This window comes from Hibiscus syriacus, unplaced genomic scaffold (assembly GCF_006381635.1).
Source record: "Hibiscus syriacus cultivar Baekdansim isolate YM2019G1 unplaced genomic scaffold, ASM638163v2 tig00111850_pilon, whole genome shotgun sequence".
Classification (NCBI taxonomy): Eukaryota; Viridiplantae; Streptophyta; class Magnoliopsida; order Malvales; family Malvaceae; genus Hibiscus; species Hibiscus syriacus.
This window is the reverse complement of record NW_024063202.1, coordinates 1-120,474: the sequence shown is the minus strand read 5'-3', so window position 1 is coordinate 120,474 and position 120,474 is coordinate 1. Positions and strand designations below refer to the sequence as shown.

At 34.3% G+C, this 120,474-nt stretch overlaps 7 protein-coding genes and 7 pseudogenes across 7 annotated transcripts; 7 read left to right on the top strand and 7 right to left on the bottom strand.

Annotated features, from left to right (window-relative positions):
* Positions 1-30,024: 30,024 nt before the first annotated feature.
* Positions 30,025-31,792, top strand: LOC120172400 (annotated as a pseudogene).
* A 2,584-nt stretch (positions 31,793-34,376) lies between these two features.
* On the bottom strand, positions 34,377-35,951 carry LOC120172399. The gene is made up of 3 exons (XM_039179858.1): positions 35,500-35,951; positions 34,893-35,265; positions 34,377-34,713 (listed from the first exon to the last, which is right to left on the bottom strand). The coding sequence occupies exons 2-3, from the start codon at positions 35,112-35,114 to the stop codon at positions 34,576-34,578; spliced, it is 360 nt and encodes a 119-aa protein (XP_039035789.1). The 5' UTR covers positions 35,115-35,265; positions 35,500-35,951; the 3' UTR covers positions 34,377-34,575.
* On the bottom strand, positions 35,333-44,248 carry LOC120172394 (cellulose synthase A catalytic subunit 3 [UDP-forming]-like). Its single transcript, XM_039179855.1, has 16 exons — positions 44,141-44,248; positions 43,361-43,511; positions 42,654-42,849; positions 42,223-42,443; positions 42,051-42,123; positions 41,741-41,939; positions 41,213-41,479; positions 40,747-41,092; positions 40,530-40,667; positions 40,100-40,225; positions 39,806-40,018; positions 39,395-39,659; positions 39,087-39,289; positions 38,289-38,639; positions 37,344-38,021; positions 35,333-35,388 (listed from the first exon to the last, which is right to left on the bottom strand). Exons 2-15 carry the CDS (start codon positions 43,382-43,384, stop codon positions 37,437-37,439), a joined length of 3,207 nt encoding a protein of 1,068 aa, XP_039035786.1. The 5' UTR covers positions 43,385-43,511; positions 44,141-44,248; the 3' UTR covers positions 35,333-35,388; positions 37,344-37,436.
* Positions 44,249-45,395: 1,147 nt separating this feature from the next.
* On the bottom strand, positions 45,396-49,879 carry LOC120172395 (carotenoid 9,10(9',10')-cleavage dioxygenase 1-like). The gene is made up of 14 exons (XM_039179856.1): positions 49,599-49,879; positions 49,412-49,482; positions 49,282-49,296; positions 49,063-49,174; positions 48,681-48,780; positions 48,128-48,190; positions 47,853-47,963; positions 47,583-47,767; positions 47,198-47,336; positions 46,540-46,657; positions 46,359-46,460; positions 45,999-46,250; positions 45,760-45,871; positions 45,396-45,636 (listed from the first exon to the last, which is right to left on the bottom strand). The coding sequence occupies exons 1-14, from the start codon at positions 49,839-49,841 to the stop codon at positions 45,604-45,606; spliced, it is 1,656 nt and encodes a 551-aa protein (XP_039035787.1). The 5' UTR covers positions 49,842-49,879; the 3' UTR covers positions 45,396-45,603.
* Positions 49,880-55,981: 6,102 nt separating this feature from the next.
* On the bottom strand, positions 55,982-58,648 carry LOC120172404 (cation/H(+) antiporter 28-like). Its single transcript, XM_039179861.1, has 4 exons — positions 58,463-58,648; positions 57,357-58,349; positions 56,682-57,275; positions 55,982-56,593 (listed from the first exon to the last, which is right to left on the bottom strand). The coding sequence occupies exons 1-4, from the start codon at positions 58,646-58,648 to the stop codon at positions 55,985-55,987; spliced, it is 2,382 nt and encodes a 793-aa protein (XP_039035792.1). The 3' UTR covers positions 55,982-55,984.
* Positions 58,649-60,169: 1,521 nt separating this feature from the next.
* On the top strand, positions 60,170-64,685 carry LOC120172398 (annotated as a pseudogene).
* Positions 64,686-65,245: 560 nt separating this feature from the next.
* LOC120172396 (pentatricopeptide repeat-containing protein At3g53170-like) lies at positions 65,246-67,468 on the top strand. Its single transcript, XM_039179857.1, has 3 exons — positions 65,246-65,786; positions 65,976-67,071; positions 67,288-67,468. The coding sequence occupies exons 1-3, from the start codon at positions 65,481-65,483 to the stop codon at positions 67,323-67,325; spliced, it is 1,440 nt and encodes a 479-aa protein (XP_039035788.1). The 5' UTR covers positions 65,246-65,480; the 3' UTR covers positions 67,326-67,468.
* A 4,607-nt stretch (positions 67,469-72,075) lies between these two features.
* On the bottom strand, positions 72,076-88,198 carry LOC120172390 (N-terminal acetyltransferase A complex catalytic subunit NAA10-like). The gene is made up of 3 exons (XM_039179854.1): positions 88,172-88,198; positions 72,880-73,202; positions 72,076-72,506 (listed from the first exon to the last, which is right to left on the bottom strand). The coding sequence occupies exons 2-3, from the start codon at positions 73,177-73,179 to the stop codon at positions 72,183-72,185; spliced, it is 624 nt and encodes a 207-aa protein (XP_039035785.1). The 5' UTR covers positions 73,180-73,202; positions 88,172-88,198; the 3' UTR covers positions 72,076-72,182.
* Positions 74,837-88,283, top strand: LOC120172403 (annotated as a pseudogene).
* Positions 88,284-95,400: 7,117 nt separating this feature from the next.
* On the top strand, positions 95,401-96,519 carry LOC120172402 (annotated as a pseudogene).
* Positions 96,520-101,423: 4,904 nt separating this feature from the next.
* On the top strand, positions 101,424-103,276 carry LOC120172393 (annotated as a pseudogene).
* A 2,343-nt stretch (positions 103,277-105,619) lies between these two features.
* LOC120172392 lies at positions 105,620-106,673 on the bottom strand (annotated as a pseudogene).
* A 3,051-nt stretch (positions 106,674-109,724) lies between these two features.
* Positions 109,725-111,909, bottom strand: LOC120172401 (40S ribosomal protein S11-2-like). The gene is made up of 5 exons (XM_039179860.1): positions 111,795-111,909; positions 111,655-111,695; positions 111,465-111,565; positions 110,146-110,288; positions 109,725-109,835 (listed from the first exon to the last, which is right to left on the bottom strand). The coding sequence occupies exons 1-5, from the start codon at positions 111,804-111,806 to the stop codon at positions 109,725-109,727; spliced, it is 408 nt and encodes a 135-aa protein (XP_039035791.1). The 5' UTR covers positions 111,807-111,909.
* Positions 111,816-114,528, top strand: LOC120172391 (annotated as a pseudogene).
* The last annotated feature ends 5,946 nt before the right edge of the window (positions 114,529-120,474 follow it).

Here is a 120,474-nt window from a genome sequence, read left to right as displayed (position 1 = left end):
AACCACTGTAAATCGCTGTGCAAATACTTTCAATTCTCTGCAAAAGCTTCCACAAAATTTTTTATTGCCAATTCACCCCCCTCTTGGCCAATTTCGTCATTCGCTTAACTCAACAATTGGCATTAGAGCCTAACTCATTTGAAGGTTTTATCGCCTCTTGAGTCGATTCGGGAAGAGTTATATCGATTGTTAAACTCATCAATGGCCTCCGCTTCAAACTTCGACTCCGGTCTCGATTCTATGCCCGTCAACAAGCCTCCTTTCTTCAATGGAGCTAACTACGCCTATTGGAAGAATAGAATGATGTACTTCATTCAAGCAAGTGACATGGGAGCATGGAATGCCGTAGAAGAAGGATACATTAAGCCTATCACTCATCCAAGGTTATAGAGTGAAGGAGATACAAAAATGTTCCAGCTCAACTCCAAAGCCATCCATATTATCTTTTGTGCTCTTGGACCAGATGAATACGGAAGAGTTTCATCGTGTACAACCGCCAAAGAAATATGAGACAAGCTTCAAGTCACACATGAAGGTACCGATGAGGTAAAGAAATCAAAAATTAGTATTTTAACGCATAGCTATGAAAATTTCAGGATGAAACCAAATGAAGACATCAAAGCTATGACGGATAGATTTTCAACGATTGTCAATGGTCTCAAATCATATGGAGAGATCATCTCAAATGAAAAGCTTGTGAGGAAGTTAGTCTACTCCCTCCCAAAATCATGGCAATCAAAGAAGACGGCAATCATCGAGTCTAAGGACCTATCGTCCTTAACTTTTGAAGAACTTATCGGTTCACTACTCACTCATGAGATGATGCTTGAAGATGAGGTGGACCTTGATAAAGTTGAAGAGACACCTAAGGAGAAGAAGAAAAACATTGGAGTTGCTCTCAAATCCACAAAAGATGAGAGTGATTCTAATGATGATGATGATGACGAGGAAATGGCATTGTTTGCCAAACGGTTCAGAAAAATGATGAGACCTTACCAAGGAGAAAATTCAAACGAAACGAAGGCCTCAAAAATGAACCAAAAGAGAAGGACCCAATCATTTGCTATGAATGCAAAAAGCCGGGGCATGTCAAATATGATTGCCCATAATTGAAGAAAAAGGGTCAATCAAAGAATAAGCACAAGGCTCATGTGGCTACATGGAGCGATGAAGAAGGTTCCGATGAAGAGGAACAAGAAGTAGCAAACTTGTGCTTAATGGCATTCGGGGAAGATTCTAAGGTAACCTCTAACTCATCTGATTTTGATGATTTATCTTATGATGAGCTATTAGAGGAATATAATGGTTTGGCTTCGGATTATGAGAAATTATTTTTAAAATATAAAATGATGTTTCAAAGTTGAAAAATGAAAATAAACTCATATCCAAAACCAACAATGATCTTGAAAGTAAAATTAAAGATTTGCAAATCAAACTAGAAGAGTTTGAAAAGAAAAATTTAGATTTGCAAAATTTACTTTCAAAGGTCAATGATGATCATAAAAAGAAAATTGATGATCTTAAAATCTCTTTTGATAAAGTTGGAACAAAACATTTTGAAAAAGGAGAAAATTCAAAATCCAACTTTGCTAGAAAAGATTTTAGAAACTACAATCATAGAAATCCTCAACGAACCTTAAATGGTAAAATATTTAGAAGTATATGGGTTCCTAAAGGACTCATTACTACTAAAGATAAAGATATCCTACAAAAATGGATACCTAAGGGAACTAGGATTTTGGAAACTAATGAATATGGACCCAAAAGAATTTGGGTACCAAAAATCAAAAATTAATCTATGTTTGTAGGGAAAGGAGCATTGCTACAAGGCACGGGAAACAAATTCAATTCATGGTACCTTGATAGTGGATGCTCAAGATACATGACCGGAGACAAAAGCCGGTTCATTGAGCTTAACGCCAAAAATGGAGGAAAGTGACTTTTGGAGACAATTCAAAAGGTCACATTGAAGGTATTGGTACAATAGGTAATACCTCTTCCATACAAATTAAGAATGTTTATATGTGAATGGATTAAAGCATAATCTATTGAGTATTAGTCAATTATGCGATAAAGGATTCAATGTCTTATTTGAAATTAATGGTTGTAAAGTCATTGACATTGCATCTAATCGGATTATGCTTGTTGGTCATAGAATAGGAAACATTTACATGGTGCATTTAGATTCTATTGATATGACTAATTTATGCCTAGTTGCTAAGGATGAGCATGATAGTTGGTTATGGCATAGGAGACTAGGTCATGCTAGTATGAGTGTTTTGCAACGGCTAATTCAAGGTGATTTAGTTCGATGGTTGCCTAAGCTTAAATTTGATAATGATAAAATCTGTGATGCTTGTGCTAAAGGAAACAAAACGAGTTTCTTTTAAATCTATTATTGATGTATCAACTAGTAGAGTATTACAATTGATCCATTTAGATCTTTTTGGGCCAACTAGAAATACTAGCTTGGGAGGAAAACAATATGCATTTGTCTTGGTAGATGACTATTCTAGATACACTTGGGTTCTATTCTTAAGTACTAAAGATGAAGCATTAGAAAATTTCATCACATTTTCAAAAATAATCCAAAATGAAAAAGGATACTCTATCACGACTGTTAGAAGTGATCATGGAACTGAATTTGAAAATCTTGGATTTATTGAGTTTTGTAATTCTAATGGTATTAGCCACAATTTTTCAGCACCTAGAAACCCTCAACAAAATGGAGTTGTTGAAAGGAAAAATCGAACTTTAGAAGAAATGGCTAGAACCATGCTTTGCGAAAATAATTTGCCAAAATATTTTTGGGCGGAAGCCACAAATACCGCTTGTTATGTTGTAAATCGAGTAATGATTAGGCCAATTTTAAAGAAAACTCCATATGAAATTCTCAAAAATAAAAAGCCTAACATTAGCTATTTTCATCCTTTTGGATGTAAATGTTTTGTTTTAAACAACGGTAAAGAAAATCTTGGTAAATTTGATGCTAAAAGTGATGAAGGAATTTTTCTGGGTTATTCCTTAAATTCTAAAGCTTATCGTGTATTTAATAAAAGAACTTTAGTTGTAGAAGAGTCTATACATGTTGTTTTCGATGATAATCCCCTTCCAAAGAAGGATTCTTCTGTTAATGATGATGTAGGTATTGTACAAGCAAATGACGTTAGACATGACGTTGGAGAATCATCATCAAAGGAAAAACAAAAGATGAGGAAACTCATGATCCCCTCGAGAATCCAACCATTGAAGAAAGGGATTATCTTTTCCAAGAGAGTACAACTATGTCAAGGATGGTGAAATTATAGGTGATCCATCAAAAGGGGTAACTACTCGATCTTCTCTTAGAAATATCTGTAATTATGTTGCATTTATTTCATGCATAGAGCCTAAGAACATCAAAGAAGCATTAAAAGATGAACATTGGATTATGGCTATGCAAGAAGAATTAATCATTTGAGAGAAGTAAAGTATGGACATTAGTTGAAAGGCCTAGTAATAAATCTACTGTAGGTACTAGATGGGTTTTTAGAAATAAACTTGATGAAAGTGGTAATATAGTGAGGAACAAGGCTAGACTTGTTGCTCAAGGCTATACTCAAGAAGAAGGCATAGACTATGATGAAACATACGCTCCCGTAGCTAGGATGGAAGCAATTAGAATGTTATTAGCATTTGCATGTTTCAATGAATTTAAATTATATCAAATGAATGTTAAAAGTGCATTTTTAAATGGTTTTATAAAAGAAGAAGTGTACGTGGAACAACCTCCAGGTTTTGAAGATTCAAATTTTCCGGATCATGTTTTAAAATTGACAAAAGCTCTTTATGGTTTAAACCAAGCTCCTAGAGCTTGGTATGAAAGATTGTCAAATTTTTTAATTGAAAGAGGTTTTTTAAAAGGAAAGGTTGACACTACATTGTTTTTAAAAAGAAAAGGTAAAGATTTATTAGTAGTTCAAATTTATGTTGATGATATATATTTGGTTCTACTAATGATGTTCTTTGTCAAGAATTTTCTAAGCTAATGCAAAGTGAGTTTGAGATGAGCATGATGGGGGAGCTCTCATTTTTCTTGGGACTCCAAATCAAGCAAAGAAAAGATGGCATCTTCATTAATCAAGCTAAGTACGTCAAAGATATGCTCAAGAAGTTTGGACTGGAAAATGGGAAACCTCATAACACTCCAATGAGCTCTTCAACAAAGCTTGACTTAGATGAAGGAGGTAAATGTGTAGATGTTAAATTATATAGGTCAATGATTGGCTCTTTGCTTTATCTAACTGCAAGTAGACCGGACATTATGTTTAGTGTTTGCTTATGTGCTAGATTTCAATCATGTCCTAAGGAATCACATTTACTAGCTGTTAAGAGAATCTTTAGATACCTTAAGGACACTCCTAGTTTAGGACTTTGGTATCCTAGAGACTCTAGCTTTAGCTTGCATGCTTTTTCTGATGCGGATTATGGAGGATGCAAATTAGATAGGAAAAGCACCTCCGGTACTTGCCAATTCCTTGGAAATATGCTGATTTCTTGGTTTTCAAAGAAACAAAATTGTGTTGCATTATCTACCACTGAAGCCGAATACATTTCAGCTGGTAGTTGTTGTGCACAAGTTTTATGGATGAAACAACAACTTTTTGATTATGGAATTGAAGTAGGTACTATTCCTATCAAGTGTGACAATACTAGTGTTATTTGTCTCACTAAAAATCCCATCCAACACTCTAGAACTAAGCACATTGAAATAAGACATCACTTCATTAGAGACCATGTCACTAAGGAAGATGTAGTTCTAGAATTTGTTGATACTTTGCACCAATTAGCGGATATCTTTACAAAACCCTTAGACAAGGAAAGATTTTGGACACTTAGGAGAGAATTAGGTTTGACCAACCTATCTTCACTTAGTGTTTAAAATAATTTTAGCACTTTTAATAAATCTTGAAAAATGCTTATAATAATTTTTTGCATTCTTGCTATTAGTTAGGGGGAGTTTGTGATTCTTAGTGAAAATTAATTTTATGTTCAAAAATCGATTAAAGATTAATTTAATTGTTTGAATATAATTAATTTTTGATATATGAGTTGCCAATACCACTAGAAAAGATTAATTTAGCATTTTGTGCTTAAAAAATCGGATTTTAGCATTTTGGTGCAGAGGGAATCGATCCCCCCCTGAGGGAACCGATTCCCCCTTTGAAGGGGAACCGATTCCCCCCACAGGGGAATCGATACCCCCTGGGGTTCTGCTAAAATCGGGCAGAACAACCCCAAATCTCAAAAACCCTATTATTCTCTCTTCGCCGTTTCTTCCCTCTAAATCCCTCAAATCTCCATTTTTGCCTCAAATCAACGATATTAATCGGAATTTGCTTCATAAATCATCTTCCAAACCTGTTGGAATCATTAAAATCGTGCAAACAACATCTAAATCCCCTCAATCTTCATATTTCAAGGTAAATTTTTCTAAACTCTTTATTTCATTATTTTTGAACATAGGATTAGTTTCAATTAGTTCTAGGTTGAAATAGTGATCGGGCATTGATTATTTAGTGATTAGAAACTAGATGTTACAACTAATTTCATCAAAAACACAAGAATTTTTCAAATTTTTTTAAATTTTCGAAATAAAAAAAATGTTATTTTTCAAATTATTGTGTTTTGATTAAATTATATTGTTGTTATGAAAAACTATGCATATATTGTTTCTCAAAACCATATTTTTCAAAAGTTTTTCAAAAACTTTGCCCATTAGGATTGATTTAGAGAATCTTGAAATATTGAGGACTCATTTGAGTTTTGGGATTAATTGAATTGCATACACTTGTTTTAAAATTGCAGGTTATTATATCTATTCCGATTTCCTTCACCATGTCAAATCCTAAACGTCCTAGGTCTTCATCTAGTCGTTCTAGTCGTCAACAAAATCCACCTCCAAATCCTCCTTCTATTCCAATTTCTAATCCCAATCCCACTGATCCTAACTTGACTATCCAAAATTCATGTTTCAATCATCCTGGGTCTAGAAATCACCGATATTGGTATTATCAATATTTCGATTCTTAAAAAATCCGGGAAGAACGTATTCCTTCTCGTCAAGCTATGTTAGCTATCGATTTTAAATATCTTCCCATTTTACAAGAATGGAAATTTGATAAACTATTTGATCTTGAACTCATCGTTTACCATCAACTTGTTCGTATATTCTACTCTAATGCCGTATGTGTTAAAAACCAAGCTGAAACCGAAACCATAGGAATTCGTTCCTACCTTCTAGGACAATTCTTATATATTGATCCGACATATATAGCCAATACATTTGGATTAGATAATGATGGTATTTCGAATGAAAAACAAATTTTAGGTTCTCGTTACAAAAGAAGGGATAGTGCGAGTGTCTTAGACCTACATGAGCGTTTTCTTCATCTAATGATTTCTTGGTGGTTTCGACCATCCGGAGGTCATTATTCTACTCTTAGAGCTTTGGATCTTTGGTGGTTACATTGTTTTGAAAACCGTATTAAAATTAACCTACCACAGATTATTTTTGCTGAAATTGTTGAAACCGTAAATCTTGTTCCTAACAAGAAACACTGTTCATCTCTAGTTTACGGTTGCTTTTTGAGTAATCTGTTTTCCAAAGATGGGCTTAGAGTCGGTCTAGATGCCGTTTTTCCTCTTAAGAAACAAATAAATCTTCTTTCCTTAACGAGAGCGGGATGGGTAAAGGACAAAGAAACCGGTGAATGGGTTCGTTCTTCTACTCCGGGAGCTAGTTCTTCACAAGCTCCACCCGAAGCTGACGAAGATCCCGAGTTTGAACAATTAATGAGGGATATTGATGAAGCTGAAGAAGAACCTGAACAACCCGAAGAGCAGCCCGAGGAGCAAGCACAACAAACGCATCAAATGCCTCCATATTTTCAATCCTTTATGGAGACATTCGATTTCCGATACGCTACCATGGACTCGCGCTTTTCCTCTATAGAGTCTCATTTATCCACAATGGGAGCTCAGCAATTAGAGATTCTTCGGGAGATGCGTGCAAACAATGAATCAACCAACGCTCGTATCAATGAACTCACACACGAGATGGCCGCTATGCGAGCCCGTTTTCCTCCTACCGATCCGGATGCTTGATTTTATGTTTAGCTTTAAAACTTTGAACAAAATGAATATTGTTTCAACATTTTGATTTGTTTGATTTTGTGGATTGTTGGATTTTGGATATATGAATGGTGTGAACTTATATGTTTGGTGTGTTTTATTCATTTTTGCATCATTTACATTATCATTAGCAATATGACCAATTTTGCCATATCACATTATTTATGAATATTGATTTATGAAACTAATGGCTAACCTCTCTTTTGATTGTGATCTTAGCAGCTTCAGCTTATAATTAATAAATCAATTGGCTAAATGATTTTCATAACCTTGTTTTACAATATCTTTTTGATTTAACAAAAAGGGGGAGAAGAATAAGTGTTAAATGTTTTACATGATAAATTGAAGAAGTGTTAAAGTAAGGGGGAGTAATTTCAAAACTTGATTTAAAAAATCTTAAAATTACTAAAATGTTTTGTTATATCAAAAAGGGGGAGATTGTTGAAACATTTTAATATTTCGATATAACAAATTAAGTTAAATGGATTTTAAGATTTTTCAAATGATTTTCTAAGTATATTCGATATAACTATTCGAATAATCAAAACATTACTCCAAATATTTCAAAAATCATTTTTGATCATTACTTAAGTGTAAAATTAAGTTTTAATCATAAAACAATTTCAAAATAATTTTACAAAGTATTTCGAACCTATTCAAAGCCAAAAATTCCAGATTGCTCAGAGGGAACCGATTCCCCCCATAGGAGGAACCGATTCCCCCCTGAATGGTTTGGCTCCGAGATTTCCAGAATACTCGGAGGGAACCGATTCCCCCATAGGAGGAACCGATTCCCCCCTAAACATTTTTGTTCCGAGAATTCCAGTATGCTCGGAGGGAACCGATTCCCCCCCCCAAGGGGTACCGATTCCCCCCTGTTCAACGGTCGAAATATTTGAATTTTACACTTAGGGAACCGATTCCCTATGAGAGGGAACCGATTCCCCCCACGCTCCAAGCTGTTTTATTAAATGTTTTCACACTAAAACGGCTATAATATCTTCTCTAATTATCCCCAACGTTCAGAAGTGATCCAAGGTGTATTTAAGCAAGCTTAGAAGCCATTGATCAAAAACAAGAAACATCAAGCAACTAGAATCAAGAGAGAATCAAAGAGAAAGCATCAAACCTCAAGTTTGAGCATTTCAAGCCTATTTTTCATTCAATATTCTTTTTGCTTTCAAGAACACTTTCTGTGCTCAATTGTATTCATCTTTGAGTGTTCTTTTCTTTGTTCTAGAATTGTGCAAACATCTTACCTTGTGAGGTTTTCTTGTAAGTTTGCAAATTTGTAATCTTCTCTTTGAGAAAAGAGTGTTCTCAAGGGGTTGGGGTATACTGTTGAGGGAATTGTAAGGTTATCTCTTTGGCCTCAAAAGAAAGAACAAATTAGTGAATTTGTTGGAAAATCCTTAGTGTGGATAGCTAAGGTAGTGGACGTAGACTTTGTTTGAGAAAGTCGAACCACTGTAAATCGCTGTGCAAATACTTCCAATTCTCTGCAAAAGCTTCCACAAAATTTTTTATTGCCAATTCACCCCCCTCTTGGCCAATTTCGTCATTCGATTAACTCAACACACTTACATTATCTAAACTACATTATACTTATAAACCTGAATATATTACTTCTATTATTTCTTTTATGTACAATTTAATCTATTTACTTAATTTAATTCCGTACAACTCCTATAATCATTTCATATCACTCCATAGCTTCTATTATACAACTAATGTATCATAATTTTATTTAAGCATATGAATCTTTCTCCTCTATCTTATCTTATATGCTCATAGTATCACTGAAGTTCAAGTCTCCTAGTTAATATATTATTTATGTAACCTTTGCTTACTTAGTTCATATCCTTTCTCATAAACTCACTTTTACCATATTCTCATATTATTACTTAAATTATCTCATAACATGTATTCACGTAGTAATATTTCATTTATATATATATATCAAAGATCTTATCACATAACTTATCTTTTATACTCATATAATTTATTATCATATCATATGGGTTATATCATCATAACATATCACATATTCACATCAACCATATAATACATATATACAATAACATGTCAACACATATAAATCATACACATATATACTTCTATTTATGAATTCATGCATTTTATTATGGAAATAGACTTGTCGCAAGTCTTATTTCCATTTAATATCATATAATACTAATATGCACTCACCTGGCCTCACTAGTCCATTCCAATCTCTTATATTCCCTTTTTATCGATCTTACTTGTCAATGATTCCGGAACTCGTTTAGGCTCTGAATCTACATAATTATACATTTTAAGACAATTATTAGATACCTACACCTTGTAATTTGATACTAGCAACTTAAACGAACTTATTAAACCAATATTTACAATTTTCCTTTAGGGGGTATCGATTCCCTACTGGGGGTATCGATACCCTCATGACATTCTGGAATTCTGTCGTTTGAGAGGGTATCGATTCCCCTTGAATGGGTATCGATTCCCCTAGCCCAGAAATCCTATTTTGAGCTCGAAATTCACTTCATTTCAGCTTAAACCTTCATATTTTACTTCCTTTAATATTCCTAACTTCCATACATATATTTAAACTCATTTCTATTCCATAATCACTTCTTTAAACACAAAATTCCATCATTTACATGGCATTCAAGAATCACACTAAATTTTCAATGTGTTCTAATTCCAATTCTAACACTTCATACTTCTTAATTAGATTGATGACAAGTCAAATTCATCCATAAAACTTCAACAACCATACCATATCAAAATTCCATCTTAAAACTCATATTACAAATTCGTTCTTAATTCCTTTATCTTATTGTTTAAATCCCATATAAGCTTTCCTTAAGCTTATTTAATACCCAAAGAATCAAAATCCACTTAATATTTACAGTAATTAACTATAAAAACCCAACTTACCTATTGTAGCTAAGCCCCACGTGAAGAAGAGAAAGCAAGAAGAAGAAAGCTTCCAGATAGCTCTCTTCCCACGTTTTTTTCCACTCTTATAAAAGGAAAAAAATATCTTTTAAAGGAAAAAGACCATAATACCCTTAATTTCCTTTAATAATTACTAAATAACCTTCATCATATATTTCCAATAATCATTGAATTATTTCATTCTTCTACTTTAGTCACCACATTCTGAAACTTTTCAATTTAGTCACTAACCCGGTATTGCGGATGTTACACGTATACATGGATTTGATGTGTGGGTCTCTTAGCGGGAATTTTCTGCATACACAATGAATCGATCCCGAGACCTTGCTTAAGCGATATGAAATTGCTTATCACTTAAACCAATGCTCGTTGGTGATGCATAAAAAAATTCACCATGGTGACGTATGGATATTAAATGTCTACATCTATGCGTTCAGGCAGATCCCAAAAGAATCATATTGGCCCAAAGAGGATCATGACAAATGGCTGCCAAATCCAATGATTCGTAGAAGTCCAAAGGGTCGACCTGAGTCCAGTCATATTCATACCAATATGGATTTTCATGCTAGAGAGGTCAACCAAAGAGATACGGATTATGTAGGGTAAGGTCATTTAAAAAACAAATGTCCTAATTTACCAAGATATAGACCTCATCATTAGTATTCGTATATGTATTTCTATGTATTTATATATTTGATTTTGTAATAATAAACCTATTTTTGCAAGGAAATTTATGTAATTTTTTATCTTAAATTATTAAATCTTCAAATTTAAGTTGAATTTATGTTTTATAACTAATAATTATTAAATCAAATTTATTTTTTTTAAAATATTTAAGTTCATTTTTAATTGAATTATTTATATTTTATTTTTATTTTATCATATTATTATTTATAAATAGTCGCATTTATTAAATTTAAATCAAATTTATTATTAATATTTAATGATTTGATATTTAATGAATTAGTAATGATATTGTGTTTAGGGTTATAAATAGAGATTTGGGGTTTAGAGTTTTATTGTGTATGTTAAGAAGAAAATAATACTCCTGAGAAAATTTTTGTTGTTGAAGAATTCTTGTTAAAATGTCTATCTAAGATGAAATTCTAAGCTTTGATGTTGTTCATATTTCCTCGGTTGAACTCGCTTCGTAAGATTTTTTTCTTATATTTCTTATAGTTTAAATTATTAATTTTGTTGATTTGAAAATTTTATTAATTGATCGAAATTGATATTGTAGAAAGAAGAACGAGGTATTCGTCAACGAGGAATGAAACTTAAAGATCCATATGAACGGATTATTATATATATATATACAACAATCCAAGTTGTATCCAATCCCGGCATACGTACCAGAGTTTGTGAAACCTCAGACACCCATCTACTCTCCCATGTTTGAGTCGACGTATGACTTTGACCAAATGACATCTATGATGTCAAATACAAGTATTTGTTAGTCATCGTTTTCAAGTGGGATGGAAGAGCAACTTGGTGGAATGACATAGCATAGTTGGTTAGAATATATTTACAACACTAGTTGAATATGTATGTCTTTACGTGAAATGTAAAAATAATAAATTCGACTATTTATAAATATAAATTCGACTAGTTATATTGAATAAATTCGATTTAAATTGAATAAATTCTATTTAAATATTTAATCATTATTAAATAATTATTAGTAATCATTATTAAATCATTATTAGTAATTATTATAATTTTATTATTACTAATCATTACTAAATCATTAGTATCAAATCATTAAATATTAATAATAAATCATTATTAATAATCATTATTAAATCATTAAATATTAATAATTAATCATTATTAGTAATCATTACTAAATCATGTCATTACTAAATCATTAAATATAAAATCATTAAATATTAATAATAAATTCAATGTAAATTTAATAAATTTGACTATTTATAAATAATAATAAGATAAAATAAAAATAAAATATAAATAATTCAATTAAAAATGAACTTAAATATTATTAAAAATATAAATTTGATTTAATAATTATTAGTTATAAAACATAAATTCAACTTAAATTTGAAGATTTAATAATTTAAGATACAAAATTACATAAATTTCCTTGCAAAAATAGGTTCATTATTACAAAATCAAATATAGAAATACATATATGATTACTAATGAGGAGGCCTATATCTTGGTAAATTAGGATATTTGTTTTTTAAATGACCTTCACCCCTACATAATCCGAATTTCTTTGGTTGACCTCTTCTCTAGAATGGAAATCCATATTGGTATGAATACGACTGGACTCAGGTCGACCCTTTGGACTTCTACGAAGCATTGGATTTGCCAGCCATTCATCATGATCCTTTTTGGGCCAATATGATTCATTTGGGATCTGCCTGAACGCATAACTGTAGACATTTAATATCCATACGTCACTATGGTGAATTTTTTATGCATCATCAACGAGCATTGGTTCAAGTGGTAAGCAGTTTCATATCGCTTAAGCAAGGTCTCGGGATTGATTCATTGTGTATGCAGAAAATTTCCGCTAAGAGACTCACCCATCAAAGCCAGGTATACGACCCGGGTCAGTTTAGATTAGTCAGGGTAAAACCTTAGAACCGGAAGGGTAAAAAACATTTTATATGCATAATGCATGAAATTAGCAAAAAATAATACTTCATCAATATATATATGTAATAAATTAGCTGTTTAACTTTACGTATATACTAATAATTTGATTAATTTATATTTTTTATAGTAAAAAGATCCAATTCAAATAAAATAAAGAGGCTAATCTTTTAATTTTCCTAAAATAGAGGGATAAAATTTATAATTAAACCATAGTTTCTAATTGATTACGTGCAGACAAAAAATAATAATAATTGGCACGGCGGTGATTTTGATGATTTCCTTCATGTGGCTTAACACAATCAAAGCCACACATTTACACACATTTACATAGCCACAAACTAAAACAAAGGGAGGGAGCAGCTTGGTCGCAACGATCACATGGCGACCTTACATGGTCGCAGGATTGCTTGGCGACCTTCGGACGGAGCATGGCTTGGACCTTTCTTGGTCGCTCGGACCACCTGGCGACCAAGAATACTGTAGCAAACGTCTTATCTCAACAATTAGTTCTTTAACAGCATTATCTCAAAAAAAAAATAAATTTCACATCATTATTTAAAAAATTTTGCCGATAAGATACATTCAAATATTCATGATTGTGTGAGGAGTAAATTTTGTCATTAACTAGATACCTAGCTAGCTAGGTGAAATCTACAACAAAAGTGGTAAAGTTATAAAGGACAAATCAAATTGTATTTTAAAAAATATTAATTATTTAATTAAAATTTTATTTCATAAAATATTTTACCGAATATCTATAATATAGTATACACAATAATTTTTAGTCTTCAAAAAATGTATACTCTCATGTCCTACTAATTTTATCTCCTAATTTTAAGAGAAAAATTTGATAACATATGACATTATATAAATAAGAATAATAATAAAATTATAGGTTTTCTGAGTTTGTTATTTTGGAGTCAGGCAGTTCTGTTTTGTCTTTTTTTGGTAGCTTCGGGGGTGGTTTGTGCTTTTATCTTAGGTTGTCGAGATCTGTTCTAACTGGAGTTACCCCTCTTGATGTTCTGGTTTTAGTTACAAGTTCGAGGTCGCTCTTTTATCAAGTTGATTTGGTTGCAGTTCTCTAGTGCCTTTTTCGCAGGAGGTTAGGTGGGTAGCTGGATTGCTACTTTTCTTTAAGTGTTTTTCAAGGCTGGTTTCTACCTTCGTTTGTAGCTGTTTTCATAACAGTAGGTTAGATGTATTTTCGTGGTCTCTTGTTTCTCAGACAGTGTTATTTTTATCAGGAGCTAGTTTCTGGCTTCCTTTTCTTTTCATCTCATGGTTCACTCTTTTTCCTCTATATAAGTTTAGGGAGGTTTTTTAATGTGGTACATGGGGTGGTGTAACTTGTATCCTTTGCAATACAAAGTACTCATCTTTAAAAAAAAAACAAATTTATTTTGATATATATAAAATAATGAGACAAACAAGGATAGAAATATATATATATGTTCTTATTTATTAATTATTTTAATATAACATTTTGAATACGAAAATTTTAAAATCCAAAAGGAAAATTTTAATGTGACATGAACATTACATTTTATTAATTTAGTAATAATTAAAAAATTAACACTATGAATAAAGAGTCATCAATTTATTCATTTTTTATGATACTGATAAACCAATTAAGTCAATCATATCAAACTATAGTTGGATAACCGTATTATACTATAGGAAGACAAGGAGATATTTTCCAACAATAAATGTTATTCAATTATATAGTTGAACAAGCCTGAATTGAAACCTTACAAAGTACATGTGTAATTGAAATTTATTACTAAAGAATAAGATTGACTAAAAATCAGTTTGGTAAAGTTTTTGAAAATCATCTTTTAAAAGTGATGTAAAAAGTAATTTTTAAAATGTCTTTTAGAAATACAGTTTAAAATTTAAATAATTGAGATTGTTATTAAAAAGTGAGTTTAAAAAGATAAAATATTAATTATAGACATTGTAAATTAAAATATAAATTATATTTATACTTATTAATAATATGATATATAAAATACATCACTTAAACTATTATTAAAATATAAAAAAATATTTTAAGATAACTCATTAATAATATGTTTATAAACAAAATATTTTATTAAGAAAAAATATATTATCAATACTTTTTAACACATGGATATAAAATATTTTATTAATATCTCAATATATAAATCATGAATTTTTTTTATTTTTCAATAATTAAAATAAATTATTAAGTGATAATTTTTTAAGGATGTTAATATTAAATTATTAAAATAAAATGTAAATACATTATTGAGTGAAGTTCATACAATAATAAAGACAAAATTATAATTTGTTCCCAAACGCAAAGTTGAAAACAGAGAAGCTATAAACAAATATTAAATTGATAAAAAAATTTAAATATGAAACCTTAAATTTGTTAAATTCTTTCAAATTATGACTGAATTGGTAGTAAAGATTAAAATTATTATTATACTTGATCATATTAGACCACTATTTCAATTTTGATGGTGAAGTAATCTGATTGTACTATATTTTAATTGAGTTATTAAAATATTGTTTTTAGAAGAAAACGTGACTTATTTGAAATCACATAATAATTAAGTGGCTTAGGATGCAATTACCCAAGTATAAGGGTGGAGGAAAGTGAAGAAATTAAATTACACCTATCGGTATGCCTTGCCATGCAGACAAGGAAATAAAGTAAAGGGGGAAACACAAGTCATAGGTTTAGACAAACAAGTTCTCCTCATGTCTCCTACGACTGTAAAAAGAAAGTCATGGAAATAGAATAAATATAGGTCTCATTTTTTAAGATTTTTTTGTATGAATATATTATTTGAGATTGATATATGATGGTAAAAATATCACAAAACGAGATATTAATATTTATAGGATAAATAAAATAAAAAAATACATAAAAGGAATGATATATTATTTCTCGGTGAGCTACTGTTTTAAAAGTATATTCTTTTCGATTGATATAATTATTTTATTGGATGACGCTCTCGTGATTAACATAATTTTCCCAAAAAAAAATAATACATTTAAAATTTAAAGCGGGCTTCAATGGTACTACTCTTCTTTAAAAGTAAAAGTGGGAGAGAGAAAAAAAATTAAACTATATTTTTTTGAAAAACATGGAAAATATAGAGACTTTAGCTTAGAAAATATGTTGCAAGATGATACTAAATACTGAAAAGACCTCGATATTTATAGGTCGAATACAACAACATACTGCATCAAGATTATTTTAGGGCTATTAGTGTAGAGATGAATAACCAACGGTCTACAAATACTGTTATACGATGGACTCCACCTTTGGAGGGAGTTATCAAAGTGAATGTTGATGGCGCCTTTGTTGCAGAGCGCCTACTGTCTGCGATTGGAGTTGTTGCTCGTGATAAGTATGGACAGGTGTGTGGTGGTTTGGTCCAGTCTTATGTTAGATGTTTTGAGTCGGGTTTTACAGAACTATCTGCTTTACTCGCTGGTCTTAGACTGGCTTGTGATATGAGATGGTCTGATGTTCAGTTTGAAACTGATTCCTTGATGCTCGTCTATAAGATTACACGAACTTCTACAGATATTTCCACCCTTAGATTGCATGTTTAAAAGGCTCGTACTATTTTTCAGGATCATCGTCGTTTTTTTTATTTTATATACACCTAGTTAATGTAATCTGGTTGCTCATGTATTAGCCAGTTGGGCTTTAAATTCGGGTGATTCTTTATTTTTTGAGTCGGTTTGTCCCGACATCATTGTTCAGAATGTTAAAAATGATGTCATTGATCTTTGATTAATATAAGTTAAACACTCTTTTCCCCTTACTAAGTTTAGAAAGAGTTTTTAATGATGCCCATAAGTTTCATTAAAAAAAAGAATACAACATAAAACACAAATTAAGACATAATTATTACTGTAATAGCGACTTTATTGATAGTTGCTATAACAACGGTTGTAATCATCTTAATAAGTGGTTATTGTTGACTCTACAGGACACGAGTTTAAGCACCGTCATCTATAAAAATATTTAAGTATTTATTTATCAAATAATTTAAAATTTTTGAAATAGATATTACATTATAATCACTTCAGTTTAATTAAAAAAAATATACCTAATATTATAATATACTCTCAAATTATAAGGAATACTCAAGCATGCCAATAAATACGAAGGCAAAAAATTCTTTTCATGTTTAAAATTCTAAAGAAAAATTGTTATAATTTTTTTAAAACGTGATACCTGTGAAAAACACATTATAAAAACAAGAGTCAAATCGAATGAAGATGAATTAGACAACAATGATATACGAGGGATTTATCACTCTACATTAAAAAAGGAATGTAAGAAATGACTTCTCATAAACTCATCAAAATGCATTTCTCTACTCAATGTGAAATTACATGCTTTTACTCTCTTTAACCATTACAACATTCTTTCACTAACATGAAAGATAATTTTAAAAAAACTAATAATTATTTTAATTAAAATGCAAGAAAAACAATAGCAAGATTAATAATTTAAGTACCAATAAATGTATCTTGAACTAGTCTGTAAGGAAATAATTAATTATTCTTCGACCAAATGAATGAATTTTTTTTATTAATTTAAGATAAATATAAGATAATATATGTTTAAAGATAAGTTCCAACCATATAATATTGATGGCTTGTACTCTTACCATTAAAGATGTTGAAACCCGAGACTTCAAGAAATAATAACAATTTTTTTATTATTAAAATTATTTGATTCATGTAAGTATACGAATTTTGAACTTATTAAGATATGTGTAAATCAATCGACCACTGAAATCCTTAGTAAATCAATAAAAATCTATGTATCTATATCAATAATATCTTATGACTTTAATAATTAAGTATATTAGAACGATGATTCAATGTCATTTATAGAACACGAACATAAATCGAATTGAGTCGATTGGATGAGGACAGAGCACTCATACGATGATTTTTTCACTCAGCAGTCAACAAAGAATATAAGGAAAAACTTCTTATTGAGTCGATTGGATGAGGATAGAGCACTCATACGATGATCTTTTCACTCAGCAGTCAACAAAGAATATAAGGGAAAACTTCTTATAAATTCATCAAGAAGCATTTCTCCAAAAACAAATTAAGTGGTAATTATCAAAACAGTTAAAGTTGATTAATAATTAAGTAGTAATTAAGCCATTATTGAGTTATTGGACAACGACATATACACCCTCGCCATTAACATATTGTATTGATACAATGGCGATGCGAGAAGTTCCTTTCGAGGGTGGCCCGTACCACTTGAACCGGTTCTCCAAGAACAACTCACATCAATCACTCCAGAATTTTCCAGTATCAACCTGAGATCGACACGTGGTGTTGATAATGAATCTAGACGAAGAAGCTAAGCTAAGCTTTAAGGGAATTTTGGTGTCGGTATGATAAGCAAAAGATGACGCGTGGAAGTCATGAAAATGAAACCAAATTCAATTAAAAGGTGGAAAACACAGCATGCACATTATTAACACCAAATCAAATTCTATTGTCCATAACAGTAAAGCGAGATACGACAATTTAATCAAATTTAACGAATTTTGATTTTTTTTCGATAATATTATATTTTTATTAAAAAATTGAGGTTGTGTGAAGTTGATAACTCTGTAAAAAGATTATATTTAGGATCTCTTTATATTGATTGTCTTAAGTCACATTTATGACCATATAATTGCATGTGGTAGATTTAATTTTTCATAACATCTTGATGATGCTTTACAAGAAAGGTTGTGCTTAACTGATGATGTACATGTCATAAAGCAAAAGAGTGTGCAAGAAGATTTGTCGTGACAAACTGAGATGTTGAAACAAAATGAAAATGTCGCGACAATTAGGATGACATTTATGGGCGCAAAAAAGACAAAAAAGAGCTGAAGATATTTTTTATAAAAGAGTCAGTTATCCAACTATCACGTGATTCCTGCTGCTTGCCACCTAGGAGGGGATCACTACCACCTTTATACTCCCTTTTTACGTGTAGGGGATGTACCTTAGGGTATCATTGTATTTTTTACACAAAACCCTAGGCATATTCCCTTGGTATATATAGACTAAGACACCACAAAAGGAGGATATCTTTTTCTTGGGAGAAAAGTGAGTTGAACAAGAGAATGAGGCAACAACAACGCTTCCAACTTTCTTTCTTTTTCTCATCCTTTTCGTGGTGTTTCCCCATTTTCAAGCTTGAGAGAGTAGCGAGCTAGGGGTCTGAGAGAGCTAGGCGTATGAGAGAGCTAGCGCCGCTATGGTGGTTTGTGGTGGCCGAGGGAGCTCCAGCAACACGTATTGGGAGTTTTTCCTCCACCCTTATGCTTTATTTTTATTAATATTTTATGGGTTGTAATGAACGAATGATTCTCATGGATTATTCGAAACCCACCATGAAACTAACTCTATTTGGTGGGGTCTATCATGGATGACTAAGTATTTTTCTTTAATGGATGGTAGATATTTCTATGTTTATTACTTGTTTTACTTATTGTTTTTAATTACTTAAGATTGTAAGAGCTATGAGAGTAGTCTTTTCTTAAATATACTACTTAGTGTTCGAGAGAAACTAAGTAAATGATCTTTAGTGTTCGAGAGAAAGTAAAGGAAGATCGACGTAAGCAATGGGTTTTAGCTGATAACTAGAGCCTAATTCACCGTCAGAGATGAGGTTAGGATTTCAACGACTAAAAAGAGTAGTGTCGAATCGAGAGATTAGATGTTGCTGCATCAGGCCGAGAGGATTTTCCATGACATTCTCATCTATCAGAGCCCATTACTAGAAATAACGTAGGGATACTCGTAGTAAACTCTGTCGAGCAAGTAAGGCATAGAAGTTTAGACCATCCTAAAAGATAAGACTTAAGATTCCTAAGTGACCCCATCATTTATTCCCCTAATAGCTTGTTGTGTGAGGATTATCAAGTCATCTTATTTAATTCCCAAGTTATCAATCTGTTTTACCTTGGCATTTTCATTTGACTGCACTTTAAACAATTACTTTTGTCACGACATTCTCATTTTCCACTCACTCACACTACCGTTTCTATCCCATCTATACACATTTCATTTTGCCTTGATATAACCATTTGTGCATACCATTAGCTATACTTAGATAAAGTAGTTTGTTGCTTTGACTTAACTAGTAATCTCCTCCAATCCCTGTGGAGATGATACTCACTCGCTCTATATTACTTGTTCGATTGTATATACTTGCACATATTTTCGCATAATTTATAAGCACTCACAAGCGCGAACAGAAGTCAAATTCTATAAAATGTGTGATTGGATCGGATTTGAATTTAATAATAGAAATATATAAATCGATTAGAAATAATAGTATTTATATATATATATTTAGAGATAATTTTTATTTTTCAATTCAGTCACTATTTTATCAAATAAAAATACTTTTTTTATATTTATATCAAATCAAATTATATACAAACTTTTATATCAAAATTCAAATTTAATTTTAATCTATAAACTCATATTAGACCAAATTTGAATAAAAATACACTTCTCAAATCAAATTAAATTAACAAAAAACTCGATCTAATATAACCCATTACTATCCTTATTTTTAATATTTAACCATAATATGATTACACAAATCAAATTATTTTAATGGCTAAAAAAATAGTTATCATTTTTTGAACTTCTAGATTTGAGCTCCAATGACTAGTAACAATGATTAAATTTTTATTATCAAATGATTGACTGAACATATTTACAAGATATATTATTATATAATCACTTAGCTAATCGCATGACTGAAGAAGAGCACACTTGATAACCCTTATTTTTATTTTACTTAATAATTAATTAATCAATATGCCCAATATTTTACAAAATGTGTGCATATATTTGGAAAGAGAGCCTGCCTGCCTGCCTGCTTCAATTCATGACTTTCTTTTTTTCCTTTTTGTTGTTTACAATTCATGACACTTTATGAGTTTACTTTCCTCCCATTTCAAATTCCAGAATAATAATTGTCATTTCTAGCCAAACATATTATAGTATTCTACTATCCTTCAAATTCGAAATCATTATTAAATATACGTTATAATCAAATCATTCTCTACACAAAAATTTAATTTACTATAAATCAATGTTATTAAAACCGGACCAGACCGGCCGATTCGACCGGTTGAACCGTGAACCGGTGGCCTGTCCGGTCCGGTTAACTCTCAAAATCGGATTAGCACAGAACCGGTAAGGAATCGGAAGAACCGGCTGAAAACCGGGAAAACCGAGGTGAACCGGCTGAAAACCGGCAAAACCGGTTTGAACCGTCGGTTCACTTTTTTTCTTTAAAAAAAATTAAACCAAACGACGTCGTTTGTTCAACGAGCCGAGTCAAATTCGAGTATTGTTGAGCTCAACTCGAACTCGAAAACTTTAAAAGTAAGCTCAACTCGACTCAAAAACTCACGAGCTAAAAATTATCAACTCGAAATATAATATTAAAACTTGAAATCAAAAAGGCTCGAACTCAAACAAAAATTTAGAAGTTCGATTGAAGCCTAAAATTTAAGCTCAATTGAAGCCTAAAATTTGAGCTCAATTGAAGCGAAAGAATAGTTCGCTTTGTGCTCACCAAAAGGCTCCATGATTTTGAATGTCAAATTACCTCTATTATTTATAGAAGTAAGTTGGGATGCTCTTCTATGTTTCTTAGCCATGTGAGATTGTTTTGTTCTCATATTTTTACTCTTTAAACTTTTGGGATACTCTTCTATGTTTCTTAGCCATGTGAGATTGTTTTTTTTTAAAACAATTAAACCAAATGACATCATTTGTTATGATTTTTTTAAGCCCTAATTTTATTTTTTTGATTATAGTTATATAATTATATTTATTATTTAATATGTTTTACTTTAAATATTATGTTGTAGTTGATTTGAATCATTTTGTTTCACTTGATTTTATGATTTTTCATTTATACATGTTATGACTTGTGATATTTTTATACCTTTTAATATTGTAAACTTAAAAAAAGTGTTACATATATATTAATATTGCTTTGAATATTATGTAAAATTAAAAAAATATATTATTTTATATAAAATCCGGTTCAACCGAAATTAAACCCGATTGAACCAGTAAATCAGTACCTTCACCGGTTCAATGTCCTTTCCGATTTTGTAAACATTGCTATAAATTATCCACTAATTTAAGAACAGAAACAATCCACTAATTTATCAAAAGAAAGCTTTTTAGTCATAATTTGTGTAATCGATCATTAGATTTGACGGGATAGATAATGCGGCATGTTTAATCATATAAGCAATGTGATTAGTAGAGAAAGTACAGAAAGCTACCTTCAATGAAGCAGACAATATTATATATTACGTAATGTATGTAATAATGGCTGTGATGGCGACAGTTGAGAACCTGGCCTCCATTTCACAATACTGAATATCGATTGCTTTGGGGAGCTCCCCCACAATACCATGTTTGGAACTCACTGTTCATTTCTAAATTTGACGCCATTATTATTTTACTTTTCCCACTATTATTCAGGGGATCGTTGTATTAGGGTTTTCAATTTTCATTCCCATTAACTTCGATTTCAAAAAATCAACATCATGTGGTTCAACTTTCAACGAATGACAAAATAATAAGCCCAGCGTTCACCCTCACTGCATTTCTATCTCTAACTAAGAAATTGGTGTGGCTGACGTGATTAGAGTTGAATCCTGTTAATTGGAAAATGGGGTTGGGATGCTTTTTAATAATTATTTTTTTATTAAGATCGAGAGTCGTAGATAACTATTGATCATGAAAAAGATGATAAAAAGCGTAGGACAGCGTAAGAATATGCAAGAGTCCCACTCACAACGATGAGTAAAATAAATATTATTACAAAGAAATTTAAATTTTAAGATGAATAAGTATTATAATATCTAATTTTTTATTCGGGGTGTAAGAATAGGAAAAATAAGCTTTTTTTCTGTTAAGAAATGCTAAAGAGCCCGTTTAAAATGGTATTGGAAAAATGAAAATGTCATCATATCAGAAAATATCATAGAAAATCTTGTTATATGTAGTGTAATCTCTTATCAAAGTAAAGAATTATATTAATTGATGTGAGATTAAATTTATTTCCTTAATTAAGAAGAATCTTGTATGATTTGGACAAATCTTATATGTCAGTGTAAACGATCTAAACCATTAGATATAGGAAGACACAGTAATAAATAGGGACATTTTCAATCCCATCAGGGACACGAAAAAGAAAAAATAAGAAATTTTTTTGAGGAAAACGAAAAAAAGGGAATAAAGAGTCCTCCAAAATATTGTAATTCAAAAGAGAATAGTAATAAAATATTTTTTAAAAGATAATTCTCTTATTTTATTTTTTAAGTTTGTTCCTTTGTTCCTTTGTTTTTATGTTTATTTTATATTTGAAAATTCCATTAAAGAGAGAATCAATGAATTAAGGAAAAAAACTTTCAAATAAATCTTTATAGATTGTCTTTCTCACGTTTTCTTGATAAAAACCGATGATAGATCTTAAATGAGAAAAATAATTTTTTATTTAAAAAATGAATTAATATTTTAAAATTTTGGTATTTGTATATGATTAAATGATCCGATAATCCAATTCAAATCACAAGATCCGAGTATTTTCACATGGATAAAAAATAATTCTTTTTGTCGTCTTTTTCATTTGTTCTCTAAAAACATTATTTAATTATATTATCATAATTTTATTTTAATTTTTCTTGAATTAGATTGTAAATTATTTAATTTCGTGCACCACGAATAAAAATAAGGTATGTTTTCTTCCTGTTTTCTTCATTTTAGTCCTTTTTACTTTGATTTTTGAAATAAGTTGTGAAATAGAAAAATAATCTATGTCAAATTCTCTACCATTTGATATGAATATTACATGATTTACATGCTTAAATCAATGGGTTTGTTGCTAGAGTGGATGACGAATAAGTTGGATTTTGATTATTATGGATATATGTTTGTGTTATTAATTTTATAAAGTTGTTTTCAAGTTCAAATAATGATCAAAATTACTTAGAAATTTTTATATAGTATTTTGTCATGGTTAAGATTCATGAAGAAATGACAATTTTGATTATTTTTTGTTATGGAAATGATTGAAATTACATGGAAATGTTGTTAGGAAAATGAAATCATGCTTTAATCGTGTTGAAAATCAAGCTTAATACACTTCAATCAATTAGGCCTAAGGGAAGAAGACAAATACAAATTGTGGAAAAAATTATACAAGGTCTACAAATGATGTGTGAATGATTATACATGCTTAAAATATTATTAGGACCAATTTGGAAAATTTTGAAAATATAAGGTTTTTTTTTGAAAGAGGGTACTTTGTATTAAGAAAGATAACAAAGTACACCACCTCATGGACCTCATTTAAATTTACATATGAATAATATATATATATATATGTAATAAAGATAATATAATAAAAATTGTTGTCAACGGCCAGCGGGTGGTCGTTGGTGGTAGAAAACAACAACAAAAATACATTTTAAAATAATATGATTATATATATTTTATATATAGTGTTAGAAAAATGGAAAATAATACAATATAAGAAATGTAATAATGAAAGGTGAAAATATGATAAGATATTAAGTGGTTATGTATGAGTGTATTAAAATTTTATGTTATAAAGATAAATCGTTTAAATTTTAAATTAGGCAGTTTTAAATTATGATACGAAATAGTGTTAAACCTGCTTAGATATTGAGTAAAATCGGGTGTAAATTGGAAATTAAAAATATTATATCATGAGTTTAAGCGGTTAAATAGTCTAATAATAAATGTTGAATTAGGAGATTTTAAAAGAAACAAAATCTTTCCCTCTTTCGAACAGTAACAGTTAAACATATACATGTTAATCCTTAACTTGTATTGAGAAATAAATGCAGGTTAAAGGTGTTACATTCTTATTTCTTTTCGAGAATGGAAAAATAATTGTTATGCTTTATATTAAATGATATTTCTCCTCGGTTTGAAATGTCAAAGTGTTGTTAATTTACCATAAAATTTTTCATAGCAAAGACGATAATTAATCGATTAGGTACTGATTTTTTGACATTATTGCGGTGTTAATCATTATCTACGCGTAATCGACTCATGAACTCATTTTTCTAGAAAATAGACCACAAGTTGTTTTAATATCTTTTAAGTTAAAAAATTTTATTAAAATAACAAAATATTTTTTTGGTGATCTAATCACACCCTAAAAAAGATTGGATGTAACTCCTCAAACTATATTTTTTATTTTAAAAGAATAACCCAATTTTAATTGAAACAAACTCTAAAATTATTTTTAATTTTTTAAGACGCTACAAAAAGTATAAGAGTGATTCTATTAGTGCACGATAATTTATACATCGATCTTTAGTGTTGATGTCAAACCTAAGGTGATGATAATTATTTGTAGCTTGACAAGATAGATATATGTCTTCTAGATAGAACATATCGTTATAATCACATCAAAGAATTATAATTAATAAGAATATATGAAATTTTAAATACTTTAAAACTTTAGAAATGAAAAAATGACAACGAAAATATAATATATGAAATAAATACGAAGAAAATACAACAAATCCACTTATGACCTATAGGGTACCCGAGTGCTGCAATTCAGCTACTCTTTAATCGAAAGGGTGGGGGAATCCGTTGCAGAATATCTCATCAACTTTAAGTTCCTTTCCCAGCTTTCCATATCTTCCTCCCTAACCAATAGGATTAAATGCAAGCAAACAAAACACAAATACTGGAAGCTAACTAGTTTTTCTTCTCCGAAAACGACCGTTGGAAGGGTCCCTAAGCACATCATATGATTTAGTCTGCATGCATACACAATGGATCAGTCTCCTTCCACTCTAATGCCCTAATTAAGCTATGGTGGATAATAACCATGCAGGTCAGTTTTTGGGGCCCTACAATTATTGCCTTTCCCACTTGATATCTGTCTGCGTAGCAGTTAGTAAACTATCAATTTAGACCCATACGCATCCTGTCAAAATTTTGGAGAGATGTGATGCCCCAATCTCACGAGTGCCCTACGTGGCAAGAAACCTGAGCGATTGATAATTAAATACATACCGTCGTTTAAGTAAGCAAGTAGCAACTTATGTTTCCCCATCACGAAATGACTGGCACGATTAAGATATGCGTGAAACCAGCCAAGGATTGAGGCGAGGGAGGGCCCTTTCAAAATTTTATATTATTATATTGTTTATTAATAATTTATTTTTAATTTTATAAAATTGTTGTTTATAAAAATATTAATAGTTCAATTCTAACATAAAATTTTGTATTTATTTATGTGTGAAACGATGGATAAAAGCATTTGAAGTTTGAACAGATGGATATAGATAAGATATGATAAAGACGAAGAAACTGATGAAGCCAGCCAAGGCGAGAAACTGCAAAAACCTAGCAAGAGCTGGGGGACACTGACTTTAGCCATCAACTGAGCTGACAGATTCTCAGGGGTTAGCACAAAGGAGAAATTGTGGCCGAAAACAGACCTCTCGATGCACAGATGGAAAGTGACACACCTTAGCTTGGCTTTCTAAAATTAAACGAAGCAAGTCATACCAAGCCATAATGCTGCAATCAAAGAACCTTGTTTTATTTGAAATTTAAATAAGGTTTAAATATGGGTACAATGACAGAATTAGACTCTAATATTTATATAAATAATTATTTTGGTCTATATTTTTTAATATTTCAATTTTAATATTTCAATTTTTTTAAAATAATTCATATTAGATTAAAAACGTTAGTAGACTAATAATTAACTTATTTTGTTGACTATTTAATTACTGACATAACATATACTATATCACCAAAGTTATGATTTTAAATGTATTACATTATATAAAATAATGACGTGACAGGAGCTTAGGTATGTCCTGAACTTAGATTGAGATAGTCACTCATGACCTAAATTTTTTTATACAAAAAAAATAATGATGTGACATTTGTTATGTGCTTAATAATTTTTATAGTTATCGGATCAATAATTAATAAAATAATAATAAAAATCCTAATATTATAAAATTAAAGTATAAAAGTTAAATTTAAAATAGACATTATATAAAAAAACTCTTAACATTAAATATTTATTGAATTTTTTATACTCAACATTTTAATTTAAGACAAAAGATCTTTATTTTTTTAATATTTATTGTTTGTTGATTAACATTTTTATAAATAAAAAAAGTTATTTTATCTAAACACTAAAAATTAAAATATTTGTAAAAAAAATATAAATCAAAATAGTTATTTAATCAAATATTACTAATAATTTTTTGTCATTACGCCTTTAAAATAATACTCAAGTTTTTTTTAATGTATTTAAACCACCTTAAAGTTGAGATGGGGCATGGAAAAAACAGAAGGATCCCGCATATCAAGGGGCCAACATGGTGCATGTGAGAGGATGATTAAATATAAAAGATCAAAAGTCAAATCAAGTAGCAGAGTACTAGGAAAAACACTGGCCTGGTTTCTTTTGACGGTGTGAGGGTGGGCCGTGTGCTTTGAAGCTCAAGTAGTGGGCATACATAATTGTGGTGGGGGCTGGGTACGGTGAGTTTGATGTGAGATACATCGGAGTGCTTGCTTCAAGTTTAACCTCTTCCCAGGATCCAAAGGTGGTGCCCAAAATAACGAAAAGATGCACAGTTTTTTGTTAGTTATAACGATGGAAGAAACTCGAGCTGATAAGACGGGGCTGGAATACATGGAATGGTTGTGCTACATCGTATTAAACAATTATGCTTCAGGTTTTTTTAGGAAGATATGAGGCAGTGAAGGAGGGTCGAGTAAGCTGGGAATCTATTTGCTTCCTAAAATCAAATGTTGGTCTCGATTAGAAGGATCGGAATTAAGCTTATATGAAATATGATTCATTATATAACCACTATTCTGATCAAGTATGGCACTCATTGGGTAGCATGGTTTTACTTCAATGTTTATAAATGATGGCTCCTTTTTAAGCTATAAATGAATCGAGTTTAAATGAATAAAATTATTTCCATTTATTTATTATTGAATTGTTCATGTTCAATTCGTATTCGTTTCAATTTTTAATATATTATTTTTTGTTTATTTGTTTATTTTGAAGATGTTTGCATTCAATTCATTTAACGTTTATAAACATATTCATTTGAGGGTCATCAACCAATACTCTTTTTTTATCATTTATCTACAAGAATTGTCCAACCCGAAATCCAAATTTATTTATGTTAATGGTTTATTTTATTAAAGTTGTACTCCCTAAAATTTTATTTGTGTCCACCTTCTCATACGAATTTTTTTCGTTATATATATATGTTCATCTTAAAAAGTATTTTTAGATCGGTTGCTGTCTACAAGCTAAAAAACAATAAAATTAAGTCACTTATCTTTTTTACCGTGACCCAAAGTTTAGATGTTCTCGATTATGCTCCTTTCATCTCTCTGCATTCCCCACGGGTTTTTCTCTATTTTCTGGAAAAAAAGTTAGAGAAACGCACAAAAGTTTTGCTCTCTTTAATACCAGGAGAAAGGAGAGAGAGAAAGAAAAGATAAATGTAAAAAAGGTAAGAGTGGATTAAAAAATTGATCATTTTTTATCATGTAGGGTAAACTAATGTTAAACAATCCAATTTAGCGTGTCATATCATTCTTTTGTTATGCGAGAAATAGTTGTTAACGGATGAGTGATCGATTTTGATTATAAAATACAAAATAAGTGATTATTTTGTTATTTTTGAAATTTTAGTACTAAAAAAGAAATTTACTCGTACTTTAATGACCCACATATGTAATTTACCCTAAAATTAAAAAAAATTAGTTATTGATATGTTTTTCTAACACAATAATTTAGTTTTTTTTCATATAGATGGGGTAAATGTATAATTAGGTCAAACTCAACTTCACAAGAGTCAAAATATAAAAATTTGTTTAGTTTAATAAAATTATAAACTTAAAAATTAAAAAATTAAATTATAAATATAAAATATATTTCAATATATTATTTATGTATAATTAGGTTATTTGATAATAAGATTTTAAGTATAATATAATTTTAAAATAAATAAAATAAAATACAATCTATTGAATTCATTTTACATTAAATGATAAGTAAATTTATCTATTTATTATTTTCATATTTATTTCATACAAAGAATCAGTAAAAAAATTAATTTAATTTATTGCATACATCAATCACTAAAAATTTTAATTTTTAATTAATTTATTTTTTAACAAACATGATTTAAGATATTTGAAAAATAGAAAAAGAATAATAAAATTTAATAGGACTATTTGCAAACCCTCGCCTCTCCCTCAACGGAACACTCTTACTCCACAAAGTATCAATCGACAACTTCAACAAATCTGTCTCACGCTCTTCTCAAAGGTAAATTTCTCTCTTTAAAATCATCCTAAAAGTATCAGATCCAATATTCTCAGTTTTGTCTTTTACTTATTCTGTTAGATATACACTCTTATTTCGGTTTTAGTTCACTGTATGTTAGTTTTAGATCTGTTTATTTTGTGCTCCTTTCGATTTGAATTGTTTTGGAATAAATTTTACCGCATTTGATCTGATCTAAAATAAACGTTTCTCTTGCGTTGAAAGAAATGTAGGCTTCTTTTAGATTTATCGTAATTTCCTGCTCTTTTATAGTCAATCGGTGGTGTGGAAATGTGTCAGACTTATATTCAATCCTCACTTGCAGTTGGATTCTGCGGATGTGTTGATTGATTTTATTTATCGACACTGCATCTTTGTTGTCAACCATTTTAATATCTTTAGTTGCATTGCTTTAATTTTAGGCGATCTACAATTTACCTTTGTAAATACTTTGTTTCACTTCTTCCCGATTATGTAGTAGAATACAATCATGCATAGACGTATGATCGATCAGGTGAATATATTATGTAACTTAGTTAATATTGGATAATGTAGTAGTATAGCGATCTCTATACATGCTAGGCTACATATTCATTAGTCATTTGGAGGATTGTACAGGTGAAAATCTTGATTTTAGGAGGGTATCTTGATTGACAGTGTGTTTCGGCATTGGGTTTGCTTTTTTTTTCTCCGGCAGTGTTTATTACTTGCCTTCTGCTTAGGATTGATGTGATGATCAAGTTACTGAATTGATGAGTATATTTCCTTCTGCATGAACAGACTGTTGTGATACACCTGCAGGATTTCATGTCAATTTACTTTCTTGCACCTTTGCCTTTTACCTGTTATTAAGGCATTGTTCACATGTTATCATGGACTTATACCGGACATAGTTGCTGTAGATGACATGGATGAATTGATTCATTGATATGTTTGTTTGCAGATGATTTTGTCTAATTTAGTGAAACACATTTGAAATTTTCTTTCTCATTGTACTCTTTGTTTATGTGCACGTTTGTCAGGGAAATCAGAGTGGATCATGTCCAACACCCAAGTGTAAGCAGAAAGTAGCAGGCCAGCTCATTTCTTCTAGCCTTTCCCGAGACGTTCAAGGGTGTGATGGGTCTTTCAGGAGGCCTGCTCTATACCAAATACGGTTTGCATATGGGAATTGCTCCAGTGCTGCAATGGGCTATCCTAATGTTAGTGCTTGTGGAGCCACCGGAGACCTGCACAGCTCTCCATCAACAGCATCTGCCATTTGTGTTCAAGCTCCTGCGGAGAAAGGATTTAGCAGCTTTGCTATTGATTTCCTCATGAGTGGGTTCTGCTGCTGTATCTAAAACAGCTGCTGCTCTAATCGAGCTTGTTAAGCTATTGATACAGAACCAGGATGAAATGATCAAAACTGGTAGGCTCTCTGAACCCTACGAGGGCATCGGTGATTGTTTCAAGCGAACAATCAAAGACGAAGGATTTGTTTCTTTCTGGAGAGGAAACACCGCTAATATTATATGTTATTTCCCCACTCAGGCTGGTACTTGTAAGTCTATTTCTTCTCATTGGTTTTGATGTTGAATATCATATATTGCTCACTTGTTTTATGCTTATTTTTTTTGTTCATTTTGCAACAGGCATTGAACTTTGCTTTCAAGGATTACTTCAAGAGGTTTTTCAACTTTAAGAAAGACAGATGGTTCCTGGAAATGGTTTGCCAGAAACTTGGCATCCGGAGGTGCAGTGGGTGCTTCTTCCCTTCTCTTTGTCTACTCCCTGGATTACAGTCAAACCCGTCTTGCCAATGATGCAAAGGCTGCAAAGAAGGGAGGGGAGAGGCAATTCGATGGCCTTGTTGATGTCTACAGGAAGACCTTAAAATCCGATGGTATTGCTGGGCTTTATCGTGGCTTCAATATTTCATGTGTCGGAATCATCGTTTATCGGGGTCTATACTTTGGAATGTACGACTCCTTGAAGCCTGTGCTTCTGACTGGAAACATGCAGGTTAGTATGATGTCTAAATTTATGTTTTGTAGGATGTTTTTCACTTCAACGTGGTAATGACATCACGCTCTCTATTTCCCTCTGATAATCACAGGATAGTTTCTTTGCTAGATTTACTCTTGGTTGGCTCATCACAAACGGTGCCGGACTTGCATCGTTCCCGATCGACACTGTTCCTAGAAGAATGATGATGACATCGGGTGAAGCAGTCAAATACAAGAGTTCGCTCGATGCATTCTCTCAGATCTTGAAAAATGAGGGTGCCAAGTCTCTGTTTAAAGGTGCTGGAGCTAATATCCTTCGTGCCATTGCCGGTGCTGGTGTGCTTGCTGGTAATGACAAGCTGCAGCCCATTTTGTTAGGAAAGAAGTATGAATCTTGTGGTGCTTAACTTTTCTTACTTCCATAAAAGGAGAATGGCGTATGTTCTTTTTGACGGTAATGAAAAGCTCGAATATTTCGGCAAAAAGTCATTCAATAATTCAAATTTAGAGAGAGAGAAATGGGGAAGTAGATTCTACACCCCAAACTATTTATATCTTCAGATGGGGATTTTAATTGGAAAAACGGAAGGCTAATGCCATTTTTGGATTTGAGAGATCTATTTGTTGTGCTGGAAGTTGTCGTGTTTGTCATTCGTTAATGATTTGGTTGCTTTGCTGTCATGCGTGGCGTGCAAAATAAATTCCACCAAATTAAGAGTTGAATTAGAAAGAACCGTTGAAATACTTTATAAATTTAAAAACAATGCGTAACTAAACTGAAACTTATTTTTATTTAGGGTAATCTACATAAATGACCATATAGTTAAGGGTTGGATAGTGAAATGACTACTATTTTTAAATTTGTGTCAATATGACCACTGAATTATTTAAATGGTTTCAATATAGTCACTTACCGTTAAATGAGCGTTTACATGGCAGTTAATAAAATTTGTATAATTAGGACGCTAGTCTTTGTAAGGTTACGTATTCTCAATTGGCCTAGATTTAAGTCCTCACTTGTTTTTTTTATTTATATCATTAATTATAATATATAATATATATAAAAATATTTTAATTGATTCCTAAATAGTAGATTTAGGGGTTGTTTGTTTGCCTCTTAATGGAATCATTCAGCGCTGAATGTTGAACCGTTCAACAACGCATTTGTTTCGCACCTCTGAATGATTCAGTACTGACTGATTCAACAAAACAATGATGAATGATTCAGCACAGAAGTACATTCTGAATGATTCAGAGCCATTATCAAATAACATGTCACATTCAGAGCTAATTCATACAGAGCCTCTGAATCATTCAGCATTTGAATCATTCAACGCTTAATCATTCTGAAGTAAACAAACAACCCCTTAGTCTATTGGTTAAGGCTTTGCATGGTTACTAACTGATATTGGGTTCAAATGCAATTAAGCTATTTTAGTTTTATTTTTCTGCCTAAACTTGAACAAATTATATAACATATGTATTATCTTGATAACAAATGTGAGAATTGACTCAACGATTAATTCTAAAATCTAGGAGATTTAATCTATAAATTTAATACATAACTAGAATAAAAGGTTTTAAAGTTAATGCTCAAATTAAGGCATTAGACAAAGTAAAAACAAAATTAAGATCAAATTGCATTAAATGAAAATTCAAGGAAACAAATCATATACAAGTAGTGATCAAAATAGAAGAAAACAAAGCAGGGTGTCGTCACTGCGAATACCTAACTTTACAAGGACCCACACCCTAGTTATACCAATTTTATTAACTGCTGCGTAAACATTCTGTTAAATGTTAACATTAGGTGGCAATTTTGAAACCATTTATATAGTCAAGTGATCATATTGACGCAAATTTAGAAATAGTTGTCATTTTGAGACATCCCCTTAGTTATGTGATCATTTATGTAGTTTACCCTTTTATTTATTTGTTTAAAATATGTCATTCCTCGTCGAATTTTACTCTTTCACCTATTATATTTATTGGACTTTCAATTTTTCTAATTTATTCACTGAACTTTAAAATTGTTCATGTTTTGACCTTTCATTTATTTATTGTACTTTCAATTTTTTTTAATTTACTCACTATTTTTTTAATTACTCATGTTTTAATCACTATAAATTATTTTATTATTATTTTCATATGATGTGATAATTTTTTTATTTAAAATATAAAATAAAAATAGAAGGTGGTTGAACGTCACTGTCGACTATCGTGGTAGATGATCGTTTGATTTCAAATTTCATAGGTCAATTCGTCTTGACCTCATGAGTCAAAATCTGATGATTGTTTCAAGGGAAAATATCTCAAAACTTGTGAATCCCGATTGAAACGTTTCATTTTCTTTAATTTTGATCTCCAATTTGTGAACTTCCAAGCAAGTTCTTACAAAATGGAAGTCGGATTGACTCAGAGTGTCGAGCCGAAACGACCCTTGAATTTTTGAAATCAAACGATCAACATCTATAGCAATTAACGGTGATCAACGATGGTCCAATCACCTTCTATTTTTATTTTATATTATAAATTATATTATATAATAATTTTTACTTTATATTTTAAATTATAATATATAATAAAAATATTATGTCATATGAAAATAATAATAAAATAATAACAATTCGAAAATCTAGTAAGTAAATTATAAAAACTGAAGGTAAAATGAGTAAATAGAACTATAGAAGAAAGAGCATGTTAATTAAAAATAATATAAATTTCTTTTATTTTTAAATTAATTTTAGTTTTAATACTATAAAATAATTATTTTTTATTAAATAATATGTATAGTTATAAAATAATATTTATTCTTAAATATAAAAATAATATAAATCTTACCAACGAGATTGGTTCAAGTGGTAAACAAATCTCGAGTTCGAGTCTTTATGAATGTAAAAAAACATCGTTGAAAGACATACTCACTAACATCAAGTGTACGGTCCGAGTCGATCTGAATTAGTTAAGATGAAAAAATCGAAAGATAAAAAAACCATATAAACCTTAAAACAAAATTTGTGTTGTATCATTTTTACTACTGAAGTCTCGGTAATTCAACAGGTTCATAATATAATTGTTTTATACGATATGAATTGAGGTTGAAATTTTAATTTATGTAACATGAATGTTGGCCTTATGCTTTAGTGCCTTCAATTGTGCGGTAAGGTTCATAGCCCGATGGTATCTGAAATCATCTGACCCATTTGGTCTTCATCTTCGTCACACACATCACACCCTCCAACGTTGAACAGGTAAACCCACTTTCAAGAGACAACAACAGCTAACGGAATTCAACACAAGGCCGCCATTAAAAGTATGCCAAAAAACAACAGAAAGAAACGTCCATGCACGCTAAACATATATAAATATATACACACTAAATTATATGTATGAAGCTCTCTATTTTATTTTGCCAACTCTCCGTTGCGCCCGTCTGTGTTTCCCTACGACACATTGTTTCACAAACTGTTTGATCCCCTTCTTCTCCACTTGCCTCCTCTTCTCTTTCTCCAATTCTTCCTCCAACTGCACACACAGCTGTTTCAAAACAACAACATCACTGGTTAACATACTCAACTAATCAACGTCAGTTGGTTCCAACAATAGGAACCGCCTGCTTGTGGTGTGTTCAAGTCAAAGAAATTGTATGAGAGAGATTTACTTTTGTCAAAGACTATGAGTCGTATACATAATATCATGTGATTATATATATGCACCTTAAGTAGGCGATCCTCTGCTTGGTCCAGCCTTTGAATGAGCGTTCCTTTGACCTGAGTCTCCACTATCACGTGATCCATCGGACGGCAGAACTTCCCAATGTCGGTACATATGCTGGTCAACGTCCCACTTGATGGGATTGATGCACCTGAGCTCCCGGGGCTGGGGATCCTGTTGTAATTGCTATTATTATTATTATTTCCCACTTTCATTTCCTCCATCTGCCTTAGCTGTGATCATCAAAATATAAGTTATCAACATGGAACTAATTAATGTATGCATGGAAATGGAAAACCAAGTACCATAACATGTTGTCTAGTCGATCTAGTCTAGACAGAACCAGTTCTTCGCCAATGATACCCATCCAGCAAACTGCCAGAAACGAATTTGGTGACCGGGAGTGAACTAGCCGATAAAACAAGATACAATACGACTAATTATATATTGCAACAATGTCCAAAATGTTACATCACACTGCTGATAAATAATATATCATTCGGCCCATGTTCTCACTGATGTGCATTTCAGTAATTTGCACTATCTTACTTCATTCCCACCTTTCCTATTTGTGTAATGATGTAATAAGTCTGTTGAAGGAAAACTTACTTTGCTGGAATAATGATGTAGTAAGTCTGCAGAGCACTGAGGAGAAGTGCAGCAATGGCGCCCACAAATGCTATAAAGATCCAAGGGCTGCTAAAATAGGCAATGATCCTGTAGTTTTCGTTTGCGTCAACCTAAGTTTCTGGATTAGAAACCAAAACAGTGCTCCATCTTGTTGAAAATTTTAGCCACTTCTTCATCACTTCCAAGCGCATCGTAGAGTACTTCATCATCGTCTCTCAATACATTAGCATCTCCGGCATCGTTGACGAGCGGATCGAGGAGGCAAATGTAAGAGATGGTGAAGTTTCTTTGTTCTAATGTTTTGATTAATCAATGAACTAAATCAATTTGAACAGGATGAAAGAAATTTATTTATTCAAAAAGAATATAAAAAAAATTTGTTGAAGACTGATGGAAATTAACTTTTGAATTTCCGTAAATAGGAAAACAAGACGTGTCAAAAAATAACAAGTGAGGTGTAATTAGGGGCACGGTAAACAAATAAAAGAATTTTGTCCATAATTATTTTATGCTATAACTTAATTTAAGTTAATTTATAATGAAATTTAATTAAATCATTATCTTGTATGTCTTAAAAAATTATACAATTAATAATAATTGAGATTATAATTGAGATTTTAACTTAAAATACTGCATATCTACTCAAAAAGATTACATAATAAATATTAATAATTTCAATTACAATGAAGGGATGTTCTGAGCTGGGTTAGTAATTATGGACGGTCAGAATATACATGGGTAAAATAAAATAAAAGTTAAAACTAAAACTAAAACTAGAAGTCTGAATAAATATCTGTATATTTTAATAATAGAAAAATAGATGACAATGACTCCAAAACAAAGCATATCATTGCTACTAATATGCAGTAACAGCAAATCAAATAACAGAAATCAACATATAACACACCAATTCGTAGCCGATGAAGCTCACTTTTAATGATCAAATTACTGATATAATATACGCATCAGATTTTGCTCTTTTTGTTTATGATATTTTTGTGATGTATTTGAATGATTTGTGATGGATTTATATCATAAATTTTAAAGTTATCATAGTACTACATTCCCATCTGTAATCTAAAAACATTATGATTTTAAAAAGTTAGAAGGGTAACTTTTGCCACCCAATTTATTCATTTCACACCTATCATATTTTCGCATCAATTAAACCCTCATCATACTTCTAACTTAAAACCATAAATTATAAACATTAAATCCTAAACCATAACCTCATAACATATAAGCCATGCACCCTAAACCTTAAATCTAACTTAGAATGTATAATTCAGGGTTTTAGGTTAGATGTAAGTATAGAATAATACAATTAAACAACTTTGAGGGTTAAATTGATATGAAAATACAATAAAAACAAAAATGATAAATTGAGTTTACTACATAAACTAAAATGACCCTTAAACTTTTTAAAAAATAAATAAAATTTAGATCCGAGCAGTCTTCATTCAGCAGCTGATGAGCTTGCTTTTGTAAGGATCGTGGCATGCAAAACAGCAAAAAAAAAATTCTGGAAGGAACAGGAGGAGCTTGTTTTTGTATGTATCTTGAGTTGTTTGGCAGTGGTACTAATTTTGTCGTGCCGGAGAGCCAATCAGTGTACAAGTCACAGCTTCAAGCAACACAACCAAAATGAAACTTACCTATTTGGGCAATCAAAGGTTGTTTTCTAATACCATAAACAAAGGCAGATCTGTGGTACTGACTTGTAATTTAATTAGAAATAGATTAATAGTCTCCATGTTGGTTCGACACTCGAAAACGTATAAGCGTATATATATTAGAATAATACCAGTATTTTCCAGAGGCCTAACATACGACCTATATACTGCACATGATGTAATTAAAGACAGAACAATATCATAATTCATTCTCACCTTTCCTATTTACAGCCTTCTATGAACTCAACAGTTGATTCCACAGAGTTGTACATCTGGCCCGGTAACTCTAGTGGTGAAGGGATCGATCCGCACCCACAACAAAGAGAAGATGGAGGCAAGAAGAATTGACCATACAACAACAATGGTCGGCGTCCGGTTTTGCCGTCCCATCAGACCCTTCAGGAAGGGGTAGAGATGGATGATCACCCAGAAGGCGAAGAACAACTTACCAAAGAGAGGTCCCCATGATTGATAACCACTGTTGATGGCATACGAGATTCCTGCAACAACCCCCACCAAGTTTATAATGAGTAGAGTGGTCGGTGGGATGAGAAGGGTCGTCCATTTGAACATGTAAAGTTCAGCAAAATCTCCGTCTTCATCTGATGCTTTTGAGGTAACGGTAAAGTTAGTGTCGATGCCGGCAAGAACTTTGAGAAGCCCTTGGAAAACAGCAAAAAGATGAGCTGAGACACCACCAATAACCCAAAACTGTTCGTTTCTCCACCACTCATCGATTCCTACACCACTCCACCTCATTTCTAAAATACCGGTAGCAAAGATGGAAAGAAAGAGGGATATAAACCATATACTTGCAATGTTACTAATCTGCAGTCATAAAAAATCAAACAGAAATTAAAATAAAATGCGCCAACTTGTAGATTTCACCATAACAGATAGTGTTAACAAGTTTTATCTGCTTTTAACCTAATTTTAAAAAAAAGAACATATAACCACCCCTCCTAATTAACTCAAGAATTAACTCAAGTGCCTTGCCCAAATCCAAAATGGCCCAAACACAAAATTGACCCAACCCACCCAATTGTCTACGTGCACACATGCAAAGGGAACGTGATTTATGTAGAAAAGTCTAACCTGTGGGATAATGAACTTATTAGTGAGCAGACACACAGCAGGCAATGTGCAATACATGAGAAGAGGAATAGCAGTGATTGGGTAGATGGTAGTGTTAACATATGCAAACCGTTCAAGCCACTTCAGCCTACCACCATAACCATACCAGATAGGGCAATGCCTACTTAAAAGAATTTCCACAGAACCAAGGGCCCACCGAAGCACTTGGTTCAGACGATCTGAAAGATTAATAGGAGCAGAACCTTTGAATGCTGGGCGTTTTGGCATGCAGTAAATTGACCGCCAACCACGGGCATGCATTTTAAATCCTGTAAGAATATCTTCTGTAACAGAACCATAGATCCATCCAATCTGAAGGCAAAAGAAACCAAGGAAAATTTAACTCATTATGGCAGATTGAAAGGGACGATGTTAAGAAGATTAAATAAAACCATACACATTGAGGGCAAGCAACAATCTTGCACATGCAACAAAAATTGGAATTTAAAATGAAATAGAAGCAACCATTTGTCCAACTACCCAGAATGGCGACATATTTCTAAAATTCAAATTTGAGTTTCAAATACATTGATGGTCACTGATCTAGGGACACAAAAATTCACCCAAAACAAGCGCATATTCATCTATACTACTTTATTGGTTATTTATTATACTCAAAACAAGCCCAAAAGAAATATTCAGTAAATTACTAACATAACCTCAATAGCAATGGAATCCAGCAATCAATTTTACATGTAAAGGAATCGCACTGTTTTAAATATTTCAGGTGCAACGAATAAAGTAAAGGAGATAAATTACCTCACTTCCCCAGTCTGTTTTGTCCTCATATCCACAGCTGATAACATGAATTGCTTCCTTAAGAAGTGTTTCTGGCGTAGCAGACTGAGGGACACCACCATTCTCCATAAGTGTAGAGACAACAAAAGCAGCAGACTGACCAAAACGTTGCTCCAGGCTCATTTGCGACATTAGTAGCGACTTTTCATCATCAAACCCAGCACCTGATTTCACGTGTGTATGATATGGATGGAACTTTTCCTCATTAGGCCAAAAAAACATGAAACTAATAATCACCGCTTAAAAGGATAAGGGAGTACACGGTTTACCTTCAACACCCTCCTCTATATCATCTAGACTGAATACTGGCACAGTAGGATCAACAGGTTTGCCAGATTTCTTCTTGTCTGTTCCCTTTTTACTTGATTTCGAACTCTTCTTCTGAGAACCTCCACAGAGTGAAGACAGCACCCCTGCTTTTCTATGCTTGGGCTTAAGTGGAGGTTCGTATCCATATAATGCTGTTCTATTGAAGACACATCCCGTACCAACATAAACAGGCCCTTGAATGCCATCCAGACCCCTCAAGTTTATCTATAATTTAGCAAAATACATGAGATGTGTCAAAAGGAATTATTTCACCAACATGTTCTCTAAAAATCTAATACACATCTATCATTATACGTAACTGTATCATCTACCAAAGTGAAACAATTTGCTTACTACAAGATTTCTCTTACATCAAAGAAAACAGTATTTCTGTTGGCATATCGATCATTCCGATCAATACCATCAAATCTTTGTGGAAATTGAACATAACAAACTTGCTTCCCAAGGTTTGGATCCATCAGAAAACACATAGCTTCTCTTAAGGCCTTGCTATTATTTATGTAGTGATCACAATCAAGATTCAACATGAAAGGCCCATTAGTAAGAACTGCTGACACCCGAACCTGCAAAAAGGATTCATTAACAACTAGATTGACCATGATAGACAACAGAGAGTAGTAATAAGGTGTTAAGAAGCAACGTACAAGCGCATTCATAGCACCAGCTTTCTTATGGTGTTGAAATCCAGGACGCTTTTCACGAGAAACATAAACCAACCTTGGCAGTTCATTGCCCTCAGAATCAAGGCCCCCACTCTGGCCTAAGAAAACCTACAAATTTACAAAACCTTATTGTAAATAATAATGGATTCAAATTGCTCCCGATAAAACTCATTCTAAATAATGAAGACCATGTGGATAACAGAACAGTTATGTAATACACTTGAAATAGAGTGTAATAACTCAAGCATATTTGTTTTCCTCACGTGTCCACTAATATCCCACTGCTGGAGTTTTTCAAGTCTGCTTTGCCGTTGAGTGCATAGAATCATATAATCTAGAGATAAGGAAGATATGCCATCTTGATCAGGATTGATGCATGTGTAGCGTATCTATGAATGCAAAAATGTCCTACCTGGATCATTCCTGGATGATCTCTGGTGTTATTACCAGGCCATGGTGTCCCATCCTGCATAATCCATCCTTCTTCAGGAACTTTCTGTGCCTTTGCAACGAGCCCATTAACTCGAACTTTAAATTCTTCATATTCTCTCTGCAACAGAAACAAAGAAGCAAACATGATGAAAATTTGAATATGGAGCACAATATGGCACAACCAAGCAGGCCCTTACCTTCATAGCTCTACGATCTTTAACAAAAGATGTTTGAACTTTATCCTTCAGGTAGTCAATCTTCTGTGCAAAATACCATTCTGGAGCCCTAGGCTCAATGTTATATTTCTTGCAGAAAGGTACCCATTTCCTGGCAAACTCTGATGTCTCAGACAGTGCTTCAAAAGTTAACATGGCAGCACCATCATCAGAAACATAACAAGAGACCTTGTCAATTGGATAATCAACAGCAAGAATGGAGAGTACGGTGTTGGCTGTCACAAGTGGAGGCTCCTTTAATGGGTCAACAGTACTCACAAAAATGTCAACAGCAGCTAACTCTGATGGTTCTCCTTCACGGTCGTATCTGTAATACATCCAAGGAATTGAAATCACAGAACAATAAAAATTGTCGGGACTGAATTGACACAACTGCTTAAAATATATTAGTGAGGATTCATGAGATTGAAAAGACAAAACATCCCACCTTAAGGCAAGCCTATCAAGATACGTTTCACGGTTAACAGGAAGCCATTTGGGGAACTGATCCAATATCCAGGATATTGCAAACCAAATCTCACATATCACAGATATCAACCACAGAGGATAGGCATTTGGAACAGGGTTTGTTATCCGATAGTGCAAGAATATGCAGAGAATGACAAGACGCAACATGATGACCATCCGGTAGGGATTTATTTTAGACGAGGGAATTGAAACCTTCCTTGAAAGAGGCTGTCGAGCTTCATCATTCCTGAAAATTAAGAAGAAAATGTGTTGACAATTAAACTTAGGCAGGATAGATTTGTAGCAGGACTGAGCACCCATACACCAGGAATTTCACAATGCTTTATTAAATCATGTTCTCCTAATTCTGAAAAAATATAGATGTATATGTGTGTATTCTGCATTGCAGAATTTAGTAATACCCTAGAAAAAGGACTGAAGTATAATCACTGTGAACAAAAACAAATAACCTCATAAAAGTTTAAAAATTAGACAGATAGGTACGCACAGTAAAGAGTCATCCACAAGCACGTCAGTGCTGGCATCAATATCTCCAACACCTCTCTCAGAAGCAGCCTGAGACGTACTCAAAGGAACAACATTCTTCTCCTGCTTCATCTTCCAGCCATCAACTCTCTCCTTCCAGGCAACATTGCCTAATCCTGGTGAACCAAACTCCCTCACTGGATCCACAACCCTAATATTCGCTGCACAGGAATTACAATATCTATATCAATCAGCAATAGGTACCTATCAACCAAATGATAATTTTCTTCTTGTGCAAATAATTAATTTCATCCAAGGAAGAGAATTCATACATTTCCCACCAGCAACTCCAGGAGATGCCATAGAAAACCGCTCAGGTGATGCAGCAGATAACTCACCAGAAACCTACAATATTCCAAGACGAAAGCAAAGTTCCAATCCATCATTCCATGAATGAACAATTACACAGCAAATCACTAGCTTTTCGACAGCTTTTAGGCTTACCTCCTGCCCACTGGTGAGCAGAGGAATATGGTTATGAGAAACTTCTTTATCATAATTAGGAGCACCAACATCCTCCCCTCTACCATATTTTGCACGCCAGCTCTGCATTTTTTCTGCAATTTTCTGCTTCTGGTCTTGGTTTTCTGAAGAGTAATTGAAATCACCAGCATCATCATCTGCATCACCATCCTTTTCTCTGTCTCCAAGAATAGAAGGACTACCTGGAACCAGTAATAACCATAATTGGAAAACTTTGGAAAACCACTGATAATTATTGATAAAATTGAAGGGTGATTTGACAATAATGTGAAAATGTATTCAATACTTAGTGTTGATGAGAAAATCCTAAAATGAACAAAATATCTCACAAATATTTATGGAAATTTGGAAAACCATGTCAAAATCTAGTTAAACTTCACTGGTCAAAGCACCTTTTTGTCTCTTGTATCTGGTTTTGCATTGAGGACATGACTGATTCCCGTACTTCCTTTCATATTCATAGCAAGGCCTACATACAGGAAATGCACATACATCACAAGAACCGAATGGGTTCCCATCCATATTTTTGCCAACATTATCGCCACAGATTTGGCATGTCTGGCTACCCAGATTCTTCACTTGCTTTCCCTGATCAATCAAAGAGTAAAAATTCACCCATTTAGCAATAGAATGGACAACTTCAATGATTCGCGTATCAGGAAAGGATGATGTTAGAAGGGGTGAACTACTAAAATTTTAAGAGGGAACAAACTTATAATATTCTAGGGGGCGAAAATAGATTATGAACAAAAAAATACAAAGAAAATATATAAAATATATGATAATTTGAAATTTTCAGGGAGGCGACTGCCCCCAGCCGTCCCCCCCTTCAGTCCCTCCCTGCAGCGTATAAAAATATAAACCTAGCAAATATGTCCAACTATAAGTAATAAGAAAACAAAGTACAGGAAAATCATCACAAGTGGTGATATCTAGGTTGTGATTGTCATAATAAATTGAGACCAATTGCAGACAAAGTTAATTCAAACTCCCAGGCTTGTTGCAAGTATTTAGCTTAATCAGGGTAACATTAAATTATCAAATCAATAAAGCAAACTGCAAATCAGAGACAACTGTAAATATTTCTCTCATCACATACCCCAATGTCCCCTTCTGATTCCATTGTCACTTGCTTCTTTCTTTAGTCGAGATCAAGGGATATAACTGGTTGTCAAAATATCAAGGAGATGTGTGCATGTCTTCACTTCAATTAACCCCTCCACTTCAAGAGTAGCTTGTTGAGCTTAAATCTGAAAAATAAATAAACAAACAATGAGAAAGAGATTTTCGTTCACCAGCTAGAATTTCCAATGCTTCAGACACAACTTCCAAGAAAGAAATTTTAATTAAAAATGTAACTAAATTTGTAGCATCTTATTCTTAGACTCGACTGCTTATATTTTCTTCTACTGTACGAAAATTGCAACTTATTCGAGTTTATGAAGTCAACCCGATCATATCTATTTTTTGTTCAACGGAACATTCCAAGACATACGACAAGTGACCACGATCTGAAATTTCAATGCGAAATAAGACAATGAAAATAGAAGGAGTACAGTACTCCAGCTGTAAATTATGAGCCAAACAGTTCTAACGAAATGCGATGCTAATCAAAAGCAATATATTTCAAAATATTGAAGCAAATCCGCGAATAAACTAAGAAAACATAATCCAAAGCTAGGGCTATCTGTTAGCTATCCACAAGTTTTAGAGAGAGAAACAAACATGAGGAAAAGAGATTGAGGCATAAAAGCGAAATCGAACTCAAAAGCGACACCATTAGCTTCAATCTCTTGCAAACGGAGACCAAAGCTTCATCAGATCTTGCAGTAAAACCACGAGAGAAAGGGAAGTCTAGAGAGGAAACTGATGTACTAACCTTGCAAATAAAGAGTTGAGGAAAGGAAAGAGACGAGCAATGCACAGTGACAAGCAGCTCTCACACACTATTTCTTTCTCCAGATAAGGTAGAGAAAAACAAATGGAATGATTAAAGGGTAATAATGGCGCTAAGCACGGAAATGTATTTACTTAGAAGAAACGATAATGACAGACCAACTACGAGCTTCTTCAACACTCCAGCTCCCGGACCCGGATGACTCCACCGACACGGGCAGCTTACGGTTTGGACTACCTGTTCTTTTGTTGGGCTAGGCCCAGTCTGGTTCAAAAATTTGAAGTCCAAGTTTAATTTTTTTTATGCAAATAAAAGTAGTTATTTTATTAAAAAAATAATATTCAACGTACAATAAATATATGATTAAAACACATCTTTATTATCATTAACACAATAAATTGATCACTTGAAATCATATAATTTTTTTTTTAAATCTATTTAAAAAATTCGAACAAAAGATAGATACAAATAGATATGATTACGTCGATAAACGAACCATAACATATTATTAAACTATTGAAAGGTCATAAGTAATCGCAAATCAAAATCGAACATCAAGAAAACTATCAATGTATCAAATTTAGTTACATTAATACTTTTTATTATTTATAAATTAATATTCAAGAGATACTAATTACGTGGCGGACTTGATGGCCAAGCTTGCCCCGAATCATCACTTTGACCTGGTGTAATGCTCTCTACCCTGACTATGGAAGTAGCAGATCTCCTCCTCCATGATACTGCAGCTTTAAAAAATGAATCTGTAACCCAGCTTTAGACTTCTGTCTTTATCTCGTTTTAATTCAAAGATACATATTTATATAGCTTACCGTCGAAAACGAATCAAGCGATCGATCCGAGTGATTTAAGAGTTGAGATTTAGTTCTGTTTTAAAAAAAATCCAGCAATTCTTTCTTTTCTGTCATTTTTATATTATTCAGTTATGTTTTAAAAAGTTCCAGCAATTCTTTCTTTTCTCTGTCATTTTTATATTTTCCTCCCTCCCTCCCTTGCCTTTAAAAACAACCACTCAGTAATGAATTCTCCCACTAGAAGGGTAAATGCAAAGCAATATCATAAGTTTTGGGTTACTATGACCGTAAATGCTCTCCTAAAAACCAGAGGTATGTGCATTACACACTCGCTTAACTTTAGGGAGGAAAGAAAGAGGTGTGTGTAGGCTTATGAAAGGTATCAGTCCCAGCCCCTGCCCCTGGCACTGAGAACTCAATACAAATGAAGAACCCTCTTCCCACATCGGATATATATGAAATATAGTATTTTTATCCATGCGCAAACAGTTACTCGTGTATACTGGAGAGGCATTATTATTACAGGATATATATATATAATGGGTCTATCTATTAAACAAAGGCAATGGCAATGGCAATGGCAATGGCATATTTTCATTCATCCGACAAGCCGGCCAAAAAGAAAAATCTCAATCATTTCTGTATTGCTTGCTCTTGAAGTTGTTCCTGTTCCACCAGAAGCAAAAGAGTAAAGATGAGATCACAATCACAAATGCGGACAGATTTTATCATCTCTTGGTGTAAATTGTTTGTTATCCACTCTTATATACTATACTATACTATACTAACCTCTGTCACAAAGAATGCATGGAACCCATAAGGAACCCTGTGGGGTAATTCGACAACTGCAACAGGATCTGCTGACATTGTTTTTGCATCAATCACATTCACTGCAGATTTTCTGTTCAGTCAAAAACAATAGTCAGAAACGACCCAATCAAACTGAGAGCAGTAGCGATTCTCCTTCTCAGTTCTAACTCATTCATACAGGGTAAAATGATAAATTAAATAGCAAGGGACAAGCATACCCAGTATTTTCATCATGTACAAAGAATATCAAGTAGCCATCATCCTCTTCACCGGTGGTCCCTGGCTCACGAGGCACAAAAACAGCTTCTGAACCAAATCTACCAGGACCCAAGTCAAAGACCCCTGCAACATTTCCCCCAACCTCAATCTTTGTTTTTTCGGCCGCTGGTTCTGTGTGCAGATCGAATTTCACAATCCCTGTGACTTTCGCAATGCTGTCCAGAATGGTTCCATACACATACCTTTGTTTCCTAAATTCACACGAGAGAGAAAAAACGATAAGGTATAAACTTTGATCAAAGAAGATAAGCATATCATACAGCAAGGTACGCTCCTTTGCACGTTTTCAGATTACGTACCTGCCAGTGTAGTATTCGTTCACCCTAGGGAAATCCACAGCAGAAGCAGATAATTTCTTTTGTAAAGCACGACCACTTTTCATGTTGAATCTCATCTCATACCTGATTTACATGATAAGAATGAGAAACAATTTTCTCTACAAAATCATTGCATATTCACATAACAGGTCAGCATTCTCACAGCTCATTTGTGAAATTATCAAGCTTATCTTTGACCTCCCCATTGACCATGTCCAGATCTGGATTCTGAAGGCGGCAAGTGATCAGAACAACTTCATCTCCCTCCTCCCAAGCATTTGCTAGTAACAGAACATAATAAAAGCGGTAAGATTCTAGCCCCTCCATGTTCAAAGATCAAATATTAAGCGTATAATATTTTTAGGAATTTTTAGAAATATAATGAGAATAAGTTATGTTTCAAACAAGACTTATATGCCCCTTCCATTGGTATCTATACTTATAGTAAGTATAACTAAAGGATTGAGTTCCTAAGAGAAAGAGAGAAAAGACTTGAAAAATTGAGTTGAGGAAGTTGCGGAATTGTCTTGTCCTAGATGATTGTTAAAAGGTCATAATGCAGCCACTGCAATTGAACCGATCAGAAAATATGTGTCAATACAAATCATTTTCTAGCAATTACTCTTTTTTATTATGGAAAAATTAAGAAACCTGAAGCTAAGTTTAGTATCAACAAGGGCAGGTCTTGCATAGCTGACTTTAAGGTGTTTTTTACCAGTGAGAATATGTAAAAGGCCATGCATTGACTATTTGTAAACTCAAACTACCAACAGAAGAAAGTTTTGGGGGGTAAAAGAAAAATGATAAGACGAATACAATACCGTTATGGAAGATAAAGCAATTAGGAAGATCAAACCATCTGATTAGGCGGTCATCTTTTGCATATCGTGGAAGCACACCAAAACGAGCCTTCTTTGACGCATCAAATGAGAATATAAACTTCTTTTCTTTAACCATTTCCTGAAAATTTAAATGTCCACAGTTACAAGATGCAATTATTATTATTCTCAATAATAATGACAGAAGCCAAGATTCCATTATCTCGCATCACTACTCACTAGTCTTAGTTACCCACCAAAATAAAAGTTTTCAAGGAGGAAACAAACAACATTTTAGGAACCCACGTCACATATTAACCTCTTCAAGAGTTTGAAAGCAGGTATCTGATAGAAAAATAAACACAAAGCTCTATTCAAGGTGACATACCTTTGGTCTAAAATGCAAAGGAAGATCCAAGAAAATTGCATAATTTTCAGTAATTGCAAAGTCGTGCATCATGATTGGATCTGCTATTGTTATTGGTACTGGGTCGTGCATGAAACCATCTTTTGAAACAACTCTGTATGTAATATAAGGGGGTTCGTGTCCATAGCCAAAAGTAAACATCTCACCTGTATGCGGAAATATCATAAATCCAAAGCATTTTACCACTCAGTAACTAATAACTTATCTCGTTTTTTAAATAATAGGTCTCACCAGTGACTGGATCAACCTTCGGATGAGCAGTGAAGGAATGCGACAATCGTTTGTCATAATCAAGCATACCAAGAGTTTGGAGATCACCATCCTCCAAAACTTTTAGGACATCTGTTGTAACAGACTACAATTTAATACCCAAGTTTCATCAAAGTAAAAAAAAAAAAAGGAGAATCCAAATAAGAAATAATAAGATTCCTAATTGATGTGAAGGTTAGCATCCTCAACCTTCATTATTTCTTGAAAGAAAATCAAAAGAGAGAAGACAAACTTACAAGGTTTATCTGCCTCTTGAAGTGCCAGAAGTTTCCCATGGTGATATATAAGAGCTGTATTAGCTGTTCAAATGATGGTATGCCAGGTCAGAGTCACAACAATAAGACAAACATTTTAAAACAGGCAAACTACCAGTGTGAGAAACAACGGAAAATGGAAAGGGCGAGATTTTTTCGGATTCCATTTTAAGGATGCATTGCCTGTCAAGGATGCATGGAATAAATTGAGGATCACATAAATTTTGGAGCCCTCGCCTGGAAATGTACCAGCTAAACATAATGAATCAGAATGAAGTAGTACATAATCCATTCTCACTCGCTCAGTGTTCTACCAACATTTCCTTCCTTTGAAGGTTTGGAGAAATAACACTCGTCTTAGAACCATTCACCCATATCATTACTTTCAATATCTGGAACAGACACCAGGGTATAATACTACCACTAAATAGGCATAAAGCACAAATGCATCAGAGATATCATGCATATAGGGGAATATTACATGTAATTCATTGCATCATCTTTGCAATTAGCAGAAACAGAATAAAACAAATACCAGTCCCATTCCCATATGATAGATCTAAAACTTTAGCCTTTTCTCTCAGCTTATATATATTGACCATGAGCAGTCCAAATAATCCTTTAAGGTCTCCGACCTGAAAAACATCGTATTCAAGAGGAAGATAACGACATGTCAAGCATTGGCCATAGAGGTTTTCTGCAGTTAAAATTAAATTTAATGCTTCTAATTTCGCACTTCGTTTCATTATTGTTTAGTTTTCAAAAAGTCCCACCAGTTTGAAGCTGCTCGGAGAAATAAAAACACAGCTGCTACAAGTTTGCTAGCATTATAATAGTCATAATTTTCACTAATCAGGATTAATCAGTTGAAGAGTTGTTCAACCTTAATAGTCAAGAAGGCAACTTGCAAGCTATACCTTCATAAATTTGGCCCCTCCAAAATACTCTTCCTGTTTAAGACGTGATGTCTTGACATAACGAGATACATACGTCGGCTTCCCATCCTTGATGCGTATGCCATGAATCATTCTGTAAATTCCACAATCAACAAACAGGTTTATCGTTTATGTTCACAATCAAAATTTGCAAATAAATGAATTAATCCTATATAAATTGGTTAAGCAAAGCAAACATACCCATCTCCATCAAACCTGTAAGACACAGAAATTATAAATAAATAAAAAATAACTAGATGTGATGCTATATGGTTATTAAATAAAAACTCGAAAATCAAATCCACGAGAAAACCATATGAAATTCGCATACCAGTGATATGCAGCAACGGGGGAAAACTTGGGGTTGGGGCCAACCCTTACGAATTCGCCATTCAAGCATTCCTGAAAAAAAAATCTATTAGTAACATACAACGAATAAACAATTGAAACAAAAGTGAAATCATTTAAGTAATCCAAAATTACAATCAGTTTTAGCTAAGCAATCAATCGTAGCTTACAGGGAGATGGCCTTTGACGGGAAGATCTTGGGTGGGTGGAGTTTCCGTCGGAGCAGGAGCGAAGTTACCGGAAAGATAGTGTTGAAGCTTAGAAGAATCGTACATAAGTTTCACTATCAACTGCTCCAACCAGTCAATCAGCGTCACACTTAGCCCTTTCTGGGGCTTGGGGTTCACCTCCACGATTCCCTTTCCACCTCCGACGCCGTCACCGTTCACCAGCTTCAGCTTTTCCTCCTCCATTTATCTCCAATGTAATCAACTGATAGTGGTAGGAAACAACGGCAAGTGTGTGTGGTTATTGTATATCGCTGGCTCATGCTTTATTTGGCGTACTATGTGCCACATCATATAGGATCATTTTCCCTATATTTTTATATTTATACTAAATTTAATGTATTCGATAATATATTTTTTATCTGATTAATATAAAACTATTATTGTCAGTAGCCTGATGTCAATATTAGGTAAAAGTATAAATTAAAATAAATATTCGATGCTTGGTTATTCATGTGGATGTCCCTTTTGTAACCCAAAAAAACTATATGCACAAGAAGACAATTGTTAATCATAGTTAATATAATTAAGTTTGTCATTTAATTATTAAAAGTTATTAATTATCTTTTAATTATAGGATGTTATCTTTTTTTAGTCCCTCGACTATTAAAAATTAAAAACGATCATTTGATTATTTCATATGTTTTAAACTCGTCATTTTTAGTTAAAAATTGAAGGTAATTTGAATTGGACGTTAACATGTTGACTATGATATGATAATCGTTTAAAATTTCATGTTCATATTTTATTATACCTCGGTCATCATATTAACGTTTAACTTACTTTATCATCAAATTTTTAACGACAAATGATAAATTTGAAACATATAAAATAGTCTGGTAATCGTTTTATAAATTTTAATAATTAATGAACTCAATAAAATAAAATCTTATTGTCAAATAATTATTTTATAACTTTTTAATAGACGAGAGAATCAATAAAATACCGTCATATAATTAGAGGACCGTTTGTATATTTTATTCCGAAAAAAGAATATTATTTTTTATTAGAATATGATCCGAAAAAAGAATATTATTTTTTATTAGAATACGAACTCGAGCATTTACGTTCAGTGTGTTTATTCATTCCAATTAAGTCTGAAGAGAAATATTCGTTGAATGCAATACTTTTTAATTAGAATTAGATAAATAAATATATTCAAGATAAATGTATCACATGTTTTTCACGTTAATGTATGACATTATTTCTTAAATATTTTATGAAAAAAATGTGAGAGATTAAGGGAAAACATTTTGAATTATGAAAAATATTCACAAAGATATTCCTTCGAGTAAGAGGAATAGTGAATTTTTTTTTATTGTTGTCATTTTAATTTCATAAAAAATGAAAATACTTTGTTATATGTTTTGTTTTTTTCGAACAAAATCTATATTTAAATAATTTATAATTTGTCTATATAAATAATATAAATTCAAATAATAAATATTTAAAATTAATTATTCAAAAAATTACAAACAATAAACTTAACATCTAAACTTATAAATATTTAAATTCCCGTATATGATATAACAAAGTTTTGAGTATAGGATCCAAATTATCACACTGATAGAATGACAGAAAGGGTATAACCGTATGAGAAAATAATGGTCCAAGGAAGGGTTTGAGTCCACCAAATTCGTACGTGGCCCATTCTAGGCTACACACGTAGCTGTGGCTTTGAAACCAAAGCCACGTGCAACGACAACGGCATATAAATTTAAGTAATCCCTCAGCATAGGGAGAGATATAGAATCTATATAATCCCTCAGCATGAGTATAAGGACCCATTTAGAAATTTACCAATCCATTAAATTTGTATAAAATTTGACTAAATTATTTATTTTTAAAACTAAAAAACATGAACGATCTAAATGAGTATAAATCAATTATTTATAACTTTATATAAATTCAAGTAAAACTCGAGACGCATATTCTAGATTGGGCTGATAAATAACTAAGCATGATATTGATACTATGCATGGACTAGCCGAACCGGATCTGGTCCATAAACACTTCTATTTATGAAATAGTACAATTCTTAATCTCATCCCTATGGTTTATAAAAACTAAGAAATTGGTCCCTTTATTTTTACTTAGCATAATATGATCCTTATATTTTATGAATAACCAATTAACGACCATGTGGGACTTACCACGGCACATGATTACACATGCACTTTCGGCCAGTTCCAGCGGTGGATCCCCATGTTTCTTTTCGGTCCAAACCCATAAATACAACCGTTCTTTACCAAATTCTCTAATATAGTTATAAAAAAGAGGTTGGCATTTTGGCAACTTTGACGTTACTTGTCTATTTTGCCTTTGAATTCTAACCAGGGAGGGACAATGTTTGGCACATCTCACGCTTTGACTTTAAAACTAATCATGATTAACTTCCAAATATACTTCGTAGATGTATGTACATACGGTTAAACTCTCTTAGAGTTGATATTACACCATATATTATATCATCACAAGTATTTATGAAAGATTTTTTCGAATTTATTAAACGACTTCAATAATAAAATTGATTGTTCTTATTTTTAGAAATTTCGAATAGTTGTATTTGTAAAACGTAAACGTTGTTAATAACTAAGAAAAAATTATGAATAAATATAACATTTTAATCATCCCGGACCATTCAAGAATTTTTTTTAGAATTACCGACAAATTTGTGAAGTTACGACACATGCATATAATTTCATGACAGTTAATAATTGTAAAACGTTTACAAATACATCTGTATTTATTAATATTACATGTTTACTTTAGCTTTAGTTAATAATTTAGTTAACTTTTATTATAATTTTAGTTGTTTAAAATTATTTGGTATAAGTTTATTTAATTAAAGTTATTAATTTTATCTCTAATTCCATCACTTATCATCAAATTTTTTTCTAAATACAAAGGGTTGAATTTATTGAGTTATTTTGAACCAGAACTAAATTAATAGAATGTAAAAATTTTATTGATTAAAATTATTATTATATTGGGCCATGATAGATGTTTGTCTCAATTTTAACGACGGAGTGTTGTTTATAATATAAATTGAGTGGTTAAATTATTATTTTTTAAAATAACCTATTTATAATTGAACTAATGAATAATTTGAAGTGTATTTTACTCGTATTTTCTTGTTTATTAATGATAATATCAACTAGATTTAACTGAATTCATAAAAAATAGGGTTAAGTATATAAATGGTCCCCTGATTATATGTATTGTTTTATTAAACCTCTCGACTATTAAAAGTTATAAAATGATCCTCTGACTATAGAGAATTATTTTATTGAGTCCCTCGACTATTAGAAGTTACAAAAATGGTCATTCAACTATTTATTATATTCCAAACTCATCATTTCCTATTAAAAATTGATGGTATTCTGAGCTGAACGTTAACCTGCTGATTGTGATATGATAAAATCTGATCCCAGAATCTCAAACGACTATCATAATCATCATGTTAACGTCTAGCTTATATAACCGTTAATTTTTAACGGAAAATGATGAGTTTATAAAATAATGAATAGTTTGGTGATCATTTTGTAACTTTTAATAGTTGATGGTCTTAAAAAGTAATATTCTATAGTCGGAGGATCATTTGTGTACTTTACCCTAAAAATATAATATAAAAAATTAAAATTTTAGAGGTAAAATGAATAATGTAGGGCCCAAATTCAATATGAGACACGTATATGAAGGTAAATAAGCATAAATTAAGTGATTAGTTGACAAAACAGATATAAAGAAATAGCCAACAATATTGGCAGGCAACCAATGGTAATCCGTCTGACTTTCTCGAACCCATTCCCAATATCTATTTAATATAGAAATAAAATCTTATTTAAAATATAAAGATTTTCCATTTAATTATCTATATTATCCAACAATATCTACAATTAAATTAATTGCCATCGGACATAGGTATCATTAATTGTGTCGAAATTAAACAGCAACCCCACGCTTTCCTATAAATATAAGAGGAGTTTAGGACAATCAAGAGCATCATCATTGTCTTTTGTTTGTTGTCCTTATTTTATTCTAACAAAGTACATGATGTTCCTAAAATCTCTGTCTCCCACTTCTGTTTACATTAATCTCTTCGCGTTCCTGCTTCAGCATCGACAGTTCCACAGAGGACCCATTTCCCGTTGATTTTCGTCGTGGCCGAGCTTTTCGCGGCCCGACATCCTATCATCATGTTCCCAACAAACGAAACTACCGTAATCCCTACTCGGTGAAACTGTTCGACCACTATGACGGAATTCGATCAAGGCTTGACAGAGCACGTGGTCTGATATCGACTTCGAAGATAGTCAATGTCGATGATTTCGGAGCTAAAGCTAACTATTATGGTGGTCCCCAAGAAGAAGACTTATCATGTTAAGCCAATTAACTTCTCAGGACCTTGCAAATCTCCTCTTGTATTGAAGGTGAGTTTTTAACTCGATATACATCTTTGCCGATAAGTTCTAGACAAAGACGCACATCGATACAGGGTCGTATAACAATATTGTTATTGAATCATTAACATTTTACCTATAATTTGAGCATGATAGATCTATGGAACAATCAAAGCCAGTGTATCACTCCGAATACGAAGGTAATGGATGACGGTGGCTTTACTTCGATAACGTTGAAGATTTAAGAGTCGAAGGCGGAGGCACCATCAATGGCAATGGTAGAACATGGTGGGAAAAGTCCTGCAAAAACAAAAAAGCCCTCGTAAGTGATTTATCCATCGACTTATTCGAATCAGTCGATGAATATTCAACAACTAATTTTGCTGCTTCTGTTTCTGTTTTTTCCGTCACGAAAATTGCAGCCTTGCAAGGAAGCCCCAACTGTAAGCTTCTGCACTTGCTATGTGTTGTTTTTCGTATTTGGCCTTCCTGTGTTAATATTTTCTCTTCGGAATTGCAGGCTGGAACGTTCAATGAATGCACTAACCTGAGAGTGTCAAGGCTGTAACCTTCTGGTGAAAGCACCCGGTAACAGTCCCAACACCGACAGAATTTCATTTACATTGGGGAAATTGCAGTGTTTCACGAAGCAATTATATGCCCAACTGCAATAAAGTAGATACAATCTAACTTATGATTTCCTTAAGAAACTAAAGTGCTTATACCGCACATCTCCAAATTTATGATGATTGCCATATATCCCATAAAAGTATGTTAACTTATTGTACACTAGTTGTTAGTGTTTTTATGTCGTTTTTACACGTTGAATTGGTCGCTTTGCATCATTAGAATGATCTGCTTAAGGTGCATATGCCAGAACCTGTGACAAATTAGGATTAAAATTCTCTCTCATGCACACACAGACGCTCTCAGAAGCTTGCGCATACCTAACAATTTACTTAAAAAGTAGAAATATTTCATTAACATGTTAATCTTAATATAATTCTCTCTTTTGATAGTTCATATTGAGCTTTATCCTCACACTTCATGTTTCAATTTGTAGAATGAGGTAGCAAAGCATGCAAGGGACTTCTAATGCATGTCTGAGGAGCTCAGTTAACCAGTGCCTTTGCATTTTGACTTTAAAAGGAAATGAACCGATACCTTTGAGACATTTTCTCATTTTGGCTGTTGCGATGCATTAAAAGCTGCAATGCATGTTATTGAAGCTTTTGTAATGACACTATTATGAAGTTTGTCTCAAAGCTGTTCAAGAAAACAAGCATTCTTCTTTCTGTATTTATGTTTTTTGTAACCAAGATGATTGCCTGGTTTATGTTACTTATCTGTGATGTAGTTGTGCATTTGCTGATGGTATTTGATAGTTCAATGGTGCATTTATTTCGAAGCAGGAATCTGGATTGTCCTTCGAAGTTAGTAGCATTTGTAAGAAAATAATGTTTAAGGTGTTAAGGAGTTGTGAAATGGTCTGAAGTAGCAGGTCAATTGAAATTGATGATACACAGTTGTCTGACTAATGTAAGGCTTATCAGTACATTATAGTTTAGATATAAGGACTTATTTTATCTGCTCTGGCTATGATAATACAAGTATTGACATCACTTCATGTAAGGCTGTTCGATAATGGCTGCAAAGTGCCATTCCTGTTGAAGGATATACTGCCAAGAACATAGCGATGGCACCAAAGGTTGAAGGGTTACTTATACTAAGTAGGGGTATCTTTTTTTATATTCTTTAAAGCATAGTGATTAGTAATTAGTGTCCTGTTGTTCCCTGTTCTTGATCTGTTTTATGATCAGAACAGTATGAAGAAATAATATGATACATATTTCTACCTACAATCTACATTTACCCGGTTTGGATTTGGTTTCCTAAAGTTTTAAACCTATCTTACCAGATTGATGTTTACATAATGGAGAACTCTTCACTTAGGCCATCTAGTTGCCCTTTAATATTGTGCTGTTGGATAATCAAGATGGAGGTACCGGATGCCGAACTAGACCCTGATAGTACGTCCCCTACTGGACCCAATTCTGGACATTGTTGCCAATCATTTAGTCCTTGTGTCAATACCGTATTTACTCGTCCGCCCCTCCCTACGATGATAAGAGAATACTGCCCCTCCAATGATGTAAGATTAGTGTAGGTCTCTGATGAATTTGCAAGATGCTTCTCCATATAAGCAACTTCCCGTCCTGCTACATGCCTCTCATAGAATTGAGCAAAACACTCGTCGTCAAGCTTCATCTCTTCTTCTTGATCTGCTGCACTTACTCTGTTATTCACTCTTCGTGGTGCATGTTCCGAGTTTTTGTCTACCAGGAATCTTATTACGGTGAGCTTTACTCCTGGATGCCTCGCAACACGACCGGCAAAGGCTAGTGCTTCTCTGTCATCTTTGCCTCCAATAAAAAGGACAGCCACTTTAGGTGCAGATAACCTTGAAAACTTACTGGTAAAACAAAAACCCCTGTCCACCAAAATCCCAATAGAACATGGGGCGTTTCTAAGCAGCTGTTGGGAAAAATAGTTATTTTGAATTGGTTAAAGGAGATTTCTGAAAATTTATTCAAATTATGTGCGGAACTCTTCTTGTTGTTACCTTACGATTTACATATCTGAAACCAGGATGGTCTTCATCAAGCGTACCGTTTTCATTCAGTCTCTTGTGAAACGGCAACAAAATAAGGGAAACCATCAAATCCTCTGCTAAAGCACAAATATCTTGTGGCATGCTATTGAATGTGGAAAGTGCAAGCACTCGGCTCATCTTGATACCACTACCCCCATTTTCATTTATGTAAGTTTGGAAAGCATGACTTACTTGATCTCTCATTTCCGTGATCGACGTGTCAGTTACTGTGATATTGTCCACCCCTTCTCCGGGTGCCATTGCTGCAGCTATTTGCTCAGTAAGCTCGATCATGTCAGTGACATGAACAAAGAGTCCAGGGTCAGATCTGCCTCGAGAGATCTCCATTAAGCTGATGGCTGAATCAAGATTATGTGGCCCATGTAGGCCTAGCAAAATTCGAAGTTCGCTTGAAGGATCAAGCCATTGTAGAGCCATCCTCTGGATTGGTACTCTTTTCCTTGCTCGTTCTATTATATGCTTCACAACAATCGGTGTGTGCACAACAGATAAGAATACCAGAATTATCATCAACGTACACGTCGTAACGTCGATCCTTCCTCGCTGCCATTCAGTTCGAGTAAGAAATCAATCTAAATTTACTATACTTTTATAAATCTATCAGTTTTGGTTGGAAAAACTAACCCTGAGTGCATCAACGGCCAAGTATACGTGAAAATGACCCTTTGTCGTCAAGAGTAATCCGGCCGCTACCATTTCAGGCCTATGGTAACCTAACGTTAAGCCACAGAGGAGTGTTCCACCCACTTTGCCAATTGTTGCAATCACCAAAAGGCATAACAGCCTTACCCATGTTCCAACAATACCTGCTTCAAATCTTGAGATATCAAGCCTAAGACCCACCCAAAAGAAGAAAACTGGGTAAAAGAGTATGCTTAACAAGTTGTTGAGTTTGCTAATAGCCCATTTCGATATTCGCCCCTCGGACGGTAAGAAAAGACCTCCCATAAACGCACTCAGAACCGAGTTGTAACCGCACCACGGTGCCCAGGAGCATATAGAGGCCATGAAGGCCATTGACAGAACAAGGTGTGAGCCTTTGAGTGGCTTTCCTTCAGGGTTCTCATTGTTGATCCAATTAATGAAAATGGGTGATACATTTGCCGCCACTATTGTTTGAATCACAAGTGCAACCCCCATTTTGATGATATTAATCTCGTCGCTAATGTTCATGATGTTTTCCGCAGGAAAAAAGGCGAAACCGATGGCTAGTAAAAGCATGGTGATCATATCGGAGTGCACTCCAGCACTGATACTAAGCTTCCCTATGTCCGACTTGCCTACTTTGAGTTTGGTCATCAAGCGGGTGAGTATGTGAGAACCGTTACCGGAGAGACAAATCGAGAGGGATAAGGTGGAGCTTACGACGCTCGTATTCTTCAAATAATTCAGCCATGGAGTAACAGTGCTAGCCATGATGAATGTACAAAACATTCCAGCGTAAGCCACCATTGTGTGGCGAGTCGGTGGCTTAAATATCACGTAAGGGTCCATTTCGAGACCCAAAACGAAGGCATAGCATATCATGCCGAAGTCGACAGCATTTTCCACAGCTAGTTTGAATGGAGTCGTGAAGGAATCTCGCACACGGGGTAGGCTTGTTAGAATCAGCCCTATCTGTAAACATTACAAGACCAAGACCAAAACCAAGACCGATTAATGCAATACAATGACATGAAATCGAATGCACTGGATATCGTTGTGATCGACGTCAAATTAGATTTACGTACGGCAATATCGGACGTTATGTAAGGTTGGGATAGAGGCCTTAGCAGGTGGTGCACAATTCTACTAAGAGCATATGCTGCGATGAGAGCAATGAACTTTTCAGAAACTCTGAAATTGGAGACCACGAATTTTATGCATTGATTATTGGTGTTATTGGGTGTGGTGTCATATGTGATGGCCGGCGACATCTTCGACGATTGATGTGTCCTTTGTTATCTTCTTCGTTTTCGCTAACCCGATATCGATGAAAGAAAGATCTTTATCAGCTACAAACCAATATTCTGTGTTGTTTTTTCGTTGTAAAAATTGTTACAATCTGTCCCTGAGGAATCTTACAGCAGGAGGAATGAATGGATGCAAATTGTTGACATTTTATGTGGATCATAATGGAGGAGTAAGTTGAGGGAATTGAGACATTTGAGTGGTGAATCCGGATTCTATATTTACATATATACTACAGAAGAATAAATTATAAATTTGTCACTTAATTCTACTTATTTTTATTTTAGTCACTAAAATTTATGATTATTTATTATAATTTTGTATTTTTTTAAAAAAAAATAGACAAACCTCGTTAAAAGCTCCCTTTCATAATCGACCTTAACGCAAAATTCAAAACCGAACATCAGAAGGTGAAAAATAGTACCCAAACATATTATTAAAGATCACATAAAACAATGTCCTTACAACATGATGGAATGTAATTAAACTAAGGCAGACCTGCCAATAAAACAAAACCTACTAAAACCTAGTGAGCAGCCAACTAACAGACTCGAATGAAAGTACAAACTCTAGAGGGGTTTGACACGATGAATTCAAATCTGGTGGTCGTGAATTCAATTTTGGTGGTTGTTTGATATATGTCAATATCTTAAAATCCGTGAAACTTAATTAAAATATTTAAGTTTCCTCACTTTTGATCTCTTATTCATGGATTTCAAAACATGTTCCAAAAAAATAGAGGTTAGATATGAACTCAAGGGGTCGAGGTGAAGTGACTCATAAAATTTGGGATCGAACAACCACCATCTACAATAACCAATGTTTTGTTTTCCTCACTTTTGATCAGATTAAGAGCATGTTCTGACAAAATGGAGGTCGGATTCGGACTTAGGGAATCGAACAAAAAGACCGATGAAATATTGGAATTGGGATTGAACGACCACCATCTATGATCATCTAGGGACATAGTCAGTATTCTAGCTCAAGGAAATGAGGGGAAAAGTCAAAATAAATCAAAATTTAAAGATCTAAATAGGTATTTGTCTCTATTTTAATAAAAAAAAAATAGGGGCAATGACCTCTTAGGTTCCTAAATAGCTCCGTCACTACAGCCGTCGATGGTGACCTCCAACGATGACGAATAGTTAACGACCATTTGATTTTAATTTCATGTTTTGAATTTTTTTATATTAAATAATAAAAAATCATGTTATAACAAAATTATAATAAAACAATTTAAAGTGATTAAAATATGAACAATTTAAAAGTTAGTAATTAAATTAAAAAAATTAAAAATTCACTGAGTAAAATAAAAGATATACTAAAGTTAATGGTAAAATAAAAGATAGAGTAAAATTTAATAATTATGTAATTTAAGAAATTACGGTCGCCTCTGCCCGTTGCCCCAAACCCTGCCCTATAACTATAAATTTTCGTACAGCTTGTTAGGCATCATTCAACACGTATCACTGCCACTGGCACTGCCTTTTCATTCGTAGAGATACTCAAATTTCCAATAACCCCTCTCAGACCTCAGTACGTCAGTTTTGCTCCTCAATTCATTGTGTTCTTTTTCCTCGGTGCAAAAAGTTACTTTCTCTGGTAGATAAAATCTGCATTTTAATGAAATATTGAATTAACTTTGTTAATGATTTGTTATTCTTTTTTGAACTAGATTTGTGGCGACGAGTGAGAAAAGAGAGAAGAATGTCGAAGGCCGGTGCATTTGATCTGGCTTCTGGTCTCGGTGGCAAGTTCGATAAAACTGAAGTCCTTTCTGATGTTGAAAAGTATTCTTCTCATTTCTTTAATTATGTGTTTGGAATGCTGTTTATTATTTTTTATTTTTTCTTTACGTTTGTTCTTCCTCTTCCCTAGATCCCTCCCTTTTTAGTTTCTGTGATTTTTTTTTAAAAAAAATGTTTTTAAATTCAGCAAACGTAATTAGAATAAAAGGTGTTTTATTAACGTCGTTTTGTCGACCATTTCTTTATTTATTTTTTCTGTTAGATGTTAGTAGGTGAAGAATGGTATTGATAGATTGAACCTCGATGATTGAAATATAAGATCTATTTAGAATTTGGTCCACAGTATGTTCTGATGGCTAACATTTGTAACTAGAATAAAAGAGAAATTCACTTAAACTGGATTAATATGCCTCTACATGTTTAATTCCCACTATATGGATTAAGCTTTTTGATTGAAGCTTTGAGCTTAGTTTTAATCAAGTGTCTACTTAGCCTTGATTGTTAGCATATTCCCACTTTGCCTCTATCGTTTTCTCTCATATGAGACGCTAGTTTACACAGATCAAGCTCATTTATTAATTATTACGTCTAAAATAAGTTCCATCTCCCATCTCTCAAATGGAAGGTTTTTTTATTTTTGTTCCCCTGAAACATTTCGCTAGCTTGCAGTCAAGCCCAGTCGGTCGTTGCATGGACTCTGTTTTCCTCACAAGTGGCTATACGGCCATATTTGTAAATTTATACAACTCTATGGAACATGGACCCGGTCATGATTGCTAACTGTTTTTCTATTTAATTCTTCAGTACTTGGATAACGCTGAAACATCTAGAAAATGGCGGGTTTGGTTGAAAGAAGCAAGATATGGCTTAAAATTATCATTTTATATCATAAATGAATTAAATGTAATTGCATCCAACTTCAACTGTAGATGACTGCTAGCTGATTCGCTCTTTTCTTCTTTATTATGGAGCATTAACAGTGTCCAACTTCAAATTCACTCTTTTCTTTTATTATGGAGCATTAACTGTGTCCAACTTCAACTGGTCATGACCGCTGGTTAATTCGTTGTATGTTTCTTTTATCATGGAGCATTAACTGTGTCCAACTTCAACTGGTGACATGATTACTATCAGATTTACTATTTGTTTCTTTTATCATGGAGTATGCATGGTGACCGATACGCAAGGGTAGTTAGTAGTTGCTTAAAACTCGTACCTTGAAATATTGTCTTTTACTCTTTAGACTGTTGTTAGTGTTTTTGAAATGTCATATTAGATTATGTTAATGATTCAGGTACGAGAAATATCACGTCTTTTATGGAGGTGAAGAGAAAGAGAGAAAGGCCAACTACACCGACATGGTTAGAATAGCTTCTTTTTCCAATCTTACAATCAATGATCCTTCCAACCTGCTGCCTGATTCCTTAGTTTAGCTCATTTTCAACTTTTGCTATTAGTTATGAATTAGGTGCTTGAATATTTGCTTTATTATTTTGGTTGAGCGTTTTACATACACTGGCAGATCTAGCTGTCAATTTCATCAAGCTAGATGATGATCATAAACGTTCCATTTTGTCTTAAACTAATGAATTCTTATTCTTGCTTACAGCTTTACTGGACTGATAAGGTTAAATTAGGACTTGATTGCATGTGCAAACACTCATATGATGTTATGAATTCAGGTTAACAAATACTATGATCTGGCTACCAGCTTTTATGAGTTTGGATGGGGTGAATCTTTTCATGTTGCTGCCAGGTATCCATCTATTCAGTCACTTCTATATTGTATCTGCAAGGAAGACGATGCAGTTGCTTTTTTAAGTCACTGCTGATCATTATCATACTTTTTTTTTCTACAGATGGAAAGGGGAATCTCTCAAAGATAGCATAAAGCGCCATGAACATTTTCTTGCTTTACAACTTGGCTTGAAGCCTAGACAGAAGGTTCTCCCACTTCATTAGAGCACGAAGCAATTGCATTCTGAGTTTTCTGTTATGTTTAACATTTGATTTAAGCATTGACTTTTCTTTTAGGTGTTGGATGTTGGATGTGGAATCGGTGGACCACTTAGAGAAATTGCTCGATTCAGGTACATAGCAGTTTGTTTTCAATGGTCATTTGTTTTATTTCTTCTTCCTTTTCTGTTTTCTTCCTTGTTTATTTGTATCTATTTTTGTAGCAGCATATATTGCCGATTAGGCTAGTTTTTCTTTGTTAGATTTGTGTATGTGTATGGATGAGCATACAGACTAGAGCCATCTGATCTCAGTTTTTTTCATGGAGCCTGTGTTTTTATACACGCATATTTTTTTAATTTCTTTTGGTTGATTAAATATGTCCAAATTAGGGGGGAAACGTTGCAATTATATTGTACGGTGAGCTAACTTCAGTTGGTGTTTCTTAGATGTTGTTTAACCATTGCCCTTTTCAGTTGGATGGTACAGCAGTTTTAGCAATATACTTTATGAATAAACCATGGCTAGTTATAATATTTAAAAGAATATATTGAAGGACTCTAAAACATGTTTATATGGTGATTGCTGCAGTTCCACATCTGTCACTGGGTTAAACAACAATGAATATCAAATAACAAGAGGGAAGGTGAATATCTCTTCAATCTCAAATAGATATGGTTCAAATGCTGCAGATGACATTTTTATCTTGCTTTTTTCTTTCTTTGTTTAGCACTCTTGTGTCTGACTGTAAGTATATTGATCTTTGAATCTATTAGTAGCCATTTTGGGTTGCTTAAAATGGGCTATATTTTATATCTCAAGTTCTCCTTTTAAATACTGATGGATCATAGCTATATAGTTTTTGGCTTTCTGTTGTAAAGTTTTCTTCATCATTTTAATTAAAGAAGTGATATTTTTCAGGAATTAAACCGAATTGCTGAAGTGGAGAAGACTTGCGACTTTGTGAAGGTTGGTAATTTTCTGTGTCAAGCTGTTTTATTGTTCTTTCACTCAAGTTTACATTATTCCCTGTTTTAAATTTTTCTCACACCTGCATGCAATATAGTTTTTTATGACGCAGAACATTGATATGACTGGTTTTCTTATGGTTACTGCCTAATGCAGGCTGACTTTATGAAGATGCCATTTCCTGACAACACCTTTGATGCAGTTTATGCAATCGAAGCTACCTGCCATGCTCCGGATGCTGTATGTATATTCCCATCACAATCAAGATCATTTTAAATTATGATTTTGATTCTGCATTGATTTATTTTTTCTAATTTGATTTGATTGTTTTCATGTTACACCACTTTACCAGTTTGACTTGGTCTGTTGTGACAGTATGGATGCTACAAGGAGATTTACAGAGTACTAAAGCCGGGTCAGTGTTTTGCTGCGTACGAGTGGTGCATGACTGATGCTTAAGATCCAAATAATCCAGAACATCAGAAAATTAAGGTAGCCATCTTAATGGCATGAAAATGCTACCAGTTTGGTTTGCATCCATGAGTTCAGCTTAAATGAAAGTTTTATTTATATAGGCCGAAATCGAGATTGGTGACGGTCTACCGGACATCAGGCTGACTAGACAATGCCTGGAAGCTCTAAAGCAGGCTGGTTTTGAGGTGAATTCTTACTTCCGTCTCCACTCTCCATCCCTCCCTTTTCAACTTTGAAGTCGTTAATCATTTTTTGTATCAAATTCTAGGTAATTTGGGAGAAAGATCTTGTTATCGACTCCCCTGTCCCTTGGTAGTACTTGCCTTTAGACAAAAACCACTTCTCATTGAGTTGCTTCCGTCTAACAGCTCTCGGACATTTTTTCACTAGAAATATGGTACGAACTACCAGACACTATACATTTTCATTCTCACTGTTACTCTTTATGAACTATGGACACGTTTTTAGAGGTCACAACATCGTACCAGTAATCATATCCATCTCTTTTGTAGGTCAAGGCTCTAGAATTTGTCGGTCTTGCTCCGAAGGGAAGCCAAAGGGTTCAAGATTTTCTGGAGAAAGCCGCGGAAGGATTGGTTGAAGGCGGCAGGTGAGTTACATTATGATCCTGTTTCCCCATGATGACTTGTTCTGCATGATAAGTTGGAGGATGTTTTGTAGTTTGCTCACAGTTTGTCGTTTCAATTTCAGGAAAGAGATATTTACGCCTATGTATTTCTTTTTGGCCCGAAAACCACTTTCGGAAAGCAATTGATGCAACGGTGTTGGGGTGAAAACTGAATTAATCTCATTGAAATTGAACCTATTTTGGCTATTTGGTCCATTATCTGTAAAAGTTATAGAGATTTCGTGTTGCTTAGTTGATTTCCGTTATTTGAAAATTAGCTGAATGATTTGAAACATACATATTACTGTATTTTAATCTTCGTCAGATGTTTCATTTTGTTGAAACCTTATTGTTCAGTATTTGAGTATTTACTGGATGATTACTACTTTTTTAAATTATAAGAAAAATCATAATTAAAGATATAATCTTTAACTTAATGGTATATATTTGAATGATTGCGTTTCTGGAGTTTTTTTATGATATATTTTCTGAGTTTAAGATGATTTCTTTTATGATTTAATATGGTTGTCTGATTTTAAATATTGATAAATTTATGTATATTTATAGATAAAATTACAAATTATTTAGAGAAAATAATAATTCTTTTACAATTAAAATTGCCCCTCGAGTTCTAAGCCGATTTAATTATTTGAAGTCGAAATGATTTCTTTATCTACTTTTGATCTGGCATGTTAGATTTAACGGTTGAACTTATCAACACGACAATTTCTCATTATATAATGGTGTGTAATACATTTTTTGAAGTTAACATAAACCTCTCCCTTAAATTGAAGATATCTCGTAAACCATCTTGATCCCACAGCCTTCAAATTAGTGGGACAGCAATGGTACCTATTATATTTCTATACGTCGGGTTTCGCCGTTTCGGTACGCTGATGGAACGGCCTGAACTCGCATTAAATGGAACGACTCATTGATTGGTGACTCACTTTCCCAGCATTCCCAACGTAAACAAGTACTTCTTTTTCTAGATATTATCATTATCTTATCTTTTACTCTCAAATGCTGCAAAATCCTGTTAACTTGGGATGCCCGTTCCCGGTATCCTCACCGCCCACCACCTGTTCGACAAAACTCCGCAGACAACACCTCGTGCGCTCATCAAACGGAAGCTCCGTTCACTGCCAATCGGGGTTCCAGAATGATTCCAAGAACGCATTGTCTCGGATTATAAGAAGAGAGGCTGCTATTGAAGGCATTGGGAGGAAAGCCAAGTCCAAGAAGCAGCGTACCAGGCTTTGGCCTAAGGCTGTTTTGGAGGCTCTCGATGAAGCTATAAAGGATAACGCTTGGCAATCTGCTCTTGAGGTCTGGGTCGTTTCATTTTCTCCTTTCAACTGTTTTGGCTTCTTTTTTATTTCAAAATAAGGTTTATATGAGAAGAATAACAATTGCCATTTTTATTTCAAAATAAGGTTTATATAAGAAGGATAAAAATTGCATTTTTATTTCAAAATAAGGTTTATAAAAGAAGGATAACAATTGCCTGTTTCTTAGATATTTGCTCTTCTACGCAAGCAACATTGGTACGAGCCTAGATGTCAAACATACACGAAACTAATAGTGATGCTAGGTAAATGCAAGCAAGCTCAACAAGCCGGTTTGCTATTCGAAATAATGCTTTCGGAAGGGCTTAGACCCACCATTGATGTCTATACAGCTCTGGTGCATGCATACGGCAAGAGTGGCCTCATCGACGAGGCTTTTACAGCTGTCGAAGATATGAAATCAGTCTTCGACTGCAAACCCGATGTGTATACTTACTCTATTCTTATCGACTCTTGTGTGAAACTTCGCCGCTTTGATCTCATTGGAAGAATTCTTGCAGAGATGTCTTATCTGGGAATTGAGTTCAGCACTGTTACATATAATACTATTATTGATGGATATGGTAAGGCTGAGTTGTTTGAGGATATGGAGAGTGTATTGACAGATATGATTGAAAGTGGTGATTCCCTTCCGGATATTTTCACGTTCAATTCTATTATAGGGGCTTATGGGAGAGGTGGACAGATTGAGAAGATGGAGAGGTGGTATGAAGAGTTTCAGCTTATGGGAATAAGACCTGATATCAACACTTTCAACACCCTTATTAAATCTTACGGGAAAACTGGCATGTACGAGAAGATGGGATCGGTCATGAAGTTCATGACCGAAAGATTTTTCTCCCCCACCATTGTTACTTACAATATTGTTATTGAAGTGTTAGGAAAAGCTGGAAAGATTGAGAAGATGGAGGAGTATTTTAAGGAAATGAAGCATAAAGGAATGAAGCCTAATGCTATTACCTATTGTTCTCTTGTTAGTGCTTACTCTAAGGCGGGGTCAATTAAGAAGGTCGATTCAATTTTGAGGCAGGTGGAAAATTCCGATGTGGTACTCGATACTCCTTTCTTTAACTGTATCATCAGTGCCTACGGTCAGGCCGGTAACTTAAAAAGGATGGCCGAGTTATTTTTGGCCATGAAAGAGAAAAAATGCATACCTGATACCATCACTTTTGCAACTATGATTCAATCCTACAAAGCTAATGGCTTTATTGAAGCTGCCCAAGATTTAGAAAATAAGTTGATCAACAGAAGCAGAAATTCAGGTATGTATGAACCTTGGGTCAAATACTCTGTTCTGCTGTGAATTTATACTGTCTTGTTGAACTCAAAAGATCATTTAGCTACAAGCTCTTTTCTTGATGTCTATTGTCTATGATAAAAAGGACACCACTAGTTAAGCAAATGTTCAATGCTAAAAATGTTGTGTTTTGCAATATCAAGTTTCTTACATAATAGCTGTTTTCTTGAAATTTTGGCAGGTGTGGTGAAGGAGCTGAGAGGGAATGAGGGAATGTGATAGGTAAATAAGAGTGGCATTGTTGAAGGTTGGTGGAGAAGGTAGAGACGGGTGTGAACATGTGGGATTTCCGGTGGTGGAGGTATGATCCGAGAAATTGATTTCGATGGTGGCATCAGAAAAGAGCTTTATATGGTTGAAAAGAAAAATGGTTATGAAATGGGGATATATCAGTCATATGAACATACTTGGAAAAGTTGAAAAAGTCATGCATAGGATACTAATAGTTGAAGAATATTGCAGATGCAGTTGACGGAACAGCGATGATAGGGAGATGGTTGACGAATTGTTGACTGCGACAAAGGAGGCCGGTATGAATTTCTAATGGTGCCCTTCCTTCCATTTCAACTTTTGCTTTTCATTGCAATGTATTGCATTTGTATTGTTAGGGCCTTGGGAGGAAACCTAATTAGGGGAATGTAAATCAGTTTGCCAGTGTATCTATACATTTTGTGTTGAAATAGAATTAGGTATTGCCATATAGATTTTGGTACTTTGTGTTGAAATTGGGGACATCCTAGGTTGTTGCCGGAGTTTTGCCCGGCACTAGTTGAATTTCGGGACTCTATCGGCCTCCGCATAAATATTTTTATATATAATAACAAAAATATCTAATAGTCCCCTTTGTTTTCGGTTTAACCGACTTTGGTCATCGATTTAAAAATTAAGCGTTCTTGGTTCCTTACGTTATCAATCCGTTCGATTTAAGTCACTCAACTGTTAACTCCCGTTAGCATTTTAATGAAAGTATTATGTGACAATTTAAAAATTAAAAAAAAATCGACGTAACCGTTCTAAGGGTTTTGTGCAAATGTCAAATATACTGCAGAAACACTTCTTCAACAGGAGTTCGCTCCTATGACCACACACAAAATCATCAAAAATCATATCATCTCTTTGTTATATATGTACCTATATTGTGAGATAAGGGCTAACAAAATCTGAAGCCAACACAGTGACGAAAGGAGATTCAAATATGTTTTCACTATAATTCCAAGTTATTACCACGCCATTTGCCTTTGAATCACTTATAGTAATGAAAGGCTTGTCTGGGCACAACAATCTTTTCATTATAGACGCCATTTGTCTGTGGAGTACTGTAGCAGTAAAGGGAGAGCTTTGTACCATGATCTCAATGCTTATAGAATTTTATCCTTTTTTTTAATTAGTTTATGTGATTATAAGTGATATTTGTTTTAGAGACTTACAACCATTTAACAATGAAAGCTCAAATACCGTGTATAGTTATTGGTGCTCAAACATATAACCTATAAGAATAACAACCATTCCTTCAACCATTGAGGTAGTTTGATTCGTCCAAATGTTAAGAGTTAAATGTATTATTGAAGGGTATACTACGTATTTAATCATTCAAGTATTCACGCGATTTCTTTTCGGTCACCAATTATATTTTTCAAAATCATACATAATATCACATTTTGGTTTCATTTTAGTCATTTGTCGTTAAAAAATTCACGGTGACACTAACGCATCACCACAAGGTAATGTTACATTATCATTGAATTTTTAGAAAACTATCACATCAGCAGATCTATTATTTTTTTTAACGATGTATAACCAAGATGAAAGCAAGACGTAACGTCAGATATGGTTTTGAAGAAAAAAACAGTTAGGTTACCAAAATGGTACCACACAAATAATTGGGTGACTAAATACATTATTTACCCTTATTTTTATTAATAATTTAATGAACTATGACTATTAATACTAATTCGTAACACTAATGATTAAATTAATAAAAAATCAATTTAATTTTTAAAATAGAGCATTCTATTAAATGAATTAGTGACTAAAACTTGTGATTAATTCCAAAATTTGTTCAACCAAATAAGGCGATAAAAGATTAGTCCATGCTTCCTTTTTTTTAATAATGTTTCTGCCTCTTAAGGAAAATTCAATCCTCTTTTTTCTTGCCATTTTAAATGACTAATAAAATACAGAATCCAATAAGTTAATCTGTGAAACAGGCTGGTGGTTGACTTTGTTGGTTGTCTTTACCTGTTAGGAACTGTAATTTACATTTTAACAACCTAGCTATGCATATGTTGACTAATACTATAGTTTGTGGTAATATGACAATGCTACTCTATTACCAGACATGAGCATGACCATAAATCAGATTCTGTGGACAGCTTCTTCAGCTAAAAGACAAAGTAATAGTTATTTTTCAATGTAGATGTTACAACTACCACCGCATAATGGTTTCTCCTTTATGTTATATATAATAACATTATTTTTGTCATTTTCATGGAGCTGTGAAATGGTTGCAGTATGGGAACCGGACATGATCTGCTTTGTTTCTCTGTTTTCATGGATAGAAATAAATGTATGGTTTTTTTGGTATTCCCATATGTCATATGATTATCGGTCGGCTAATTTGAATCTTGGACATTGTTTAAGGCACTTAACACCTCATGTCGTTAAATCAATTAGTGAATGATGAAAAATTGCTTGATAATATAGTTTTTATGACAAGTTACACAACCAATAATGAGTTTTTCTAGTTTGATTTTACTTGGTTTTTTCTTTAAGCATCTCATATGGAAGATGGTATCATCAATTCATTTTTTTAAAGACCACTCACTTGAATTCATCTTGCTATCGTGATCAGCACATGGAGAATGCATACCCCGGTTCGAATATCTTGGTGGTAACATTAACCAATGGTGTGAATCAAAACGTGTGGAAGCTCAATCCTATGAAGATACACTAAAAGAAGCCACGGGTGTGCTGAGGGACATGTTTGGGCCCGAAATACCTATCGCCACTGACATCCTCGTTCCACGCTGGTGGAACAACAGGTTCCAGCGTGGCAGCTACAGCAACTACCCCATAATCTCCAATAACCAAGTCGTTAATGATATCAAGGTAACTGACTCGTATCACTTTCATCATCCATTTTTGTGTTTTCACATTCTAAATGAAACAATCATGGAGTTTCCAGGCCCCAGTTGGACGCATATTTTTTACCGGTGAACACACAAGTGAGAGATTCAATGGCTATGTGCATGGCGGATACCTTGCGGGTATCGACACAAGTAAAGCTTTATTGGAGGAGATAAGAAAAAACAAAAGTTTATTGCTGGAGCCTTTGCTAGCATTGACGGGCCATTAACTTTGACACAGTCGGATACGGTCTCGGGTCGCCAAAAATGTGATGTTCCGACGCAATTTTATCTTAGTGGCAAGCTTGGCATTCCGGAAGCAATCTTATGACTAAATGTACCTAACTTCGACGAAGATGATGAAGAAATGAGGTTGAATTGGACAGAAACAATGGGTTAGGATCCAACAGTTTGATCGATCCCTCACCAACATGAACAAGGCAAAAATAGAATGAAAGGAGTTTAGGCAATGAATCAAAAGTTAGGCCTGTAGTTTAATATACACTTAAAATGTGTCATCAGACCCATTAACAAAACCCTACCACACCGCTTTAAAGGAGCGAAAGGTTGTAAAAAATAACCCTAACATTCCAGTTGCAGGGGAAGGAAGAACAATAAGATGACGCAGAAAGGATATTTGTTCAAAGGGAAAGAGAAGCAGAAAACAATCCCTCCCAGTCGCCACGGAAAACTTCCTCACATTCGCAAAGGTCTCTTCTTCTTTCTTTTCTTAATATGTATAAATGTATTGGTTCCAAATGTGCATTTTATTTATTTTAAATTTGATTCTTTGCAGGTGGGAGGGTCGTTAAGCCATCCAAGCAAACCAAAGAGATGGACGCTGATCGAGTAAAGTTTCTAAATCTCTCGTCGGTATTTTCTTTGAAAATTTTGATTTGATTTTTTTTTCATAATTGGCTTCTTATGAGCTGTTTAAGTGGAAGTATAACAGCTGAATATGATATTACTGAGTCCATTTTTTGTTCTCCGCGATTGCTTCGAGGTCGCATTAGGTTAATTAGTTTGCAGGCATTAGTTTAGTTTATTAGTGAACCTTGGGGTTAATTGCTTTGACCTATCTGTTTGAAATTGCATGCTTATATCCGGGGCGGCCTCGACCTCTCTTCCCTGGAGCTTTAACTTGAGTGAAACTGAATTCATTGAGAGTCTTGGTGTTGATTTAGAGAATTTGTTTCGAGCCTACTTGTTGGGACACCAGGCGAGGCGAGGTGTGGCTCTAGAAACTTATATGTATATACATTGAGTTTTTGTATTCGTGAGTGTTTTGGTGTTGATTTAGATAACTTGTTTCAAGCCTACTTATTGGGATGCTCGGTGAGGCGAGGTGTGGTAATAGATACTTAAATGTATATACATGAGCTTTTTTATTCATGTCTATATATAGAAAACAGACAATTATTCTATTAGTCAATAACTCAATATGCATGGTTTTCTTATAGTCCAAAGTCTATAATCGTATGCTCAAATATTTAGAAGCGTAGAGTTTGATATTGCTCCTTAGTTGTAAAGGAACTGCAATGGTTGGTCGGGCTTTTTTTCACGTCTATTGCCTGCTTAGGTGAGCATCTTGACAACGCTAGGATGCCCAAATTTGAGATTAGGCATACACTTAATTGAGAGAACTGGAGTTTGTTATCCTGTGTGTTTAGAAGATTTTATTATTACAAAAGTGAAGATCAGATGTGCGGGAACCATTTTCCATTGAAGACGGGCTTTCTTTGGCATTAATAATAAGAACAATTGCTCCATGAAAACATTATACATTTTAACACCATAACCGAGAAAAACTCATTGCAAAATCATATTGTAGGAAGCCAACATAATTTTTTAAATGTACTAAAAAGAAAGTTCAGCCACCAATAACAAAGCCAGACAACATAAGCCAATGCCACACAATTCTTCAGCGAATACTCATGTTTACCTCCGGTGATCATCCTGCTTTTGACTCCAATTTCGTGCTAGCTTTCGAATCTGATTTCGGCTCCCCTCTTGTTTGGGTTACTTGGGTGCTTCTTGCCTCGCCTGAACAACATCCCCCGCCATGGTGGTGGTGGTGGTGGTGGTGGTGGTGATGACTGTGTTGATGACTCGGCTTGGCCTTCAACTGCTTCCGCATGTCATATGCATCCTCCCCATCAGCGTAGTATTTGGCCTCCATGTCATGAATCTTATACCCCAATGTCTGGGTATACAGATTAAACGCTGCCCTGTTACTCTTCCTCACATGTAAAGACACATACTCTGCTCCGAAAACCTGCATCACTTTGAAATTAGGCTTAAACTGGGAATATTGTACAATAGCCCCTACAAAAACCATAAAATTTTAAGTTAATACAGGTAAAATTACATTCTGCCTCCCTAAAATGACGAAGATATCATTTAAATCATAAAATTTCTGGCTTTAACCCTGAATAACAATGTAAATGTTTTCTGATTACTTATTGCAGCTCAAGAATTTTGCTAATGCATAACACTGATCGAGCTCTCTGTGCTAAAAACGACGACGTTTTTAAGTTTTTTTACTCCAATAAAGGTCACTTCTTGTCATCACAATTGAAAACCATATCTAATTTACAAGCGATGTGAATTAAATAACGAAAGAAAAATGTACTGAGTAGATAGATGACCTGTTCCATAGCAGCTTGGGCGGCGTTCATGAGCTTAGTGGCGAGACCGAGCTTGCGGTGGGTGCGAAGGACGGCGAGGGAGGTGATGTGGCCGTGGCACTCGTTGCTCTCCTCGTCCATCTTGGCGAGGACGTAACCGACGATCCGACCGTTGTAGTCTTCGGCGACGTAGAGGAGCTGAGGCCAGGAGAGGATGTGGTACAAATAGTATTTCATCTGGTAATTCTCGGGGAGGCAAAGCAGGTTGCAAGCTTGCATCGCCAAAAGATCGTCCATGGTTGCCTTGCGTATGCACACCATTGTTGCTTCCTGCTGTCGGATTTCTTTCTCGCCCAATTTGAGTTATTCGGGAACTAGGGTTTTCGATTTTGTTTAATTGATGCTTGGATTGGATAGAGTAGCTTAACCGGTTTTAATTGTTTAGGGTTTTGTGGGCTTGCATTCTTCTTATCTTATAGCCCGACCTTGTGGTTAGAAGCATATTGCCCAATCAATTTTGTGTTTCAAAGGGTAAATTACATTGGATACCCATGAATTTTAAGTGTTGTATATTTTTATATCATTAAATTTTTAATCTTGTTAATTATAATATTAAATATTAAATTTTATTTAAATAATTTCATTAGGTCAGTAAGATCTTTCTAGTATCTAAACTTTTAATTTTATTAAAATTATATCTAAAGTTTAGTTTTTCTTTTCTTTTTAATATTTCATCGATAAAAACTTAACTGCACTACATCTTTTATGAGTAAATTACATCATTCATCACTAAGTTATTTTCTCACTCTTATTTTGGTACTAAAGTTTAAAAAATTTCAATTTAACTACTCAACTTTCAAATTACTCATATTTTAATCACTATAATTTATTTCATTAATATTTTTTTATTTTTGTGATATGACATCTTTTATTATTAGTTTATTAATATATAATTCAAATAAAAAATAAACTTGAAAGTTTAAGTGATTAATTTAGGAATAATTTGAAAGTTATGTCATTAAATTAAAAAAATAAAGTTTAGTGACCAAAATAGGTGTAAGAAGATAGTTATGTGATGAATGACACAATTTACTCATAAAAAAGTATCACGTGATAATCACCCATTTAATGGTGAGGTAGTAAAGCCAAACAAAAATCAATCGTTAGGTATGATTTAAAAAAATGAAAGTTTAAGTATTAAAATGGACTAAAACTGATAATTTATGTATTAAATGTATAATTTACCCTGAAAAAAATATTCAATCCAACTCTACTCAATGAAATAATAATCTATTCAGCACGAGTCTTTTAAATTCTCACAATCCCATCCTTTGTCCAAACTTTCATTCTTGAATTACCATTTCGGCTCACGGAAAAGAAAGTAAGAGTCTCTTTAACTTCCCCAAGAGGAGGACACTCTCCTTTGGAGTCACCATAGCACAAGGATCTATAGCACTAAATTAGGTTACTCGTGGCTCCTTAAGAACCTCTAGGAGTTTCGGGATTCTTCCAAAATCTGGTATCGGTTGGTGAAGCTCAAAACACTGCCTAAGGTAAAAAAAAAAATTGATGGAAAGTCTACCATGGAGCTATCCCAGTGGGCTCGAAATTAAGGTCTGCTGGCAATGGGAATGGAGTTTGCCCCATGTGCATTCAAAGACAAGAGATGATTCTCCATGCCCTCAAGGATTGCCTGACTTTGACCGAAGTGCAGTAGCACTCTAACTTGAACTGTCGTTTCTGGATGGGGGAGTTTGATTCCGGGAAGGATTTGATTGAGGCTGATGCTGAGTATTAGGTTATACACGTGCCTAGCATGCCTTTAGTTGTGAAAATTGGGTGGTTAGCTGTTAGCATTCTGTTAGGCCAAGTTGTTAGGGTTGTTACGTGTACATGCAGCTATATAACGTGTATTACTCTCACTTCAAAGCAAGCAATAATAATATAATATCAAATGTTCTTTAATTGTGTTTCCATTATGGTATCTTCACTCATGGTGCACGATGGGTCTAGTCAGCAAACTGCTGACTCAGATGCCATGGATTCTTCTTCCAAGAGCATGAAAGCTTTCTCTCACAAGAAAATCAATGTCATTCTTGACGAAACAAATTTCCTTTTGTGGAAACAGCAAATATTGCTCACGGTGAGGAGCCACAAGCTTGAACGATTGTTGATTGGAGTGATTGTGCCGCCCCCAGAGGTGGGTCTCAATTGAGATGGCGTTACGGTGCCAAATGAAGCATATGAAGATTTTGTGGCTCAGGATAGTGCTTTGACCTCCTGGTTGCTGTCAACTATTAGCTCTCATTTGTTATTGCAGTTTGTTGGGGCAGATACGGCGGCGGCCGTCTGGAGTACGGTGTTGCAATTCTTTGCAAACCGGTCGACGACGACAGTAATGAGCCTCCATTATAAACTTCAATCGCTCAAGAAGGGTAGTGATATTAGTGAGCCCAGATAGAGTTAGGACTTTGAGCGTTGCATGGGTCATTTGCTGTTAATTTTTTTGACAGTCATCTCATATTCATGTAGAAGCTTGATGCATTATTTTGTAGGTCTTTTATTGTTGTAAGTTAAACTAGAGTCGTATTACTTTAAGTTCATTAAAATATTTGATTGCATGTGGTGTTGCAGGTGTAATTGCAATGGCATGGTGTCCCTCTGACAGCTCTTATTTGCTCACATGTGCCGAAGATAATCGAACTATTTGTTGGGTTATGGTTACTGGAGAGGTTGGGGAACGACTTAATTACTAATAGGCTTCTTCACTTATTCCGGATCTTTATGTTTCTTAACCTTTGATCAAAAGACTACATTCTGAATTGTAATAATTTTCTATTTTGGAGCATAGATTGTCTGTGAATTGCCTGCCAGTACCAACTGGAAATTTGATGTGCACTGGTATCCAAAGATACCTGGAGTAATATCAGCATCTTCTTTTGATGGAAAAATTGGCATGTATAACATTGAGGTGTGACCTTGTCCAAGTTATCTTTCCTATAATATTATGTTTTTTTAAACATAAACTTCGTAGCAGTTGGTTGTGTTTAGGTTAGCACTTGTTGTTTTAACCATTCAACTGCTAGAGTTGATTTGGCATCCATCAATTTGGTCTACAGAACTACCCATTTTCCACTTTTGTCATCATTTGACAGTGCTATTAGCTTTTGGCAGTCTAGGAGAATAGAGACAAGTTGATGATTGCCATTAGAGGCGGATGTGGACTGCCTCTGCTTAATTAGTTTTACTGTATTCTTTTGAGGTGAAATGTACTTCCATTTTACATTCTCTTTCTAATTAATTTAATAACTCTTTATGCAGTATCTTTAAGAGCTCCAAAATGGTATAAACGTCCTGTTGGGGCATCTTTTGGTTTTGGAGGAAAAGTTGTCTCATTTCGCCCTCGGATGGGTACTTCTCCATCTTCCGAGGTAAATATATCAGCAAGCTTTGTTTCATTATTATTTTACCTACTATAATGCCGCTGATATTCTTAAGACGAGTCATTCACCACACCTGAAGGTGAATTGAACTCTTGTATGTTTTTAGCCCTGAATGATTGGTTTTCATGGAAAAACAATTTGAGATTGAAACTATTTTCATGGTTTGCATTTCTCGTCGGTTACAAGATTACTGATTGGTTTGGCGATGGAAATTATCTTCTATCTATAGGTTGTCTCTGCAATGGTTAACAATGATCTCATGAGTCTTGTCAATAGGAGGCCTTTGAAACTATGGAAAGAAACACTTGCACTCCTCTGTACAGTAAGTTCATATTTTAGAAGTAATTTTAGATTTTAGAAGTAATTTTAGATTTTATAGTGCTCTAGCGGCAAATTATTAATGGACTTATCATATTTGATGAGCAGTTTGCACAAAGAGAGGAATGGAATGTACTTTGTGATTCGCTTGCTTCCAAACTAATGGCTTCTGTTAATACTCTGGCAGCAACTCTCTGTTATATATGTGCAGGAAATATTGATAAAACAGTGGAGATTTGGTCAAGGTGCCTGACGACTGAACATGATTGGAAATCTTATGTTGATCTTCTCCAGGTAAGTTGGCAATTCATAGAAACGCATTTCAAGCCTAAGTTGGCTGGCCAGAAATCCCACAATAGATATTTGTTTTCTAGGATTTGAAGGAAAAAACTATCGTTCTTGCTTTGGCAACTGGCAGGAAGCGATACAGTGTATCTCTGTGCAAGCTTGTTGAGAAATATGCTGAAATTTTGGCTAGTCAAGGGCTTCTAACGACAGCAATGGAGTACTTGAAGCTTTTTGAGCTGTCACCTGAGCTTGTGATCATCGTATTGCACTTTCAACAGAACCTGGTACGTGCTTCATGACATATTATGCTGGCTGTAGTGGGTTTATTTTCCAGCTGTTTTTCTCGCATACAATATTTATGAGGACTAACAGGAAATTAGGTTACCCAAGTCTTAGCTATGTTTTCTGCTTCACAATATGTACTTGTTGAGAATGTACTCTTTTTATTTATTTATTTTGCAGAGAGACAAACTAAATCTATGGCTTTTGATAACTCTCATCTAGCAAGTGGATCGGTTTTTGAACCTACGCCACAGATATATCCGGTGCTTTGTCTTTGGCTTTTATTTTATTAGCGACTACTGAATGGTCCTCGATAATTGTTGTGAATGGCTATTTTTTCCCTTTTGTTACTTTCTTTCAATTGCTTAGGAGTCAGCTACATCACAAATTCGGCCTGGTGTTTCTAGTAGTGCTTATGATGAAAATTATCAGCATTCTTTCTCTCAGTATGGAGGATATGCACCACCTCCCTCATATCAACCTCAACCGCCGGCACCCGTAAATACTTTTGTTCCAACTCAAGCTCCTCATGTTTCCCAGGTATACTGTATTGGGTTTCTTCCTGTGCATAGCAGTCTATTTGATGGTAGATTTAAGTGATGGAATGATATTTTCTTCTGATTTTACTGTTAATCTGTCATGCTATCTCAACGCCTCGAACAATTTGGTTCAAGTCGTATCTTAATTATGACAATATGATCAGCTTATAACTACCATGAGATTGCTATAAGTGGGGGTCTTTAAGTTTGCAATTAATCTGTGTTAACTTAGCATTTTTGAACTACAAAGAGCCTTCTATTTTTGCTATCCATAAAACTGGTTGACTTGTTTTGTCTTAATCCCAGTAGCGACGAGAGAAAATTGGAGTCTTTCTAATTTTTCTAGCTTTTTTACTTTCTTATATGCATGATATTTTCATTTATATATCAAGTTGATGCTTGACTAAATATTTTGTCCTTCCAGGCAAATTTTGCTCCATCACCTGGAACCACATAGCCTGCTGTTAAACCCTTTGTTCCTGCAAACACTCCTGGTCTAAGAAATGTTTATAAATACCAGCAGCCAACTACCTTGGGCTCTCATTTATATCCTGTCTGTATCGCTACATCTAATTCATGTTCAATGCCATAGTTAATCTTCTATTTCTGGTATACTAATTGATTTTTGCATGCCATTCAGGGTGCTGCCAACCCTACTTATCCCATACCTGAAGGAACTGGATCACCTTCACCTGTCCCACCACAAATGGGATCAGTTCCGGCCCCCAACATGCCCCAGTTTGTAGCTCCCACCTAGGGGATTTATGCAAGTGATGACGAACGCACCTGTCGTTCAAAGGCCTGGGATGACCCCAATGCAATCTGGCACCCCTACACAATCGGCACCAATACAACCAGCCGCAGCACCTTTTGCACCCCCACCAACTGTGCAGACTGCCGACACTTCAAATTTGCCTGGTAATTGCTTGTTTCTTGGTTTTGAATAATGTTAATATGCCATCCTTGTTTATTGGATTTTGCAGTTCCTTTCCAAGCCCCATGCTATATGGCCTCCCAACTTTCTTGGACTACTCCAGAATGAGGGTTTACTAACTGAAATTGAGGTATGTTTATCTTTACACCATCACCCTGTATGAGAACATCTACAAAACAAAACGAATTATTTTTAAAATGATTGTGAAAATTCTATTCTTTATGCTAGTTATCTATCCTTTCAGTTCGCATAATCCACGTAAATGAGGTAACTAATAGATGAAGAAGTATTGATGCTTTAAATGTGATACTGCTGGAGATGACTTTACCATTTTGGTTTGCAGCCCACCTGAAACCCGTAATCACAACCTTAACAAGACTTTTCAATGAGACCTCTCAAGCACTGGGAGGGTCACGTGCAAACCCGGCTAAGAAGCGTGAAATAGAAGACAATTCAAAGAAAATGGGTGCCTTGTTTGCCAAACTCAACAGTGGAGACATTTCAAAAAATGCTTCTGATAAGCTCATTCAGCTCTGCCAGGCATTGGATAATAATGATTTTGGTACAGCACTACAAATCCAGGTACGGTGGTGAATATTAGATTGTGTAACAAACACTGAAATTTTAAGAAAGCTTCTGATTCTTTATTGATGAAGATATGGTTTATATACATGTGATAAGCAATTATCTAAGCTGGTAAACTGATGTTACAGAATGTTAACAAACTAACTGCCTTATACTTCTACACACATATACAGCAGATTGCATCAGCATTCTAGATTCATTCTAGAATGTTTATTCCAACGTTTACTCTAATATTCCCCCTACTCTTTCTCTTCTCGACTTCAGCAAACGAGTGCACACCAAGTCTTTGTCTAAACTGAACAAAGCTATCTTTCGTTAGCGCCTTAGTAAGCCCGTCTGCCACTTGATGTTCAGAAGGTACAAAATTCACTTGAAGCTTTCCTGCAGTAACTCATTCTCTCACAAAGTGTATATCTAGCTCCACGTGCTTAGTTCTAGAGTGGTAAACTGGATTAGCACTCATTGCAATCGCATTGGTGTTGTCATTCCACACTACTGATGCAGCCTAAATTCGAACCTTCATATCACACAACAAAGCTTCAAGCCAAATGATATCAGAAGTGGCATCAGCTAGACTCCTGTACTCAGCCTCTGTAGTGGATCTCGAAATAATCTTTTGTTTCTTTGAACCTCCATTGAACCATGCTACCACCAAGGAAGACACAAGTGCCTGATATGGACCTTCTATCATCAACACTGCTTCCCCAATCAGCATTAGCAAAGGCCACAAGCTGGAACGGTTCTGTCCTTGGAAGAAAAACCAAGCCATAGTCGAGTGTCCCCTTAAGGTATCTCAGCACACGTTTGACTGCCACCAGGTGTTGTTCGTATGGTGCATGCATGAACTGTGCTAGCTTATTCACACAATAAGTTATGTCTGGCCTTGTATGACAAGCATATAACAAGGACTCAACCAAATTGCGATATTCCTTTGCATTTTCTAAAAAAATTGCCTGCACTGTTGCTCGACAGTTTAATCGATGCAACCATAGGAGTTGAAGTTACTGTGGCCTTGCTCATTCTTGACTTATCTAATAATTCCATTATATACTTCTTTTGGCTGAGAAAGACTACACCATCTACACTCTTAACTTCAATTCCAAGAAAGAAATTAAGTATGTCCAAGTCTTTGAGTGAGAACTTCTCTCCTAGCAACTTCACAACCCGTTCAACGTCCTCATTATTTTTTCCTGTAACAATGATATCATCAACATAGGCTAAGACATACGTGCTAACACTATCGTTATGTTTGATGAACAAGGAATTGTCTGCACGAGAACTTTGAAAACCCAAATCAACCAGAAAGCTTTTCAGCTTGGAGTACCAATTTCTTGGTGCTTGTCTTAACCCATACAACGCTTTCTGTAATTTGTACACCAACCTTGTTCCATCAACAGCCTGTTGTTCAAAGCCTTGAGGTTGTTCCATGAACACCTCTTCGTGTAACTCACCATTTAAAAAGGCATTATTAACATCTACTTGCCTCAAAATCCAGCCATTGCGAGCAGCAATTGTCAACACAACATTTACGGTTGACATTTTTACAACCGGGTTAAATGTTTCTTGAAAATCCTGGTCAGGCACGTTCTTGTCCTTCTAGCAACACTGCTTTGGTCACCTCATCCTTAACCAAACACGTCCGCGCATGAAATTCAAAGAAAACCTTGTTATCTCTAGCAAACTTCGACAAAGAAAGAAGATTTTTAGATACTGAGGGCACATTCAATAAATCAGTAACAACCAGAACACGAGAGTTGGTGGCCATAGCCGAAGAACCAGTTCGAGCTATGTTAAAACTATGCACATTACCAACAACTACCTTACCTTGTCCAGTGTAATCCGAGCTAGTAGTGAGATTTGAGGCATCCGGAGTGATGTGGTGAGTAGCCCATGAGTCCACAATCCATCCATAATCCATCGACCAGAATTCGTGGACGCAGTATGTGCTTGAGCATGCACACCATTGATGCATGACTTGCACTCATCTAGAACAATATGATTCACCTCAGTATCTTTATTTTTCTCAGCCAATACACCTGGAAACGTTTGATCGAAGCGATGCCAGCAGCGATCAACCGAGTGTTCGTTCTTCCCACACAACTGGCACTGCAACCGAGGACGACCACGACCACGCCCTACAGGTCTGTTATTCCGATTGTAATTGTCAGCTCCATTTCCACTATAGGCTTGAGCTGTAGGCCTGCCACTTTCACGAGTGCTTGTTCTTATAGTAGCCACATTTCCACTCATAAGCATGGATCGTTGTAATTGAAAACCACTTAATTGTGATTCAGCATCCATCAAGACTGCTTTCACACTGTCAACTGAAAACATATCTTTGCTTACAGTGATTACAAAACAAATGGTTGATATTCAACCGAGAGACCATTGAGAATGGTAGCAATCTGTTCAAGTTCCGAGATCGCACTCCCACATGCTGCAAGCGCGTCGCACACTTCTTTAATTTTTGTAAGATAGCATCTCATGCTATCATCACCTTTCTTGATGGATTTGAGTTTACAATGCAGACTCATCACGCTCGTAGTCGAACGATTGGCAAAAAATTTCTGAACCGTTCGCCACACATCAGTTTCTGTTTCAGCTCCTACAAACTGAGGCAGCAAGGGATCACTGATCGTCGATAGTAACCAGAACGCAAGAGCACTGTCTTGGGCAACAAAACTTTCATAATATTCATTCACAACACTAGCACCTGATTCATCAATAATTCGAGCTAGTGGTGGTAGAACTTCTCCATTGAGCAACCTCTCCAACCTGTGGCTGCGAACGGTGAGCAATACTTGTTGTTTCCATAACAAGAAGTTCACTTCATCTAGCAGAATGTTAACCTTCTTGTGTGTGAAGATCTTGCTGCTGCGAGCAGCTTCCCCGAAGTCGAATGCAACACTGCTACAATCACCCATGAGGGGAGCAATCTCCAAGATCAAAAGGCGGATGATACCATATTAGATTGTGTAACAAACACTGAAATTTTAAGAAAGCTTCTGATTCTTTATTGATGAAGATATGGTTTATATACATGTGATAATGATGCAAGGGGATCCGAGACAGATGATGCTGAGCTGTCAGATTGCACGTTGATGGCGCTGAGATACCATGAGTTGGCAGATCAGCGCAAAGGCGGGAATTGATTGTGACATGTTCCTCATTGGGGTCGTTTTGAGTATGTTTCAGTCTTTTGGCCATAACTTTGGCTACAGGTGTCAGAATCGCGCATAAGACCCCAATCCGGAAAGCTCTTTTCGACGCGCACGCTCTCCACATGGAGCTACCATGTGACCTTTTTTCAACCTCAAATTCTGCCGTTTTCCCCTCCGAATCACTAGATTTAGTTATTTTTTACTATTTATGGTAATATTTCGATTGTTAATTAGGAAGTCAATTTAAATCCGATTTAGACCGAATTTTTGGGAGATTGCTTATTTTATTTCGAATTTCAATTTAGAGTGATTTTCGGGATTTTGCTATTCTTGGCAAAATTCGAATAAAGACGATTTTTTTGCTATAACAGTCCAGCTTGTAGACTGCTTTTTGGATGTTTTTGATTTTATAATATTTTATTAAACCCTAGAGACTTTTTTTCTCTGGTTTTTGGGCGAATTTTCTCTTGTGAATCGTCTGTCGGAGCTAGCCTACAGGATAATCACTATTCTGTCTGGCGTCAGTTGGTATCAGAGCTTCAACATCTTCTTGGGAAATTTCACCAGTCTCAATGGCTGGAGGTCGTGGTCGTCGTGAGCAGGTTCCAAATGAGGAAGCCCAACGCCTTGATCGCAGCGTTCAGGATGTGATGATTGCGGATTTGTAGAGGCAAGTCGCAGAATTAACCCAGCGCCTGGCGGCGCAGGATTTCGAGGATCGTGAGGCCTCTGATCACGATACCAATTCCACTTTCGAAAACCCATATCACAATCGCACAGGATTCCGGGGCGCAGGATTTCTGGAGCACCGTGGTCGGGAGGAGCGTCATAGAGACCTCGGTTTTCGGGTCGATCTCCCTGAGTTTTCTGGTACGTTACAGGTCGAGGGATTCGTGGATTGGATTAATGAAGTGGAGCGTATTTTTGAATATAAGGAAGTCCCAGATCGTGTGAAAGTGAAACTGATCGCCATCAAACTCAAGGGCAGAGCATCTGCGTGGTGGGAACAGTTACGACGTTCACGAGAAAGATAGGGGAAAGCCAAGATCACTGATTGGGAGAAGATGAAGGGTCACTTCCTTCCCTTCGGCTACACGCAAACCTTATTTCAACGACTTCATGCGTTGAGGCAGGGCGCGCGATCAGTCGATGATTACACGGAGGAGTTTTACCAATTGGTCGCCCGGAACGATTTATCTGAGACGGAGGAGCAGATGGTGGCGCGATATTTGGGGGGTTTACGCCAGCCCTTGCAAGATGTCCTCAGCCTTCATTCATTGTGGAGTGTTTCGGAAGCATACCAGCGTGCACTTGCTGTTGAAAAACAGCAAAACAAGAGACCAGTGATCAGGAGCGATCACAACAGTCGACCAGTTCGCCCTCAAGAGTCCCGTCCTGCTCAGCAGCCACCGCAGGGTAATTCTAACCCTACTATTAGATGTTTTCATTGTGGTGAACAAGGGCATAGGGCGACTGATTGCAGGAAGCCTGCTAGTCAAAAGGGCAAAAATTTGTTGATTGAGGAAAACGTGGAAGACGAGACTGAGGAGATTGGCGAACCCGTGTATGAAGATGATGAGACTGATGATGTGCTGTATGGAGATGGTCATGAGACTCTGGTCGTTCGCAAGAGTCTACTTATCCCCAAGGGCGATTCAGGGGACGATTGGTTGAGAACCAATATTTTTCACACGACTTGCACAGTTGCAGATAAAGTTTGCAAAATGATCATTGACAGCGGCAGTTGTGAGAATGTAGTGTCCGATGAGGTTGTCCAGAAATTGCAGTTGAAGACGGACCGTCATCCTAAGCCATACATGTTATCATGGCTAAATAAAGACAGTGAGGTAACAGTTGATAGGCGATGCCTCGTGTCTTTTTCAATTGGTAGAAAATATTTTGATAATGCCTGGTGTGATGTTGTGTCTATGGATGCGTGTCATATATTGTTGGGTCGACCTTGGCAGTATGATCGCAGTGTCATTCATGATGGACGGAAGAATACATATTCCCTTAGCATCAAGGGAAAAAAGATTGTGTTGGCACCCCGGCGGGAAGGACTTACTCCTACCCCAGTAACCCATAATACTAATCTGCTTTCTATGTCCATGTTTTTAGATGAGATTGAGCATGGCGGCGTGGTCTATGCCTTGCTACCTTGCGAGAACAATACAGTAAACGTGGATACAGATTTACCAGTAGAGGTGCAGCGGCTGCTAGCAAAATTCTCTAACTTGATGCCAGAGGATCTTCCTCCTGGACTACCACCTATGAGGGATATTCAGCATCAAATTGACCTTGTTCCTGGGTCAAGTTTGCCAAATCGACCAGCATATCGCCTCAGTCCCAAGGAGGCCGAAGAGTTGCAGCGACAGGTGGAAGAGTTGTTGGAGAGGGGCTATATCCGAGAGAGTATGAGCCCATGTGCAGTCCCTGCTCTGTTAGTGCCAAAGAAAGATGGTTCTTGGCGTATGTGTGTTGACAGCCGAGCGATCAATAGAATTACAGTGAAGTACCAGTTTCTAATTCCCCGTCTAGATGATATGTTGGATCAGCTATCTGGTTCTAAGATCTTCTCAAAAATTGACCTTAAGAGCGGTTACCACCAAATCAGAATAAGGCCTGGAGATGAGTGGAAGACGGCATTTAAAACGCCACAAGGGTTGTATGAGTGGATGGTCATGCCTTTTGGGTTATCCAATGCGCCCAGTACATTCATGAGATTTATGCATCAGGTCTTGCGGCCTTTTATGGGGAAATTTGTTGTAGTTTACTTCGATGATATCCTCGTTTATAGTCCGACATGGACTTCACACTTCGATCACCTCCGTGCTGTTTTTGAGATTCTGAAAACGGAGTGCTTGTTTGTCAATCAAAAGAAGTGTTATTTCTTCACTACTTCTGTGACTTTTCTTGGTTTTGTTGTGTCTACTGATGGTGTTCATGCAGATCAGTCAAAGATAGATGCAGTCTTGGAGTGGCCCAGACCAAGAACCTTACATGACATCCGAAGTTTCCATGGCTTGGCGTCTTTTTACCGTCGATTCATTAGAAATTTCAGTACTCTGATCGCCCCTATCACAGAGTGCCTCAAGGGGCGTGATTTCCAGTGGTCTGAGGAGGCAGAGGCCAGTTTTCAACTGGTCAAGCAGAAGATGACCGAGGCTCCAGTTTTGGCACTTCCAAATTTTGACAAAGTGTTCGAGGTAAATTGTGATGCATCTGGCGTTGGCATTGGTGGTGTTCTGAGTCAGGCAGGTTGTCTGGTTGCTTTTTTCAGTGAGAAGCTATCGAGATCAAAGAAAAATTATTCCACTTATTATCTGGAGTTCTATGCCATAGTTCAGTCCCTGAAGCATTGGCGTCACTACCTAGTACAGAAGGAGTTTATTCTGTTTACCGATCAAGAGGCCTTGAAGTACATCAATGGCCAACACAAGCTGAGTAGACGTCATGCCAAGTGGGTAGCATACTTGCAAGAATTCACTTTTACGCTGAGGCACCAAGCAGGGAGTTTGAACCGCGTCGCAGATGCCCTGAGCCGTCGTACCTTACTTCTCACCACCATGAGTACTAAAGTTGCAGGATTTGAGACGTTCACAGATATGTATGCAGCTGATCCTTCCTTTGGAAGGATATTTCAGGAAGTAACTGAGGGTCACCGTCATGATTTTGTTTTGCATAATGGGTATCTGTTTCGTGGATTACAATTGTGCATTCCAGATTGTTCATTGAGGCAGCAAATTATAAGTGAACTCCATAATGAGGGACACTTTGGCCGAGATAAGACATTGGCCCTTATCTCTTCTGAATTTTATTGGCCCAAGTTGACTAGTGATGTGGCCCATTATGTGGACCGTTGTTATGTGTGCCAGCGGTCTAAGGGAGTTCTCACCAATGCGGGATTGTACACTCCCTTACCTGTTCCTGAAGCTCCTTGGTTCGATGTCAGCATGGATTTTGTACTAGGCTTACCCCACACCCAAAGGGCCTCTGATTCTATCTTTGTTGTGGTTGACAGGTTTTCCAAGATGGCTCATTTTGTAGCTTGCAGAAAGACTATGGATGCTGACTGGATTGCCCATCTATATTTCAAGGAGATTGTACGTTTACATGGTGTTCCTCGATCCATCACTTCAGATCGTGATACTAAGTTCATCAGTCATTTATGGAAGAGCCTGTGGGGGAAACTGGGAACGCAGTTGAATTTCAGTAGCGCCTACCACCCCCAGACGGATTGCCAGACTGAGGTGGTGAACCGAAGTTTGGGAAACCTTTTAAGGTGTTTAGCAGGAACGAAGCCGAAGCAGTGGGATTTGGCATTGCCTCAGGCAGAATTTGCCTACAACATATCAAAAAACAGAACCACAGGTTTAAGCCCATTTGAGATTGTCTATGGTCAGAACCCATCCGGGGTGTTGGACTTAGCCCCCTATTCCACGTATAGGACGTTTCAGTCCTAAAGCAGATGAGATGGCAAAGTATCTTCGGGGTATCCATGAGCAGGTGAAACAGACCATTCATGAGAGCAATACCAAGTACAAGACTCGGGTCGACAATCATCGTCGTCAGGTACTTTTTGATGTTGGTGATTTTTGTTTGGGTTGTATTAACTCGTGATCGTTTTCCTGTTGGTGAGTATAATAAGCTTAAGGATCGGAAGATTGGACCTTGTGAGGTCGTGCAGAAGATCAATGATAATGCTTACAGGTTGCGACTTCCCAGTCACTTGAAGACTTCTGATGTCTTTAATGTGAAGCACCTGAGTCATTGTTTTGTGGATCCTGATGACACTACTCTGAACTCGAGGACGAGTTCTTTCCAACCCGGGGTGACTGATGCAGGGGGATCCGAGACAGATGATGCTGAGCTGTCAGATTGCACGTTGATGGAGCTGAGATACCATGAGTTGGCAGATCAGCGCAAAGGCGGGAATTGATTGTGACATGTTCCTCATTGGGGTCGTTTTGAGTATGTTTCAGTCTTTTGGCCATAACTTTGGCTACAGGTGTCAGAATCGCGCATAAGACCCCAATCCAGAAAGCTCTTTTCGACGCGCACGCTCTCCACATTGAGCTATGCTCCATGTGATCCTTTTTTCAACCTCAAATTCTGCCGTTTTCCCCTCCGAATCACTAGATTTAGTTATTTTTTACTATTTATGGTAATATTTCGATTGTTAATTAGGAAGTCAATTTAAATCCGATTTAGACCGGATTTTTGGGAGATTGCTTATTTTATTTCGAATTTCAATTTAGAGTGATTTTCGGGATTTTGCTATTCTTGGCAAAATTCGAATAAAGACGATTTTTTTGCTATAACAGTCCGGCTTGTGGACTGCTTTTTGGATGTTTTTGATTTTATAATATTTTATTAAACCCTAGAGACTTTTTTTCTCTGGTTTTTGGGCGAATTTTCTCTTGTGAATCGTCTGTCGGAGCTAGCCTACAGGATAATCACTATTCTGTCTGGCGTCAGATAAACAATTATCTAAGCTGGTAAACTGATGTAACAGAATGTTAACAAACTAACTGCCTTATACTTCTACACACATATACAACAGATTGCATCAGCATTCTAGATTCATTCTAGAATGTTTACTCCAACGTTTACTCCAATTGTGAAAAATCATTGTTCATAATGTTTTGCCAAGTCAAGTGATTGTTGGGATTGGCAAGTGGCAACTAAAGGCGGTTTCTATGTTCTTTTACCTCCGTCTCTGGACAGGTTCTTCTTACTACAAACGAGTGGGATGAATGCAACTTTTGGCTTGCAGCCCTGAAACCGATGATTAAGACGAGGCAAGAAACGAAAAGATCTCCCTCATTTTTGCTCGAGTACATTTGGGGCAATGGTAAAAGCCCTTGGATGTAGACAAACTGCAGTGTGTGGTAGTGTCAGATAACTGACGTTTGCCTTTTCACATTAATACACCCTTTGAAAGCAAAGCAGTCACTGGAAGTAGTTTTCAGGACATTCTGTTCGGTTTTTTGGGAATGATTTGTTGCTTGTTACATTGTTCTGTTTCTGCATGGTCAGGTCATTAATTGTACGATCTTATCGTTAATTAGTTGATTAAATTGTTCGTTAGATGTAAGTTACAGTGTAGACCATGCATAGGCCTTACCCTGAAAATTTCGGAAAAATCATTAGTTCATTGATAGTTGGATTAAGTTTAAAATTTTCTGATCAATCTTTGAATAATTTGAAGTGTAAGAATTAATTTCTTAAATTTATCAGTTTATTTACTTTTAAATTTGTGCGTTCCATTTTTTGATCCTCAAACTTCTATTTTTTAATTAACCCAAATGTAACATCACATCAACAAATTGTTAAGCTGATATTAGTTATTTTGTCTCCTTATCAAAAAATATTGATAATTATTTATCTTGTTCTATCATGTCAATAAAAAGTAAAAGAATATTAAAAAAGGAACTAATATCGACGTTCAATAAAAACAGATGGCCACTTTTACAAAGTGAGTAAACATTCTGTTAACTTGATCAAATAAACAATTTCCACAAATTTAATCAATTAGACTGTTAGAAAAATAATCAATCAAGATCAGACCCCAAAACTGAAAAGAAAATAGATGAGACGAATAAGGATTTGAGGTACAATTTGACGCTAAAGCTTCATGAAATCGGGAAATGAGAAAACGAAAGATTGTACCGGCGGGGGGGAATTGTTGGTGACGCCGACGTAGGTTTTCATGGGAGCATTGGTGGAAAGAATTAGGTAAAAGCACGACGCCTTTTCTTTTGATTTGGATTTCGCAACGGCACTCGACTCTGACGAGAACGGCGGTTTTAGTGAATTAGGTTAGAGGACCATTTTATAAATTTTAATATTTGAGAACTCAACAAAACATTGTCCTATGGTCAAGGGACCATTTATGTACTTCGTCCTTTTATGTTCTCTCTTATCATGACATGCCCTGTTTGCTTTCCCTTCGAGTTTATTTAGGTTTTCTTCCTTCTCTGACCGTTCTCAGACTGCTTTTGTTTTCGTTTTGTCGTGGGTGATGAGTTCCAAAGGCTCTCAAACAAAACACTAAATTCCATGCATGTCTTTAAACAGTAAATGTTTCGACTGTGATTAAATTATGGACTTTTTTTTATTGAATTCATTGAATCTGCTAAACTTAGAAAGGATGAAGCTCACTGCTTGTATTATTTTTCTTATTTCTTTCCTCAAGTGATGCATCAATGATTCACCAAGCATGAGTCTTATCTTATGCACAAAGCCAATGTAAGTAATACCTAACCTCAAAAGGTTCATGATGTGATCATATCAATCAGAAAAGCTAAACATTATGTATTAATTTATAATCACTGAAATATTAGACTAGAGCGGACTGAAATGACAGTTTTACCTAAAAATTATCTTTAAAATAATTAGATGTCAAAATAGCACAATTTCTCCCTATATTATTTAACGATCTAGTAAAAATTAGTTAACCCTATTCCCATATGTAATGGGGTAAAGGGAGGTAGGGTAGTAGGTTGTCCCAACGCCAGGTTGAGAGCAACTTTCGTGAAAGACCTCCGTTATGAATTGCCCTCAGTGGGACTCGATCTCACAACTTCAAAGTTAATAACCTTGCGTTCTACCAACTGAGCTAGACGAGCAATTCATTTAACGATCTAGTACCTATTCATATATTTTCAAAAAAAAATAGTACCTATTCGTACTACATGGCAATAAGGCATGCTATTTGCATCTCATTCGGTAAATGCGTATCTTATAGTGCTTACGTGGCAGTCTACCTTAAATGTATTTTTTTTACGTAACACACTTTTGCTGATCTTCAAACATCCAAAATTTAGATTTTTTTTAAGTTAAGGTGGTTACAAATCAGTATCTATTCTAAATACCCTCAACCTTTTAACAATAAATGTTCAATCACTCTTGTAGTCGTTAGTGCTCGAACCCATAACCTTTAAAAATAATAATAATTTCTTTAACTATTAAGGTGAGTTGGTTCATGTGCCCAAAATGTAGATTAAATATAGCATTAACTATGGTATTAAATATCCAAAAATTAATTAAAATATATCTTTAAATATCTTAAATTAACATAAAATTTAAAAAAAATAATATAATATAGACTAACAATGCCTTCTTCGTGAATGTGTTCCACAGGTAAGGATGGGCATAGGTCGGGTTTTTGGTCCACCCGACCCGACCCGAGAAGAAGGGGACCTCCACCCGTGACCCGACCCGACCCGATTGATAGTTTAAAAACCCCGACCCAATCTGACCCGAAATAATAAAAAAAAATTTTATTCAATAAAAACAGTGATTAAATTGAAAAATATAATATATGGAGGGGTATTATTGTAATTATTCCTAAATATATAGGGTAAAATTATATATTTTTTCCGGGTCGGGACAAATTTTTTTCACCCTAAACTCGAACCCGACCCGAACACCACATAAAAAAAACCCGGCCCGACCCGAACCCGAATTTTTTTTTTAACAAAATCCTACCCGATCGGGTCGGGTCGGAACCCGTCGGGTTCGGGTTAGATGCCCATCCCTATCCACAGGTCAGTAGTTGTCTATTTCGAGCAAGATTTCTTTGTATAGATTACTCTTCATCTTCATTCTCATCTTCTTCATCGATATTAAAGTTATATTTGAAATACATTTTAGATATTTAATGTTATATTCGAATTAAATTTTTATGTTATAATTAAATTAAATTTCAAATATTGAATACTATTTAATACAATATTTTATATAAATTTTAGATGTTTAAAAAACTAACTAAGACTCGTTATGTAGAAAATTTCTTTGCCACGTAAGTATAAGACGTTTTATGTAGAATGCGCCGTTGTTGAATAAGATATTGCATGTGCAAAGCGCATTATGTAGAACCTGTCTTATTATCACGAAATACGAATGAATATTATATCGATAAATATTAGGAAAATGATATTATTTTGATATTTAATTATTTTTAGCCAGATTTTTTTGTGTGATAAAATCACCGATTAAAATAACATGAAATTCTATTTTCATGCAAAAGAAAATCATCAGTTGCCTTTAAGTTTCTTTTCTATGCATAATGCATTTAGAAACATACCATGCACGTCTTCCAAAAACTGCAATTTAGAACATTATTTTGTTTTGTATTCATGTTCATGTCCATTTTCTTTCTGTAGGGTCTTTTGAAACACAGTTTAAGCCATTGTTGCGAGTCATTTTGAGTCAAATGACATCTCTTTTAGCCCTTTTTAGGGTATCTCATCTATTTGTATTCTCCAAAATAATATGATTGTTTTTTTTAATTAGCGATAATAAAATAATAATAAATTAATAATGATTGAAAAAGAACTTACCCTCCCATCCTTCTACTGCAACGCGTGCAAACTGACTTTAGAAACTGAAAAGCACGCGTGAGTTGCCCCACATTAGATAACATGACACACCACGTTGTCCCTAACCCATTTTTAAAGTTAATTGTGTTAGTTATTTTAAAATTATAGTTGAAATTCTCAATTAAAGTTTAAATTTTAATACATTTTTTTCTACTGCCCTCCTGATTCTAAGGTTTCACTTTAACTAATCCGGATCAATCCGTGCCGCACACCTAATTTTGATGAGTGAGTCTCCTAACATGAATTTTTTGAATACACAAAGACTCACACTCAAGACTTTACTTAAGTGATATCAAACTACTTACAACTTGGATCTACCCTTGTTTGTTAAATTTTAATACATTTTAATCAAGTTTAAAACATCAATATTATATAAAAAACAAAATATTTTATGGATTTAATTATTGTTTAAATATTATATTAAATCTAACATAAAATATATTTAAAATATATAAATAAAATTTATTATAAATATATATCAATTGACTTATAATTTAATTCTAACATGCTATAAAAAATAAAGGATAATTCTTATAAATTTTAATGATGTTATTTTTTAATAATCAGCAGTGATATATACGAATTTAAAATTTCTTATATTTTAAATATATTTTAGGACAAACTTGAATTAATAGTTAATGTCTAAATTCGAGGCAAAAAAATAATGATATGCTTTTAGTTTTTAGTAATTTAATTTAATTTATATTTTTATATTTAATTTATTTAAATTTTTTTGTATTTTAAATTATAAATATTTGTTTTTTTCTTTCTAAAAATCAAATAAGTCCATAAATATTTAGAAGAAAATCAAATTGACTCTTGAACTTCGACAAAAAAAAATCAATTTAGCACATCATCAACTACATCAGCACTATGAAATACTACATCAGCACCATGAAATACTACATCAGCACCTTAACAGTTAACGAAAAAAATTATTAGTCAAAGAACAACATTAAATTTATTTTCTAAATTTAAGGATCACATTAAGTGAAAAAATAACTAATAACACATTAATTTTCTTTTTAAAAAATACTAGAACCTCACGTACCCATTTACTTAAAAAAAAAATCCCTCCGGATCTTAACTGTGTTTATACCGTGGTATGTGTCCTCTTTTTTAATATTGGGCCGTCTTTGACTCTCCCTTTGTTTCCTTTCCTACTAAATTTAATTATTTAAACAAGAAAACAAATTAAGTTTTGTTTGTTAGTAAACAAATTATTTTTCAGTTTTTTATTATTTGACAGATAATTGATAGATTAATAAAAATGATTTTTATTATTCATCCAGTTTTACGTATTATTCGTACAACTAATCGGTGAATGAAAAAATTTAACTATTATGAAAATATTTTATTTTTTGCTAATACGATAACCACAAGAATCAGCTAGAAGTCCCTTGATCCTTGAGCAGCGTCGACTCCAACAGCTGCGGCGGACTCCGGTACTCCATCACCCCAATCGGCGCACCACGGCTGAGGCCTGCCAAGCAATCGGCAGCACGGCTCTGTTCCCGACGAATGTGACGCACTTGCACAGTCCAATTACTCTTCCTCAACTCTTGAAGAGCTACCACCAACGAATTCCCACGAAGGGCATCCGACGAACCAGACAAAATTCTCAAAACTTCCAGATTATCTGTTTCCAACTCAATCCTCCTATAACCGAGAAAGTCACTCGTGCGGCAGCATAATTTACGATTAAAAAAAGTATGTTACTAGAAATATTATTATTTTTTAGTATTTTCAGTAAAAATACCTAAAACATTATAATTTCTATAAGATATATTAGTATTAGGCGTTTTACCGAGTTTGTTAATATATTCGATAAAACGTTACTTAAAATATTGTTTTTTCTATAAAAAAAATATTAATATTAGACATTTTATCGAAAATATTAAAAAACATTAATGTTTTAAGTAAAAAAATAATGTTTTAGATAATTTTTTACTTAAACTTCGGGAGAACCCAAATAACCAGTTTCCTTCTGAATCGTTTATACATTTTCTAAAGGTGTACAATTGACGTTTAGGCTTATTTAGGTAAAGAATAATAGAGATCTAGAGAAACTGATTAAGGAAATAAATCATACTGATAAGTAATTGTTAAAGTCGTCTCAATTATTGAAGATTTTGATAAAATTAACTTATATTAAATAAAAAATAAAATTTGATATATCAAATTCATCGTTAATTGGCAACTATTTTGATGCCAATTATCTAGAAAAAGGACCCATCGTTAATTGGTATGTGTTCATTTTAAAATTTTTTGAAATATAAATTTTCTTTTTAAAATTTGAAGTTTTTCCTCTTAATATATGCATGTGATCATCATAAAATTTTATCGTGTCCACCCTTAAATTTTTTATATATATATATATTATTATATATATATATATATATCTATTGTAAAAATATTTATAGATCCACTAATATCAATAAAAAAATTTAAGACACAATTATCTACACATGTATATACATGTAACACAAATCGAATAAATAATGATACACATAAAAAAGTAAAATCTACATGATTAGATATTGATTTTTTACACATATAAACACATACATTTTTTGCATTATTTTTTACTATTCTTTCATTTTTTTTATCTTTGTCATTGTTAATCTCTATTTTTCTATTTTAATTCTAGAAATTCAAATCGTTCATAATTTATTTACGATTTGGTCTTACGATTATGATAAATTAAATTTTTGTCTAATAGAAAATATTTTTAAAATGATTTTAACGATTACTATTCAAAACCACATATTTTCTAATTAGTTTCATAAGAATTTGTCATTTTTTATTTTATTTTTCTAAATAAACCCCAAGCTTAGAGTATTTGGTCAAAAATAAATAAACGAAAAGGTTATGTGTAAAATACAAAAATAAGTGTATAAACTATACCATTTTTCAATTTAAGTGCTTAATTTTTTTTTTCAATCAAAGTGCCTAACGTTTATAACATTACACTTTTAGGTGTTTCATCCTAACGAACGTTAAATTTTGTCGTTACATGACATATTAAAAAAATTATATTTTTAAAAATATAAAATTTTATAAACGTGAGACGTGTCATTTAATGGAGTTAACGGTCCAATTATCAAAAAATATAGCGTTAGAAATGTTAAACACCTAAATTGACCGGAAAATAATTTAGATACCTAAATGAAAAAAATGTATAATTTGTATATTAAGCCAAAAAAAAAAAAAAGAACTACAAACCTTTATCTCTTGTGGTTTTATTACATGAAAATCAAACCCGAGAAACATGAAGATCAAGTATTGTCTTTCTCATCTCCATTTTTTCCTTTAACCTCAGAAACAAGACAAACCTTCCCTTTGATTCTTCATCAGATCTCCCTTTGTTTTACAGCAACACACACTCACTCATCTCTTTTTCTTAAAACAAATACTCTTTAATCTTTATTCAACATTCAAATCATTTAACCACATAATACTTTTTCATAGTTATATATATATATATACGCAGCTTCACCATAATTTCAGAAGCAAAACCCAGAGTTTTTTCTTTTTGTAATTTTGATGTAAATGATGTAAGAAACATCTTGCCGACCTGAGTAGCGTAGGCGTCTGCTCCACTTGTCTCGGGAGCGTCTTTTGGAGCTCATCGCCGCCCAGGCCCAGGCAGGCAGAATCCCAAAATGCTCTATTGGCCCGCGCCTTCGCTGATGATTGCCGGAAGCCCAACCGCTGCCGCTGATTTCCCCGGTCCGTTTCTCCTTACGTCAGTCGGAGGAAATCCGACTATAATAGTGCCACGTGGATACAACATCAACGGTTCTACAGCACCCCTCAAGTGGGACCCACTTACAGCACCACAACCACCACCTATTTTGAATCCACTAGATCGTTCAAGAAGAAGAACCGGTTCTCGCTTTTTTCGAATCTGTTCAGGTCAAGATCCGAGATGTTCAATTCGGATCCCCATAGGGTTAATTACCATCGGGACTCGTGCGACGAGCCGTCCTCGTCATCCGCATCGCATCGTCTTGGTTCGCAACAATCTTCGCGTTCGTAGGAAAAAGCATCAATCATCGAAGGTGTTTCGCATGGCAGAATTTGAACCCGGCGATCGTAGGTCATGCAGAGTCCTAGATCGCGGAATGTCCCCGGCCATCGAAATGGATTCGGGAGACGATTGCGATCGGCCGCCATCGGGAGGATCGCCGGAGGTATCTCTGCAATGGAAACGGACGCCGTCGGCTGCAAGGAGATCGAGGTCCGGGACGAGGAACGTGTCGGGATTAGCGTTTTGCATGATCGTCGACGTGGAAGCCACACCTAGCGACCGCCACAGGGTTCCGCGCAAACAGGTCCAGGAAGCTTGCCGTCGGCTGCAAGGAGATCGAGGTCCGGACGAGGACGTGTCGGGATTAGCGTTTTGCATGAGCCACTCGTATGGCGAGTCCTAACAGGCACTTGAACCAGAAGGGCGGATTGCCACCAGACATTTCGTTCCCCGGAGAATCTCGATCGTCGACGTGGAAGCCACACCTAGCGACCGCCACAGGGTTCCGCGCAAACAGGTCCAGGAAGCTTGCTGATTTTGGCAGAGTCGATCATAACCGTTAAGCAGCGTTAAATCGTTGACATTTGACCACAGCGATTGTGAGTGAAAACTTAAGTATTGATTAAAATTACGGTTTTGCCATTGCATTTCTACAGTTTTTAGTGATTTCCTAAATTATTTATTTTTTTCTGGAAATTTTTTATAAAAAACTATATATTTTGTTACTGGTACCAGTTATATTACCTTATCGATAAGCTATTTCTAATATCCTTTTCCTTTTGCCTTTGGTATTTTCATAGGTTATAATCATCAACCGTATTCGTAATTTTACGATTTTATTTTCGAGCCTTTATCGGTCTAATTATATATTATTTGGACTGAATATTTTTTTAATGCTTATTATTCAATGGTATTTGTTCCAACGGGGAAGTGAAAAAGATAAATAAATAAATAGAAATTCATTCATTTTCAAAGTAAGCATTGTTTGAATAGTTTTGAAAGGGAAAACACTTGGAGTTAGATAAATGGAAGTAGCTATCGTTACAAATGAATGAAACATATAGATAGTTCGGTTCAATGTTAGGGAGTAAACAAGGGGATGATCGACTCTGGAAAACTTCGGTCTTAAGTTCCTTACCGTTGGATGAAAACAAAGATAATGATGAACCAATAATGTTTTATCTTTTTCCTTTCGTTTCAAAATTAAACCTTGAAGTACCAACCTTTAATTACACCAAGTGAATAGTGATATACAATTTAATATTTTTACGTACAATTTTAAGATTATATCTTATAAATGTGTCTCTAACTAGTTGTATGTTCTTATTATGGTATAACAAATTTGAATCATCATTAAAATATCATATACGAGGACATATACATATGTTAAGAGGATGCCTTTCTCCATTCATCTCCTTTGATACCCCTGGTCATATAACATTCACATTATTGATTTTTTTAATAGTCCATTTGATTATAAAATATTTAGAATTTTTTTAATTTATTGATAATATATACATACCCTGAAAACAGGGGCGTGGCTGGGGCGGCACGACTGCGCAGGCCCCAAAAAATAACCTCAAAAAAGTATATATATAATGGCATTTTTAATAAACGCCACTATAGATGGGATTTATTGTGACGTTTTTTCAAAAAACGCTACTATTACTGTGCAGCCCCAAAAATGCCTCAAACAAATATATATATATATATAGTGGTGTTTTTTCAATAAACACCACTATAGATGGACCTATTGCGACGTTTTTAAAAATAAACGTCACTATTATTGCCCCGAAATCGAATATATCTAAAAAATAGGGACCCTTTATAAGAATTTGTACAGTGCCCTCGAAAACCTAGCTACGGCTCTGCTTGAAAATATCATTGTTTAACCCATGATTTAAAAAAAATCAACATTATCTTTTATTGCCTAAACCGTTTTATGGGTTCGCATTGTCAAATTCTACGGCAATCTTGTTAATATTTAATATCTAAGTATGTAACAGTGCATTCTGAATAAAAGTGGGGGCAATGAGAACGTGATGGAGTGGAGATAATACGGACGAGGGGCTATCATATTAATGGTGGAGAGTGGATGAGTGAAAGGAAAAGTAGAAAGGGTTCTGAGCTTAGGGCACGGAGTGGAATCAAGCAGAGAGAGTGTGAGTGGAGCATCATTTTGCGGCTGTTGGTGGTAATGGTGGGTGCCATAAGAGGGAGTTAGGTCTTAGGGGATAATTAGGTGGGACCTTTAATATCCAGTTACATCCATCCACCTAATTTTGTTAACATTCACAAACACTAAGTTTGGGATGGATAAAATTAAAAAAATAAGGATAATTTAGAATGATAGTCATAGTTTAGGGATGAAATTGTAAAATTTAAAAGTCTATTATAAAATATTTTCAAATAAAAGTCTCATTTAAATGCATTAAAAAATATTAGATTTGCACAAATCAAACGACCTCGGTGGTAAAATAATTGTTATTATTCCTAGAAGTTATATATTCGAGCATCAAAAATATTTAAGGGTGTGAGTGTTCAATGTCAAATTGTTGAGAGTTATATTTGAATATATATTATTTTGTATTTATCGTAAATTAATCAAATAAAATATATTAGATTATAATTTAATTATATTTAAAAAAATTAATACATTTTCGTTTACGGTTAGACCTCTGACAATAGAGGCGGACCATAGTGGGGACATATGGGGCCATACCTTCGAATTTGAAAAATTATAATTTTAACCCTTAAACATTCAAAAAAAAAAATTGACCCTCATAAATTTTTAAAAATTAGATTAAACTTTAACTTTTTTGAATATTTTTAATTAAATTTCTCTCATAATTTTTAAAAGTTCTCATTAAATCTCTCATGTTTTCAAATAATTTTATATGGATCTCATTTTTTTTGGAAAAAATTGTAAATTGAACCCTTAACAATTTTTTAATTTAAATCTCTAAACTTTTTAAAATTTTAAGTTGGCTCCCCCAAAATTTATCACAAAGTTTCGCTACTATCTTAAAATCTCATATAATTTATCAGAATCAAATTCGCTCTAACAATTGTAAACATATTGTTTAAGTCAGCCTACAAAAAATCATCACCATCATAAGTCTAACACCAGTCGTCCTACAATCAGAATATTTATACCCTGAAAAAAAACTGAAAAAAAAGATCTCACATTCGCACGAGATAACTAGTATTTTCTTCCGCATTACTTTTTTCCTCTCAATTCTTACATAAAATCATCGACTAACAGTCATCTATGCTCGAACTACAACTTTCCGTTTAAATTTTAAAAATAATAATGTGTTAACAATCGATAAAATAAATTTATTCTCATTAACAAGTATCCATTATTTTTAAACACTTAGTCATCACTGTTCCACGCAAACTATCCTTTAAGGTATAAATGATATGATGCGAGTGGTAACAAGTGTGGTCGACGTCGTGTTTGATTTGCAACATTTGAGAGCGACGTCTACAATGAGTTTTCCCTATCGACGACGGCATGTCCTCAGAATGGTGCATTCCGTAAAGCTCCTCTCTCGTTCAAAGCTACATTTATAAGAGGCGTTTTCCCTCCTCACATCATACATGTGAACACATTTAATGAACCTTCCCAATTTCTCACCAACAATTAATCCAATAATGACTACAAAAATTGTGGGTCAAATTTGCAGACCTATCAAAATCATCTTAAATTGCAAGAACTTCGAGAAAATTGCAGATTCTCCTTGTTGATTTTGCTATATGATATAACCACTAATATTATCAAATTATGGCCCAAGAGCCCACACACGCATAATTGTTCATAAGCACAATATATTTTAAGAATTAAACACAAGTGTTGGACCTCCAAAGTTGCACCATCCGTGATAGGGCACATCAGAAGGTGTAGGTCTTCTAGTTCATTTCGGCTCTCAATGATTTTGATAGAAGGCCCAAGCAACAGAATTTGAAGTCCAAATAACAGGATTCTTCTTATACAAATTCCTTGGGATCAAATTTAAATTTAAATTAATTTCATCTTCTCTAAATGATAAATTTGAATCAAATTTGTTGGCTGATAAAGTATCCAATAATTATGTGAGGTGGTCCGATGAGAAATGGAGTCATACTCCCTTCTGATCTCTCTTGTATAATTATTATAGTGCTCTCGATTTGACTTTATTAAGAGTTGTTATGTCACTGATCATGATTGGTCATCCCACATCTGTCATATAGTTGGCTCTGATTGATTGTCTCATGAGGTGATATAATTAGGGCTGATTGATTGTCTAGAGTCGTTTTGTACTTTGCCCTAATTATTTATCTTGAAGGTGATAAGTTACACTAAGATGTTACACGTATGATTGTTGTTAATTGCTCAGAGGATATTTTCACATGAATATCAGATAGGTAACACGTAATCGTTCGCATGATAGAAGATTCGTGCGATCTTTATATTTGCAGGCAGTAACAGTTTCGTATAGGTTTGTGAGCCCATTAGACCATGGGTATAGACTAGTGGGTCTATTGGTTCACATGGTAACAGGATTAAAATTAAAATTTGAAACTTGTGTGATTTTGATCAGGTTAAGTCCGGGCATAAAATAAATATTAAAAGTTATGTTTGTTTTTCCTTTTTTTTTTTAAGTTTATTTTAGTTCTCAATCTAATCTTGAAGTGGGTAGAAGTTGTAATCATTTAGGGACTAAAATAGAATCTTTTAAGATTTAGGTATTAATTTAAAATAAGGATCATAGTTTAGAACCTCTCACACAAATAACTTAAAAATATGAAGAAAAAAAAGTTGAGTTTTGAGCGTTCAATTTACTAGTGTCCACTAGTACTGAACTAGTCTCTCGCGAGTTAACTTAGCTCATTAGTATGAGATTAAGGAGTTGTTTGTTTGGCTCTGAATGGAACCATTCAACGTGTTTGTTTCTCACCTCTGAATGATTCAGTGTTGACTGATTCAGCAAGACAGTGCTGAATAATTCAACATCAAAGTACATTCTGAATGATTCAAAGCCATTATCAAACAACATGTCACATTCAGAGCTAATTCATATAGAGCCTCTGAATCATCAGCGCTTAATCATTCTGAAGTAAACAAACAGCCCCTGAGTTATGGTTGATCCTTTTATTATGTCCAAATTAAATATTTAGTCTTATACTTAGAATTTTATATAGTGTAAGTTTTTTGTTTTTATAGCCTTATAAATTAATCTAAATATATAACAAGGTTAATCATTTTGATATAATGGTGTCTTAAATTTTTTTAAAACACCACTTTCATCATAAAATTCATATCAACATGATGTTAGAAGGGCAAAAGAGTGTTTTCAATATAAAAGTTTACGTTAGCATTTTAATCAAATTAGTTAATGAATATTACTAATTTAGACTGAATTATAAATTAAAGGAGCAAATTATGTCAAATTAATATAAAGCGATTATATCCCAAATTTGATTTGAAGGAAGGACTAAATCAATAATTGGACACATATGATTGATTAGAAGAAGCACGTGCACCCGCGTGATCACAGGTTGCCTTATTTTAACTAGCCTAAAAATCGAAATGGTTATTCACTGTTAGTTACTAAAAACAATCGCAGGAAATATAAATGGCATTAAGAGCCGCCGTACTTCGCCACATTAGGCTTCCCGTCCAAACCCAACCGGCGATCGGAGCAAGGCCTCAGTCTCAATGGAGTTTCCTCCGGTTGTTCTCATCGCACGACGATCACCTTACTAAAGAAGATGTAATCGACAGAGTCCTGGACGTTGTCAAAAGCTTCCCCAAAGTCGACCCTTCCAAGGTTTATCCCGTCTTTACTCACTTTCATTTTTCATAACTCTTTTCTTTTTCTGACCCAATCGTTGAATTTTATGTTTCTTTAGTTCGATTCTTAGAAAGAAATGATTTTGCACTTACTTGATATTTGACCCGATTTATAGTTGGCGCATCAGATTTGGTTTTGTTTCCCTCAGTTGAATAATTGGGATCGATTTGGTACCCTTTTCTTTGGTTGATCTGATGTCATTGTTTGGTTTTCTAGAGAAAAAAATGTGGGTAATGATAATCAGCTTAAAATTCGAATATTGCTTTATACATCCATTGATTGCATTTGTTTTGTGGATTTGTTTAAGTGAAAACTTCAGGTTCATTGTCTCAATAGGAAGCAATTTCAGTATATATTAGCTTGAAGCTTTCATTTGGAGTTGATTCTGCATTCTGGATTTGGTTGAAATTGTAGGCTGCTAAATTCGAAGGGGGGGGGTTCTTGATGGATCATTTGCTTTTTATGATTGACATGACTTTGAGATAAACTACTCAATGGAGATAACAATATTTTACTTGTTTTCTGGTTTTATAGATGAATGTACTTATTTTAGGGTAGACATAACGATTTCTATGAAAGATGTTAGCTTTTTATGAAATAGCTCTCTCACAGCCATGTGCATAACCTCGAATACGAGGGCATAGTTCATTACTAAGAGTAGGAAGGGCTTGCATTCTTGGTAACATCGAGTTTATTAATTCTGCTCTAAATAAGATGGATTTAAATCTTTCTTCTTTCTTCATTTATTGATTATGTGATTCTTGACATTGTAATTATATAATAATGTTCTTGGAGCAAAGGATGCAAAACAACATATTGACCATCTTGTCACTTATATTTTCACTTTCCTCTTGGAATATTCGATATCGTGAGTAACGCAAAGGTATTAATCTAAGGGATTATTATGCCTATGTATGCTCAACTGGCATCCTTCGTCTTTTGTTTCCCATCGTTATACTAGTGTCTTGTAATTATTCCAATGTTGATGTTTCTTATCTCCGATCTGTTATTTTATTAACTTTTTACTTCGTAGAAAAACCTTAACCGTTGCAGTCCAAATGCATGAAAATTTCATTCCTTATAATAGGAGTTAAAATGAATACCTGAAAAAGGACTTATTGGGGTCTGAATCATCTTATCGATCACTTGCAGGTGACACCCGATGTTCATTTCCAGAAAGATTTGGGGTTAGATAGCTTGGACAATGTGGAGATTTCATGGCTTTAGAGGAAGAGTTCAAGGAAATTCCAGACAAGGCCAACAAAATTGACTCCTGCAAACCTTGCTATTGAGTACATATATAATCATCCCATGGCTGGTTAATAGCAAACGGTGTTTGTATCTAGTTAAATTGATTTGGGACGAAGGATACATCTCCTGCTCTGTTTTTGTTCAACATTTTAGGCGTTTGTACGAGTTTACCGTCATAACGGTTAAGACCGATGATTTGAATCTGTGTTTGGTGCCGTACTACCAGAACTTGTTTATACACCAACCAACATCAGATTTCAGCTTGCAATAAACATCTTGCATTGCATGGATGTTATCTTACCTTTCAAATTACTCCTATTTTTCTTTTGCTATTGTCATGATATTGTTTGCACTTGTCTTTTAACTTCCACTCGTTGCTAATGCATTATCCATCGTTGTTTATTAAATTATGGAAGTTGGTCCTTCCATCCTGGAATGGATCCATCGAGGGCGGCTGACCGGGCGTTTCTTTTTTGAAAATTTGAATTTTTATATATAATTAAGTGTTTTTTTATTAACAACTTCTATTTATCATATTAAATTTTATAAAATCGTTTCTCTCATACAAAAAAAATCTGCTGTCCTTGTTTAGACCATTTTTATTGAAATAATAAGTGTCCTTTCCCGTACCATAATGGAGTAATGTTTCCCGTACCAAAATAATAAGTAAAAATCCATTGAAACCCGTTGTTTTTTCCCTCTCCTCTTTCTTTACATCCGCAAGACCTTTATTTTTTTGATTTAACCGATGATGACACTAATTTTAATATAATCGTCAATCATCGGTGGTCATCTTTATATTATTTTTATATCTTGTTTTAGTTTGTTGTTTTTATTTAGTTTTTTTAATAATTTTTTTTATTTCATTTCTTACTTTTCGTATATTTGTTCATGTTCATATATCTTTTCGACACGTTTTAACTCTACTTTCTTGTGGCACTTTTTTCTCTGCTTATGGTATGTTGTTCGTCTACCTTTGTGTAGATATGCGATTGTGTAGAGATTTCACGTCGCTCGTGTTAATTTGCGATCATCGGTGGTCTTTCAGTGGTTAGATTCCTTTTTGTGATGAATCGTCGATGTATTCATCTAGTTTATAAAGCAACCTATAAGTTTGCTTTGATTCGCTCGCCACTCCTTTATCATATTTTAAGCTAGTTAATAAGATAAAAGATACTATGCGATTATTTAGTTACTATAGATAATGGACGTCAAGTTTAAAAAAGGTTTCGATTAATATTTGCTTTTGAGTTTTTTAGTGACTTAATCTCTAAAATTCTTGCTTTGATCGAGTTTATGGATTAAATGATCCATACCTGTACCCAATAAGCAAATAACAGTAATAAATACACCCTTGTTTTTAGTACTATCAAATATTATAATTTATATTGAAATATTATAATTTTATGCAATTAATTATTTAAAAATATTTTCACAAACTACATAGGGGGATAGACATGAGACTTGATTTTGAGTTGCAATTAGATAATACTTGATATTTATAGGGTCAAATCTTTTTTTTAAATTCAAATTCAGATAATTTTTTAGAATAAAACCAAATCAAATTAAATTTGAATCGGAGTGAAAATATTTCATACGACCCAAAAAGAGTATAATTATATTTATATTTAGAGGTAATTATAATATTAATATTAGTGAGTCAAATATAAATAATTATACTATAAATATGTATGCCAAATAAATAGGAAAATATTAAAAGTATTCTAATGTTCTACATCCAATCAATGCTTATTACTGTTATTGTTTTCTTTGTTAAGTAGAGTACATTTTTAAGACAAATGTATGAATTCAAATCTACACAAAGTGAGGTAATTTTCTCCTTTTCAACCATATAATTAATGATAGATGTATATACCTGGTGTGAATCATGTGTTACATATTATCCATTTTAATCATTTAAGTAAAGATTAATCTCATCGAATCATGTGAGATCATAAATGTAAAAAAAATTAACAAATATTTAACTTTGTTATTCTTAAAATCTCGAATTAAATTAAACACTTTATATCAATTGGTTCAAGCGATTAGGACATATACGAATTCACAAATCGTTTATGTATACTCTATATTTGGAGTGTAATATTTAGTACAAAAAGTAATATTCTATTACTTGGTACCGTTAGATTTTTAAGGTATAATGTGAGTAATTGATGGTTAAAATTTTATGATAATAGACCCTCTCCACCTACCTTTGCCCTATTAACAAAAAAAATAATGACCAAATTACAGATCAAAATCAAAGTTAAGGGAAAGATACATTAACTCTAAGTTTAGATTTTATTTATAAACACTATCAAAATATAAATGATAAACAACTTTTAACGATCTCGCTACATAAAAAATGACCGTAAGATTTTCAAGGTCAAATCTGGGCCATTGGATCATTAAACCAATTTTAACGCTCTCGCTACATACAAAATTACCGGGGAATGGATTGTAAATGTTATCTCTTCCCTGAATTCTACAAGCTTTATCTACAGCGGGTAAATCGGTAAAAAGAAAATCGCCTGCACTCTGAAATTTTGCTATGTCCACTCCATTTCTTGAACTTTTTGCGTACTATCTGACGTACGAATTACGATATTCTCCATACGGAAAAGAGTGGAATGAGCAAAAGGTAGTAAGGTAACTAATCAAAACGAAAAGCAGGAAAACGGCGGCATGTCCCTACGTCAAAGTTCGAATAAGATTTTCACCATTATACCCCTGAGAACAACCACCGAAACATTTCGCTGATTTCCTCGCCGCTGCGATTGGCTTCCACGTCATAATCTCCGACTGAGCCGGCGAAATCGCTTCGGCGACTGCTCCCGGTGAAGAACCTGCCTGAACTACGAAAAGATAACGCACGAGACGATAAGGAAGAAGAGAGCCTATCAAGGTATTCCTTAAGCCAATTCCTTCTGGTAGCTACCTCGGCGGCGAGACTCGCTTCAGAAGCTGCCTCAGCACCGGCGACCTCTTCCTTATCGGACACGTTTCTTTGATGCGTTTGATTCCTGGTCACCTCTATTTCTTCCTCTATTATGTAATCAAATGAGCCGATGGAGTAAGACCTCCTTTGCTCACCCGATTCAGAGCCTGGTTGTCGTCGGAGACTTACGGAGCCGATCTCGATCTGGAAACTATCTCTGCGGCCGCTTCCGATCGGTTCAGCCTCATTAGACGACTGAAGCAGGACTTGATGAGGCCCGACTCGGAAGCAAACAAGGCGAGCGGCATAGAGGACAAGTCTGGTTTGAGCTAAGCCACGTATCAATGCAATGAGCGTGGAACGCGTGGCAACAAAGAGGGCAGCCCTCAGTTGATCATCCGGTTCAAACTTCGATAAACAAACTGCACAATCTCCGGTATTCGAATCGTTATTGGAGCGGCGAGTAATGGAAGAGAAAGTGAAAGAGGAAAGAATCAAGCAACAAATCCGTCGGCGATTGCTCCGGACTGACACGGTGGTGATGGTGGCTGGAGGCAGAGGCGATGATTGTAGAAGTCGACGAACGAGATAGGTGACGCAAGCAACGCCGATTCAGATGCCGCAAAAGAAGACAAAGAGAAACCGAAACAAGCAGCGTAATGGAAAGGATCAAAATTATTATTATAATACTCGACTTCGCACTTTCAATTGAAGAAGGCGAGGAATGCGACCGTTCACTTCCATTAATTTCTCCGGCGGGGATAAGTCCTCCGATTACGCCGTATAACGGAGGCGGCGGCGGCGACGACGACATCAACGCCATAGAAATGTATATGCTATGGAATGAGAGATATTTGAGAAGGAGAAGGTGGTTTTGTTGGGTTAATTTTGAGACATCATTTAATTGAAATAAAGTGCAAAGGAGGGAGGCAGTAAAATGGGGTGTCGCAGAAATTAAGACGCCGCGCAGAGCGAGTAACTCGACTCAAGCTCCACCAAATTAAACTGCTTCAACGAACCAACAGCTGGCCATTCAATATCGTAACTCTTTCGAATCTAAGTTATAGATTTAATTGAGTTTATTGCATGGGATATACCCAAATTATGAGTTTTCTTGCATTACTTTTGAAACTTTAAAATATTCTATACCAATTCTTAAATCACGACACATTTTAAATAATCTTTAAATTTTTAAAATTTCTTTAAAATTGAACTTTATAATATTCTGTTAACGCTCAATTAATTCTACTTATCTTTTAAGGTCTTTAATTTTACAAAAAAAAGTATAGGTTCAATTTTCAAAACCTTACAAAATGAAAGAATTAAAATGAAACTATATTGATAATTGAGGACCAATATAGAATATTATAAAGTTCAATTAAAATATACATATTGAACGAACCATTATTCCAAAACATTATTATAAACACAACGTGCTTTCGTTCGTGCATGTGTTATTAGGATTTGAAAATATTTGATGTTAATAAAACAATAATATGTTAACCTTAACTGGTATTGTATTTACGGAAGAAGAGTAAAGGTAAATTAATAAAAATCTTTAAATATAAAATTTCGACTTATATAATTTATATTGTGAGATTAAAATTATTATTATATCAGTCCATGTTATTGTTTAGTCTAATATCTAACATGTTTAAAACAATATTTTAACTGACTTATTAGACCATAATATACAGAGATGATTTTAGTTCACCTACAGCGGCGGGACTGGCCTTGCCGGATCTAACAAGTAACAACCATCTCTTTCGGCTAATGATATTTAACCAATAGTTGTTTTGTGCTTTAATTTCTTGTAAAGAAGGTAAATAGAAAATACGACAAGGAGATGGTGGAATGGAAGAAGAGGTACAACCGTACAACGGGTGTCGTGTAAGAGCAACAGGTTTTGCATCAGAAAACATTAAACTTTCTGGATCCACAAGCCCTGAATGCCACCCATCCTCATTAAGGCTCCCAGGGGTTTATTATTGCTCGACACCCAATGTTCGAACATTTAAAGCCCCAAAGAGAAAAGGGTTAAAATTAAGCCACCTCCTCAATCCCCTCGTTGCTTGCTTCCTTTGCACTCATGGAATGTCCTCTTGGAATCCCTCGTGTTTGGTCGAAAAGTATATCATATACTCTAGAGGTAAGGTAATGATTTTTCATCTTCTCTCTTATATTATAAGGCGATTATATCTCCATTCTTGTGACCTCTCTTCCTTAAACATCATAACATCCGTTATAAAAACTCTAATCATGATTCTCAAGTTCGACATAATTATCCGTTTTTATAATTCTTTATTCAAATTAAAAGAGAGAAATCATCTTTATGACTAGCGTTATCTATTAAACAACTTTAAATATAATATGAATCCTATGTACCTATTAGACAAAAGAAGATTTGTACGGATTTGGATTATTGTGCGGAATGGTAGATAGATTCGGACTTTGGACCAAACAATCAAGTTGATAAGGCAATGTGGGGATCAACTGTTCCTTTTTTATTAATATATAATGATTTGATTAATATATAAGCAATTTCTGGTTGTGGAATAATTTCTGTAAAGATGAGAGTCCATTTCTTTACATTTTATGATGCACGTATCCCTTTCTTCTTGTGCATGCATACCCTTTGTCATTTTATATATTTTTCCACCCACGTGTTCCTATCGACTATCATCGTCCAACATTTATTTAAATCTTTTGTCTCTGGGAATTTAAATCAACCGACCATGGATCATGGATGGAATATATACTTATATTATAGTTCAAGAGGATTGTTGGATATTAGAATATTATAATATAATCTACATTGACCTAAAATTACACTAAATTAGTTTTGGATTTTTGCAAATGTTATTGAGTTAATTACATAATAGGTCCCGAAATTATGGTCTCTAATTGTAAAATATTCTCTAAACTTCAAAATGTTCTACACTAATCCCCAAACTTTAACCCGTTCTAAATCAATCTCTAAAAATTTATACTTTAAAACATTCACTCCAATCCTTGAACTTTATTAATTTGAAAGAAAAAAAACAATGTTATCGAATATCATGAAAAATGAACCGGTGATCTAAAAACATAAGAAAATTTTAGGTCACATATTCAGTTCCAAACCTTCAAAAATTTATCAATTTCATTCATAAGAATTCAAAAAGCAAGTTATTTTTAAATCATTATAAGTAACAATACCATAACAAAATATAAAATAAATGATTTTGATAATTAAAAATTAATAGAAAACTTCTATAACACCAATTTAAATTAGAGCCATAATTAAGAATTAACACTCGATTATTTTTTAACCACGCTAATTCATTAAATTATCAATACCTAATAAATTTTAACCCCAAATTAAAAAATAATCTCTTTTACAATCAAATTAATCTAATTAATTTTTTTATTAATTCGGTTAATCGATTGAAATAATCAAACTTTGTTCTGTAGGTTAATATTTTCAAAAATAGTTTCGATTCGATTAATAGTTAAAGAAGAAATTCGATTAATGGTTAATTCGGTTCAGTCGGTGGCCAAATTAACCATTTTAAAACCCTAACATCAAACCTCGAAATTAAACACTTATGCATGTATATACACCAAACCCGAATGAACTTGGAATTTACAAAGATTATCTTTTTTCCGACAATAGGAGAAGATGGCGATAATAATTTGGAGCTAGCTTCACTTTCTCCGGTACACAATAATACAATTCATTTAAGAACTCAAAAGACAGAACATAAATAGTTCCTCTAAATTGTAACAATTGGATTCCCACCCAAGAAATTGTGTTCCTTCAAAATACACAAATTAAACCAAAACCAACACAAAGTTCATATAGGGAATTCACCTCCACACTGACACCACGATTTCACCATTTCAAAGCTAACCTCTCACATGGCGGCAAATGCCTTCTTCCCACCACAGATGACCCGGCTGGAATGACCTTAAGACATTGAACCTTACCGTCTTCAACAACGGCCTGCAAAGTTTATTGATAAATTAATATAGCGGTGGTGGTGGGGAGGTTGGGGCACAATGGAGACGATAAATAGCGAAGGATAAGATGAAATAAAACAATGAACCTGCATTGCCCAATTATAACATGATCTCCTTCTTTAACACGAAAGCATGGGATATATGTGCCGGGATATTAGAGTGGCGCTTCTCGTATTGCGCCGCCACGTTAGATGACATGCATGAGAGTTTTCATAATGTATTATAGTCTTTTGCGAATATATATACCAAGATATCTACCAAGTTAATGAAGCCGTAAAAAAATGATATCTTGCCTTTGGTATTTCTTGATGAAGTGAAGGTAGTTCCTTCGGACGAATGGTCCTCACCATTTTCGCACTATGACAAGTGCCATCAAGGATACGGCCTCTGATAGAAACAGTGCCTGTAAATGGGCATTTCTTATCAATATATGTTCCTGACCTACAATGGAACCTCCAACGTAAGTGTCCTCGACTCCAAAAATGTTACGGTTATCATATGGTTCTACAATGAGTGGTCGTGACAATTAAAGTAATTAGAGCAGTGTTATATTTCCAGACAAAGACATGCACTGTTTAAGGAAAAGCCAAATAAACAGAGACATGGTAACCAAATTGTATCATACGAATGATAGCCAAACTACAAATAGAAGTCCAAAGAAAGCATATCAAATAAAGGCTGAATGGGCAATTTGGGCCTAAACATTTGATGCCCTAAGTGAATAAAGACGAAACCTTTGAAAGTTCTCGATCAAGGACTGAACCTTTTCAAAGCTGCTGCAGCTGCAGCTGCTCAAACAAAGACTTCTGTGTGTCAAAATGGTCCACTAAGGACCAAACCTTAGTCAATTAAGGACAACTTTTGCAGCCCATAGAAGTCCTTAAATTGAGGAGGTTTGGAAACCTGATTCACTTCTCTGTGTGTCAAAATGTCCATTAAGCCCTTGTTAGTTTGAAATCAATAATATTAACCCTGGCCACCAACTTTTTCTGGTTTAATTAGCGATATCAAATTTGAAATTAGACAATTTAAAACCCTAGACCCATTTTTTATTTAAATACTTCTCAAATTTGAAGTTTAGCAATATGGAACCATGATTTAAACATTAATCCCAATTCCATCCCTATATAGTATATATCATTAAAAGCAACCTACCCTACAACAGCTTCCATCTAAAAGTAGTAAAATGGTAATGTGATCCCGAAATTTTAAAAACAAATTAAAAACCTAGTAACAACATAATATTTCGTTTTGGTATTCAAAGTCCTAGCACATAACAGATAGTTCCCATTTCAAATTATTCAGTGATAAATACAAGAAAGCATGCAAAAGACGAAGCTGTTTGTTTATTTCATAATGATTAAGCGCTGAATAATTCAAATGCTGAATGATTCAGAGACTCTGAATGATTTGGCTCTGAATGTGACATATTATTTGATAACTGACTCTGAATGATTTAAAATGTACTTGCTAAATCATTTAGTCAGCACTAAATCATTCAGAGATACGAAACAAACGCGCTGAATGGGAGACAAACACCGCTAAGTAAACTGAATTGCATAGTCATAACAATGAGAAGGAGAAGGAAGACAGAGAAGCAAAGCAAGCAAACCTTCAATTGCCTCTCTGGGCATCTTAAACCCTAACCCAATGCTTTTCCAGAACCGATTCCCGCCCTTCGCCGGCCTCTTTCCTTTCCCAGATTTCTTAGAACTGAGAGAAGAATGCTACAATCGTTAGACCGGTCTCGAAATGATAATTAGCAATGAGGAATAAATTTCACGAGAAGAAGCTAGGTTTACCTTAAGAAGACCTTTGGCTGTTTAAGGAAAGCCTTCTCCGTCTAATGTACAAAATGGACAAAAAAAAAAAGAAAGATATCAAAGCTGTATCAACGTATGAATATCATACAGAGGAAGGAAAGAGAGAGGGAAATGTAAACCTGCTCCGCCATGGCTGAGGAATGAGGGATTTACTCGTTACTGCGAAGACACAGCAAAACCCTAATAGCAAGCGGCAAGGCAGGTAAATGCAGCCGCCCTTTCCTTTATATATATAGGCTTTCGATTGTAAATTTCTGTTTTCTGCTTACGGGCTATTAATGGACGGAGTTACAAAGAGTCATCGGTTGCCCATTTTGGCAATTTCCTCTCCATTTTTCACTTCACAAACACTATTTATCCAGGTAAAAAGAGTGAGGGAAAAGTGAGTCAAAGAACCCCACATTCCCCGTATCCGACCTTGCGAGAGCCGAGCGAACCACCCCGAAAACCGTTCCGAAATGTTGCGTCGAGCAATGGGCTATTGGCCCGACCCATGGCAGCCTCAAGGGCTCGATCCTCTCCACTGATCTGCCGTCGGCTCAGACCGCCGATGCCATGTTCGTGGAGGCGTGGACAAAGTGATGCCCAACATGGATCCTCCCAAAACCCGTCTTTCATGCAGCCTCGACCCGCTACCGCTTCCTGCATTCCCTCCAAGCTCACCGTCAATTTCGTTCTCCCTTATGCTCTGAGTTGGCCACCAAAAAGGTAACATTTGGATTTCTTTTTTCTTTTCTCGTTTTTGATTTCTGTTTAAGTAAGTTCAGTTTGTATTTTGTAATGCTGATAACCTGAATAGGTCTCAAGTTGTTCCACGGTACTTGTTGTTTCTTGCGTTTCCATGCCTATTCAGGTACTCCTTTTAGAGCTATGAGTTAAAGCCATATTCCATGCTTATTTGGTTGTGATTTCTTTCCCAATGGTCGTTATAATTACGGTGACATTTGGAAGGTCATTACAGAGTGAAGGGTTGCATTTGAATGAGGAAGCCTATCTGTTCGCATATTAGCTCCTTAATATTCCTGATTATGTTAAGAATCTTTTGTTTTTAGTTTAATAAAGATTTTCAAAACTATTGAACGGAACCCCTCATAAGTATCATACAACTATTATTTTCAACTTTTTGATTATAGATTGAATTTGTAAAGTGCAGGTGCGCAACTCAAAATGATTGTGCCCTAACTATCAAACCAATTGTGAATCTATCACTTATTTATGTTCCATAAAAAGGGTGACAATGTTGATATTTAATCAAGTTTGCTAATCTTGTTGTGACTAAAGTTACTGTGTTTCAACATTCTTCTTCCATTTCCGCCTATATTTTTGTCAAAGGTTCCAACATAAAGGCCATTGAGGAATCTCCTCGATTTTCATCTAAATTTGACCTTAACAGCATTCTTTCTCTGTTTCCCCGCACCCAACCATTCAGTGAAGAATTAAGTTAGGTGACTTGTTTTTCAGACTCTTTAGCTAAGTTCGAGCATGGTCAACATAATGAAGTAAAGCTATTGTTAAGGACGGAGCTACTTGGAGGGTGGGAGGGGCCTTACCTTTTAGTTTAATTACTTTTAGGTCCTTTGTAGTTTTGAAGCTAAATAAATTAAACCTTGACCCCATTTTTTCAGTTTAAATATCTTAGGTCCCTGTAAATCCCAAAATAAGACAAATTATTAAGACTTAGGGGCTGTTTGTTTGCCTCTTAACGGAATCATTCAGCGCTGAATGCTGAACCGTTCAACATTCAGCGCGTTTGTTTCGCACATTCAACACAGAAGTATATTCTGAATGATTTAGGGTCATTATCAAACAGCATGTCACATTCAGAGCTAATTCATACAGAACATCTGAATCATTCAACACTTAATCATTCTGAAGTAAACAAACAACCCCTTAGTCTCTAATTTTTTTTGTTGAAGTCTTAGGTCCTCGTCAGTTTCAAATTTAGGAAATTAGACCCTGAACCCTAATTTTTGAATTTTAAATTAGTTGCTTAACAATTAAACCTTGACACCCCATTTTATTAGTATTTATAAACCCCCCCCCAAAAAAAAAGAAAAAAAGAAAAAGGATTCGTCCTGGTTTTGCCCCCGGATAAAATATTGTATTATCCCTGCCCTAGAGACCCTTTTGATGGAAAACAATGAGAGAGATGTACGAGTTGTCCAACGGACGTCGAGCCTGTGTAACTTGAAACGGGAATGCAACTTTTCACGGTGTTGCTGTGATTATGGTCCAATAAAGGAATTGGATAAAGAGAAAATAATGATATCTTAAATCATAGACTATATGTTGTGATTTTTATGGATCACTTGAATCATGAGCTCTCTGTTTCCAGCTTGACTTGGTTATAGTACCAGCCACAACCGGGCAGATGGGTGTTCTTCCAGGACATGTAGCAACAATTGCGGAACTGGCCTGGTGTGCTGTCAGTGCATGAAGGAAACGAAAACTACAAAGTATTTTGTCAGCAGCGGCTTTGTTTTCATCCATGCCAACTCATTCGCGGATAATTGCTGTCGAGGCTGCCCCACTCGATTGAATCGATGCTAATCTTGTTCAGAAAGCTTGCGGAGTTCACACAGAAGCTGAGCTCAGCCACAACTGATTTTGAGAAAGCTGAAGCACAAATCGGGATTGATGTTCATAGTGCACTCAACTCGGCTCTCACAGGCTAAAAGTGCCAGTTGCCATTATGTTCATTGGTTAGTGCTCTTCCTTTAGATCTATCTCAATGGATGCTGATGCTATTCTGAATATATTGTTCTATTTATTTCTATGTTCAAAGCTGAATCAATATCTAAAGAGATTCTACTTGGTTGATAAAGAGGAAACTAGATAACTTTATTTGATATATATCAAAATACACTAGGACAAGTCGACCATGGTTGAAGATATCGGGTTGAAGATTCGAATCTCGATAACACATGGTAGCATAAAAGCAGCAAGGGGAATTAGATATCAGCACTATATATATATATATATAGGTGGAGTATTGACATGCTGCTTATTGTAGTCCATAGATCACACGTAAGTAACATAAAATATGTAAACTTGGAACTTGAAAATGTACTTGCCTGTCAAACTTCTATATTTCATGATTTAAAAGAATCATCGTCACTCCAACAACCAAAGCAGAAAGGTATTTTTATTTATATATATGATTAAACAAATCCCTCTGCTTGCTTTGCATCTACTCAGATTTCTTATTTCTTTTACATTTTTTTCTTTATAAAAATTAAAAAGACTACTTGGTGAGAAAATTACTAATTTTTTAGATTTAGTATAAAGCCACCTTGTAGCAAATGAAAAAAAATCATTATCTTTTACCATGTTAGGTCTAAACTCAGATTAGGACATTTTTAAGTTAAATGGCGCTAATTTGGTGAAGAGACTTATATATGGAAAAGATTATACATATATATATAATTGGTATTCGATTTAGAGTTTGAAAAGTGATTTTTAAAAGTGGTATAGAAAAGAATTTTAAAAATATTGTTAAAAAGTATAATTTAAAATTTAATTGTTTGAGATTGTTGTTAAAAATTGAGTTTGAAAAAAATAAAATATCTATTTATAGACTATCTATGAAAATATAAAGTGAGTTTAAAATTTAATTGTTTGGGAAATTATTATTATATATGAAATATAACAATTAAATTATAATAAAATATATTTTATAATAACTCATTATTAATATTTTTTATATATAAACTTTGAATTTTATTACTTTTAAGTTATTAAAATAAATTATTAAGTGATAAATTATTTTTAAGGAAGTTAGAAATCTAATTTTTGTGGTTAATTTGAAATTATGTTTTCATCGTAAAATTCTTCGTTTTTTTAGTTATTTATCATTGATTTTGCCGTCAAAATGATTTTATCTAAAAATGCTTTTAGAAGTCACAACAAACGGGGTCTTATACATCAACTTTGTTCTAAGAAATTCAAAGATTTATTAAATTAGTACGAGAGATGACTATCCAGCTCAGTTGGTAGAGCATAAGGTTCTTAACTTTGAGGTCGTGGGATCGAGTCCCACGGAGGGTATTTCATAATTCGGAGGTCTTCTACGGAAGTTGCTCTCAACCTAGTGTTGGGGGCAGCCTACTAGCTTACCTCCCCCTTACCCCATTACATATGAGAACAAGGGACAACCATATAAATTAATTTAGTACGAATCAAGTGGCCTTTGTGGTAAATGAATTGTTATTATTCTTTGAGAATCAAGGTTCGAGCATCATAAATACCAAGAACGTGAACCTTCAATGTTAAAAGGTTAAGAGTAATTTTAAAAAATATTATCTTATATTTACCTCATATTAATAAAAAAATCATTTAATTTAGATAGAATGTTTAATCTTTTTTAGACCAAATCAATTATTGTTGGTCAACTACTATGTGTGTTTGTATATCAAAATGGTTTTTCTTTTATAGTTATCCACAACATTAAAGTTGATACGATAGAAAAATGACACCTATTGAGATTAATTCAGTGGACATCCGCCCACAGAAAAAATTTGGATTGATTTGAATTGATTTCATGTTAAATTGATTTTAAAATTTACATTTATAAGGATATTTGTCCTTTATAAATAATAAGATTTGAATTTTATTAAAATTATTGAGTGATTTCAATAGTTATTGGAATATTATCTAGATTATTAAAAATTTGAATTTTATTAAAAAAACTGTTTATATTTATAGTTATTATTTAATATGTGTTTTAAAAAATTATTATTATTGAATATTGTAATGATAACTTAGCACGGCCGAGTTCCAACAATAGGGTGATAAGCACGTGCTAGCGGTCCAGACCTCAATAATTGATTCACCCTGCAGCGGACGAATTCGACCCACACCCATCCAACTCAGTGATTTGAACAAATTCGTGTCCCCTCCAAAAACTCGGTATCGTTTTCCCGTATAGATGCCACGTGGGATAATAATTCCATGGTGCTGCGCTGGCGAACCCATCGGGCCGCACGTACTCGGGGACAAAATGAAAAAGGTAAATACGTTCGGAATTTGGATGGAGCTGCCCGTTCTACCCGTATTTTACGGGCAGCTTCGGTGGACAAGAACCCTATGGCAAAATAAAGCCAGCGGGGTGATGAGTCGGGTGGGCCCCGGTTCTTCGATGGTTTTCTGTTGGGTTGTGTTCCACTGAGTGGGTCCTACGTCTACTCAGCTCCAAGTGTTTTTTGTTTTATCGGTCTCAATCTCAGTTGGGAAAATTTGTAGTATTAAATATGTAAATAAAACGAGCCAAAAAAACAAGCGGTCCCTAGAGTTCTGTAAAATTCAGGGACCGCCCTCGAAATTTCCCCTTGTTCATTGTTTATATGCGTGATTTTCCATTAAAAATATTACTGTGTTGTTCGGTTATTATCCCATTTACCGTCCGTAATAATTAAGTACACATTCAACCGTTATATAATTAAACTTGCTTATCTGTCTTTCCATTAATATTTATCTTAATTTTTTTTAATAATAATAAATATATTAAAATTTTAAAAAATAATTAAAATTCAAATCTCGAAAACCAAATGTCAACACAATGAAAGACACTATTTTGGTACATTCTGGTTGATCGCAACACGTGTTACCCCTATACCCATCTAGATCGCAAAGAGCAATAAACAAGGGCAAAAGTTCTCATATAATACTACAGGGAATTTTAATTAATTCCTCAAATGTGGTGTTTTTACAGTAAATTTAAGATCTTTCGGCGTCTTCAGGGTTAATCAAATTTTTGGATTATTTATTGGATCTCTAGGCGTCTTTAGTGGAATTCATTAAAAATTTTGACTTTTTTACCAAATATCACCTTAACATAAATTAATTACTTGTTAAGTATTGTTTAAGAATTTTTACGGATCTAACAAATTTTTAAATACTTTCTATAAATTTAATTATATTTTGTATTAATTATTTTATTATTTTATTTCTTATTATTTTATTTAATTATTTTTTTTGCAGTTATAAATTAAAAAGTGGTCCTTGAATAATTATATTCGTATTTCTCGGCTTTTAAACTTTTCTCTCGGCTGTAAATACGCTCTCAACTTGTAAACATTCACATCAATCCTCTAAACTAGAAGAATGTCGTCGTTTCAGTATAGATATCTACGTGTTGAGAGCGTATTTATAGCCGAGAGAAAAGTTTAAAAGCCGAGAAATCCGAATATAATTATTCAAGGACCACTTCCATTTTATAACTGCAAAAAAATAAAATAATTAAATAAAATAATAATTAAAAAAAATAATACATAATTAATAAAATACTAACAAAATATGATTAATTTTATAGAAGTATTTAAAAATTTGCTTGATCTGTAAAATATTCTTAAACAGTGCCTAACAAGTAATTAATTTATGTTAAGGTGATATTTGTGTAAAAAGCAAAAATTTTCATGAATTTCAACTAAGAACCTAGAGATTCAAGCAAAGAGTAAAAAAAATCTGGTTCACCCTGAAGACGCCTAGAAATCCTAAATCTACCGGAGAAAACATAAATAATCCAACCCCTGAAGACGTCGTGAGATCCCACCAAAAAATTGGTTAACCCTGAAGACGTCGAGAGATCCTAAATTTACTGTAAAAAAACCCCATTTAAAGAATTAATCGAATGAACACTTTAATTTAGAAATTAAAAATTCCCTGTAACATTATATGAGAACTTTGCCAATAAACAAGTGAACTCAACTCGAAGATCCAACGCAGAGCTGCGTTCATTGAACCACAGGAAACGCAACACACTAATTAATTACACGAAGAATCTCTCGGTGACGTAGAAAAGGTAAATTAATATTCATGGGAAACGTAATCACCAATTAATTAATCTCCAAACTCCGAAATTAATCGATAAACAATTTGGCTAATGCAACACTTGTTAAATTTATAACCGACAGTTGAAAAATATTTCATCCATGTACGATAAAAACCCAACATTATTGGACTGACCTTATAAAATATAAAAAGGGGATTATTCGATTCTTTGTTAAAAGCTCGACTTTTGATTAAAAAAATAAAAATGATTTAACTTTGGGAGAAAGTAGAAGATATGGCGTATCGATTACAACCAGTGGATTTAGGTGATTTTACCCCACTGACACCGTTTGTTTTTATTTTTACTTTTCTAACACCGTTCGACCAATATTTCCAAAACTAGCACCCTTTCTGCTGAGTTGGCAAAGGCGCGTCCCCGGGGGCGCGCTTTACCCGGTTTTTCGCTGAGTTGGATGCCACGTGTGAAAGGCGCGTCCCCGGGGACGCGCCTTTGCCAACTCAGCAGACACGTATTTTGTTTTATAATAGTTTATTTTTATTATTATTATAAATTAATAATATATTATGTAAAATGTTTCGATTATATTATGTAAAATGTTTCGATTATAATGTAAAATTTATAACTAATAATATTAAATATTATATTAAATAAATATTAAATATATTATGTATTTAAAGTTAAAAAAAATTATTTAGGTGTACATACATTGACAAATTATATAAATGCAATAACATTAAATTATTAGAAATAAAAACATTCATTTAAAAACTTTAATTACATAAGAGTTAACGGTTATATGATGATAACAGAGCTGGACATTTTTTTCTATTGTGCCCGATGTTTCTACAATGCCCACATCGTTTTTGTTCTGTTGACTTCTCCCGAATATCCATATCACAATGTATTCTAGTAGATTTTGGACGACCTGAGTCCCTCAATAGCAATGGATCTGGGACAATTGTAAGCCAAGTTTGAATCTCATTTGGGTCTCTTTCGTTTCCTATGGGCGGAAACTCAATTCATATACCTTGAAAACTTGTGAAAGTTGGTATACGGGATCAACATAATTTTTGTAGTCCAAATGCGAATGTGAGCAAGCAGCAATGACATGAGAGCATGGATATTTGAGTGCTTGAAAGAAACCACAATCGCACCACCTCTCTTGCAGATTAACTCTGAAAGAGTTAGCTTCAATCCCTTGCAGCGGACGTGGCATTTCGGTTACACGAAACAATTCACGGGTGCGAGAAAAATTTGTAACTAACATCCCATTTGATGTAGCCATTTTTTTCTGTAAATCGGCTACTAGTCTTGGGTGGTAAATATGTCCGTTTTGCATCCAAGTAAGAGCTTGTCCACCGAGTTTTGCAAAGAGTTGACCCAAACGAAAATAAGTCGTTTTGACCAACGCCGTGACTGGTAAATGACGCGCCCCCTTTAAGGTTGAATTTATTGCTTCAGCCAAGTTTGTTGTCATATGACCATAGCGATACCCCCCGTCATATGCATTTGTCCACATTTCTTTGCTGATGTCCATAATGTACTCGCACCCCTTCTTATTTTTGCCAAACAGCTCTTGTAGCATCGACTCAAACCTTTGAGGTAAGAGTTCGTAACCTAAGTCATTAGGAATATGTAATAGTTAATATGAAGTATAAATAAGTAATAAGAAATTGATAGAAAATTGGGAAAAAGTAACATACCCATCCGCACGACTAACTGACGTTCATCGTTCTTCTTGTATTTTCCGTAATAGTTTGCAGCAATATGACGGACACAATAACGATGTTGAACATGTGGAGGTCTATACATTGTACCCAAAGAGTCCATTGCTGCTTTTATCCCGGCTCCTCGGTCTGAAATAATGCATACTCGTTCCCTGGTGACAACATGTAAACGTAAATTTTTAAGGAAAAAAGCCCAAGACTCAGTGTCTTCTCCTTGAACGAGGGCAAACGCAACAGGAAGAATATTGCGGTTTCCATCTTGGACCACAGCCAATAATAAAA

Bases quoted from the DNA above. Each gene is read 5' to 3' on its own strand.
- LOC120172395 (XM_039179856.1), bottom strand. From the start codon at position 49,841: ATGGAGGAGGAAAAGCTGAAGCTGGTGAACGGTGACGGCGTCGGAGGT. The intron at 48,191-48,680 runs GTATTTGTTTTA...TCATTTGAACAG, and splicing joins ATCATATGGGAATGGGACTG to CTAATACAGCTCTTATATAT. The intron at 46,658-47,197 runs GTATTGTATTCG...TTCTGTTACTAG, and splicing joins TTGCTTTATCTTCCATAACG to CAAATGCTTGGGAGGAGGGA.
- LOC120172394 (XM_039179855.1), bottom strand. From the start codon at position 43,384: ATGGAATCAGAAGGGGACATTGGG. The intron at 42,444-42,653 runs GTGCTTTGACCA...TACTGGTTCCAG, and splicing joins CAGATACAAGAGACAAAAAG to GTAGTCCTTCTATTCTTGGA. The intron at 38,640-39,086 runs GTAATTTATCTC...TTTTGCCTTCAG, and splicing joins AAACAGACTGGGGAAGTGAG to ATTGGATGGATCTATGGTTC.
- LOC120172396 (XM_039179857.1), top strand. From the start codon at position 65,481: ATGCTGCAAAATCCTGTTAACTTGGGATGCCCGTTCCCGGTATCCTCA. The intron at 65,787-65,975 runs GTCTGGGTCGTT...CCTGTTTCTTAG, and splicing joins CTTGGCAATCTGCTCTTGAG to ATATTTGCTCTTCTACGCAA. The intron at 67,072-67,287 runs GTATGTATGAAC...AAATTTTGGCAG, and splicing joins CAACAGAAGCAGAAATTCAG to GTGTGGTGAAGGAGCTGAGA.
- LOC120172401 (XM_039179860.1), bottom strand. The intron at 111,566-111,654 runs GTAAACCTAGCT...TTCTTCTCTCAG, and splicing joins CAGCCAAAGGTCTTCTTAAG to TTCTAAGAAATCTGGGAAAG. The intron at 110,289-111,464 runs GTTTGCTTGCTT...ATTGTAGGTCAG, and splicing joins GCCCAGAGAGGCAATTGAAG to GAACATATATTGATAAGAAA.
- LOC120172404 (XM_039179861.1), bottom strand. From the start codon at position 58,648: ATGTCGCCGGCCATCACATATGACACCACACCCAATAACACCAATAAT. The intron at 58,350-58,462 runs GTACGTAAATCT...TAATGTTTACAG, and splicing joins ACATAACGTCCGATATTGCC to ATAGGGCTGATTCTAACAAG. The intron at 57,276-57,356 runs GTTAGTTTTTCC...ACTGAATGGCAG, and splicing joins TGGCCGTTGATGCACTCAGG to CGAGGAAGGATCGACGTTAC.
- LOC120172399 (XM_039179858.1), bottom strand. From the start codon at position 35,114: ATGGAGGAAATGAAAGTGGGAAATAATAATAATAATAGCAATTACAAC. The intron at 34,714-34,892 runs GTGCATATATAT...GTTTTGAAACAG, and splicing joins CAGAGGATCGCCTACTTAAG to CTGTGTGTGCAGTTGGAGGA.
- LOC120172390 (XM_039179854.1), bottom strand. From the start codon at position 73,179: ATGGTGTGCATACGCAAGGCAACCATGGACGATCTTTTGGCGATGCAA. The intron at 72,507-72,879 runs GTCATCTATCTA...AAAGTGATGCAG, and splicing joins CCCAAGCTGCTATGGAACAG to GTTTTCGGAGCAGAGTATGT.